The 136,063-nt window shown below is 51.4% G+C and overlaps 7 protein-coding genes and 2 long non-coding RNA genes across 46 annotated transcripts in view; 6 read left to right on the forward strand and 3 right to left on the reverse strand.

Moving 5' to 3' along the window:
* The first annotated feature begins 36,735 nt into the window (after positions 1 to 36,735).
* On the forward strand, positions 36,736 to 40,131 carry LOC123589704. The gene is made up of 3 exons (XR_006708436.1): positions 36,736 to 37,192; positions 39,521 to 39,727; positions 40,019 to 40,131. It is a non-coding gene; the product is annotated as an uncharacterized LOC123589704 (long non-coding RNA).
* A 9-nt stretch (positions 40,132 to 40,140) lies between these two features.
* ATXN2L (ataxin 2 like) lies at positions 40,141 to 52,941 on the forward strand. 23 transcript variants are annotated; one of them, XM_045462141.1, is made up of 24 exons: positions 40,191 to 40,997; positions 42,516 to 42,552; positions 42,724 to 42,780; positions 42,866 to 42,937; positions 43,286 to 43,436; positions 43,829 to 43,953; positions 45,022 to 45,113; positions 45,534 to 45,734; positions 46,356 to 46,531; positions 46,709 to 46,822; positions 48,113 to 48,325; positions 48,415 to 48,486; positions 48,749 to 48,819; positions 49,006 to 49,301; positions 49,380 to 49,449; positions 49,889 to 50,035; positions 50,159 to 50,231; positions 50,335 to 50,522; positions 50,732 to 50,861; positions 50,947 to 51,068; positions 51,233 to 51,445; positions 51,617 to 51,860; positions 52,010 to 52,169; positions 52,415 to 52,941. In XM_045462141.1, the coding sequence occupies exons 1-23, from the start codon at positions 40,699 to 40,701 to the stop codon at positions 52,162 to 52,164; spliced, it is 3,318 nt and encodes a 1,105-aa protein (XP_045318097.1). In that variant the 5' UTR covers positions 40,191 to 40,698; the 3' UTR covers positions 52,165 to 52,169; positions 52,415 to 52,941. The 23 variants fall into 23 exon arrangements, with proteins under 23 accessions (XP_045318103.1, XP_045318119.1, XP_045318097.1 ...); XM_045462142.1 differs by having other exon boundaries at positions 52,438 to 52,941; XM_045462144.1 differs by having other exon boundaries at positions 51,617 to 51,806.
* A 1,721-nt stretch (positions 52,942 to 54,662) lies between these two features.
* TUFM (Tu translation elongation factor, mitochondrial) lies at positions 54,663 to 59,621 on the reverse strand. The gene is made up of 10 exons (XM_045462165.1): positions 58,019 to 59,621; positions 57,721 to 57,915; positions 57,106 to 57,272; positions 56,754 to 56,858; positions 56,501 to 56,665; positions 56,226 to 56,358; positions 56,038 to 56,142; positions 55,772 to 55,923; positions 55,546 to 55,665; positions 54,663 to 55,025 (listed from the first exon to the last, which is right to left on the reverse strand). Exons 1-10 carry the CDS (start codon positions 58,788 to 58,790, stop codon positions 54,852 to 54,854), a joined length of 2,088 nt encoding a protein of 695 aa, XP_045318121.1. The 5' UTR covers positions 58,791 to 59,621; the 3' UTR covers positions 54,663 to 54,851.
* Positions 59,622 to 68,938: 9,317 nt separating this feature from the next.
* Positions 68,939 to 77,170, forward strand: SH2B1 (SH2B adaptor protein 1). 7 transcript variants are annotated; one of them, XM_045461807.1, is made up of 10 exons: positions 68,939 to 69,070; positions 71,081 to 72,108; positions 72,375 to 72,476; positions 72,726 to 72,817; positions 72,930 to 73,105; positions 74,750 to 74,962; positions 75,147 to 75,358; positions 75,470 to 75,697; positions 76,108 to 76,207; positions 76,386 to 77,170. In XM_045461807.1, coding segments are annotated over exons 2-10 (2,064 nt in total). In that variant the 5' UTR covers positions 68,939 to 69,070; positions 71,081 to 71,169; the 3' UTR covers positions 76,388 to 77,170. The 7 variants fall into 7 exon arrangements, with proteins under 7 accessions (XP_045317763.1, XP_045317764.1, XP_045317762.1 ...); XM_045461808.1 differs by having other exon boundaries at positions 75,470 to 75,641; XM_045461806.1 differs by lacking the exon at positions 76,108 to 76,207.
* On the reverse strand, positions 77,148 to 81,802 carry LOC123589551. The gene is made up of 2 exons (XR_006708384.1): positions 81,710 to 81,802; positions 77,148 to 77,765 (listed from the first exon to the last, which is right to left on the reverse strand). It is a non-coding gene; the product is annotated as an uncharacterized LOC123589551 (long non-coding RNA).
* On the forward strand, positions 81,130 to 96,747 carry ATP2A1 (ATPase sarcoplasmic/endoplasmic reticulum Ca2+ transporting 1). 2 transcript variants are annotated; one of them, XM_045461801.1, is made up of 23 exons: positions 81,131 to 81,449; positions 81,792 to 81,809; positions 82,213 to 82,295; positions 83,726 to 83,830; positions 84,533 to 84,671; positions 86,606 to 86,686; positions 87,547 to 87,632; positions 87,788 to 88,085; positions 88,278 to 88,444; positions 90,138 to 90,226; positions 90,495 to 90,597; positions 90,798 to 90,929; positions 92,506 to 92,628; positions 92,757 to 92,975; positions 93,679 to 94,014; positions 94,213 to 94,433; positions 94,541 to 94,743; positions 94,890 to 94,975; positions 95,068 to 95,201; positions 95,327 to 95,444; positions 95,625 to 95,742; positions 95,978 to 96,022; positions 96,440 to 96,747. In XM_045461801.1, the coding sequence occupies exons 1-22, from the start codon at positions 81,332 to 81,334 to the stop codon at positions 95,980 to 95,982; spliced, it is 2,982 nt and encodes a 993-aa protein (XP_045317757.1). In that variant the 5' UTR covers positions 81,131 to 81,331; the 3' UTR covers positions 95,983 to 96,022; positions 96,440 to 96,747. The 2 variants fall into 2 exon arrangements, with proteins under 2 accessions (XP_045317756.1, XP_045317757.1); XM_045461800.1 differs by lacking the exon at positions 95,978 to 96,022 and having other exon boundaries at positions 81,130 to 81,449.
* On the reverse strand, positions 96,702 to 109,175 carry RABEP2 (rabaptin, RAB GTPase binding effector protein 2). The gene is made up of 13 exons (XM_045461810.1): positions 108,572 to 109,175; positions 107,898 to 108,107; positions 104,217 to 104,365; positions 102,129 to 102,239; positions 101,693 to 102,040; positions 101,341 to 101,436; positions 101,151 to 101,249; positions 99,715 to 99,870; positions 98,476 to 98,653; positions 98,320 to 98,331; positions 98,162 to 98,217; positions 97,782 to 97,898; positions 96,702 to 97,350 (listed from the first exon to the last, which is right to left on the reverse strand). The coding sequence occupies exons 1-13, from the start codon at positions 108,630 to 108,632 to the stop codon at positions 97,249 to 97,251; spliced, it is 1,695 nt and encodes a 564-aa protein (XP_045317766.1). The 5' UTR covers positions 108,633 to 109,175; the 3' UTR covers positions 96,702 to 97,248.
* Positions 109,176 to 114,565: 5,390 nt separating this feature from the next.
* CD19 (CD19 molecule) lies at positions 114,566 to 120,378 on the forward strand. Of its 8 annotated transcripts, none has more exons than XM_045460669.1 (15): positions 114,589 to 114,733; positions 114,975 to 115,229; positions 115,543 to 115,746; positions 115,877 to 116,170; positions 117,183 to 117,290; positions 117,563 to 117,611; positions 117,895 to 117,983; positions 118,380 to 118,493; positions 118,629 to 118,733; positions 118,817 to 118,885; positions 118,995 to 119,051; positions 119,150 to 119,206; positions 119,713 to 119,805; positions 119,905 to 120,006; positions 120,163 to 120,378. In XM_045460669.1, exons 1-14 carry the CDS (start codon positions 114,646 to 114,648, stop codon positions 119,994 to 119,996), a joined length of 1,674 nt encoding a protein of 557 aa, XP_045316625.1. In that variant the 5' UTR covers positions 114,589 to 114,645; the 3' UTR covers positions 119,997 to 120,006; positions 120,163 to 120,378. The 8 variants fall into 8 exon arrangements, with proteins under 8 accessions (XP_045316622.1, XP_045316621.1, XP_045316627.1 ...); XM_045460668.1 differs by having other exon boundaries at positions 114,590 to 114,733; positions 118,992 to 119,051; positions 120,178 to 120,378; XM_045460667.1 differs by having other exon boundaries at positions 114,594 to 114,733; positions 118,992 to 119,051.
* A 7,476-nt stretch (positions 120,379 to 127,854) lies between these two features.
* LOC123589762 (nuclear factor of activated T cells 2 interacting protein) overlaps positions 127,855 to 136,063 on the forward strand; it is a 9,770-nt gene continuing 1,561 nt past the window's right edge. The window contains exons 1-8 of one of the 2 annotated variants that reach the window (XM_045462308.1): positions 127,855 to 128,293; positions 128,957 to 129,029; positions 131,202 to 131,319; positions 131,932 to 132,012; positions 132,103 to 132,289; positions 133,515 to 133,659; positions 133,791 to 133,900; positions 135,520 to 136,063. The exon at positions 135,520 to 136,063 is cut by the window's right edge and continues 1,561 nt beyond it. In XM_045462308.1, coding sequence (XP_045318264.1) covers positions 127,907 to 128,293; positions 128,957 to 129,029; positions 131,202 to 131,319; positions 131,932 to 132,012; positions 132,103 to 132,289; positions 133,515 to 133,659; positions 133,791 to 133,900; positions 135,520 to 135,678 — 1,260 coding nt within the window. In that variant the 5' untranslated portion in view covers positions 127,855 to 127,906 and the 3' untranslated portion in view covers positions 135,679 to 136,063. The remainder of the gene's footprint in view (positions 128,294 to 128,956; positions 129,030 to 131,201; positions 131,320 to 131,931; positions 132,013 to 132,102; positions 132,290 to 133,514; positions 133,660 to 133,790; positions 133,901 to 135,519) is intronic. The other variant, XM_045462309.1, reaches the window with a different exon arrangement.

Here is a 136,063-nt window from a genome sequence, read left to right on the forward strand (position 1 = left end):
TTAGAATGTCTGAAATTAAACAGATTGATATCCTAAGCGCTGGAAAGGATGCGGAGGAACTGGAACTCTCATACGTTGTTGGCAGGAATGTAAAATGGCGTAGCCAGTCTGGAAAGCAGTCTGACACTTTCTTACAAAGCTAAACATATAGCTACTCTATGGACAGAGGTCTCAAGAGATTTAAAACATTGAAGACACCCATGTGTAATACTCTCCATGCCTTGTTTGCCTTTCCTGGACTTGTGACAACCCTGTGGATGGGAAGGGCAGAGGTGTGGCAGGGCCAGATCCTGGCTTGGGTTCCCCTTCTACCACTTCTGCACGTGTGATCTGGGGCAGATTTCTCCCAACCTCTCTGAGCTTCAGTTTCTTCAGTACCACGGCAACATCACCGGCACACTGTAAGATTTAACAAGAACTATGATAACAGAGCACCAGGGTGGCTCAGTCGGTTGAGTATTGGACTTGGGCTCAGGTCATGATCTCGCGGTTCGTGGGTTCGAGCCCCAGGTTGCGCTTTGCACTGACGTTGTGGAGCCTGCTTAGGATTCTGTTTCCTTCTCTCTGCCCCTTCCCAACCTCTCAAAAATAAATATTAAAAAAAATTAACAAGAGCTGTGATAGTACGGTTTATAAAAAGCCATTTAAGTATGAAATGTTATGCTACGTTGGCATGAACATCAGGAAGTTTTAACTGCTTGAGGTCACACAGCTAATGCGAAAGAAACATGATGTTAGAAATTGAAGGGACTTTCAGGATGTTGTGGTCGTCTTCCCACATCTGCCAGATGAGGACACGAAAACACAGCAAGATAAAGTGATTTTCCCGAGGTATTTTGCCTCCCTGACTCCCACCAGCGTTCCCTCCATGACCTCTCCTCTTTAGTGTAGGAAAGAAACTCAGTCCCAAGAAGCTCTCTTCATGTTGCCCGTTCTGGATGCCTCTCCTGGACACTGCCACAATTCCTGAACATGGGTTGCCAACCCCCAGAAAACAAACATGATGAAGTTTCCTAGGCCTGGCCTTGCCACATCTTAGCCTCAGAAATGAATTCTGGAGCCTGAGAAAAAATGGCCGCCATATTTGGAATAGGAAGTCCAAACCTTTGCTCCAAAGACTAGGTCAGGCAGAGGGAAAAGGCTGTGGCCAGTTAAAAGCTAAGAGTTTGGAGGACAAATGTCACGCCCCTGCTGGAGTTCAGTCCAGGCTCTGGGGCTGCCAGAGGTATGGAGGGTGTTTAGGAAGGGCATGCAGTCTGCAGCTATGGAAGACCCCCCCACTAACCTACACATGCATCCTGAGTGATAGTTGAGTGGAAAACATTTTTTCCCCTGACCTTCAAGTCACTCTTGCTTATTGTAGGAAACATGGAAGATACTAGAAAGTATGGAGACAAATCGCTTGTAACTTGCATACATATTCTACTACCCAGAGGTTATAAGCACCGTTAACATTTTGGTGTCTTTTTTCTGGTGTGTGTATTAGTTTATTACCAAATTGGAATAATTCTCTTTCCATATATATAGAATATAGAGAGTGAGTGCGTGTGTGTGTGTGTGTGTGTGTGTTCACTTTGTATTGCTTTAGTGTTTTGTTCTTCGTGGACATAATATGAACTTTTTTTGGGGAGAGCACAAGCAAGTGGGGGAGGGGTAGAGAGGGGGACAGGATCGGAAGTGGGCTCTGCCCTGACAGCAGTGAGTCAGATGTGGGGCTCAAACTCACAAACCACGAGATCATGACCTGAGCCAAGGTCAGATGCTCAACCAACTGAGCCACCCAGGTGCCCCCTCACCCCCCATTTTTAAAAATTCTAACTAATCATCTGTTTGGGGAGGTAAGAGGGCATAGTAGCCAAAGGACAGGACGTAAGTCATCGGGTTTCAAATTCCAACTCTTTCCCTTATAAGCTACTGCCCTTGGGCAAATCACTTTCCCTCTTTTTTTTTTAAGTTTATTTTGAGAAAGAGAAAGAGCAGGGAAGGGGCAGAGAGAGAGAGAGAGAGAATCTCAAGCAGGCTCTGTACTGTCAGCGCAGAGCCCAGTGTGGGGCTTGATCCCATGAACCGTAAGATCCATGACCTGAGCCGAAACTCAACCAACTGAGCCATCCAGGCACCCCAAATCACTTCCCCTCTTAAGCCTCAGCTTCTTCATCTGTACAAGAATCATACCTGTCTATTGGGATCACTGTGTAATATAAATGAGATGGCATGCCTTGCATGAGTCCAGTCTAGGGCATAGTGAAGTGTTGGCAGGGACAGTGGTATTTCACACCTTCAGGAGCATCCAGTGCTGAGATAGAGGCCCTCATGGGAAGGAGGCAATTACGTGGCTATTGCAACTGGCCATTCACGTTCATAAACGCTTGTAGAGCCCCTACAGGTGCAAAGTCTCAGCCAGAGGCGCAGTGTAACCCAACAGTGACCAGGTGGCTCTGTGCCACGCGTTCACAGCCTAAGTAAGCGGGGAGAAGGCAAAGACCTTGTCGCAGAGGCGGGAACCAACCTGCCCTTCTCAGATCTCACTTTCCTCATCTCTCAGATGAAGAGAATACTTTTCAACATACAGGAACAAAAACTTCGTGTTCAAAATGTTCCATTAAACTGATCAATTTTTTTTTTTTTTTTTTTTTTTACTTTACAAGAAATTGAGATGAAAAACATCAAGTAGCCATTTAAAGCAAGGAATTCAGTGGCATTTACTATATTCACAATGTGAATCTGTATCTAGTTTTAAAATGCTGCCATCGCACCAAAGTAAAGTCCCTTATCCGTTAAGCAGTTTCTCACCATATTTCCTACCCCCCCCCCCAACCCTGCAGTCTGTCTTTATTCTGTCTTTATGGATTTATCTCTTCTGGATCCTTCATATCCCTTTGTGACTGGCTTCTTTTGCTTCACATATTTTGGAGGTTCATCCACATAGCGTGTGCCAGAACTGCATTCCTTTTTGTGGCTGAATAATATTCCATTTATTACAAATATTCCAGAACTCATTCATCCATTTATTCACTGATAAACATTTGGGCTGTTTCCACCTTATATTATCTAATTTTTAGCATTATCTCTTTTTATCCTCACCGAAACCCATTTTTTTAATGTTTATTGTTGAGAGAGAGAGTGAATGGGGCAGGGGCCGAGAGAGAGGGGGACAGAGGATCTGAAACAGGCTCTGCGCTGACAGCAACGAGCCCAATGGGGGCTTGAACTCACGAACCACGAGATCATGACCTGAGCCAAAGTCAGATGCTCGACCCACTGAGCCACTCAGGCACCCCAAAAGCCATTTTTTAAAGGGGAACCCAAGGCTCAAGAAGGTCACGTGACTTGCCCAGGGTTCCCCAGGGACCTAGAGAGGGAGCCAGATGGGCTGAGACCCAGGACTGGCCTCTGCACTTCATTATCCTGTCATGGCAAGGTCTGAGTTTTTGATGAACCGATGAAAGTGTGGCCTGGGCAGTGAGAGACATTTGACCAAGGAAGGGTTTCTGGAGTGTGTGGCATCTGAACTACACGCCCTTTGAGGGAGAGCTAGAACCCCTCCCTCCAGGTCTGCTGAGCCCCCGTACTCCAGGTCCCCAGGCCAGCAGGTGGCGTGGATGAGCGAGAGGTACACACATGAGTTTTGTTGACCTGTAGAGAAGAGTCACTGGATCTTTCTAGGGAGAGTTCTGACCTGGCTACTGGAATTTCTGCTCTGAGTCACATATAAGAAACCTTGTTTCCTGGAGACCTGAGGTAACCACCTTTGGGATTGGTGTTTCACTTCCCAATCAGTGTCTTAGTGGAGTCCGGGGAGAGACATTCCTTTATCCGGGTCTAGGGATCACAACTCAGTGCCCACTGGGACCATTCATGAGGAAGTAATGCAACAGAACAAGATAAATGAGAAAGGGCAACTGATGTGTCGACGGAGAATGTGACAAACTGGAGAGTGTATGCCCTGTCTCGGGAGTCAGCCCCTCAACATAGGTCTGGTGTTGGCAGAGCTGGTTTTTTCAAGGGAAGCAGAAATCTAGATTTTATTGTGACATCTTCTGATCGCAATACGTTGGATTTTTATAAAGCGTTTTGCTGATGAATAAATTGTGTAGGACAAACAAAACATTCGTTGGCTAGTTTGGTTCCGGGGCTCTTGGTTTGTGAATTCTGCTCCCATCAGGTAGTTACTGTCAAGCATTCAACCACAATTTATCGAGGCTTTCATGTAGGTCTCTGTGGAAGGAAGGCACTGGGGAGAAATTCAGTGAATGTAATTCATTTAAATATGGACTGTGCACTGTCTCTGTGTTAGTCCCTGATCTGGGCCCTCTGGACACATATGAACAAGGACTTTATGCTCAAGAGACCAGGGGAAGCAAGGGCCACCTCTGTGCTCTAGAGAACATACCTGCAGTCAGAATATGTGAGAAAGGGACTTCCAGGACAATCCAGATGATCCCCTCTTTGGGACTCTGGATGCCTTCAGATCCAACCACCAGGCGCCAATTCCCCTCAAGTTTGAGGGCATAAAAGGGCATATTTTGTTGCCTTTGAGAAATCCTTGAGCTAGTTTCTGTTTTCATCCTGCAGGCCATCTTTATTTTTCTAGGAGGTGGTATTCTCTCACAGAGTCCAATGCCCACTCTTCTAAAAGCAGCAAAAGGCCATATGACAGCAGCTTCTGCTTTAACCAATCCATTCTGCCCTCACAGCCCTTCTCAGTCTTCCCCACCAGCAAGGCCTCACATTCTCCACACTCTAAAAACAGAATCCCCTGAGAAGCTTTAACAACATACTGGTAGGGGTGCCTAGCCGGGCCAGCCAGTAGAGTGTGTGACTCTTGATCTCAGGGCCATTAGTTCAAGCCCCACGTTGGGCATGGAGCCTATGAGAGAAAAAGAAAAAGGAAAGAAAAAGAAAAAGAAAAAAAAAAAAAAAGAGGAAGAAAGAAGGCAAAAAAAACAGACACTCGGGTCAATGGAACAGAATAGAGAACCCAGAAATGGACCCACAAATGTATGGCCAACTAATCTTTGACCAAGCAGGAGAGAATATCCAGTGGAATAAAGACAGTCTCTTCAGCAAATGGTGCTGGGAAAACTGAACAGTGACATGCAGAAAAATGAACCTGGACCACTTTCTTACACTATACACAAAAATAAACTTAAAATGGATGAAAGACCTAAATGTAAGACAGGAAGCCACCAAAATCCTAGAGGAGAAGCAGGCAAAAAACCTCTTTGACTTTGGCTTCAGCATCTTCTTATTCAAAGTGTCTCCAGAGGCAAGGGAAACAAAAGCAAAAATGAACTATTGGGACCTCATCAAGATAAAGAGCTTCTGCACAGTGAAGGAAACAATAGGCAAAACTAAAAGACAACCAACAGAATGGGAGAATATATTTGCAAATGACATATCAGATAAAGGGTTAATATCCAAAATCTATAAAGAACTTATGAAACTCAACACCCAAGAAACAATCTATTGAAGAAATGGGCAAAAGACATGAATAGACACTTTTCCAAAGACATCCAGATGGCTAACAGACACATGAAAAAATGCTCAACATCACTCATCATCAGGGAAATACAAACCAAAACCACAATGAGATATCACCTCACACCTGTCAGAATGGCTAACAATAACAACCCAGGCAACAACAGATGTTGGCAAGGATGTGGAGAAAGAGGATCTCTTTTGCATTGTTGGTGGGAATGCAAGCTGGTGCAGCCACTCTGGGAAACAGTATGGAGGTTCCTCAAAAAATTAAAACTAGAACTACCCTATGACCCAGCCATTGCACTATTAGGTATTTATCCAAGGGATAGAGGTGTGCTGTTTCGAAGGGGCACATGCATCCCAATGTTTATAGCAGTGCTATCAACAATAGCCAAAGTATGGAGAGAGCCCAAATGTCCATCAGTGGATGAATGGATAAAGAAGATGTGGTATATATACAATGGAGCATTACTCAGCAATCAAAAAGAATGAAATCTTACCATTTGCAACTACATGGATGGAACTAGAGGGTATTATGCTAAGCAAAATTAGTCAGTCAGAGAAAGACAAAGATCATATGACTTCACTCATATGAGGACTTTAAGATACAAAAAAGATGAACATAAGGGAAGGGAAGCAGAAATAATATAAAAACAAGGAGGGGGACAAAACATAAGAGACTTTTACAGAGAACAAACTGTGAGTTGCTGGAGGGGCTGTGGGTGGGGAGATGGGCTAAATGGGTAAGAGGCATTAAGGAAGACACTTGTTGGGATGAGCACTGGGTGTTATCCATAGGGGATGAATCACTGGAATCCACTGCTGAAGTCATTGCACTATATGCTAACTAACTTGGATGTAAATGAATATATATATATATATATATATATATATATATATACACACACACGTATATATATACATATATATGTATATATATGTATATATATACGTATATATATATATGAAAGAAAGAAAAGGAGGGAGGGAAGGAAGAAAATAAGTCAAAATATATTAAAAAAATTAAATCAAATAAATAATAAAATGAAAACATACTGATGATACAACTGTATCCTGTTTTTGAGAGATCTACTTAGATTCAAAGACACAAACAGGTTGAAAGTAAAAGAAGATATGCAATGCAGAACAAAGCTGGAGTGACTGACTCTACTAACGTCAGGCAAAATACACTTTAAGAAAAAAATTGCGAGGCGACTGGGTGCCTCAGTCGTTTAAGCATCCGACTGTGGCTTAGGTCATGATCTCACAGTTCATGAGTTCGAGCCCCATGTCAGGCTCTGTATTGACAGTTCAGAGTCTGGAGCCTGCTTTGGATTCTGTGTCTCCCTCTCTTTCTGCCCCTCCCCCACTCACACTCTGTCTCTCTCTGTCTCTCTCTGTCTCTCTCTCTCTCTCTCTCTCTCTCTCTCAAGAACAAATAAACATTAAAAATTCAAAAAAAAAAAAAAAGGAAAATTGTTACTGCAGACAAGGGTGTTTTTATAATGATAAGAGGGTCATCCATTAGGAAGACCTAACAGTTAAAAAACATACAAGCACCTAATGTTAGAGCCCTCAAATACATGAAGCAAAAATTAATAGAACTGAAGAGAGATACGGGCAGCTCAACAGTAATAGTTGAAGACTTCAGTACCCTACTTTCAACAACGTATGTGATAACTAGGCAGAAGATTAACATGGAGATAGAGGACTTGAACAACACTATAAACCAACTGAACCTAAGCATTTGTAGAACACTCCATCCAACAATAGCAGAATAAACCTTCTTAAGTACTCTTAGATCATTCTCCATGTAAGAACATAGAGTAAGCCATGAAACAAATCTCAATAAATTTAAGAAGATTGAAATCACACAAAGTATGTTCTCCAACCATAATGGAATTAGATCAGAGATTAAGAACAGAAGGAGTTTTGAGAAATTCACAAGTATGTAGAAGTTAAACAACACACTCCTAAAACTATCAATGGGTCAAATTTAAAATCACAAAGAAAATTGGAAAGTACTTTGAAGTGAATGAAAACAAAAATACAACGTGCCAAAACTTAGGGAAATCATCTTACTCAGGCTTTAGAGGGAAATTTATAGTGGTAAACATCTATATTTTTAAAAGAGAAGAAAGATCTTGCATCTATAATCTAAACTTCTACCTTAAAGAACTAGAAAAATAGACCGAAGGCAAGCAGAGGAAGAAAATAAGAAAGACAAGAGCAGAAGTAAATGAAACCAAGAATAGAGAAAATGAGTGAAACTGAACGTTGATCCTTTGAAAAATCCACAAAGTTGACAAACCTTTAGATGGATTGACCAAGAAAAAAAAAGAGAGGGCTCAAATTATAAAGCAAGTACAAAAGAAGAGACATCACTACCAGAAGAACAGAAATAAAAAGATTATAAGGGACTACTATAAACAGCTGTATACCAACAAATTAGGTAACCTGGATGAAAGGAACAAATTCCTAGAACAGAAACTACTGAAACTAAGTCAAGAAGAAATATAAAATCTGAATAGATCTATAACAAGTAAAGACATTGAATTAGTAATTTTAAAAAACTTAACACAAGGAAAAGCCCAGGCCACATGACTTCATTATGAATTCTACCAGACATTTAAAGAATTAACATGAGGGGCGCCTGGGTGGCCCAGTCGGTTGGGTGTCTGACTTCGGCTCAGGTCATGATCTCGCAGTTGACAGGTTTGAACCCTACATCGGGCTCTGTGCTGACAGCTCAGAGCCTGGAGCCTGCTTCCGATTCTGTGTCTCCCTCTCTTTCTGCCCCTTCCCTGCTCATGCTCTGTCTCTCTCTGTCTCAAAAATAAATAAACATTAAAAAAATTAAAGAATTAACATGAATCCTTCACATGCTCTTCAAAAATTGAAAGAGGGAGGAAGACAACAGAATAGCAAACACCAGGAATCCGTCTTCCCACTAGACAGCAGTTGTACTGGCAGAGTCTGTCTGATGTGACTATTTTAGAACTGGAGTCTATTGAAGGCTTGCAATTCCAGGGGGAAGTGTTGGATAGTATTTAATTTCAATCCATTTCAGCTCCTACCTTGATAGCAGCTGCCCAACCCCCAATCCTGTTGCAGGCAATGGTGCACATGTTCTTGGAACAACTCACATGCAGCTTGTGGAAGCCAGGTTGGGCAGTCCTGTCCTTCAAATAAAAGGGTATCTGTGTTCTCGTCACTGATTGCTGCTTCTGATCATAGAGGTGCACACCCAGAGGCAGGCAGCCTTTGATGCATGTACACACACACACACACACACACACACACACAACACATCACTGTTGCCAGTCCTTCTCCCTCTGGCTGAAGTGAGTTCTAGGGGTACCTTTTAAAGAAAAGGTACCCTTCCTTCCCTTTTATTTTTTTCTTCTTCTTCTTTTGGGAGCCAAACATTAAAGACTAGGATATCCAAAACCAACCATATATACAGGGAAATTAGAGAGTCATCACACATGCCCAGAGAAAGGTGTAGACTCAGAAAAGACCGGAAGAGACCTTAGGTTTACAATTCAGTCTAATCTTCAGCACAGAGACAGCCTATGGGATGCAAAAAGCAAAAATAGCAAACTCTAGGAAAGAAGAGTCTGATTTGTAGTTGACACCTTGGAGCCTGGAGCCTGCATCGGATTCTGTGCCTCCTCTCTCTCTCTCTGCCCCTCCACCACTCACACTCTGTCTCTCTGTCACCCTCTCTCAAAAATAAATAAGCATTAAAAAACAAACAAACAAACAAACAAACGTTTTAAAAAAAGTAACAAAAGTATGGCCCATTCATAGGGGAAAAGAATCCAATAGAAACTGTCCCTGAGAAAGACCAGATAGAAGACCTACTAGACAAAGACTTTAAAACAGCTGTGTTAAAGATGCTCAGAGAATCAAAGAGAGACATGGAAAAGTTAAAAAAAAAAAAAAAAAGAGGTACGAACAAAATGTAAATGTCAATAAAAAGATAGGTTTTTTTTTTTTTTTTAAGTTTTTTTTTTTCAACGTTTATTTATTTTTGGGACAGAGAGAGACAGAGCATGAACGGGGGAGGGGCAGAGAGAGAGGGAGACACAGAATCGGAAACAGGCTCCAGGCTCTGAGCCATCAGCCCAGAGCCCAACGTGGGGCTCGAACTCACGGACCGCGAGATCGTGGCCTGGCTGAAGTCGGACGCTTAACCGACTGCACCACCCAGGCGCCCCAAAAAGATAGGTTTAAAATGAAACTAAAAAGAAATTCTGGAGCTGAAAATTACATACCTAAAATGAAAAATTCGCTAGAGGGATTCAAGCATAGATTTGAACAGAAACATAATCATCAAACTTGAAGACAGGACACTTGAAATTGTCCAGTCTGAGGGACAGAAAGAAAAAAGATTGAAGTGAACAGAGTCTCAGGGTTCTGTGGGTCAGTCATGATCAAGCAGACCAACATATGTGTTGTCAGAGTCTCATAAGCAGACCAGGGAAAGAGGCATAGAGGTTATTTGAAGAAATAATGGATGAAAACTTGACAAATACCAGACTAAATAGTCTTTAAATTTTAAAAGAACACAAGAGACAAAGAAGGATATTATATATTAATAAAAGGGCTAATACAGAAAAAATGTAATAAATATAAACATTTACACACCTGATAGGCTATCAAAATATATAAAGTAAAAACTGACAGAATTGAAGGGGAAAATAGACAATTCCACAAGAGTTGGATGCTTAAATATTCCACTCTCAGTAGTGGATAGAACAACCAGACAAAAGATAGGTAAGAACACAGAGGACTTGAACAACACAATAATCCACCTACATCTAGCAAATATATACAGAACATTCTACTCCACAAAACAGAGTACACATTCTTCTCAAGTGCACGTGGCACATTCTCCAGAATAGACCAATGTTATGCCACAAATTAAATCTCAATAGATTAAAATTTTTTTTAATATTTACTTTTTATAGAGAGAGACAGAGCATGAGTGGGGGAGGGGCAGAGAGAGAGGGAGACATAGAATCTGGAGCAGGCTTCAGGCTCTGAGCTGGCAGCACACAGCCCGACGCGGGGCTCGAACTCACAAACCGCAAGATCATGACCTGAGCCAAAGTCGGACACCCAACCAACTGAGCCACCCAGACGCCCCTAGAATTTTCAATACCATGTTGATTAGAAGTGGCATAAGCAGGCATCCTTGCTTTATCCCTGACTGTAGAAGAAAAGCTTTCCATCTTTCACCCTTGACTGTGTTGTTCTCTGTGGGTTTTTCATTTATGGCTTTTATTATATTAAAGTAGTTTCCTTTTATTCCTAGTTTGGGAACTATTTTTATCATGAAAGAGTGTTGAATTTTTTCAGATGCTTTCTGTGCATCAATTGAGAACAGAGCTCATGCTGTTTCTCTTTCTCTCTCAAAAATAAGTAAACATTAAAAAAAAAAATTCTAGCCAGAGCAATTAGTCAAGAAAAATAAAGGTATCTAAACTGAAGAAGTAAAATTATCTCTATTTGCAGATGACATGATCTTATATGTGGAAAACCCTAAAGATCACACACACACACACACACACACACACACACACATGAGTTTAAGCTAATAAACACAGATAATAAACCAATTCAGCAAAGTTGGAGGATACAAACCTAACACACAAAAATCAGTTGTGTCTCAGGGCGCCTGAGTGGCTCAGTCTGTTAAGTGTCTGACTTTGGCTCAGGTCATGATCTCACAGCGTGTGAGTTCAAGCCCCACGTCAGGCTCTGTCCTGAAAGCTTAGAGCCTGGAGCCTGCTTTGGATTCTGTGTCTCCCTCTCTCTCTGCCCCTCCCCCACTCAGGCTCTGCCGCTCTCTCCTTCAAAAATAAATAAACATTTAAAATTTTTAATTAAAAAAATCAGTTATGTCTCTAGACACTAACAATGAACAGTTCAGAAAAGAAATTAAGAAAACAATTTCCTCGGGGTGCCTGGGTGGCTCAGTCTGGTGGAGCATCCAATTCTTGGTTTTCGCTCAGGCCATGATCTCACGGTTCATGAGAATGAGCCCCGCGTTGGGTTCTGCACTGACAGTACAGAGGCTGCTTGGGATTCTCTCTCTCCCTTTCTCTCTGCCCCCCCACCCCTGTTCTCTCTCTCTCTCTCTCTCTCTCAAAATAAATAAATAAACACCCTTTTAAAAAAGAAAGAAAAAACTCATTTAAACATAGTAAAAAATAAAACAAAACCAGAAAATAATGTGTTGGAAAGGATGTGGAGAAATTGGAACACTCAGGCATTGCTAGTGGGAATGTACCATGGTTCCACCACTGTGGACAACAGTATGGCAGTTCCTTAGAAAATTAGACATAGTTACTGTATGATCTAGCAATTCCATTTCTAGGTATATGCCCCCAGAAATGCAGGCTCTCAACGAAATCTTTGTACATCCATGTTCATAGCAGCATTATTCACATTAGGCAAAATGTAAACAACCCAGGTGCCTAGAGGTGCATGAGTAGATAAGCAATGTATATTGTATATTCAATGAAATATTATCCAGCCAGAAGAAGGAAGCAAATTCTGACAGATGCTACAACATGAATTGAACCTTGAGGTTATTATAGTAAGTGACATAAGGCAGTCATAAAAAGACATACACTATATGATTCCACTTAGGTACTAGAATGTTCAAATTCATAGAGACAGGTGGTGGCTAGGGGCTGGAGGGAAGGGGAGAATGGGAACTGATTGCTTAATGGGTACAGAGTTTCAGTTTTGCAGCATGAAAAGAGTTCTAGAGAGGATGGTGGTGATAGTTGCACACCGATTAATTTTTTTAATGTTTATTTATTTTTGAGACAGAGAGAAACAGAGCGCGAGTGGGGGAGGGTCAGGGAGAGAGGGAGACACAGAATCTGAAACAGGCTCCAGGCTCTGAGCTGTCAGCACAGAGCCCGATGCGGGGCTCAAACCCACCAACCGTGAGATCATGACCTGAGCCAAAGTCGGACGCTTAACCGACTGAGCCACCCAGGTGCCCCAACTGCACACCGATTAAAAACGATTAAGATGGTTTAAAAAGGGAAGTACACTTTCTCACTTATGCTGAGACCAGTATTACCCTGATACCAAAACTAGACACAGACAATCACAAGAAAACTACACACCAATATCCTTATTGATATAGATGCAAAAATCCTCAAAAAATATTAGCAAACAGAATCCAGCAGCACTTAAAAAGGATTATATTCTACTCCAACATGTAAAAAGCTTGGAATTATCACTTCAATCTCACAACAACAACAAAAAAAGCTGAACAGGGCGCCTGGGTGGCTCAGTCATTAAGCATCTGACTTCGGCTGAAGTCATGATCTCACGGTTCGTGAGTTCGAGTCCAGCTTCGGGTAAGACACGAGCCCCATTTTGGGTGAGCCCCACTTCTCTCTCTCTCTCTCTCTCTCTCCCTCTTGGGATTCTCTCTCTCTGCCTGTCACTCACTTGGGCTCTCTCTCACTCTAAAAAAAAAAAAAAAAGAAAAGAAAAGAAAAGAAAAGAAAGAAAGTTGAACAAACTGAAAACGAAGAACCATTTTTCGATGCATCAGAGAATGGAAATCACAAGGCAAAGCAACAGTCTGAAAACTGAAAAGACAGGCAATACAGAGAATCCCAGTTTACCAGGTGCAGAAGGAATTGGAACCAGGAACCGGTAGGAAAACACACTGCAATCTGTGAGCCTGTAGAGGATGAAGAGGGACTAGTTTGAGAGTTAAAAACTCCCAGGGACTCAGTCTTAGGGGACCCTCACACTATTGACTTTTACCTCCAGGAGCCCACCACCTTCTCATAATGAAGACTGGAGAAAAATATCCTCGTGGAGGGGAAAAAATAACTAGTTCCAGGGCATTCTGTTCTCTATCTGTCCTCAAGGGAAGCTACTTTATCAGAGCCTAACCTGTATGGGGAAGGGGCACATCCACCCCCAGCCCTCTCTAGCCATGCTGTCTCATTTAAGAAGGGGAAAAAGCTGAGAAGCATTTGTAAATATCACATTCCAGGGGCACAGATCCACTAAAATACTGTGATATTTACAAATCACAGGATTATACATTGCTTTCCCCTCCCCCCGATTCCTTGCCACCACATCAAGAAGACTCCCATACAGTAACAGAGGATTCTAGTTGAAAGAACTGTACGGGCTAGACTCTATCAAAGAAGGAGTTTCAGGGAGCCTGGGGGCCTCAGTGGGTTAACCGTCTGACTTCAGCTCAGGTCATGATCTCGCAATTTGTGGGTTTGAGCCACACGTCAGGCTCTGTGCTGACAACTCAGAGCCTGGAGCCTGCTTTGGATTCTGTGTCTCCCTCTCTGCTCCTCCCCCGCTCGAGCACTGTCTCTCTCTCTCTCTCTCTCTCAAAAATAAATAAACATTATTTAAAACTCTTGAATAAAATTTATTTATTTTTTAACATTTTTTAATGTTTATTTATTTTTGAGAGAGAGAGAGAGTGCAAGTGAGGGAGGAGCAGAGAGAGAGGGAGACACAGAACCCGAAGCAGGCTCCAGGGTCTGAGCTGTAAGCAGAGAGCCAGACGCGGGGCTCGAACTCATGAACAGTGAGATCATGACTTGAGCTGAAGTCAGAAGCTTAACTGACTGAGCCACCCAGGTGCCCCTAGACCAGGTTTTTAAAATAACTATAATAGGCTAGGAGCTCTAATGGGAAAGATAGACAACATCCAAGATCAGTAACATAAGCAGAAAGATTAAAACTCTAAGGAAAAATCCAGAGAAAATACTAGAAAGCAAAAATACTTAACAGCAATGAAGAATGTCTTTGATGGACTCATTGGTAAACGGGACACAACTGAGGAAAGAATCAGTGAGCTTAGCAATATGTTAGTAGAAGCCTCCCAAACAAATGTGAACATAAAAAATAATAGAAAAAAAAAAAAGAAAGAAATAGGCTATCCAAGAACTCTGGGACAATCCCAAAAAGTGTAACATACATATAATGGGAATACCAGAAGGAGAAGAAAGAAAGGAGCAGAAGAAATATTTGATTTATGGCTGAGAAGTTTCCAAAATTAATGAAACACCAAACCACAGATCCAGGAAGCTCAGAGAACAACCACCAGGATTAGTATCAAAAATTCTACACCTAGGGGCGCCTGGGTGGCGCAGTCGATTAAGCGTCCAACTTCAGCTCAGGTCACGATCTCGCGGTCTGTGAGTTCGAGCCCCGAGTCGGGCTCTGGGCTGATGGCTCAGAGCCTGGAGCCTGTTTCCGATTCTGTGTCTCCCTCCCTCTCTGCCCCTCCCCCATTCATGCTCTGTCTCTCTCTGTCTCAAAAATAAATAAACGTTAAAAAAAAATTCTACACCTAGACATATCATATTCAAACTGCAGAAAACTAAAGACAAAGAGAAAATCTTGCAGAAAGCCAGAGGAAATAAAACATCTTGCATATAGAGGAACGAGAATAAATATTACATCAGACCTTTTTTTTTTTTCTTCACAAACATGTAAGCAAGAAGAGAGGGGAGTAAAATATTTAAAGCACCAAAAGAAATAAGAAAACCTCTACAATTCTATATCCAGTAAAATTATCCTTCAAAAATGAGGGGGAAACAAAGATTTTCCTCAAACAAAAACTGAGACAATTTTGTAACCAGTAGACCTGTTTGCAAGAAAGGTTAAAAGAAGTGTTTTAAAGAAAAGGAAATGATATAGGTCAGAAACTCAGATCTACATTTAAAAAAAAAAAAAAAGAGTGTTAGAGAAACAATGCATGAAGGTAAAATAAAACCTTTATATTTCTTATTCTTAATTTATCTAATAAGTAACTTTTTGCTCTAAATGGTAATAGCAATCAGGTGTTGGATGATGACAGCTACAGAAATTGAATGTTACAAGGGATGGAAGGGAGGAATACTGTAAGATATTTGACTGTCCATGAAGGAATATATTTAAAAATGAGCCGATGGGGCGCCTGGATGGCTCAGCCAGTTAAGCGTCTGACTTCAGCTCAGGTCATGATCCCACGGTTCATGGGTTCGAGCCCCTCATCTGGCTCTGTGCTGACAGCTTAGAGCCTGCTTGGGATTCTCTCTTCTCTGCCCCTCCTCCACTTGCGCTCTTTCTCTCTCTCAAAAATAAATACACATTTTTTTTTTAATGAACCTAGATTAGTTGCAACTGTATATGCAAACTCTAGGGAGATCCTAATACCAAAACCAGATAAAGACGATACGAGAAAGGAAAACTATAGGTTAATATCTCCATGAACATGGATGCAGATATCCTCATCCAAATATTAGCACATTGAATCCATCAGTGTTTACAAAGAATTTACACATAATAACCAAGGAGGATTTATTCCAGAGAGTCAAGCCAGAGTCAACATTCAAAAATTAATTAATGTAATCCATCACATCAACAAGATAAAGAAGAAATCACAAGATTCTATCAATAGCTAACAGGAAAAGTATTCCACAAAATCCAACACCTACGCATGATTAAAAAAAAAAATTCTCAGCAGATCAGGGATACAGGAGAACAAAATCTATAACTAACAGCATACTCAATGGTGATAAAGTAGGTGATTTCCTTTTTAAGACTTGGACTAAGGCAAGGATGTCCCTTCTCACCACTAGTATTCAACATTCTTACTGCTAGTGCAGTAAGACAAGACAAGAAAGGTGCGCCGATTGGTAAGGAGGAAACAAACTATCTTGGTTGCAGATGACATGATTGTCTACATAGAAAATCCCAGAAAATTAACCGTAAACTCCTGGATAAAACACGGATATCTCCTCTTACCCCTTCTATTAAAACTTGAGTTTCTAGCCAGGACAAGTAGGTGAGTTTGAGAAGGATTGGTGTTAGTTCTTCTATAAATGTTTTGCAGAATTCACCACCGAGGCCATCTGGCCCAGGGCTTTTCTTTGCTGGGAGGTTTTTGCTTACTGCTTCAATCTCATTGTCTACAGGTCCATTCAGATTTGCTCTTCCTTCATTTTTGGTAGATTGTATGTTCCTAAGAATTTGTCCATGTCATCTAGCTCATCCCACGTGTTGGCATGCGGTTGTTCATAGCATATTCTCTTTACTCTGAAGGGTTTGAAATCGGAATACTGAACTGATTGTAACTGGTGCTGGCTCCTTCTCCCTCTTCTTCGCAATTCTGTCTCTTCTCCCTATCTCTTACTCTCTACTTTTCATTTTTCAGCCTTTCTCGCTCTTCACACCTCTTCAACCTGTCTCTTTTTCCTTCTTTCTCCTGACTCATTATTTCCTCCTTCCCATTCAGCTTTGTAGCTTCCCATTCAGCTTTGTAGCTTACAAAGCTACATTCATGAGTCCTTGGGGGCCTCTCTGTGCTGCATATGTGTCCCTTCAGTAGAAGGAACATCATTGGTCTGGTTACTCCAGATACCCTGTCATGTCCCATTTTCCTTGTAGCAGTGGTTCTCAAATTTTTGTGTGTGTCAGGACAAATATATATATAGGCTTCATGCTCAACATGGGGTTTGAACTCACGACCCTGAAATCAAGACTTGGATGCTCTACTGACTAAGCCAGCCAAGTGCTCCAAGGATACCTTTATACTCTTATTAAGGAACCCGAACAAACTTCAGGTTATGTAGTTTACCATGTAGCCATGATGTTCATCCCGCTGGAGATTAAAATGAAGATTTAAATGTTAGTCTCTCATTTAAAAATGCCAATAACAAACTACATTAACATAAATACCGTGGTCTTAAATGAAAAGACAATGTTTTCCAAAAGAAAAAACCAAATTTACAGAGAAGGAAAGTTTGTTCTACATTTTTGTTAATCTCTTTCATGTCTGACCTGACTGGAAGAAAGTTGGCTTCTCATAACTGCTTCTGCATTCAGTATGGCTTGATGCATTGTTTTGGTTGAAATATACAAAGAAATCCAGCCTCATGCAAATATATAGCTGGAAAAAGGAAGACTATTTTTCAGATAATTATGGATATACTTTTTTGATACTACACCAAAAGTTGACAGAGTTGGGTTGTTTTAAGATTCGTTAAAAATGTGGAATGTGGGGGCGCCTGGGTGGCGCAGTCGGTTAAGCGTCCGACTTCAGCCAGGTCACGATCTCGCGGTCCGTGAGTTCGAGCCCCGCGTCAGGCTCTGGGCTGATGGCTCAGAGCCTGGAGCCTGTTTCCGATTCTGTGTCTCCCTCTCTCTCTGCCCCTCCCCCGTTCATGCTCTGTCTCTCTCTGTCCCAAAAATAAATAAACGTTGGGAAAAAAAAATTTTTTTTTAAAAATGTGGAATGTGAAATCATATCAATGAATATATCCTACTCTGTTATATGAAATTCCAGTGGTCTATCTTTACCACCCATCTCATTGGGAAAAAAATCTTAATGTATTGAGAAGCTGTCAGGATCTTGATTACAGGCATAAGTTTTCAAAAATTATATAATTTCATTTAAAAGGTAGAATTTTATCACTGGCAACAAACATTGTCAGTTTTTTCTCTTGGCGTGACAGGCTTACTCAATTCATTTTTGTAAAACGTCTGCTAGAGATGACATAATACTATATATAAAAAACACTAAAATCTCCACTAAAAAACTACTAAAACTGATCAATGAACTCAGTAACACAGGATACAAAATCAATATACAGAAACCTGTTACATCTCTATACACTAATGATGAAGTACCAGAAAGAGAGATTAATAAAACAATCCCATTCACAATTGCACCAAAAATAATAAGATACCTAGGGATAAACAAGGAAGTGAAATACCTGTATTCTGAAAACTCTGAAACACTGATGAAACAAATTGAAGATAATACAAACAAATGGGAAGATATTCCTTGCTCAGTGATTGGAAGAACAGATATCGTTAAAATGTCCATACTACCCAAATCAATCTACAGATTTAATGCAATGCATTGCCAACAGCATTTTTCACAGAACTAGAACAAATCCTAAAATATGTATGGAACCACAAAATACCCCGAATAGCAAAAACAATCTCGAAAAAGAACAAATCTGGAGGTTTCCCAATCCCAGATTTTGAGACGCCCTACAAAGCTGTAGTAATCAAAACAGCATGGTACTGGCGCAAAAAATAGACACAAGATCAATGAAACAGGATAGAGAGTCCAGAAATAAACTCATGATTACATGATCAATAAATCTATGGCCAAAGCGGCAAGAATACGCAATGAGATGTTCTCTTCAATTAGTGGTGTTGTGAAAACTGAACAGCTACATGCAAAGAATAAAACTGGACCACTTTCTTACAGCATGCAGAAAAATAAACTCAAAATGGATTGAAGACATAAATGTGAGACCTGAAACCATAAAAATCCTAGAAGAGAGCACAGGCAATAATTTGTCTGACATCGGCCATAGCAACATTTTTCTAAACGTGTCTCCTCAGGCAAGGGAAATAAAAGCAAAATAAACTGTTGGGACTTCATTAAAATAAAAAGCTTCTGCACAGCAAAGGAAACAATCAACAAAACAAAAAGACAACCTACCGAGTGGGAGAAGATATTTGCAGTGATATCTCTGATAAGGGGTTAACATCCAAAATATATAACAACTGTAGAACTCAACACCCCAGAAACAAATAATCCAGTTAAGAAATGGGCAGAAGACATGAACAGACATTTCTCCAAAGACATCCTGATGACCACCAGACACATGAAAAGATGCTCAACATCACTCATCATCAGGGAAATGCAAATTAAAACCACAATGAGATATCACTTCACACCTGTCAGACTAGCTAAAATGAAAAACGCAAGGAACAACAAATGTTGTCAAGGATGTGGGGGGGAAAAAAAGGGAACCCTCCTGCACTATTGGCTGGGAATACGAACTGTTGCAGCCGCTGTGGAAAACATTAAGGACCTTCCTCAAAAAATTAAAAAATGAAATGACCCTATGAGTAGTAATTGCACTACTGGCCATTTACCCAAAGAATACAAAAACACTAATTCGAAAAGATATATGCACCCCTGTGTTTATTGCAGCATTATTTACAATAGCCAAATTACGGAAGCAAGCCAAGTGTCCATCAATAGATGAATGGATAAAGAAGATGCAGTATGTGTATGTATGTTTGTGTGTGTGTGTGTGTGTGTGTGTGTGTGTGTGTGTGTGTGTTATGGAATATTACTCAGCCATAAAAAAGAATGAAATCTTTAAAAAAAAAAAGAAAAAGAACGAAATCTTTTGTAACAACATGGATGGATCTAGAGAGTATAATGCTAACTGAAATAAGTCAGTCAGAGAAAGATAAATACCATATCATTTCACTCATATGTGGAATTTAAGAAACAAAACAAATGAACGAAGAAAAAAAAGAGAGAACCAAAAAGCAGACTCTTAAACATAGAAAACAACCTGGTGGTTACCAGAGTGGAGGTGGATTGGGGCTTGAAGGAAATAAGCAAAGGGGATTAAGAGCACACTTACCGTGATAAGCACTGAGTAACATATAGAACTGCTGAATCACATTATGCACCTGAAACTAATATAACGTTGTATGTTAACTATACTGGAATTAAAATACAATACAATACAATACAATAAAGCCTGCCAATACCCAAATCTGAATAAAAATAATTTGTTCTTCATTCTAATGAGTGAACATAGTACTCCATAAAAAATGGCTAGCACAACTCACAACCCCATCTCACAAGTGTCTTTCCTTGAGATAACCATTGTTCGTTATGCATCATAAGTACTTTATCTGAACGCCTCATTTTGACATGCAGAATATTAAAAAGCTATAAATTCAAGGGTGGAGATTTAATAAAATCGATAGTTTTTGCTGCTCCAACAACATTCTTAAGTGAAACGGTCTTTCTTTTTTTCATTTTTTAAATGTTTATTTATTTTTGAGAGAGAAAGAGACAGAGTGCCAGCTGGGGAGGGAGGGAGAGAGAGAGAGAGAGAGGGAGACACAGAATCCAGGCTCCAGGCTCTGAGCTGTCAGCACAGAGCCCGACGTGGGACTCGAACTTACGAACAGTGAGATCGTGACCGGAGCAGAAGTCTGATGTTTAGCCGAACGAGCCCCCCAGGTGCCCCTGTCCTTTTTTTTTTTTTTTTTTTTTTTAACTCTACGTCCGTACTGGTGAAAAGTACAACGACTATCAAGCACAGTATGCCAGTTACCAGTTTATTGCCTCTTAGTTGCTTTGCTTGCTTCTGGAATTGGAACTGGTAAACATTTCGGCTTGCCAGTAGAGGGCGGTAGAGGAACACTGTGGGAAGAAGGGGCTTTTCGTGTTTCTTCTATGGGTTTTGTTTTGTCTTTTTGGTTTGTTTTTCTCTGCTGACCGTGGCAGGCAGCGCCGCACTGGACACCCGGTGACATTCAGCTTTCAGCTTGCCAATCCCACTTGGTGGCTCCCTGCCTGACAGCCTCAGCACACCGGCACTTGGGTGCATGGGTTTCCTGTTTACAGTTCCCCGGCCACCAGCCTCCACTGACTGGCTACGGCCCGCAAACTTCTCCGCACCATCCATCGTCCTGCAGTCAGATCTCTCCAATAAGGTCTGCATCCCAGCTTTGCGCCGGGCACCCCCTTTTTAAGTTTGTTACTTTCTTGGGTACTCTCCCTCAGCCTATGCTAACTTTTTAGAGTTCTCTTTTATTTGTACTTAGCAGCAATGCCATGTAAATAGCTCATCATCCGTTGTGTTAAAACTTCCCTGTTCAAATTACTGTTTTTGCCTCCTGACTGAATCCTGACCGATACAGAATTAGTACCAAGAGAGGGGCGCCTGGGGGGCTCAGTCGGTTAAGAGTCCAACTCTTGATTTCAGCTCAGGTCACAATCTCATGGTTCCTGGGTTAGAGCCCCACTTCGGGCTCCGCGCTGATAGTGCAGAGCCTGCTTAGGATTCTCTCTCTCTCTCTCTCTCTCTCTCCTTCTCTCTATGCCTCTCCCTCCCTCACACTCTCTAAATGAATAAATAAATAAACTAACTAATTAACTTAAAAAAAAAAAAAAAGAATTAGTACTAAGGGAGGCGCCAGGAGATAGATCCACAAGGATGGAATTTTGGGATTTGTTTGGTCATGTCATTGGGTTGGAGCTCCTTTAAAACAGGAGATAGGGGGGCGCCTGGGTGGCTCAGTCGGTTGAGCGTCCGGCTTCAGCTTAGGTCACGATCTCGAGGTCCGTGAGTTCGAGCCCCGTGTCAGGCTCTGGGCTGATGGCTCAGAGCCTGGAGCCTGCTTCCGATTCTGTGTCTCCCTCTCTCTCTGCCCCTCCCCCATTCATGCTCTGTCTCTCTCTGTCTCAAAAATAAATAAATGTTAAAAAAAATAAATTAAAAAAATAAAAAAATAAAACGGGAGATAAGATATTAGTAATCCATGGCATACAGTGGTGTCACAATTAATCAAACTGTCACCTGTGGCTTCTTTGATGAGTGACTCAAGCACGTATTTTGGGAGCCCACGTGGCTGTTGGACTGGACGGTCACATCAGTAATGATAACTATGAGATGTGTAGTGCGCAGTGGGTTCTTCAAAGTGCAGTGTCCGCTTACGGAGGGAAAATGACAAATTCAGGTGCTTTCACGCTCAGATCCCTGCCACGGTCTCGCAACCAGAGAGCTTCCATACGGCCCTAAAATGACTATAGTTCTTCTAGCCCCGGTGCTGATTTTGCTTAAAATCCAAAATAAAAATTGCCTGGAGGATTTCTGCTTCCAACGAAGATGAAGTAGCAAGGACCAGAGTTACCCTCTCAGAAAGAAATTAAATTCTTTTTTTCATAGAGGACCCAATCATCCCTGTATAGGGGCCAATGAAATCTGCATAAAGTGCTACAAGAACCAATAAGTGAGTGTAGCAAGGTTGTAGACCACAAGACCAACGTACAACAATCTGTGGTATTTCTTTTTTTTTTTAATTTCTAATGTTTATTTTTGAGAGAGAGAGAGAGAGAGCGTGAGCAAGGGAGGGAGGGCAGAGAGAGGGAGACACAAAATCCGAAGCAGGCTCCAGGCTCCGAGCTGTCAGCACAGAGCCTGATGTGGGGCTCGAACTTGCAAACCATGAGATCGTGACCTGAGCCAACGTCGGATGCTTAACCGACCGAGCCACCCAGGTGGCTTGTACGTCTTGTACGTCTATATTGTAGCAACAAACAGTTGACATTTTTAAAAAAACATTTTCAAAAGTACCAAAAATGAAATGCTTAGGGCTAAACTTAACAAAAGATGTGAAAGGCGTGTAACACTGAAAACTACAAAGTATGTCCGAGAGAAATGACAGATAAACCATCTCGACAAAAAGAGAGCCCTCCTTTGTTCATTGATGGGAAGGCTCAATATTGTTAAGACAACAATTCTTCTGGAACTGGTCTATGCAATCTCAAACTAAATCCCAACAGACTTTTTTGGGCGGGGGGGGGGGTAGAAATTAACAAGCTATTTCTAAAATGTATATGGAGGGGCGCCTGGGTGGCGCAGTGGGTTAAGCGTCCGACTTCAGCCAGGTCACGATCTCGCGGTCCGTGAGTTCGAGCCCCGCGTCAGGCTCTGGGCTGATGGCTCAGAACCTGGAGCCTGTTTCCGATTCTGTGTCTCCCTCTCTCTCTGCCCCTCCCCCGTTCATGCTCTGTCTCTGTCCCAAAAATAAATAAACGTTGAAAAAAAAAATTTAAAAAAAATAAAATAAAATAAAAAAATAAAATGTATATGGAAACGCAAAGGACCTAGAGAATAGTCAAAACAACTCTGAAAAAAGAACAAAGTAGAGGGCTACCACTATAACAATCTCAAGTCTTATTATAAAGCTACAGTAATCAAAACCAGTGTAGTCTCGTAAAGACAGACAAATTGATCAGTGAAACAGCGTAGGAAATGCAGACATAAACACGCACATATATGGACAACTGACTTTTGACAAAGGCACTAAAGTAATACAATGGAGAAAGGGTATCTTTTCAACAAGTGGTGCTAGATTAATTATTTATCCATATCCCCCCCAATACTTTGATCCATATCTCATTCCATATACAAAAAGTACCTCAATTCAGCTTCCGTGTCTCCATCTATCTCTGTCCCGCCCCTGCTCACACTCTGTTTCTCTCTCAAGAATAAATAAACATTGAAAAAAAAAAAAAAAAAGATAAGGGGCACCTGGGTGGCTCAGTCGGTTGAGCGTCCGACTTCGGCTCGGGTCATGATCTCACGGCTCGTGAGTTCGAGCCCCACATTGGGCTCTGTGCTGAGAGGTCAGAGCCTGGAGCCTGCTTCCGATTCTGTCTCCCCCTCTCTCTCTGCCCCTCCCCTGTTCATGCTCTGTCTCTGTCTCAAAAATAAATAAACGTTAAAAAAAGAAATATAAAAAAATTTTTAACATAATAAGATAAAAAGTAACTCAAAATCATAGACCTTAATGTAAAATCTAAAACTATAAAACTTCCAAGGAAAAAAAAACAGGAAAAAAATCCTTGTGACTTTCAATTAAGGCAAAGACTTCTCAGATCAACCTCAAAAGGACAATCCATGAAAGAAAAAAATTACAAATTGGACTTCATCAAAATAAAAAATGTATACTCTTCAAAAGACATTCTTTAAAAAAAATTTGTTTAATGTTTATTTTTATGAAAGAGAGAAAGACAGAGGCTAGCGGCGGAGGGGCAGAGAGAGAGGGAGACACAGAATCCAAAGCAGGCTCCAGGCTCTGAGCCGTCAGCACAGAGCCCGACGCGGGGCTCAAACTGGGGACCAGCAGGATCATGACTTGAGGTGAAGTCGGACACGTAACCGAGTGAGCCACCCAGGCGCCCCTCGAATAACTAAAATTTAAAGGCTGATCATATCAAGCATCAACAAGAATGTGGAACAACTGGAACTGAGTAGATACGGTTTGGCAGTTTCTTACAAAGTGAACATACACATCCCGTGTGACCCAGCCATTCTGATTTTAGGTATGTATCTTATACTAGGGTCTTCTACCAACACAAGTATAGTAAAATGTCAATGATAGAACCTTGTTTGTGGGTATTCAGATGTTCGCTATAAATTCCTTTTGGTCATTTTGTATTTTTGGAATTTTTCATGATGAAATTTTTTGGGGGGGGGGGAATGACTAGGACGATAGGTTTGAATGGCTTCTTTTTGAGATATACGATATACTGAGGATGTAAGCGGACACTTGACTATGTAAGCATGAAGTTCAAGGTACAGATTATAGCTTGAGATATACATTTGTGATTCGTTACTGCTTATTTTTTCTTAATGTTTATTTCTTTTTGAGAGCCAGAGAGCAAGCAGGGGAGGGGCAGAGAGAGAGGGAGACACAGAATCGGAAGCAGGCTCCAGGCTCCAAGCTGTCAGCACAGAGCCCGACACGGGGCTCGAACCCACGAACTGCGAGATTGTGACCTGAGCCGAAGTGGGACGCTCAGCCGACTGAGCCACCCAGGCGCCCCGATTCATTAGTGTTTAGATCAGGGGTTGGCAAACTACGGACTGTAAGCCAAATCTAGCTTCCTGCCTGCTTTTGTATGGTTGCGAACTAAGAATGATTTGTGCAGTTTTAACTGGTTGGAAAAAAGCAAAATAAGAATGACATGTGAAAATCATGAAATTCAAATGTCAGGGTCTATCAAGTTTATAAGAATACACACACACACACACACACACACACACACACACACACCCATTAGTTTATTTATTGTCTATTGCTCCTGTTGAGCTACAATAGTTTAATTAAATAATCGGGAAAGAGACTAGAGTGTTCTGGCACTCTTGTCACTTCCAGCTGCTCCTAGAGGTGCTGCAAGTCACAGTGGCACAGTTTAATGTGACAAGGGTTTCCAGTGCCATGCATATTACCATACTGTGATTTTTCTTCAAAAAATTACCAGTTCAAGTCAAAATAAGAAAAAAGGTGGCACTCAAGTATAGATTATTTTGTTCCTGAGTTAGGTGGCAACGCGTTGTATTTATGGTTTAGTGATGCTGCAGGGGTGCTAGAACACAATTCACATTGACCTTGGGATGCCGGGATGGCTCGGGCGGTTAAGTGGCTGACTGTCGATTTCAGCTTCGGACAAGGATCTGACGGTTGTGAGATAGAGCCCCACGTTCCCTTGGGCTCCACACTGGGCTTGGAGCCTGCTTCAGATTCCCTCTCTCTGCTCTTCCCCTGCTTACGTGCAAACGCGTGCTTCCTCTCTCTCACTTACTCTCTCAAAAACAAAACAAAAACAAAAAACAAAAAAAAACAAACCAAAAGAACAATGCACATTGACTTCTCAGATCGGGTACTCATCATACTCGTCGTAATATTCCTAACTCACAGAGAAGCAATAGTTAGGGGGGACAAAAGAAAACTTAAAGTAGATTTTAGCAGAATTTCTCCACAAAAATAAAAACTACAGAAGAAAGACTACAACCACAGTTTCCAAGTAGTTTATTCATTAAATCATATTTGATGACAAAAATAGCCAAAGAAAAAATAGCCAGAGAAAATAAACTTGTTTTGAGACTATTAGCCATTAAGTGAGAAGAGTTGCTCAAAGAGTTAGAAAATCGAAGGCAACATAATAACAATTAAAAAACAAGACAGGGGCTCCTGGGTGGCTTGGTCGGTTAAGTGTCTGACTTCGGCTCAGATCCGTGAGTTCGAGTCCCACATCGGGCTCTGTGCCGACAGCTCGGAGCCTGGAGCCTGCTTTGGATTCTGTGTCTCCCTCTCTCTCTGCCCCTCCCCCACTCAGGCTCTGCCGCTCTCTCTCAAAAATAAATAAACATTAAGAATGTTTAAAAAAAAACAACAAGACAAACGATTTCAAGTGGTTCTTCCAGATGTTTAATGACTTAATAGATGTTACCAATACTACTTATTTGGTGTTGTTTAGTTGAGGAATCAGTGGTGAGTTGGACGTGATTCAAGAATTAGCTTCTATGAATAATCTGGGTGGAATAACAGGTAAAAATATTTTTAAAGAAATTGAGGAAACGCTAATTCATTACAAACTGAAGTGGAACCTGCTAAGATGTGTTACCACCAATGCTGATAAAAATACACGTTGAGTTGAAAAGGTCTTCGTCAAACAAATTTACAAACCTTGTGATAATGAAGGGTGTTTAAAGCCTGTAATTATTAATTGTATTATTCATCAGTAGATACTTTGCAGAAGTTATTTGAATCTATTACATGAATTTCATTTGTTCTTGTGGACTTAACCATTATAAATTTTTGTTAGAAATAGAAGCTGAGAGGGGCGCCTGGGTGGCGCAGTCGGTTAAGCGTCCGACTTCAGCCAGGTCACGATCTCGCGGTCCGTGAGTTCGAGCCCCGCGTCGGGCTCTGGGCTGATGGCTCGGAGCCTGGAGCCTGTTTCCAATTCTGTGTCTCCCTCTCTCTCTGCACCTCCCCCATTCATGCTCTGTCTCTCTCTGTCCCAAAAATAAACAAACGTTGAAAAAAAAATTAAAAAAAAAAAAAAAAGAAAAAAAAAAGAAATAGAAGCTGAATGTTCTGACTTACCCTACCACATAGCAATTTGATGTCTTAGCAGTACCAAAGTGGGGTGTTTTGAGCTCAGGGTTTAAAAAAACTTTTTTGTAGTGTTTATTTATTTTTGAGACAGAGAGACAGAGTGCGAGTCAGGGAGGGGCAGAGAGAGAGGGAGACACAGACTCTCAAGCAGGCCCCAGGTTCTGGAGTTCACAGACTCCAGCACAGGGTTCAAACCCACGAACTGTGAGATCATGACCTGAGCCGATATCTGGTGCTTAACTGACTTAGCCACCCAGGCGCCCCTGAACTCAAGGTTCAGATTGAAATGTTTCTGAATGAGAAGACCCACTCCCAGCCATTACTGTCAAACACTGAATGGCCTTGGTAACTAGCTTTTGTTGCAGACTTGACAAGGTTTCTTAATGAATTCGACCTAAAATTATAAGGCAAAATAGCACTTATATACATAACTTATATTGCTGTGAAGTAATTTTGATAATATTGTTTGAATTACAACTAACGTCAAGCTGTTTTAGACACATGGTGTAAAAAGTAAAAAGTAAAAAAGATCTCCATGCCCACATAAATTTGTAGTAGCTTTATTTTCCAAACTCAAACTACAATTCCAGCAGCATTTTTAGGACTTCAAAACAAGTACAAAGCAAGTTTCCATATTTCAAAATCCACTTGTGTGACTGAGGCAATTCCACTTACCCTTCAGTTGGAAGTGATCAAACTCCAGTGTGGTGAAATGCTAAACAGCAAATAGCAGATGAACACTCTAATAGGATTCTATAATTGATTTTCAAATGATGAATATGATGAGGTAAAATCATATACTTATGAATTGACATCTGTATTTGGCAACACCCAATCTCCACGTCCAGCATGGGGCCCAGTCCAGGGCTGGAACTCACGACCCTGAGATCAAGACCTGAGCCAAGATCAAGAGTCAGACATTTAACCAACGGAGCCACCCAGGGGCCCCAGGGTGGAAGACATTTTTAAACATTGTGTTACAAATCAGATTTAACAGATAAATGTTGGTGATAGATTTTGATGAGAGGGAACACTAAGTCTGAACATCAATTAAATAAAATGTTATAGAAACTTCTTTGCATTAGTAGATTTGTATTACAAAAGTTGGACTCAATTATTGTTCTTTTAATCTCACAAATAAAATTTTTTTCTCTCTTGCTATACAAGTACCTATATAATATCTTCATTTTTGCCTGTTGTCCACATCTAAAATATTTACCATTGGCCCTTTACAGAAAATGTTTGCCGACTCCCATTCTAGAAAACGCAAATAATCTGTAGTGACAGAAAGCAGATCAGTGGTTTCTTGGGGATGGGGGGTTGTGGAGAGGGGCAGGTGGGAGAGATTACAAAGGGTCACAAGGAAACTTTTGGAGTAATGAATGTGTTCACTATTTCTGCTGTGGTGATGGTCTCACAGGTATATGAATATGTCTACATATATCAAAATTGTCACTTGGTATGTGTTCAATATGTTGTATTTTACTTATGGATTAATTAAGCTGGTTTTAAAAATGAATTCTGTGGGGTGTCTGGGTGGCTCAGTTGGTTGAGCATCCGACTTCGGCTCAGGCCATGATCTTGCAGTTCGTGGGTTTGAGCCCCGCGTCAGGCTCTGTGCTGACAGCTCAGAGCCTGGAACCTGCTTTGGATTCTGCCTGTGTGTGTCTCTCTCTGCCCCTCCCCCATCTCTGTGCTCGTTTTTTTTTTTTTTTCTCTCCCTCTCTCTCTCTCAAAAATAAATACATAAACATTAAAAAAAATTTTTTTTAAAAACGAATTCTGTGAGTTAATGAATTACAATAACAGTTAAATTCCCAGTCTCACAAGTTTCTTATGTGAACTTCTGGGCACTGATTGTGAAAGAATGTGATCCTAGGGTACCTGGGTGGCTCAGTCGGTGAAGCATCTGACTTCTGCTCAGGTCATGATCTCACGGTTCATAGGTTCAAGCCCCACGTTGGCCTCTGTGCTGACAGCTCAGAACCTGGAGCCTGCTTCAGATTCTGTGTCTCCCTCTCTCTTCCCCTCCCCTGCTTATGCTCTGTCTCTCTCTCAAAAATAAACAAACATTTAAAAATTTTTTAATAAAAATGAAAAAATAAAAAAAAAATGGGATCCTGAAACCTGGAATAGGAACGTCTTATTGAACCATGATGAAGCTGAAAATCAGTTTTCTGGGTGCTTGCCAGTAGAAGTACCTTGCCTTCCAATATCTGGGGAGATTATGGAAAACTCCATGATAACCTCACCTGGGACAGATTCCTTGGAAGAAGATGTTCATCCTCCTTAAAACAGTCACACGATTTGCAACTACGTGGATGGCACTGGAGGGCATTATGCTGAGCGAAATTAGTTAGTCAGAGAAAGACAAATATCATATGACTTCACTCATATAAGGACTTTAAGACAGAACAGATGAACACAAGGGGAGGGAAGCAAAAATAATATAAAAACAGGGAGGGGGGCAAAACATAAGAGACTCCCGGCAGCATGGAGCCTGCTGGGATTCTCTCTCTCTCTCCCTCTCCCACCTTGTGCTGTCTCTGTGTCTCTCAAAATAAGTTTAGTTTTTGGGGCGCCTGGGTGGCGCAGTCGGTTAAGCGTCCGACTTCAGCCAGGTCACGATCTCGCGGTCCGGGAGTTCGAGCCCCGCGTCGGGCTCTGGGCTGATGGCTCGGAGCCTGGAGCCTGTTTCCGATTCTGTGTCTCCCTCTCTCTCTGCCCCTCCCCCGTTCATGCTCTGTCTCTCTCTGTCCCAAAAATGAATAAACGTTGAAAAAAAATTTAAAAAAAAAATGTTTAGTTTTTTTTTTTAAACTAAACTTAAAAAAAATTTTTTTAAACCATCACAACCCTTTCTTGATGCCATTAGACCCATAATAAGGGTCAGCTTTCAGTGAGTCCAGAGGATTTAGGTGCACGCTATAGCTTAGGAGGAAATCACTTACACAGTAAAAGGACAAGACTTGACCAAGACGTATCAGCAAACACCTGGAGAATATGTATGGAAGGGGATCCTAAGGATATTAGGCCAAGTGGAGCAAAATAGAGCACTAGGTTGGGTCAAATTCTTTGATGCGGGTGCACTTACGAGAGAGTCTGGAGATGTGTCGACTCATGCAGATGGAAGTGGTCCTAACAGTTTACTTGGTAAGCCGACTGAAACTCAGCTTTAAACTCAGCACTGGCCTGCCGTAATGGAGTTGGGATACCCGAGCTCCCTTCGTAATGTGGAAGAAAGAATCCAAAGGCTTAGCGAGATAGGAGTATCGGAGTAGACTTATCATGTGCAATCGACATACCTCCCTCCTAACCGCATTCCACGAGAATTCCTAGAAGGTATTTCCTTCACTAAGGCATTGAGAAATACACTGGTGAGGAAAGTGCCTGCATCACTGAAAAATCTCTGTTGTTGCTCTGTGTTTGTGTAAGCCAGGTATTCCATAGAGGATTCACCACGCAATGGGTTTATCACGGGGGCTCCCTGATTTCGGTGAGGACAGGAACCTGAAGTAGCAGAGGCTATAGACAGTATATTTCCGCCAAAGATATGATGGGTACATCTGCTGTAAAGGGCAGCAGGGACGTGCCAGTAATCAGAAGACTTTGGCCCACAGCAATCTTTGGCAGTGGCTGATTGGTCACCATGTTCTTAAGAACCAAAGGATGAGCAGCCTACGAAAAAGTTGTTTGATCTGTGTAACAGAAAAAAAATGTTTGCTCTGGTAGCCAAAAAATCTAACTTGAGTCACTACATTGGGAAGCCACAGTCTGTCTCCCAGTTTCTAGACCTAAGTCAGCATAGACTCAGAGCACCTTGATTAAAAGGGAGATTACATCTCCTTGAGAAAGGAACTGTGGAGGTTTATTGGAGTAACTGTGTATTAGGGGAAAGAAAATACCCAGACCTTTTGAGAATTACTAGATACTGGCTCTGAATTGATGCTAATTCCTTGGGGGATCCAATGGTGCTATGGCCCACCAATCAAGGTAGGGGCTGAAGGTGGTCAGGTAATAGATGGATTCTTAGCTCAAGTCCAACTCACAAGGGGATCAGCTGATCCACGGTCTCAACCTGTGGTTATTTCCAAGTTCCTGAGAGTATACTTTTCTTTTATCTTTGTGAGGTATTTTTTTTTTCATTGAGTTTTTAATTTTAATTCCAGTACGGTTAACATACAGTGTTCTGTTAGTTTCAGGTGTACCATAGAGTGATTTAACAGTTTCATACATCAACCTGTGCGCATCACCACAAGTGCACTCCTTAATCCCCATCACCCATCCCACCACCCCTCTCCCTTCTGGTAACCATCAGTTTGTTCTCTATAGTTAAGGGTCTGTTACTCGGTTTGTCTCTGTCTCTCTCTTTTTCCCTCTATTCATTTGTTTTGATTCTTAAATTCCACATATGAGTGAAACTATATGGTATTTATCTTTCTCTGTCATATTTCACTTAGCATTATACTCTCTAGTTGTGTCCATGTTGTTGCAATGGCAAGATTTCATTCTTTTATGGCTGAATAATATTCCTGTGTGTGTGTGTGTGTGTGTGTGTGTGTGTACCACATCTTCTGTATCCCTTCGTCTATCAATGGACACTTGGGCTGCTTCCATAATTTGGCTGATGTAAATAATGCTGCAATAAATGTAGGGGTGCACATATCCCTTTGAATTGGTGTTTCGTATTTTCTGCATAAACACCTTGTAGCGTGATTACTGGATCATAGAGTAGCTCTATGTTTAAATTTTTGAGGAGGTTCCTTAATATTTTCCACAGTGGCTGTACCAGTTTGTATTCCAATCAATAGTACAGGAGGGTTCCTTTTTCTCAACATCCTCACCAACATTTGTTGTTTCTTGTGGTTTTGATTTTAGCCATTCTGACAGGTGTGAGGTGATAATGTCATTGTGGTTTTGATTTGCGTATCCCTGATAAGTCATGTTGAGCATCTTTTCATGTGTCTGGTGGCCATCTGGATATTTTCTTTGGAGAAATGTCTGTTCATGTCTCCTGCCCATTTTCTAATTGGGTTATTTGTTTGGGGGCTGTTGAGTTCTATCAGTTCTTTATATATTTTGCATACTAACCCTTTATTGGATATGTTATTGGCAAATATCTTCTTCCATTCAGTAGATTGCCTGTTAGGAGTTTTTTGTTTTTGCTTTTTCACCTTATAGTTTTGTTGATTGTTTCCTTTGCTGTGAAGAAGCTTTTTATTTTGAGGAAGTCCCAACAGTTCATTTTTGCTTTTATTTCCCTTGCCTGAGGAAACATCTAGAAAAATGTTGCTATGGCCAATGTCAGAGAAATTACTGCCTGTGCTCTCTTCTAGGATTTTTATAGTTCCAGGTCTCACATTTACGTCTTTAATTCATTTTGAGTTTATTTTTGTGTGTGGTGAAAGCAGTCCAGTTTCATTCTTCTGCATGTTGTACAGTTTTCCCAACACCATTTGTTGAAGAACTATCTTTTTCCCACTGGACATTCCTTCTTGCTTTGTCAAATATCAATTGATCTTCTAACTGTGGGTTTATTTCTGGGTTTTCTATTCTGTTCCATTGACCTATGTGCCTATTGTGGTGCCAATACCATACAGATTTGATTACTACAGATTTGTGATATAACTCAAAGTCTGGAATTGTGATCCTTCCAGTTTTGTTTCTCTTGTTCAAGATTCCTTGAGCTGTTTGGGGTCTTTTGCGGTTCCATACAAATTTTAGGATTGTCTGTTCTAGTTCTGTGAAAAATGCTGTTGGTGTTTTCATAGGGAGTTCATTAAATCTGTAGATGGCTTTGGGTAATATAGACATTTTAACAATATTTGTTCTTTCAATCCATGAGCATGGGCTATCTTTCCATTTCTCTGTGTCATCTTCAAATTCTTTCATCAGTGTTTTATAGTTTTCAGAGTGCAGGCCTTTCACCTCTTTGGGTAAGTTTATTCCTGCTATTTTTTTTTAAATTATTGGTGCAATTGTAAATGGGATTGTTTTCTTTTTTTTTTTTTTTTTTTCAACGTTTATTTATTTTTTGGGACAGAGAGAGACAGAGTATGAACGGGGGAGGGGCAGAGAGAGAGGGAGACACAGAATCGGAAACAGGCTCCAGGCTCTGAGCCATCAGCCCAGAGCCCGACGCGGGGCTCGAACTCACGGACCGCGAGATCGTGACCTGGCTGAAGTCGGACGCTTAACCGACTGCGCCACCCAGGCGCCCCAATGGGATTGTTTTCTTAATGTCTCCTTCTGCTGCTTCATTATTAGTGTATAGAAATGCAACAGATTTCTGTACATGTATTTTGTTCACTTACTGAATGAATTGATCAGTTCTAGTGGTTTTTTGGTGGAGTCTTTTCTATATATAGTATCATGTCATCTGCAAATAGTGAAAGTTTTACTTCAATTTGGATGTCCTTTATTTCTTTTTGCTGTCTGATTGCCATGGCTGAGACTACTAAAGTACTACGCTGAATAAAAGGGGTGAGAGTGGACATCCTTGTCTTGTTCCTGACCTTAGGAGAAAAACTCTGTTCACTGTGGGTTTTTCATATATGGCCTTTATTATGTTAGGTACATTCCCTCTAGACCTACCTTGTTAAGGGTTTTTATCATGAATGGATGTTGTACTTTGTCCAGTGCTTTTTCTGCATTTATTGAAATGATCATATTGTTTGTATCCTTTCTCTTATTGATGTGATGTATCATGTTGATTGATTTGTGAGTACTGAACCACCTTGCATCCTGGGAATAAATGTACTTGATCATGGCATATAGTTTTTTTAATGTGCTGTTGGATTTGGTTTGCTAGTATTTTCTTGAGGATTTTTGCATCCACGTTCATCAGAGATATTGACATTGCAGTTCTCTTTTTTCGTGGTGTCTTTATTTGGGTTTGGTATCAGGCTAATACTGGCCTCGTAGAATGAATTTGGAAGTTTTTCTTCCTCTTCTATTTTTTGGAATAGTTTGTGAAGCATAGGCATTAACTCTTCCTTAAATGGTTGGTGGGATTAACCTGTGAAGCCATCTAGTCCTGGGGTTTTGTTTGTTGGGAGTTTTTTGATTACTGATTCAACTTCATTGCTGGTAGTCAGTCTGCTCAAATTTTCCATTTATTCCTGCTCCAGTTTTGGTAATTTATGTTTCCAGGAATTCATCTATTTCTTCTAGGTTGGTCAATGTGCTGGCATATAATTTTTCATAATATTCTCTTATAATTGTATTTCTGAGAAATTGTGGTGTTGGTTATTTTTCTTCTTTCATTTGTGATTTTGTTTGTTTGAGTCCTCTCTCTCTCTTTCTCTTTTTCTCTGTCTGATAAGTCTGGCTAGGGGGTTATCAATTTTGTTGATCTTGTCAAAGAACAGCTCCTGGTTTCATTGATCTGTTCTATTGTGGGTGTTTTTGTTTGTTTTTATATCATTTATTTCTGCTCTGATCTTTATTATTTTCTTCCTTCTGCTGGTTTTGGGTTTTGTTGTTGTTGTCATTGTCATTCTTCTTCTTCTTCTTCTTCTTCTTCTTCTTCTTCTTCTTCTTTCTCCTCCTCCTCCTCTTCCTCCTCCTCCTCCTCCTCCTTCTCCTTTAGGTGTAAGGTTAGGTTGTTTATTTGAGATTTTTCTTGCTTCTTGAAGTAGGACTGTATTGCCATAAACTTCCCTCTTAGAATCACTTTTGCTACATCCAAAAGATTTTTGGACCATTATGCTTTCATTTTCATTTGTTTCCATGTAATTTTTTTATTTATTCTTTGATTTCCTGGTTGACCCATTCATTGCTTAGTAACATGTTATTTAAACTCCACGGATTTGTGCTCTTTCCAGACCTTGTGTCTTGTGGTTGACTTCTAGTTTCATAGTGTTGTGGTCAGAAAATATGCATGGTATGACTTTGATCTTTTTGATTCGTTAAGACTTGTTTTGTGGCCTAGCATGTGATCTATTCTGGAGAACATTCCATGTCAAGATCTCTGGCAATCCTAGAACACAACCCTACCGGCAGAAGTTGATTGGAACTGAGAAGCAGGTATCTCTTTTATTTATTCATTCATTCATTCATTCATTCATTCATTATTTCTTTATTTAACATGTTTATTTTTGAGAGAGAGCGAGAGCTCACATGCACATGCATAACCTGGGGAGGGGCACAGAAAGAGGAGGACAGAAGATCTAAAGCAGGCTCTGTGCTATCAGCAGGGAGCCCAGTGCAGGGCTCAAACTCATGAACCGTGAGATCATGACTGAGCCAAAGTCAAAGGCTTAACTGACTGAGCCACTCAGGGACCCCTTTTAGAGAGAGCGCATGCTGTCCAGTTTGTCACGGTGCCTCCTTGCTTCACTCTTTTTTATTACCATCTTTCTCATGTAGGCATTTGAATTTGGTACCCTTCGTCTATTCTGACCTCTCCTTTTAGACAGAGACTGCGGCCTCAGAGGTCCAATCACTTGCTGTAGTCGGTAGACTTAGTAAAAGACAAAGGCAGAGCTAGAATTCTTCTCTTCTGGGCCATATCCTGTTAGGCCTGTATTGTTTCTGCTACCAGATGCTGCCTCTTCTTGAAAAACATCTTGGCATTTATGGGGGAAGAGTGTCCTTGTAGGATGTGTGTTGGGGACATAGAGTCGAATTTTCATCATAAGGAACATCTCATCTCGTTGCCCCAGCCACTCTCTGACATGTCTTAAGTGAGGAATATGCCCTCACTGTTTTGTATGAATGGAGTCCTAGTATCATTTGAGCCTCAAACTGGGACTACTTCTCAGATACATGCGGATAAAATGCCGTGAACACTGGTGTAGTGCCTAAGGGTATTCCTGAGAACTAAAAACTCCTCGCTTAATTCATCAATGAGTTTGTGGATGTTTAGTAGATATAATTACGTGGTTTACTCACTCCTTTCCCTAACTTTAGGGGTGTTAAAATGACATTTACTTATTTATATGTAAATTCTTTATTTTGAACATAATTTCAAACTTACAAGGAAGTTGAAAGGCTACTACAACGAACTTCAGTATGAAGTTTACCCGGAATGGGGCCCCTGGCTGGCTCAGTCAGAACATGCAACTCTTGATCTTGGGGTTGTGAGTTTGAGCCTCACATTGGGTGTAGAGATTACTTAAACATAAAATCTTAAAATAAACAAAAAAGAAAAATAAAGCTTATCCAGATCCACTAGTTAACATTGTGCCACATTTGCTTCATCATTTTTTCTGTGTGAACATAAAGAAAATACATACACATAATTTGAACCAGTTGAAAGCAGGTTGGATATATCATATTCCTTTACCCCATAGAATACTTAAGTGCATATTTACTAAGAATATACTTTTACACACCTACAATAGTTATCACATTCAGGAAATTATCCTGGATGTATTATGCAGTCTATATTACAAATTTGTCCATTTTCTCCATGTCTTTTATAGCAGTTTTTTTTTTTCTTCCTGGATCTAGGCCAGGATCTAGTTCACTTTTTTTTTTTTTAATGTTTATTTATTTTTGACAGAGAGAGAGAGAGAGAGACAGAGAGACAGAGAGACAGAGACAGAGCATGAGTGGGGGAGGGACAGAGAGAGAGGGAGACAGAGAATCCGAAGCAGGCTCCAGGCTCTGAGCTGTCAGCACAGAGCCCGACACGGGGCTTGAACTCACAGACCACGAGATCATGACCTGAGCCGAAGTCGGACGCTCAACTGACTGAGTCACCCAGGCGCCCCTCTAGTTCATTTATTGTTAGTCATTTTAGCCTTCTTTAATCTGGAACAGTTCCTCAACATTTCTTTGTCTTTCATGCCATGGAACAGTTTTGAAGAATACAGTCTTGCTATTTCTCCTGTATGTTTCTTTTTGTGTGTGTATGCATGTATATTTATACCTATTAACAGTATGGATGTATGGATTCCTCTTTTATTCAATGGGTTATAACCTATTACTATACTTCTATATTGTGGATCCTCAAACTGTGTCAGGTTTGGCCTCTTCACGATGGTTCCTATGTCCCTTTAATGCCCTAATACTTTTTTTAGTACTTACTTCCTGGCACAACAAAATATTCCAAACTCCCCTGGTATCTTCCTTGCTCCTCCCCAAGCTGGAATCAGGAAGGAAGCTTCAAAGGGCCCTGGGACCTGGGATCTTTCTGTGGAATATTTAGAAGCCAAGATCTGGGAACTAGGTATGTGTAAATCAGTCAATCTATCATCTATTTTTTCCCCATAAGTCTTATACTGATATTTCCTGTTCTGATCCAGCCCCACTAAAGTTTTGCTCACTTCTTTCCTTCCATATTTGCTTTTCCCTACTTCCGCATGATAATCCTCCTTCTCAGCAATGTCTGTTTACTTGCATGTTCAATCCCCATACCCAAGGTAATTTCAGAATTGCTATGCCACTATCACTATAGCAAACCTACTAAGAAGAACTTAAGGTTTGCAGTTCTTTTTTCTGTAGGCAGAGAGTGCCTGAAAGTTATTTGAATTAGTTCTATTTTTCCTCTTTCAGTGGGTCACTTTCACTCATCTAAAATAGAGTTGGGATCGTTTATTTATGTCTATATTCTGATTTTAGCTACCATCCATCTCTGTTGATTTAACTTTTTGAAGCGGTCGACCATTAGGGGTGCCTGGCTGGCTCCGTTGATGAAGTATGAGACTTTTGATCTCGGGGTTGTGAGTTCAAGCCCCACGTTGGGCGTAGAGCTTACATTAAAAAACAAAAAAATTGGGGCACCTGGGTGGCTCAGCCAGTTAAGCATCCAACTCTTGATTTTGGCCCAGGTCATGAACTCATGATGGAGCCCCTCGTCAGGCTCCATACTGAGCGTGGAGCCTGCTTAGGATTCTCTTTCTCTGCCTGTCCTCTGCTCATGCTTTCTTCTGCCTCTCTCTCTCAACGTAAACTTAAGAAAGAAAAGTTTAAAAAAAAGAAAGTGTTGACCATTAAACATGATTTGAAAAGTCCAAGTTATATGAAAAGGTATACTCAAAGAAGTGTCTTCCTCTCTCCAGAGCTCTGTTGTTTTCCTTTTTAAAAAAAATTTTTTAATGCTTATTTATTTTTGAGGGAGAGAGACAGAGTGTGAGCGGTGGAGGGGCAGAGAGAGAGGGAGACACAGAATCTGAAGCAGGCTCTGGGCTCTGAGCTAGCAGCATGGAGCCCAACATGGGTCTTGAACTCACAAACCGCCAGATAGCGACTTAAGCCAACGTCGGAAGCTTAACCGACTGAGCCACCCAGGCGCCCTCTGTTGTTTCCTTCAACAAGAACATAAACAACAACCCGGGAGCCCTCATTAGGTAACCGATTTTATGAGTTTGGGGGTTATACTTTTTGTGCTTTCCTTTGCAAAAATTTGCAGATACATTTGTTTCTTTATTTTCCCTTCTGTGAACAAGAGGTAGCACAGACTATAAGCTTTGCTTTCTTCCTGGAAATCATTCCATATCAAATCACAGTGATACAATTTCTCAATTGCATATAGTAAGGCAACGGTCCGTTCACTTACCAAATAATTTGAGTGACTCTGTGCCAGCCACTGAGCTAGACATAACAGATAGGGAAATGAATAAATATAGTCCCTGCCCTTTATAACCTCGGGGTCCGTATAAGCAAAACCATCCCAGTACTCTGAGAGCCTGAAGGAGTGCGTCGGCAACAGGCCGTTCAAAAGAACGGACACCTGAGCTTGACGAACGAGAAGGTAGGTGAAGAAACAGCACAAGTAAAGGAAGAGTTGGAAAAGAGTAAGGCGTGTCGTGAAAATGGGAGTTTCACGAGGCTAAAACTTAGAATTTGATGCAGGTGGAGGAGACGGAAGTGCCCATAAAGAGGCTGGAGAGGTGGCAGGGCACCCAGGGGTGCCAGTAATACCAGGAAAACGCCAGATCTGTATTATTTAGGCATCCAGGAGACATAGTCTTTAAGCTACCACTCGGATCCATTTCTTTCATAAGTTATTCAATTGACTACCTGTACTGTGCGAGGCACTGCAGGTAAAGAGTAGGATCCCAACTCTCAGGGAGCGGACACAAGCAAGACAGAATGAAAGGAGGTCTTAGAATGAAGCGGAGCAATTTGCCTGGCAAGCACACAGGAGGGGAACCTAACACACTCGATGCCTGGAGTGAGACACGGGTGAAGGCATACTTCCCAAAAAGGAAGGGTGACTCTTAGCCAGATACTGTGCCTGTTTGCGGTAGAGGGTTTGGGAAGGCTTCCAATGCTAATGCCTGGAGTGAAGGAAGATTGAGATACTGAAAAGTTTCACTGGGATTAAGACCAGACTCATCGCTGCTCTATTCCATTCTCCACATTGCAGAGTACTCCTCCTAAAAATGTAAATCTGGTCTCTTCCTTTTCTGTGAAAGGCTCCCCACTACTTTGAGCATAATGTCCAAGTCTCTTTAAAATCTAGTCCCAGGTCTCATTTTTTTAAAACTTCTTTAATGTTATATTCCTGCCACGTTGACGTTTTATCTCATCACATCCTATTCCCCTTGCCTAGCAATTCATCGCCCAACGCTGGATTCAGTGTAACTCCTATCTGTGCTCATATGCTTCACCTGATAGATCTCATCTAATCGTCTGGGTCTACAACTAGCTTAAACTCCTTGAAGACACGAAGCGGTTAAATTACAGTTGTATCCAGTGCATCCAGCCTAATGTCCTAATGCCCAACTGATTTTGAATGAAGCCTGGCTTCATCGCAGAGGTGAGTATCAAGAATTTCGAATTAGACCCTAAGTTCTTTGACCTTCAAACATTCTCTCCGTCACTACAGTTTAAGGGTTCATTCTAGGGCACGGAGAACCCATTTAGGTTTTAAATCACTTACGTTTAAAATACTTCAGGATTTAGCATACATTTATCTACAACATGCTGAGTGTCTATCAGTCTTTTATTTAAAGCAGACAAGGTCAAGAATAGCTCCTCAAGAAGCCCACCACCACCCCCCGAAGAGGGGCAGTCGCTAGTCCATACCCGGGATTTCTTTGCACTTAAGACTCCGCCCACGAACACCCAAATGGCGGAAGAACTGCACGCTACGTCGTGACATCTCACACAAATGCGGAGGCATCCTGACGCTACGCCACCGGCGTGGGCGGGGCGGCCGGCTCTTCCTTCCTCTCGGCTACTTCGGCTCCTCCCCTAGCGCTTCACACGCTCATTGTGAAGCGACAGCGGGCATCAACCCCTAGGGCTGGTTGAGACCTAGGGATTCTAAATCTTTGGCGCGCGTGAGCGCCCGCGCTGCTCCTTCCCCACTCCAAAGGCTAGGGGTGCGAGATTCGCCTTTTTCTCTCCTCTCCCGCCCGGACCCAACCGCCCCGGTGCGCGCGGACCTCTCGCGCCGCCGTTCCCTCCTGCCCGCCCCTCCCCCTTCGGGAGCTCCCGCCCGCGCGCTCCTCCTCTTTCCCCGGCGACGCGCACGCGCGCCAGGCCGGCTCGCGCCCTCTCGCTTTCCTCCGGCCCGCGGGACCCCCCTCCCCTTCCGCCTCGCGGCGCTTCCTCGAGCCGCGGCCGTCTCTGTCCACCCCCGACACCGCGGGGCTCCCCCCGCCCGCCAACGGCGGGTCCCCAGCTTCCCAATCCCCTTCGCTTCCCGCGCTCTCCGGCGGGGGCCTAGCCCCAGCCTCCTCTCTCCCTCCCTTTCCCCTAATTCCCCTTCCGGACGCTGCCATCATGTTGAAGCCTCAGCCGCCACAACAGACCTCCCAGCCCCAGCAGCCGCCCCCCACGCAACAGGCCGTGGCCCGCCGGCCTCCCGGGGGCACCAGCCCTCCCAACGGCGGCCTCCCGGGGCCCCTGGCCTCCACCTCGGCTCCCCCAGGGCCTCCCGCGGCCGCTACTCCCTGCTTGGGGCCTGCAGCAGCCGCCGGGAGCGGGCTCCGCCGGGGAGCCGAGGGCATTTTGGCGCCGCAGCCGCCGCCGCCGCAGCAACATCAGGAAAGGCCAGGGGCAGCGGCTATCGGCAGCGCCAGGTGAGGAGGGGTGGGTTTCCGGGCGCTGGAGGCTAAGCTGCGGGGCGGCGGCGGCCGCTCGGCTCCGGCCCAGCGGCCGGCACCCGAGGACACCGCGCGTGGCGGGTACCTAGCCTGGCCACCTTTGAGGGGCGCCCGGGGAAAGTGAGGAATTCCCGTGAGGCTGGGGGTGGGCCCCCTCAGGTCCTAACAGGTCAGAGGGAAGGGGTCCCCGGGCGGCCACCGGGACATTTAAGGGCTGTGCTCAGCTCTCAGAGCCTAGTCGGGGCTCGGGGCTCGGGCCTTAAGGGCAGGCGGGGCGCATCCCGCCAGCGCCGTCAGAACGAGGAGTTGGGGGGGTGAAGAGGTGATCGGGGTCCCCGGCTCCATTACCACGAAGGGTCTCGCGGTCCCCGGCTTCAGCCAATGGGGAGTCAGCTGCGGGAAGGGGTCCCCGGCCGTAGCCAATGGAGGGGGGCGCGCGGCCCACAGTTTGGCCAATGGGGAGGGAGGGACTTGGGAGCGGGTTGCTACCACCTCCTTCCCGGTCTGGCCAGTAGGAGGGGAGCGGGGTGGGCGGGGGAACGGAAGGAGGGACAACTGGGAGGACTGCGGGCAGGGAACCTCCAGCGCGCGCGCGCTCTTCCCGTACGTGCGCGCGGATGCTCTGTCTTATGACCCGGGCATTCGTGAGCCGCGGGTAACCTACAGGGCAGGGTTTGGGAGTGTGCGTGGCGGGGTTCGCCTGGTGTTGGTGGATGAGTGGTGGGCACCCCACTCGGCTTCTTCTGCGTGTGGGTTAATGGACTTGAGAGTGGCGGTACACGCAGGCGCAGTGGGTTCTGGCCGCGGAGGGGGGATTTTGGAAGCCCGTGGGCTTTAATGCGCAGGCGCAGGCCGGGCGAGGCCTCCCGGTGGATGGCTTTTGCGGCTGCGCTGTCCCCCAGCCCCGCCAACGGCCCCCTCATCGCCCTCCTCAACCGCCGGTTACATCAGCCAGCGAAGAGCAGGGTTACCGGGCGATCAGTGACCCCTCCCAGAGTGGGTAATATTGAATGAGTAAAAGAGGTCAAGAGGAGGGTGGGTCCTAAAAGGAGTACCCTCCTCCCAGAGTTTGGGGCGTAAGGCTGGTGAAAATGATTGTCTTTTCTGTTTTGAGAGGTAACGTGCGTAAACTGGGTAGTTCTGAATCTGCTTTCACTTTTATGTTTGGGGTGGATTATTGGTTAACGATTACTGTAGCGTTTTGGGGGGAAGCCTGTAGTCCTGGACCCTTGGAGGTGAGAAGGTTGTGTTGAATTGACAACCATTGCTGATTGACGTCTGTTTTAGTGGCATTTGGAGGAAATGTGTTTACTGGCTTTTACTGTCTATGCCTTTCTTCCTCTGTAAGGTGAGAGTTTGAAAATCTTGTTAATTGGTTTGTAGTCTAAATAGGCATGTTCACAGGGTATGTGATTGTCGGATACCACGTTCTTTGAAATAAATCGTATAAGAGGGATTAAACATTTTTAACTAGTTTTTTGTTTCCTCTCATAGGGGACAAAGCACAGGAAAGGGCCCCCCACAGTCACCGGTGAGTGCCTCCTCACACACACACCCCAAAGTACAGAGGTACATGTGGGCATATGGGACAGATTAGGTGCACAAATAGTTGGGCTCAGAATAAGAAATGATGTGAGGGGAGTGTGGATATTCAGAAGGAAGGGGAGGTGTCAAGTGTCTATTTCTTCTGTGTTACTGACAGGTGTTCGAGGGTGTTTACAGCAATTCCAGAATGCTGCATTTTCTTACAGCTGTTGTGGTAAGTGGGTACCTAGCCCCTAGGTTGTTTGAGGGATGTAGTACACCAGTTTGCTGGAGACACTCTTCTTATTCCTCTGATCCAGGGCTCCACTTGTGATGTGAAGGTGAAGAATGGTACCACGTATGAAGGTATCTTCAAGACTCTGAGCTCAAAGGTTAGTGGACTCAAATTAGCTTATTTTTGCAGTGGCATGTAAGGAGAATGAAATAGACTCACTGAAGATGTGAGTTGAGTGGTGTTGGACAGGCTTGTGGTGTGTGCTACTCATTTCTCTAGGCCTGTACCAGAGTAGTGCTGGAAGCACTAAAAAAATGTGGATTGGAAAATTGAGGGCTGGGTACATTAGTGTTAAAATACTAGTCCTGTGGCTAATGTTCAGAAGACTATTTGTGTGACTGTGGTGTTGGAAAAAGATTAAAAGGGTAGGAGAAAAATAGTCCTATTTTGACCATCACATTTCTTGATATTGACCCTTTACTGTTGGGAAATGGGATTTTTATAGTTTGAACTAGCCGTGGATGCTGTACACCGGAAAGCATCTGAGCCAGCAGGTGGCCCTTGTCGGGAAGACATTGTGGATACCATGGTGTTTAAGCCAAGTGACGTCATGCTTGTCCACTTCCGAAATGTTGACTTCAATTATGCTACTAAAGGTACCGTGTCGAGTTTTTGTGCCAGACCCACTCTTTGAGTAGAGGGCATAGAGCAGTTACGTAAGGACTTGTTCTTCTTCCCCGTTTACAAACATCTTTTTTTTGAGGAGGATGGCCAGATTTTCCTGTTTGAAACTGTATCTCGATACCTAAGATGCAGTGGGATGAATTCCGGCCTGTGGTGTAGTTCTTCACGTTTTCCTTGCTTTGCTTTTAACTCCTTGCTTCTTTTGAACAGTTAAGATGTGGCTTGTTATGCTGCATCCACCCTCACCCACCTCTGACACACGCAAACTTTTCTTGGCTCCTGAACTACTCATTGGGGGCAGGGGGTGTTGGAAGAAGGCTATGAAGTATCTCTTGACTCCTGATCTTCAACTCTGCCCCCACAGACAAGTTTACGGATTCAGCCATTGCCATGAACTCAAAAGTGAATGGGGAGCACAAAGAGAAGGTGCTTCAGCGCTGGGAAGGGGGTGACAGCAACAGTGATGACTATGACCTCGAGTCTGACATGGTACGGTCCCCTTCCCTGAGAACCCGAGAGCTGGGTCACTCTACTGTCTGAGTGTGGGTTGTTGACTGTGATGTCGTAGAACCAAGAGTTGCTTCTGGGGAAGGGGAGAAAAATCTTTTACTGTTGCCTGTTGTTGGCAGTCCGATTCCAAATGGAAAGGTACAGAAAATAAAACAAAAATACCTGTTCTCCCAACATCTGCGATTGACAACTATTAACATTTGCTTGAAGGTGTTTTTTTTTTTTTTCTAATTAACAAAGTATAGACAAGATCGAGGACCGTGTGGACCCATGTCCCTTCCAAAAACAAGCACTACTATGAATCATTTAAAATTCCTCATGAGCTAAGGCATTATGATGCTATAGTTAATCCATACAAGAATTTTCTTTCCCTTTCTGTTGTTCCTGAATTATTTCATGTTTGAGTTATTTCATGATCTACTCAATACTTTTAGTGATTTTGTCTTATTCTGTTTATATACGTATACATGGATATATATACAACAGAATGCATTTTTTTTTTCTTTACTGATTGGTGTTTTGACTCGTTATTTTGTTGTTAGAAATAGTGCCTTACAGGGGCACTTGGGTGGCTCAGTCAGTTAAGCGTCTGACTTCGGTTCAGGTCATAATCTCACAGTTCATGCGTTCGAGCCCCGCATAGGGCTCTGTGCTGATAGAGCCTGGAGCCTGCTTCAGATTTTGTGTCTCCCCTTTTCTCTTTGTCCCTCCCCTGTTCGGGCTTTGTCTCTCTCTGTCTTTCAAAAAAAAAAAAATAGTGCCTTGCTGAACTTTAGAACATGTGTCCCCATGCACGTACGCTAAATTTTTCTGGGACGTTAACCTGGTAAGGGATTTGTTAGGTCCTGTAAGACCTTGGTTTTACTAGTTGTTAGCAGTTTGTCCTACAACTGCTAGTACTAGTTGATATTCCTGCCAGCCTTGTTTCTATTTTCCACGCCTGGTTTGGTCAGATCTTTGTTTTTTTCAGCCTGGTGGAGGAGAATGACAGGTCATTGTTGCTTTCCTTGTTGGGTTTTAAAACATTCTCCTTCCTTCCCACCTTAGTCCAACGGATGGGACCCCAATGAAATGTTCAAGTTCAACGAGGAGAACTATGGTGTGAAGACCACCTATGATAGCAGTCTTTCTTCTTATACGTGAGTGTCTTGGTACTTCCTAGATGATGCAGTTTGAGGCCTAGGGTCGTGGCATTTGTTCATTCTTTTCTGGGTATCTAGGATGTCCTCTCCCCACTCCTAATCTATCTTGTATATTGTCCCCTCAAAATACCAGGCCATCTCGTTGGTAGAATTAACTGCTTTTTTGTCCGTTTATCCATGCTTTTCTTCTAGAACTTAAAACATACTGATATGTGCGTGTAAATACTCCTCAGGTTCAGAGATAGGCCTTGTTGCTCTGCCTGGGACCTAGTAGATGCCCATTAAATATGTTGAGTTGTTGAAGGGATTAAACATCCACACGCCCGAACTGGTGATAGGACCGATAGAAACGTTTTTCCTTTTTCTTCTCTTGTCCCCTGGCACTGGGGTGGTGGTGATCTGTGGTGGTCCTCTTAGGGTGCCCTTGGAGAAGGACAACTCGGAAGAGTTTCGTCAGCGGGAGCTGCGTGCGGCCCAGTTGGCCCGAGAGATTGAATCAAGCCCCCAGTACCGCCTGCGGATCGCAATGGAGAACGATGATGGGCGCACTGAGGAAGAGAAGCACAGTGCAGTCCAACGGCAGGGTTCAGGGCGGGAGAGCCCCAGCCTGGCATCCAGGTGATTGCTGGGGGCGGCCTGGTCTGTTTGGGGCTCTGTACGGGCTAGTGCTGGGGCCAAGAGCTTTGTACACTCCTTTCTAAGTTTCACAGCCATGTAAGATACAGGTTAGTACGTAGTTTTTCCCAATTTTCAGGTGTAAGAGTGAGGCCTAGAGCAGGTAAGTAATTTGTTCAAGGTAACAAAGATTAAAGCTTGTGGGTTTAGGGAGGAAAAAATGAGTTTGATTCCCCTTTTTTGCTCTGCGGGTTAATCCATTTGTAGGTCTTATTCTTCCCTTCATGCAAATGAAATCAGAGTGTACATGATGTCCAGTAACCTGTGAAAGCTGTACCTTGAACTATAACGTGCTACTATTTTTCTCATAGGTCAGGATGGTAGAATGTGGAGCTTTGGCCAGGTTGGTCAGGTCAGGGATTGGCACATCATAAGATCACAAGCCTTATAGCCACAGAACATTTAACTAGAACAGATTTTCAGGTGGGGCAGTGCAAAAAGCCAGAGCCAGGCAGGGTATGTGTGTGTATACACGTACACGTGTGTTTTGGGAGGGAAAACTTCATTTTGCCAAAATGTGTGGGCTTTATGACTAATCGACCTTGCTTGTACTGTCTCCCCTAGGGAGGGAAAGTATATCCCTCTACCCCAACGAGTTCGGGAAGGTCCCCGGGGAGGAGTTCGATGCAGTAGTTCCCGGGGTGGCCGCCCTGGCCTTAGCTCTTTGCCACCTCGTGGCCCTCACCATCTTGACAATAACAGCCCCAGCCCAGGTTCTGAGACACGTGGTATCAATGGAGGTGAGTTAAGCGGGCTTTTGGGGGCAGGGGGCGGTGGTAGGGAAGCCGATAGGAAGGAAGTGGGAAGGAGAATTGAAAGGATAGGTGGGTTGGAAGGGTGACGCGTTGGTGATAATGTAATAGCAGATACTCTGCCTCTTTTTTCCCCATCTTAAAAAAAAAAAAAAAAAAAAATAGGCCCTTCCCGCATGTCCCCTAAGGCACAGCGGCCTCTGAGAGGTGGTGCCAAGACTCTGTCTTCACCCAGCAGTAGGCCCTCTGGAGAAGCTTCTGTTCCACCTCCTCCTGCAGGTAAAATTTCAGCAGTGTTATATGAAGAAATAAAAATTTGTGGGGGATGTAAATGTCAGTTGTTGGAAAGCTGGGTTGGGAGACCGTTCCCAGATGAAAGAGATGTTTTGGGGGTTTTGAGTTTATGCTTTTTAAAAAAATTTTTTTTTTTTTTTCAACGTTTATTTCTTTTTGGGACAGAGAGAGACAGAGTATGAACGGGGGAGGGGCAGAGAGAGAGGGAGACACAGAATCTGAAACAGGCTCCAGGCTCTGAGCCATCAGCCCAGAGCCCGACGCGGGGCTCGAACTCACGGACTGCGAGATCGTGACCTGGCTGAAGTCGGACGCTTAACCGACTGCGCCACCCAGGCGTCCCGAGTTTATGCTTTTTAGAAAAGAAATTTGTTTCCCTCCCGTAGAAATACCAATGTAGCAATCCATGGTTTGTGTTTGGTTGTCAGATGTCTTTTGTTTAAATTAGTTGTCAGGGTGACTGGTTGGCTCAGAGGAGCATGTGACTCTTGATCTCAGGGTTGTGAGTTCAAGCCCCACATTGGGCATAGAGCTTACTTTAAAAAACAACAGTAACAAACTTTTAAGTTAACATTTTACTTATTTTTTAAAATGTTTAATATGAGAGAGAGCATGCTCAGGGGAGGGGAGAAAAGAGAGAGAGAAATATCCCAAGCAGACTCTGAGCTGTCAGCATGGAGCCAAATTCAGGGGCCCAGTCTCACAAACCATGAGATCATGACCTGAGCCAAAATCAAGAGTCTGGCCGCTTAACTGACTGAGCCACCCAGCCGTCCCAGTTGTCAGCATTTTAAGACAGGAGAAATAGAAAATTTTCAACTTCTTTGGAAATACAGAAAGTTCTGCACAGTGAGTCTGCTCCTGTAAAACATTCTAATCTCTTATGGTGCCCAGGAATCTGTTTTACCTGATTAGGTTACCTGCCTTGTGCTTCTAGGAATTTAGGTTTGACCTTGCATATTAAAGGAAAAGGGGTGGGGGCACCTGGGTGGCTCAGTCGTTAAGCATCTGACATCACCTCAGGTCATGATCTCCTAGCTCTTCAGTTCAAGCCCCTCATCCAGCTCTGGGCTGAAGGCTCAGAGTCTGGATCCAGTTCTGCCTGCCTCTCTCTCTCTCTCTCTCTTACTGCCCCTCCCCTGCTCATGCTGTCTCTCTCTCCAAAAATAAACAAACATTACAAATAATTTTTTAAAAAACAGATAAACTTGATTTGGTGTTTCTAGTAGGTTCCCTATGCCCATTGTGCACTGACCAGCAGTAACCATCGTACAGCTTTCCCTTTTCTTCCAGTGGGCCGGATGTATCCCCCACGCTCTCCCAAGTCGGCTGCCCCTGCCCCAATCTCGGCTTCCTGTCCTGAGCCCCCCATTGGCTCAGCGGTACCAACCTCTTCAGCTTCCATCCCTGTGACATCATCAGTTGTGGATCCTGGAGTAGGCTCCATTTCCCCAGCTTCTCCAAAGATCTCATTGGCCCCCACAGATGGTAAGAGCCACATGGTTGAGGGCTTGTGGACAATGTGAAGTATGGTTCTGGACAGAAGGACCTTCAGGCATGTGTCTCTTCTTGCTCAGTAAAAGAACTTCCAGCCAAGGAACCTGGGAGAACTCTGGAATCCCAGGAGCTGTCCCGGATAGCTGGGAAAGGTGAGGATTTCCACCCCCACCCCCCGCTGAGGTCTAAGTGTCCTTTTAATTAGGAGAGCACCTCAGTTAGTACCAAGAGTTTTGTTGGGGTTTGGGAAACAGTAGCTTGTCAGTCATGTGATCCTAATTTGTTCTATAGAACTCTCAAGCCTTTTTTTTTTTTTTTTTTTTTTCTTGTTTTCTTCGTCCTTTGGGCTACTGGCATTGTAGCCACCTTGAAAAAAGAAATGCGTATTTTTTCCTTTTTCACTGTTTTTCATAGTCCCTGGCCTTCAGAATGAACAGAAACGCTTTCAACTGGAAGAATTGAGAAAGTTTGGGGCCCAGTTTAAGGTGAGAGGAGTATGGGAGTGAGCCAGGGTGTAAGGATGGAGGGAGGGTGAGGGGGCTTATAGAAGAGGCACAGGACTAGGTGGAATAGAAGAGATGAGACCAAGCAAGGAGGAAGGAAGGAAGGAAGCCACACCTGGGGTCTGGACCAGCTGTCTGGGCACTGTATGTGTGCTTTTCTCCTTCCAGCTGCAGTCCAGTAGCTCCCCTGAGACCAGCCTGGATCCTTTTCCTCCCCGGATCTTAAAGGAGGAGGCCAAAGGGAAAGAGAAGGAGGTTGATGGTCTATTGACTTCAGAGCCAATGGGGTCCCCAGTCTCCTCCAAGACAGAGTCCATATCGGATAAGGAGGACAAAGCACCCCTGCCGCCGGCAGGAACCACCGAGGGGCCAGAGCAGCCCCCGCCACCTTGCCCCAGCCAGACTGGCAGCCCCCCGGTGGGCCTCATCAAGGGAGACGACAAGGATGAGGGCCCTGTTGCCGAGTGAGTAGGATGGGGAGCTGGGCAGGTGTCGGGGGAGATGAGCAAACTGTGAAGATTGACTTTGTTTTTCTCTCACAGACAAGTGAAAAAGTCCACGCTGAACCCCAATGCCAAGGAATTTAATCCCACCAAGCCTCTGCTGTCTGTGGTGAGATGGAACGGGCGAAGGTGGACTGGTTTCTCTGAGGGAGGCTTGGGAGTGGGGAGAGAGAGCATGGGGAGAGAGGTCGTGAAAGTAGGGCTGCTCTAGGGCAAACGTGTCAGGGTTGGGGGCGAGGGGTCACGATATGTGTGGCAGGTTTTTATGTGTTTAGGGTTTAGCTCAGGGAGTATGTGTGTTGGGCTATTTGTGAACATAGGTTTCATTCAGATCCCTGATTTTGGCTTGAATGACAAGCCATTTAACTTTTTGGCTTTTGTTTCCTCACCTGTATTTTGAGAATACTCGTCTCAGGGGGTTCAGCGTGAGGCTTAAGCAAGATGAAGGGTAGAGTGTATCTGGCGTGCAGCGCTCCATTACTGTTACAAGCCCAGGAGGGGCATACAGAGATCAAAATGCACGCATCCTCTGTTGTCTCTTACTACAGAATAAATCCACCAGTACCCCGACTTCTCCGGGGCCCCGGACTCACTCAACTCCTTCCATCCCGGTGCTCACAGCAGGCCAGAGTGGGCTCTATAGCCCCCAGTACATTTCCTACATACCTCAGATCCACATGGGACCAGCTGTTCAGGTAAGAGGAGAGACCGAGTGAGTCTAGGCTAAGAGGCTTGGCTGGGCTGGTGAGGACCGGGTCAGGCCTGTTCTGGGCATTTGTTAGCAAGCTGTTCAGCCTCATTTGTATCCGTGTTCATAGGCACCTCAGATGTATCCATATCCTGTATCCAATTCCGTGCCTGGACAGCAGGGCAAGTACCGGGGAGCAAAAGGTGAGCAGAGTTGGCAGGGCTGCTCCGGCGGCAGGGGGGTGGTGCTGCCTCGTTGCTTCCTGGCAGATGGAACTTAAGCTTGGCGTTCTCTCCCTTTCCCCAGGCTCCCTGCCCCCGCAGCGCTCGGACCAACACCAGCCAGCCTCAGCCCCTCCGATGATGCAGGCCGCCGCCGCCGCTGGCCCCCCTCTTGTGGCTGCCACACCGTACTCTTCCTACATCCCCTACACCCCGCAGCAGTTCCCGGGCCAGCCTGCCATGATGCAGCCAATGGCCCACTACCCCTCGCAGGTAACTGAGGCACGGGAGGGAGACGGGAGTACAGAGCTGAGGGTCACTCGGGTTTCGGTCCTGGCTCCGGCAGGACCCGTAGCAAAGCACTGGTACTCTCTAAAGCGCAGGTAAATCAGCGTCTCCTTGCTTGCACCCTTGTGAACGTTAAACAAGGTGGTTGCGGCAAAGCCGGAGTCATGCCCACCGCTCCTGTCTTGTCCTTCCAGCCGGTGTTCGCCCCCATGCTTCAGAGCAACCCACGCATGCTGACGTCGGGGAGCCATCCCCAGGCCATTGTGTCGTCCTCCACCCCTCAGTACCCTTCTGCAGAGCAGCCCACCCCCCAAGCCCTGTATGGTGAGTTCTGTGCCCTTCCCGAAGACTGCTCCTTAGCCCTCTCCGGTGTGCTTGGTGCTGATCCCTTCCCTCTTTCCTGCTGTAGCCACCGTTCACCAGTCCTATCCACACCATGCTACGCAGCTCCATGCCCACCAGCCGCAGCCGGCCACCACGCCTACTGGGAGCCAGCCGCAGTCCCAGCATGCGGCCCCCAGTCCCGTCCAGGTGCCTGCCATGGGGGATCCGAGTGGTTGGGGCAGGAGTGGGCGGCTGGAGGAGGGGGATGGAGCTGGGGGCTCATTCCCTTCAGGCAGGGTCGGGAGTCGGTGGGGGGTAGGCCTGGTACCTGAGGAGTGGGGTGGCACTCACCCTTCCCCTCCCCCTAACAGCACCAGGCGGGGCAGGCCCCACACCTGGGCAGTGGACAGCCACAGCAGAATCTGTACCACCCAGGGGCCCTGACAGGCACGCCGCCTTCTCTGCCACCGGGACCTTCTGCCCAGTCCCCTCAGAGCAGCTTCCCCCAGCCAGCCGCTGTGTATGCCATCCATGCCCACCAGCAGCTGCCCCACGGCTTCACCAACATGGCCCATGTTACCCAGGTAAGAGCCCAAGGGACTTGCTTTCTATGGGTCTGTTTTGCCATCAGGACCTGGGTCCTGGGGCTGTCCTGCTGCCCCTTTCCTCAGTGGTCTGAACACCAGGCTTCTCGGAGCCTGTGTGTAGCTTCTGGGGTGCTCCCAGCTGGGATTTTTTGTTGTTGTTTTCTGCAGGCCCATGTCCAAACTGGAATCACAGCAGCCCCGCCCCCTCACCCTGGGGCTCCCCACCCGCCCCAGGTGATGCTGCTGCACCCACCCCAGAGCCATGGGGGCCCCCCCCAAGGCGCGGTGCCCCAGAGTGGGGTGCCTGCACTCTCAGCTTCCACACCCTCACCCTACCCCTACATCGGACACCCCCAAGGTGAGCAGCCTGGCCAGGCGCCTGGATTTCCAGGAGGAGCCGATGACAGGATTCGTGAGTTCTCGTTAGCTGGGGGAATTTGGCATGGAAGAGCTGATGGGCTGCAGGTGGGGCAGGATGCACGGGTTCTGGGAGGGGAGTGAGGGGTCTTGGAGGCAGGGCTGTCCCACAGGGCGCCCGCCGACCTGCACCTGTCTGTGAAGTATGTAGGGTGGGCAGAAGCCACAGTCGCCGCCGCCAGGGGCTTGCTCCTGGCTCTGTCCTTTGCTTCCCTCCGTCCTCGCTCAGTTGTGATCCAGCAGCCCCCCTCCCCACTGCCTCCCCAGCTCTCAGTGACCCCGACTGTCTCCTGACTTAGCCGAGGTAAGGTCAGCGCAGCAGACAGGGCCAGGCTGGGGTGTGGGGGGCTGAGCTGGGCACACGAGTAAGGGCTCTGGCTCACTGGGAAACAGCGATTGATCTGTGCTTCTGACAGCCCCATGAGACACCTTGAGGAGGCCGCTCCTACCCACACACTCCCCCCACACCCCACACTGGACGGCATTGGATGAAGGGACAGCTGCTTGGGTTCTAATGCTCCTGCTCTCTTCTCTTTCCCCTCCAACCAGTTCAATCTCATCCCTCCCAGCAGCTCCCCTTCCACCCCCCGGGGAACTGAAGATTGTCCTGGCCGCGACCTGAGACCTCCATGAGTGGAGGGAAGAGTGATCTATGTCTCTTCCCCCAGCAGCTCGGACCAGTCCCAGCCCCCCAAACCCCCCTTTACCCCGGGGGAGCTGGGGAATTCCTGCCAAGCACCTTGAAGGGGGGGCGGGGCTCGAAGTGGGCAGGGCCAGGGTCCAGCGGGGGTGGGGGGTTCCTGCTCTGCCCCTGCCCATCCCCACCCCATCTTGCCCTCCCATCCTCTCATCTATCCCCCGCTGGAGACGGAAGATCTTTTATTTTCTATTATTTATAACCTCAGACTTGGGCCCCCCTGTTTCTTTCTTCCCCATTAACTTGAGTGACCGGCGTGAGAGACAGACAGACAGACAGATGCCCTACAAGGATGGTTGGACAAGGACTTTTACTTTTTATTACATAAAAATATTAAAAAAAAAAAAATTAAAAAAAATAAAATTTTAAACTAACTTAACCTGCCTATGGTTTCCTCTGGAAAAAAGAGTATGATAGCAGCTGTCAAGTCTTAGGTGTCATGAGGTGGCTCCCAGCAGTGGGTGGGGACAGCATAGCAGTACAGTCTGTGGGTGCTGGTCCTTCTGCCTCTCACTGCCACACATCACCCAGCCTCCCGGGGACTGTTCTCTCATGTTGATGTTGGCCTTGTCTTGAGGTTTCAGGTTTGTATGTAGTTTTTAAGTTCATGTTTCTAAAAGGTTAGAACGTGTGTGGCGGGGGGGAATCTCAGGCTCCACACCATCAGCACAGGGTTCAGTCTCCTGAACCATGAGATCGTGGTCTGAGCTGAAATCCCGAGTCCCAGTGCTCAACTGACTGAGCCACCCAGGCACCCGTTTTAATTGAAAATCATTTCCTCCTTAGAGCATCAGGGAGGTGGCACTAGTACTCGTGGGTAGGCAGGGGTGTCTCAGATGGGACCAAAGCCAGAGAAAGTGAGCTGAGGAGCAGGGCAGGAAAAGGATTACATACCAGGCTACAGATCCAGGGTGTGAGGGTTGGAAACCTGGTAGTTGGGGGGCATCATGTGGGTATATAGAGGTAAATAGAAAACAGATGTGCAGGGGTGGGGGTCCCCAGTGGAAGAGCTCTCTTAAGGGATGGCAATTGTGGTTGGGGGTGGGGCACTGATGGAAGAGGCAGCAGCAGAAAGCCAGATGAGCTCAGAATGTCTCCGGTGCAGATGGAGATCAGTCTCCGAAGTACTGAGATGGAATTGCTGTGGGTGCTGGGTGGTCCTCCTCAGGGAAGAGAACTTTGCTTCGTCCCACCAGGAATCCCGGGAAACCTTTCAGCCTTGCTCACTGACTAAAGCAAACCTGCCCTATCTTTGGACAGGACTTCTCGTGAAGTGCTTTTTGTTGCTGTCCTTTTCTTGAGCCCACTTGCATGCTGTGAAGTCACAGGTTGGATGGTGACTCTCAAAACAGCTCTTAGGTTGGGCCTAAGAACCTCCCCACTCTGGAAGGCTGGTCAGTGTGGAACAGGCTCATTTGTCAGGAAGCAAGGCTAAAAGGGGTGCCCGTTAATCCCTGTTGGAAGCTAACCTTTTTTGTTTGGGGTCAGCATCCTGGTCATTTCAAGTTTTCAAGCATTTTACTCCCCATTTATCTGGTAAAAAGTCCTTTCCTTAATTTTAAATCTCGGTACATGCTCTAAACCTTCATCTTTGAAGGTTTTAAAGTTATACAATGAAACCTCCAATTGAAGATTGTCCTGTGTTTGGAATTGGTAATATATAGTGGGGATAACCTATCAAGCACACAGACTAGTTCAGGGACTTCCTTAGGTGCTGGGTGTTGGTCCTGGAGGTGAGCTGCAGCGTCCAGTATCTTAGCGCTTAGACGAGGGCAGGTAGACATTAACAGCCTAGTAACTACTCCCCGGGCACGGGAGGTGTGTCTGGCACCTCAGCCGAACCCATGCTGCGTCTCCCCCAGGACAGCCAGCAGTATCCTGCCACGGCACTTTGCTGGACGATCCTACCCAATTTGCTAGACCAGCTTTCCTCCTCTCCTTATGTCCCAGTGGTTCGGACCACTTGAAAACGCAAAGCTTTTCCAAAACGGTACCACAGATGTGAACTGGAGGGCAGCACACAAGCTCATGTGTCCCAGGCTCCCCGTTTATACTCCTCCATCCTCTCCAACTTAGACCAAGGACACGAGAGACACAACCTCCCTATTTACAGAACGGTTTATTGACCTACCTCACCTGGCAGGCCGTGGGCCCCTCCTGACCAGGAGAAGTGTCTGTCTAGCTGCACTGCTAGGCAGCAGCCCATGCCCTGGGAAGGGGGCATCGAAGCAGGAGAGAACACTGGCCAGTGCAGCCTCAAACTCGAGAGAGCCTAAGCAGAGTCCAGACTCAACTCCATTTGATGTTCTTGTCTTCCTCAGTCAGGGCCGACGTCTCCGTGACGAGGCCAGTGCCAATGGTCCGGTTGCCATCTCGCAGGGTGAAACGCTGGCCTTTTTCTAAGATCATGGGCTGCCGCAAGATTAGGCTGAGCTTCAGGTCCTCCCCGGGCATGGCAAGCTCCTGGACAGGGCAGAGACAGGGTTCAGGCATGACCCTCGGGGCACCTTTCCCCCAACTGCTGCCTACCAAGGTTAAAAGTTACAGGAAATGGCAGCAGGGAGATCCTTTCTGGGGACAGCTTCACTCCAGCCACCAGCAGAGGTAAACATATTTGAAGACCAAAGGACTTGTGACCAGTGTTCCTAAGGTCCAATGTTGAAAGGAAACTAGGCCATGCAGGTTTCTTAGTCACAAGACTTCTCTGAGCTGTTATGCACAGTATATAATTCTTCAAGGGAGAATGCTTTTCTGGGAGATCTTTCTGTGGGTAAATGCTAGCATGGCTAAGTTCACCCAGGCAATACTAGATGAAGACAGACTTTCCCTAAACCCATTGGGTCAGACCCATCTATGACTAGCTTCATCTACACCAGTCAAGGAAAAGTCACCCGTGTTGTCACATCTTTGGCACCACGAGTGAGGTAGAGCTGGTATGAAGAGCGTCTCTGCCACTCTTTCACGTTCCCTATATGCACTATACCTTCCCTGGTGGCAAGATGACACGACAGGCCATGTCCCAAGTCAGAGAGAACATGACAGGCATAAAGTGAGACACAAAAGGCTTGTGGCGGCCACCCTCCTCCTTGCTGAGGATGTAAACCTGGAAGAGAGAGCAGCAAGGGTCAAGCTGTGCTTAGCTGGAAACACTGCCTCTTTGCGGAGGACAGTCTGGCTCAGTAATGCCCACTATCCCCTGGAGCCCTCACCTGTGCCTCCACCTTCTGGTGGGGTTGGATGGTCCCTGGCTTGGCCATGACCAAGCCACGCCTCAGGTCCTCCCGCTTCAAGCCTCGGACCAGGGCCCCAAGGTTGTCGCCTGCCTCTGCTCTCTCCAGGCTCTTGTGGAACATCTCAATGCCTAGGAAGGAGAAGAGACCAGGGAGGAGGATCAAGGACGGAGGGAAGGCACCAAGGAGCTACAAGGGGAAATCATGGAGCCAGCCCCCAGGGTCCCAAGGCATCTTTCCTGTACCTGTCACCACGGTCCGAATGTTCTTGCTATGTCCCAGGAACTCACACTCGTCTCCCTTCTTCAGAATGCCACGCTCTAGTGTACCTGTCACCACCGTGCCCCGGCCTGGGAAGAAACAGAACACGACCTCAGGGACCCGGGGCCAGGCTACCACCAGAGAGGAGTGCAAGTGAACACACGGTCCTCACCAGGAATAGAGTAAACGGACTCTACAGGCAGCAGGAAAGGCTTCTCTAGGTCCCGGGTGGGCACTGGGATGTAAGTGTCCACAGCATCCAGCAGCTTCTGCACAGACTTCAGGCCTAGCTCAGGGTCACGTTGCTATGTGGGGGAGGTGACAGGACTCAAATTTTCATTCTGCTTCTCTTACTAAGAGACACTCCCCCGACTCCCAGCAGAGCTCTGGATGCCCCTCCAGCCCCATCCTTTGCCACCAGCAGCCCCTGCCTGAGCCCGTCTTCACCTCAAGGGCACAGAGGGCAGAGCCTACGATGACCGGGGTCTCCTCCCCTTTGTAGCCAAACTCAGTGAGCAGCTCCCGGATCTCCAGCTCAACCAGCTCCACCATCTCAGAGTCCTGGACGGCATCTGCTTTGTTTATATACACCACAACGTGCTCTACTCCAATCTGTGGACGGGAAACAGAGAGACATGGTGTCCTGAATGGACCAACTCCCCACTCTTCCTCTTCCCACCCCTCCCCAGGCTCTGAGTACCTGTCTGGCCAGCAATAAATGCTCTCGGGTCTGGGGCATAGGGCCGTCATTGGCCGCCACCACCAGGATGCAGCCGTCGAGGGGGGCGGTGCCTGTGATCATATTCTGGGTAGGAGAGGAAACAGCCTAGTTCAAGGACCTCCTCAGCTCCACGTCCATCTAGCCAAGCACAGCGGTTAGGAACTGAGGCCCACCTTTCTCTGCCATCTCCTTACCACCCACCTTGGAGTGGCCGTGCCCAGATATCCGTGACCTCAACCCACACACCTTGAATATCCTAACCTCCCCCACCAGTCCAACATTTTTCCTGGCAGGAGACAGCCCCTGGCCCCACACCCAGCAACTCTCTCACCTTCACATAATCTGCGTGACCTGGGCAGTCGGTGTGGGCATAGTGGCGGGCGGCAGTGCTATACTCCACGTGAGCTGCATTGATTGTGATTCCACGGGCTCGCTCTTCAGGGGCATTATCAATCTCTTCATATTTCTTAAACTTGGCTCCACCTCCCTCGGCTAAAACTAAGGGGAAGGAAGAGAATAAACCTCTCACGTAAAGTTCCAGGAGTAGAGGCAAGGCTCAAGCCACACCCCTGAATCTCCACCTACACAAAGGACGGTCTGGGGGAATAACACTTCCTTGACCCCCTCCCTCAGCTCCTGAGCAGAGGTAACTGGGGTCAGAAAGAGACGTTAAAAGGCCTCAAGGTCCAGCCCTGCGAATTCTCTAGGGTAAAAGCCTCTGCTTACAGAGCACCGGCCACGGCTAGAAAGAAACCACTCGGGCTCCCCAACTTCTGCATCACAAACACTTTTGTGTGCAGGGGAAATGTGTTTCCTGCATCTTCCCGCCCACCGTTCGCCCAAGTTCTGGCCCCTGGGGCCACGCCACCTCCAGCAGCACCTCCCCGGCTCCAGGTCCCGCCAGCAGAGAGGGCGTTGCCGCACGTCCCCAACCAACCCCGCTTACTTTTCGTGATGGCCGCGGTCAGTGTGGTCTTGCCGTGGTCCACATGGCCGATGGTGCCCACGTTCACATGGGGCTTGTCGCGCACGTAGGTCTTCTTGGCCTCCACGGCCAGGCCGCGGCACAAGCGGGGCAGTGCCGGGGCCTTCAGCGGCCGCAAGAGACCCTGCAACAGCGGGGTCGGGCCGGTGCCGAGACCTGCCGGGGAAGAAGCTTGGAATCAGAGCGCGGGTCCGAGCCCGGCCACTCCGGACGACGCCCCCCGCGTCCCGGGCCGCCATCGCCTTCCCCGCCCCCTCACCGCTCAAGAGGGGCGTCGCGCGCAGCAGGGTGGTGGCCGCCATTGTGGTCGTACTCGCACCCGGAGTACCCGGTCCAGGGCGCCCGCGCGTGCAGAAAGGAAAGGGCACGGGAGACCGGAGGTCACTTCCGGCGGAAGTGAAGACAGGGAGGGCATGCCGCGGTCCCTCTAGCCTCCAGTTTTTATGGCCATCTTTACGACTTCCGGGCGTGGGACCAAAGGCGACGCCCGGAAGGTGCTGGTGTTTCGCGGGCGGGGAGGGAGGGAGACGGTTTCCACAAGGCTCGCGGACCTCGAACCTCGCGGACTGACGGGGCAACGCAGGTGTCTTTGGCGGCGCCGGGGACCGACGTGGAGCGTCCGGTCGCGCACCAGAGCCCCGCAGGCTCACGGGAGTTGTAGTTCCGGGTGGGGCGTGCTGTGTTTGCGCTGGTCGTGGGAGTCCCGTGGGGCTAGGCCGGGTCTGGAGCGAGGGTTCCGGCCTCCGGGAGGCGGAGGCGGCGGCGGCGGCCCCGGCGCGGCCTGCTCGGGAACGGCCTGGCTCAAAGCCCCCTGGAGTCCGACCCACTGCGGGGGTCTGGCGAGAGATCTGGCGGCCCTTGAGCCGCCGCCGCCGGAGGTAGGACCAGGCCCTGCGGCCAGGCGAAGAGAGGCGGGCCTGGGAGCCTTTCGCGGGTGGGGCGCAAGTGTGACACATCTCTCCGCCGAGTCTTTGTTTTCTTATCTGTAAAATGGGAACAGTAGGATCTACTTCATGGGGAGATTCTGACATCTGGCTCTGAGAAAATGAGCTGGACAGGAAGCAGGAAATACGGTCCAGGGGCCTCCAGGTCCCACAGTCCTTGACCCTCAAATTTCCCTGCCCGCCTGGGTCACACAGCTGGTGGGGACAGCTCTGCCGTCCACCCCTGAAGCCCCTCAGCAGGCCAGGAGCTAATTCCCTTGATTTTCGCCCCACCCACTCATCCAGTTTTACTAATGATACCAAGATTGAGGAACCGGCCTCAGGTGCCTGTAAGGGTAGCCTGTCATGTTCCTGCTGTATCCCTGGCACCTGACACAGGGCGGGGCACCCAGTGAGTGCCCAGTGAATTTCTGTTGACTGAGTGAGTGCAAGGCTAGCAAATGACCTTTAGTTTTCACATCTATCATCTCGTCACCTTGCAATGATAACAGCAGCTGCTTAACCCTGATTGATGTTTCCGAAACTCATCAGATCCTAAGGCTCAGTTGACGGGTTTTGTTTCAAATAGATTTCCTAATTCCTCCCTGAAAGATTATGATTCAAGAGGGTCTCTGAGCACAGACGGGGAAACTCTTTATTTATAACACACAGCTTCCCAAGCTCAAAGGAGTTTGGGAAACTCAGAACTAGAGCTTTGTGTGGATCAGGCGTTGTGCAAATGCTTTATATTGGCTCACATTCAGCATTCCCAGTGTTACCGCTTGTGGTTGAAGCCATTCTTTCCCCCGTTTTACAGGTGAGAAAACTTGAGCCTCAGGGTGATTTAGGAACCCAATACCGCTAAACTCCAAGAAAAGTATGCACTTAACCACTGTACTGTCCTTTAACTGCCAATATACTTTTCAAATAAAATGAAGAACTTGCTAAGACATCTGTCCTGGCCCTCCAACCCATCAGCTCCACTTAGGAAGGCCCGGGGCCGTAATTAAAAGAGCTTCTTTGTCTTTATCCTGTATTTCATTCACTCCTCTCCTAGGAATGTCTCTTAAGACACTATTGGCCACTATCAGAATATGAGACTGGGGCGGGGTGGGGGGGGGGTGGTATTTGAACGAATCCCTTCTATTTTAGTTTATTTGAACATGTATTAGTTTGAAAAAAAGGTAGCAAATACTGCGCTTAAAAAAAATGAATCAACTTAAAAGCCAGTGTTGGTAAGTAATATGGGTGGCATAAATACATGGCAGAGTTGGGCGAATGCGGTGCACAAATGACGGAAATTTGAAAAACGCCACGCTCGGAAGAGTCCAGAGGGAGAAAACTTTTTGTCCCGCTGTTGACTGTAGCATCCTCTGCAATAGTTAGGAGTCTTGATTTACAGATAACAGAGTTGGCTGGTTTGCACAGAAGGAGGATGTGTTTAAGGGTTTGGGGCAGCTTACAGAATCGTGGGACAGGCCGGAGCAACAGCTCCCTTCCGGAACTTACGGAACCTGGTAAGACAGCTGCTATTGCTGCCACTGCCACCAAACTCTAAACGCCAGGACTGAGACTCGTCTGCGACACCTCCTGCTCATGGCACCAAAGCCACCTCTGCCTCAAGAAAGTGACCCGTCCGACTTCCCAACCCTCCTGCCCCCAAAGCCCGGCAGATTCAAAGCCCCACTTGAAGGTGTCTGGCCAGAGAAGCCTAGATCGTCATAGGTCAGTGTTCTTGTATCTGAGGAGTCTGAGAGATGTCACCCGACTCTGATGGAGAGCAGGAGCGCGAGCACGGAATTTCCCCAGATGTCCAGCCGTGCTCGTGAACAAGCTGAAGAGCAGAGTGAACACAGCTGTCCAGTACGGGGACATGGGAGCATGAGTCTGGTATAGCCACCGGGTGAAGTAGGAATAGAGTGGGCTCAGACTTGCAGAGATGAGGGGAGCCAGCCACCTGGGAATGTGCTCGTGAGTGGTGCCAAATGAAGGTGGAAGGCTGGCTGCCATAGGAAAACAGCATCGGGAGGAGGGGGCGGCGGGGACAGCGACAAAGGAAGCGGAAAACAGTCAGGACTTCAGGAGGCTGTGAATTTGCGTAGAGAAAGTTTTTTCTCTTTCTGACGTGTCTTTTGTATGATTATAAAGAGAGACACTGCATTCTTTGTGCGGAATGTTGAACTCTAAAAAGGCACCCTTGAAATCACATGGCCTTCTGGGACCCCCCCTAGCAATCTATGCGTTGGAGCTCCTGCTTAACAGCATTTTTCCATCTTCCTCCAGGCAGGGCCCTGATTTTGTTGAAGGTGGCCCTTCCCCGAGTTCCAGGAATAAATCCTGACAGGTCTGCTTCTGGTGGTCCTATTCTCCTTGCCAGGGGGGGTTGTTTAGGGGGTGACTTCTTTGGGGCCGGTGTTTGGTAAGAGGAATCTCCTTTGGGGGACTTCCAGGGAAGGGTCCCTCTTTTTTTTTTTTAATGCTTATTTTTCTTTGTGAGAGACACTCTGAGTGGGGCAGGGGCAGAAAGAGAGGGGGACCAAGAATCCGAAGCCGGCCGGCTCCAGGCTCTGAGCTATCACACAGAGCCCGACGCAGGGCTCGAAACCGTGAACCATAAGATCATGACCTGAGCCGGAAGTTGGACGCTCAACCGACTGAGCCACCCAGGCGCCCCAAGGGCCCCTCACTCTTAAGGAGACACCGAAGAGAGAGACCGCCATCTGACTCTGGGTGTTGCTGGGTCTGGGTGTGAAGCCTGGCACTACTCTGCCCTTCTTATTTCCAGGTCAGTGATGAAGCCAAAATCCAGAAGAGGGCAACAGGCAGAGGGTTTTAGATGACTCCTTGAGGTGTGGTGACTAATGTCCTTATTATTTAAGTCAGACTGTGTCAGAGTCGTCTGTTGTCTACATTCAAATACATCCTGGGGCACCTGGGTGGCGCAGTCGGTTAAGCGTCCGACTTCAGCCAGGTCACGATCTCGCGGTCCGTGAGTTCGAGCCCCGCGTCGGGCTCTGGGCTGATGGCTCGGAGCCTGGAGCCTGTTTCCGATTCTGTGTCTCCCTCTCTCTCTGCCCCTCCCCCGTTCATGCTCTGTCTCTCTCTGTCCCAAAAAAAAATAAATAAACGTTGAAAAAAAAAAATACATCCTAACAGATAAGCTGTCTCACAGCATTTAATACCCTGAGGCCTAATTCTTGGTTTCCCCTCTCTGAGACTGAGTGGCCTGAGTAGGGCCAGGACTGGGCTTCCTTTATCTCTGTATCCTCTGCCTGGCCACTGTAGGCCTCTGAATGACTGCACTTGAACCGTGGATGAGGCTTCTTCCAAGGGTGCCACCACGTGGTGCTACAAACATAACATGTCCAAAACACGACCCTCCGCTCTCCCCAGGCTGCGTGCTCACACATCTGAGTACACACAGCACCACTTTTCTTCCTTCCCCTCAGCCCCAACATCTAACCCGTTACCCAGTCCTGCTAAGCGTCCCAACTCTTGGTTTCAGCTCCACGATCTCCCGGTTCGTGAGCTCGAGCCCTGGGTCAGGCTCTGTGCTGACAGCACAGAGCCTGCTTCAGATTCTCTCTCTCTCTCTCCCTCTGCACTTTCCCTGCTCGCACCCTTTCTCTCCCTCTCAAAATAAATAAACATTTAAAAAAGATGGGGCGCCTGGGTGGCGCAGTCGGTTAAGCGTCCGACTTCAGCCAGGTCACGATCTCGCGGTCCGTGAGTTCGAGCCCCGCGTCGGGCTCTGGGCTGATGGCTCAGAGCCTGGAGCCTGTTTCCGATTCTGTGTCTTCCTCTCTCTCTGCCCCTCCCCCATTCATGCTCTGTCTCTCTCTGTCCCAAAAATAAATAAACGTTGAAAAAAAAATTTTTTTTAAAAGATAATAAAATGTGGATCGGAAGGAGCACGTGACTGGCTCAGTCAGTAGAGCACGTGACTTGATTTCATCTCACGGTCATGAGATCGAGGCCCACACGGTATAGAGTTTACTTTAAAAAAAATAATAAAGATTCCCTTTGAAATGTATGAAGTTTAAATAAATAAAATGTGGATCAGAAATTAACCCCCCCCTCCATGACTCCTTACAACACTTAGAACAAAATCCCAACCCGTAGTTTAAATGGCCAAATTGTATGGTGGGTGGATTATATATCAATAAAGCTGTCACAAAATCAATAATCCAAACTCCTCCCTGTGGCCCATCTCTTGGAGCCTGTCTCCTGTGATTTCCCTCACCCTCTCTCCTGGCCACACTGGCCATTCTTCTGTTCCACAGACCTCCCATGATTGTTTCCACCTCAGGCTCTTTGCAGTGGTTGTTTCCTCTTCTGGCAGCGTCCTTCCCTGTAGCTTTACCCCCAGGCTATTTCTTCCGCCATTAAGGTCCCCCTCAGCTGTCACCTTTTCTATCTCAAGTAGCCCCCAGCTCCCCTCTACATCAGTGGTCCTGTTTGGTTTTCTTCCTAGCCCCTAAATATCTGAAATTATGTTCTCAGTTTGCCTGTTGGTTGGTTTGTGGGGTTGATGTTGTTTTCCGTCTCACCAGGCCATGACAGTAAGAGCTCCTTTTTTACCCCAAGAAGAGTGCCTGACACGCAGGTGAAGAACCATTGGTTGGAGGAATTATGTGTCGAATTATTTCAGTTGAGCATTTGCGTTGGGCTTATTAAGGGTCCTGACGTTTTCAGTGGCAAGCAAGTTATGAATTCACGTTCACGCTAAAGTTAAAGGTGAGCCACTGCAACTTTTGAAGCTCTTGCTTTATTATCTATAAAATGGGGATGGAGTGATGAAGTTAAACTTTACGATCTCTAGGATTTCTTACAGCTGTAACCTCTAAAGGGAGCGTGGGGTCTGATGTCACTGAAATAAGTACTAGGCTAGCCAGCAACTCAGTGACAGATGGGGCACCAGGACCTAGAACTTTGTCCTAGTGCCATTCAACAGACCTATTGGAAGGTCAAGGGCATTCTTCAGTCTTCCCCACCGGCCAGCCTGGAAGTGCCTCCTCAGCGATCTCTTTGGACGTTCTCCTTGGTTCTGACCCCACTGTGCTGCCCTGGCCAGGTCAGCACCGGCCTCCTCTCTGCTTCCAGTCACTACCCACCCCGCTCCTGGCCCTGGATTTCCTTCCAGACACCGAATTCTGATCACACCCCTGTCACTCAGATGCGACTGGAGACATTCCGGTTGCAAATGCTTTTGTGCATGTCACACAAAAGCGACTGAGTAGAAGGCACTTCAGAGGCGGCCTGGCTGGGTTGGCTGTGCATGGCTTCCTCCAGGAGGCCACCCCCTTGAAGCGTGAAACTAGCAGGAGAAAGACTGGCGGAAGCGAGGGGAATGGTGCCTGTGGGTTCAGAGGCAGAGCCTAAGCGAAGCGAGAGTACTTTGTGTTGTCAAAATACCCTGGCTGAGCACAGTATGATGTGGAGGGGTAGGAGGTCCTGACCAAAGCACCAAAGCTGAAGTTGACATCCCAGGAAAGAGGACAAAATAGGAGAAATCCCCATCTCTTGGCACCAGGGGGGGGCGCTAGGGTCAAGATGACCTCCAGAAGAATCCCTCAAGCAACCACTTCCCCTTCTGACAGAGACCCTAGCTTTCCTTTGAAGAGCCACACTCCGCAGTGCTCAGCCCATCCATCCCAGTTTCAGACGACGGGTCCGTGATCCAGCGCTTTACCAATCAGCATCACCTACCCTCGTGATCACAAATGTTGGTTCAGGGTTAGTATTTTTGTTTCAACCCGGACTGGTGGTGTGCTGAAGTTCAGTTCCGGCACTAACTCTGAACTAACTAACTAACCCAAAGTTAATTCAAACCCCACAAGCTAAGTAAGGGCTCCCTCCTCCACAAGAATGTCCTCATTTGAGACGCCGGCTGCAAGGGGAGTCCCATCTGTCTTCACTTCTGACCAACCTGCTCCAGATGCGGGAGTTTCCCATGACCCCCCCTCAGGTGTGATGATTTGCTAGAACAACTCACAGAATGCAGGAAAACACTTCTGATCACAGTTTTATAGTAAAGAATACAAATTAGCAACAGCCAGATGAAAAGATCACGTGGAGTGAGGTGAGGTCTGGGAGGGTCCACAGGCAGAGCTTGCGTGCCCTCCATGGAACCAGGGCATGCCACCCTCCCGGCACATCAATGTGGTCACCAACCAGGAAGCCCCATTGAGTTTCAGCGCCCAGAGTTTTTCATTTCATTTCTTAGACGTGATTGATGAAGTCCTCGCCATGTGACTGAACTCAATCTCCAGGGAAGGCAGGGGTCCGGCTGCCTCAAAATCCCAAACCTCTTGGGAGCCTGGCTGGCTCAGTCGGAAAAGCATGTGACTCTTGGTCTGGGGGAGGGGGAGTGAATTTGAGCCCCACGTTGGGTGTAGAGATTATTTACATAAATAAACGAACTTTTAAAAATCCCAAGCCTCTAATCACAAAGTTAGTCTTTCTGGTGACCAGCTTAGTGCCTGAAGCTATCCAGGGGCTTGCCATCAGTCACCTCATTAGCATAAACTCTGTGCCCGGGGGTGCCTGGGCGGCTCAGTCAGTTGAGCTCTTGATGTGGGCTCAGGTTATGATCTTGTGGTTCAGGAGTCCAAGCCCCGCGTCGGGCTCTGTGGAGCCTGCTTGGGATTCTGTCTCCTTCTCTCCCTGCCTCTCTCTCTCTCTCTCCTTCTCTCTGTCTCTCTCATAAATAAACAAACAAATGTTTTTTTAGAAATTTAAAAAAAAAAGCTCTGTGCCGGGAAGCTGGGACAAAAACCAAATTCTTCACTATACAGCAGACAGTCGTTGGGTGACCCAAGCTGAGCCGATGGGACTCAACCCTGTTGCGTTTACTGGAACTATTGGGAAAGCTATGATCTTTCCCCAGGACGATTGTTAAGCTAGTAGAAAGTACGCTTGGAGCCGCTGGTAGCCATCTGGCCACCCATGAGGGGACCATCTGCCTAAGGATTAAGACAGTCCAGAGGAAAACAGAGCTAGGAGACTGAGACCAAGTTCAAATGGACGTTTATAAGAGCCTCTGGCTTCAGCCACGCCCGAAGTCATCCCACCTCTGATTTTTCAATTCTGTGAATCAATTCTCCTCCTCTTTTCGTGCTGAGACCTTGAGTTGGGAGAGGGGGTGCTCTGTTACTGGTAGCTAGAAGCATCCTGAGTATCACATCCTCTGATCCTGCGGAAGAAGTGCTTCTCCCTTTTATATGAATACTTTGGCTTAACGTGGGTCCTGGATCCTACTGTCCTACCGTCCCCCAAACCTCACTCCAATTACTATCATTTCTACTGGATCCTCTCCCTTTAGACTTTCCATGTAATCAGGTCTCCCTCAGGACGCGGCTCTCCACATTCCTCCTCCTGTTTCTTCGCCTTCACCTTCATCCCTCAATCCACCACCACTTGGCTTCTGCCTCTCCCACTTCCCTAAAATCACCCTCACCAAAGTTGCTGAGCAGTCGCTAAGTTGCCGAGGGACAGAAGCAGAAAAATATTCACCTTCAGCCTAGAAGACTAACCTAAAGCCTGCAGAGTTCTGACAAGGATCAAATACGTGCTGGCTGCTATGGTCTTAAAGGGTCTCGTGACTGTCAGCACATCTCACCGATAGTTAATACTGAACCGAATGATAAGCACCAGAGAAATCTTGCGAGAGTGGTTTTACGAGTAGAAATTCGAAGAAAACATTTGTGATCTAATACTCCCTGCACACACCCCTCCCCCTTGAACACTAAGCATATAAACACCACCGTCATACAGCAAAAGTGAAGATCTTTCTGCCCATGGGTCTTGTCCCCGTGCTATAATAAAAGCACCCCTTTGCGTCAAAAACATCTCAAGAATTCTTTCGTGACCGTTTGTTCACGGCCACACGTCATTAGTTGTCAATGTTTTCTGTAGGAGACCATGTCAGGACCATGGATTCCTTTTTAATCGTTTGCCTGTGATGTGTCTGCCCAACTGCCCCCCCCCCCCCAACTTTGTTGTGTGGTTTCTCTCCCGAGAGTAAGAATGCCCAGCTTTTTTTCTTTTTTGGAGGAATGCCCTCAGGCCACACTGGGGGCTTCGCCTTGATAAACTGATGTCTCCCGGAGTATCCCTTTGTCAAAAGCTGAGGAACGTGGGTATATGTCCCTTGTTTCTGGACAAATCTGAGGCATAACCTTCATCCAGAGCTCCCCTGCAGGATCAAGTTGAACTACTCTCAGCCTGAGGTCATACGTTTGCTTGGTTTCCTTTCCTTCCCTCTCCCGCTTCTCCCACTCTTACTGGTTTCTTCTGGTAGCACTTTTTGACTAAATCACTTGCACACAAATCCTCCTCTCAAGGTGTGCTTCTGGGAAACGTGACCTAAGACATCATCTCGGCGCTTTCTACTCCCGTGTCGCTGCCTACCTGTTAAGTGTGGCTTGTTTTCCAGAATTAGGTCCGGGGCCCTATTCTCTCTACCGATATTGCCTGGACACTCTCACTGATGTCCGTGGCTTCAACCACTACTCACTTCTGATCGCCACCAAACCGCTTTATGCAGCTCACTGTAGCTCTATCTCTGCTGGACAGCTCCGCCTAGTTGTCCTTGACCGCTCCTGCACTAATACAGTCGTCATTACCTACATGTGGCTACCGTAATTAATTAAAACTTAAATTCCATTCCCTAGTCACACCGGCCACATTTCAAGTGCTCAATAGCTACACACGGCTAGTGGCTTCCACACTGGATAGTGTCGACACAGAACATCTGTCGTTGCAGAAAGTTTTATCGGACAACTGAGACACATTTCCAAACCTAACTCATCATCACTAGACCCTTGCCTTTCTGCATTCCTCAACTGTGCCTCTCTCCTAGAAACAGCGGGGAGAAACCTCATTACAGACACTGGAAATTACAGACACTGGAAGTGTGTGTAAGGGTTTCAGGGAGGAGGGAGGAATTGACATCTTCCTCCGAACTGGGAAGATGCATGGACAAAGACAGCAATGAAGACCTTAGCCAAGGCCACCTGCGGGCTGATGTCAGCTTGGTCAGAGCAGAGGCAGAGCTGGGGGAGTACAGCTGGCTAGGCAGGAACTTGCCTTCTACAACGAATTTTTCCAACTCCATCTGGCAGCCTCAGCCTTGAATAAACATTCTTGTGTGAGTCAGGGGATTTATCCATCTCCAGTCTCTTGTGTTCTGGGATGAGTATTTGATCCAAGCCAATCAGCTAAGGTCAGTTCTGGAAATTTGATTGCAAATCTCAGAAAAGAAGCATGCTGCTTCTGCTTGAGTTGCTAAGCTATTAGGACTTAAGTTTGGAGCCAAAGAAAGCCATTTTACCACTGAGATAGGCCGGCGTGCGAGTGAGGCCAAGTGCATGGGGAGAGAAGAGCCTAGAGAAGAACCACAGGTTTCTCCTATCTTTTGGCTCTTTTATTCAACTGTCCCTGAAGAAGCTAGAGCCGCTCTTTTCAATCGCTTCAGCCAAGATGCCCCTATTGCTTAGTTAGGCCAGTTGGAGCTGGGTCAGCGAGAGACCTAAGATGACTGATCTCATTGTGCTTATGATTTCAACGGCTCTCTATACCTTAATGATTCTCCATTTCTGTGTCTGGTCTTTGTGTCTCTCCTGAGCTCCAGACTGTATGTCCACAGTATGTCCACCTGCCCCCCCCCCCCCGCGACGTCCCACAAGCACGTCCAAAGTGATGTCTTTATTTCTGCCCGTCATCTTTACTTCTCGTCTCAGATGGAGCCTCCTAGACCTCCAGTCTCTTTCCTCCGGGAAGCCAAGGTCGTAAGTTCAGGCTCCGCCTCTTCTCGGGGCCTCAACCAAGGTCACCCGCGTCTTCCCTCGCCGGGCTCCGCGGGGGCGGTGTCTGCGAACCCCGCAGCCGCAGGGCCAGACGCTCTAGGCTGCGGCGGGCCTTGGAAAGGGCCTCCTCATCTCGCTGGTTTCCGGTACCCGGTGGCTACTCTAGCCTGCACCAGGGCCTCGAGACTCTATCCCCTAAGGTGGCTTCTCGTGGTTGACGCCTCTTCCTTTGTCCCGACTTTCCTTCGAGAGGCCGCCTGGTGGCATCCACCCCCTGCCCATGACTGCTTTTGGGGTCCCTTTTAGGAGCAAGCGGAGAAGCCCCTCAGCCGTCCGAGGGTCACCCCCCCTTCTGAGCACTCGATGGGTTTGCACGGACTAGGAAGGTGGCGGAACTGAGCGTATAGGTGCCCTTCCCTCTCGCAGCTCTTCTCTATGGTCGCTTCCTTCGGTGACGGGAAAAGGGGTCCCGGCGCCTGCGCAGAAGCGGCCTGAGAGCTAGTCGCGGAGTGCGGGGGGAGGGGCAGGGAGCGGGAGCTGCCGCCGCCGCCGGAGCTAACCGCGGGGACCGAGATGCAGGTGGGACCGGAACCGGAACCCCCCCTCTTCAAGTACCTCTTCCCTCGCCGCGACCCGGCCCCGGCGCCTGAGAGGAGCCCTGGGTGGGGGCGGGCGTGGGGGGTGGGGGCAGAGGCAGGAGGGGCGCTCGGCCCCGGAGAGTGCAGCAGACGGGGCTGGTCCCGAGGCGGCTGCGGCCCCGGGGAATGGGCGGGTCGAGGGTGTCCAGGGAGTAGGGTCGGGTCGGAGTGCATTGACCACCGGGCCCAGAGGGTCCGAGCCGGGAGCGGAGCCTGCACCCTCCACCACCCGCCCTTCGGGAAATTTCAGAACTGAGCCCAGAGGCAGGTGCACCGGGAGAATGTGTCTGAGGCTTGCTTGGCAGAAGAGAAACTGAGTCACCAGCTCAGGAGCCGCAGGGTCAGCGGGCCTGAAGGGGGCCGGGTCTGCCAGTGGTGCAGAGGGTTGGGCGGGCCTGTGTGAGCCGAGGTGGCCACTGCCTGGAGATCGCTCTCCCTGCTGCGTCTGCACCTCTTGGCTCGGTTCCCCTGTGCTCCATGACTCTTGCGTCTCCTGGCTTCTCGTTGGTTTGGAATTGTCCCTGTGGTTGGAGCCGTCTGAATGTGTAGGATCTAGGCCAAGGAGGAAGGGGACGGGTCGCTGGTTGTGGGTCTGAGCAGGAGTCTGAGGTTTGGGGAGACTTTCCTGAGCTGTCCTCCCCGCAGCCCTGGTGCCAGTCATCATCCAACGTAATATGGGGGAGGAACACTAACAAAGAGCCATGGGTTATAAATGCCAGGCCCAGCTCTGCCACTTGCTAGTTGTAAGAGCTTGGGAAGCCTCTTCCTTTCTCTGATTTCTCTCTTGGAAAAATTGGAACCCATAAAGATAGTAATAACGGGGCGGGCATTTATGGTGTGCTTGCTTTCTGCCAAGCCCTGACAGGTTCCGTTTGATTCTCCCCGCGAGTCTAGGAGTTAGGGATCATGAGCTCTGTTTTATAGATACACGCCCGCAGTTCCGAGAGGACATAGGATCTGTTCAAGATCACGCAGCTAATAGGTGGCCGAGCTGGGATTTCATCCCAGGTCCAACTCCACGTCCCACAGCCTTAACCACCAGGCTCACCAGCCTTTAGGGCACCCTCCCCAGTGAAAGAAGAGGAAGTGAGAAACCCTAGGGCCCCAGCTCCCTGTTATGTTTTATTTACTTTGTGGCCAAGAAAGACTTGCCCTGACCCAACCCACAGTCTTCCCCCGCCTGGTGCTGCCTGGTGCTGCTGCTTCTGGGCCCCAGGCTGAAGGCACAAAGAACTGGGCTGTGGCCATTCCAAGCCTCTGTCACACCGTGCTGGGGTGCTGGGCCCTGGGGTCCGCTTTCAGGACAGTTCTGGTTTCAGTCCATCATCCATTCCGCCTCTTGACTGAGCAGACTCCCTCCCCAGAGCTGGACCTCAGGACGCGCGAGGCAGGGTCTCTAAGCGCTGCAGACCTAGCTCCCTGAGAGCTGGGGCAGGGAGGGGCTGTGACAGGCTGGTCCAGCCAGTCCCTGGGGACGAGGACTATGCAGTGGGCAAAACCGTAGACTTGGAGTTCTGAGACTTCTCTGAGCTTCGGTTTCCTCACCTATTATCAAGGTTATTAAAGCCTGTTGCAGGGAAAGGTAAGAACACATGGGAAGCATGTGATAAACCTCGAAGGACCTGTTGTGGAGAAGGGAGGTGGTGTGAGTGGTAAAGACTCCTTTTTAGAGGCAGGTGCTTTGCGGCCGCGTGTCGCTCCTGGAACCAGAACCAGGGGGAGTGGGTTGGGAAGGCAGCGGGGCAGGTGCACCTCCCTCCCCCCCGGGGAGCCAGCTGAATGGGGTGTGTGGGGTGTGAGGCTCTGGGAAAGGGAAGGGAGGCGGTGTGGTGTGTTCCCCACTGCTTTCCGAGGAGTCCAGACCAGAGTGGGGAGTCCGCTCGGGGTGGGGCTCTGCCCCCAGTCCCACCTCAGCAGTGACTCGGTGTATGTGCCTCTCTTCCTTCTGCAGCTGCTGTCGCTCACCCCGTGTCTTCTGGCCGCTTCCCTCTTTGCTGCCCCTCCCCACAGGCTCCCCCTCTCCACCTCCTGGGGACCATCATGAATGGTGCCCCTTCCCCGGAGGACGGGGCCTCCCCCTCCCCTCCCCCTTTGCCACCACCCCCTCCCCCGAGTTGGCGGGAGTTCTGTGAGTCCCACGCCCGGGCTGCCGCCCTGGATTTCGCCCGCCGATTTCGCCTCTACCTGGCCTCCCACCCCCAGTATGCAGGGCCCGGGGCTGAGGCTGCCTTCTCCCGCCGTTTTGCTGAGCTCTTCCTGCAGCATTTTGAAGCTGAGGTGGCCCGGGCCTCCGGCTCCCTCTCACCACCCATCCTGGCTCCCCTGAGTCCCGGTGTGGAGATCCCGCCACACGACCTGTCCCTTGAGAGCTGCAGGGTGGGCGGGCCCCTGGCTGTGCTGGGCCCTTCTCGATCATCTGAGGACCTGGCCGGCCCCCTCCCTTCCTCAGTCTCTTCCTCTTCTACGACCTCCTCGAAGCCGAAGCTAAAGAAACGCTTCTCTCTCCGCTCCGTGGGTCGCTCGGTCCGCGGTTCAGTCCGCGGCATCCTGCAGTGGCGGGGGACCGTTGACCCACCCTCCCCAGCTGGGCCCCTCGAGACCTCATCGGGCCCCCCAGTCCTGGGTGGAAACAGCAACTCCAACTCCTCTGGCGGGGCTGGGACCATTGGCAGGGGACTGGTTAGTGATGGAACATCCCCCGGGGACAGATGGACTCACCGATTTGAGAGGCTGAGACTCAGTCGGGGCGGGGGGGCCTTGAAGGATGGAGCAGGGATGGTGCAGAGGGAAGAGCTGCTGAGTTTCATGGGGGCTGAAGAGGCAGCCCCGGACCCAGCCGGAGTGGGCCGGGGAGGAGGGGCAGCTGGGCCTACCTCAGGGGGAGGAGGGCAGCCTCAGTGGCAGAAGTGTCGCTTACTGCTTCGAAGTGAAGGAGAAGGAGGAGGAGGAAGCCGTCTGGAGTTCTTTGTACCGCCCAAGGTGAGGCCCCGAGGAGGGTGGGGAACCACCGGGAGCGGGGCGATCGAGCCACCGGAGCGGGACAGCCCACACGCGTAGCCCTGCTCGCTTTGGTTTCTAAAGCTCCTGACTCTGGGGGAGCAGCTGTGGGCAGGACTGCAAAAGTAGTGCTGTGGTCCTTTGTCTGACTCCCTTAGGGCTTGGGAGGAAAGATGGGTCTCTGGAGGGAAGGGAGAGGGGGTCCCTGCACACCGAAAGTTTGGCTCTTGCTTTCCTTCCCGACTTAGGCGTCTCGGCCTCGACTCAGCATTCCCTGCTCTACCATCACGGACGTGCGGACAACCACAGCCCTGGAGATGCCTGACCGGGAGAACACGTTTGTGGTTAAGGTAGGGGCTCTGGGCTCCTGCCCCCTCGGGGAGTGCTTGTTCTGGGGAGAAAGCTGGGACAGCACACTGAAACAAGGAACTTGGTGACAGGAGGTGCCGGTATGTTGCCCAGGGCCTCGAGAGTGTGTCTGTGGGGCAGTAGCCCCTCCGGGAGGAGGAAAGGCGGGGAGGGTGTTCTTGTTGTCAGCAGGGGTGGCTAAGGGCCTCCGGACCTGGAAGTGGCCCGTGGGCCTCCTCTTGTCCCCATAGGTGGAAGGCCCCTCCGAGTACATCCTGGAGACAGTTGATGCTCTACATGTGAAGGCCTGGGTGTCTGACATCCAAGAATGCCTGAGCCCGGGGTGAGTGAGGAGCCTGACTGCTGTCACTGAGGGGACCCGGTGGGGGTGGGGAGCAGCCTTCGGGCTGTCACTGGTGAGTTGCCTCACAACACCATTTTCCCTGTCTCTGCAGACCCTGCCCCGCTACCAGTCCCCGCCCCATGACCCTCCCCCTGGCCCCTGGGACCTCATTCCTTACGAGGGAGAACACAGACAGCCTGGAGCTGCCCTGCCTCAATCATTCAGAGAGCCTGCCCAGCCAGGATCTGCTGCTGGGACCCAGCGAGAGCAATGACCGCCTGTCGCAGGGTAAGGGCGGAGCCTTAGAGCGCTGTGAACTTCAGAACCCCGCCGTGCCAGGCCCAGGCCCTCCCTCCCGACTCTACCACGCACCCCAGTCCCAACCCTCGGCTGCCTGTTGTCACCCACCGACTGCCCGTCCCTTGTCCCCGTACGTGCCACACCGCAGTTTGCCACTTAGAACCGTCGCCATCGCCGCCTCGCACGAACCCCAGGCGAACTCCCGTCCAGCCTTCCGTGTCCGGCCTTTTCTCCTTTTCCGTAAGCCTTGTGCAGATGTCCACTCTGGCTGGACATAGTGGTTCCCTTCTCCGAGCTCCCGGAACGCTTTGTACACATCTTCGTTTTGTTCTTACCGTGCATTTCTGTACACGTGTCAACGGCACGAGATCTTCTCTCGACTCTGTACTTCTTGGCCTGACTAAAGATGCACAGGCCCTACCCACACACAGGCACGCCCAAAGACGTGCATCTGCCTGGCCCAGTTCACCTTTGTAGACTCCATTATACTCTCTCTCCTGCTCCTCTGTTCTGGGTCTAGGGTTCATGGTGCCTGGCTGTGATCACTGAGGAAACAAATGGATTAAAGAATGTTGGAGCTAGGATGGACCTTACGAGTCATTAGGTCCAGTCTCCTCGTTTCCAGACCCCTCAGGCAGCTAAGACCAGGGAGGGGAAATGGCTTTTCTGAGGTCACCTGAGAGTCCCTGACAAAGACGGGGGCCACGCCGGTCCGCTTCCTGCACCACGACACCTGTCTTCTGAGCGCTGACAACGTACGCCATTGCCGTAGGCTCAGGCCTGCCACCAGCAGACATTCAGCAATGCCCTGCTACCTCCCTGACCTTGTGCGAGGCTCTGGGGCAGGATAGGGGAGCCCGGAGATGCCTGAGACAAGCTGCTTGCCTTCCGTGGGCTCCCGGTCTAGTTGAGTTGACGGGCTCTCGCTCCCTCTGGAAAGCAGGACGCTAACACGGAGAGCCTGTACTTAGTGTTCTCTGAGCATCACAGGCAGAGAGCTTCCCGGGAGCTCAGAGGAAGCGGAGAGTCGGGGAAGGTGGGATAGACAGGATACTACACAGAGGAGGTGAGAGGAAAGAACAGGGCTTGGAGGAGGAGGCAGAGGGCGAGAGCACAGCCCTGCAATGGGGGCGGGGGAGCCCGGGAGCCCTGGGCAAATCGGACAGGATGCTCAGGCTGGCATGGAGGGCACAGGGCCACGAGTTAACGTGAAGGTCAGGTCGCCTAGGTTGGGCAGATCGGTAGGAGGATCTCTGACGTCTCTGAGGGTTGGAGAGTTGGTCCTGAAGGCCGGAAAAGGACCCTATGTGATGCGAAAATATCCGAGGGATTCTTCGCGACGCCCACCTCCGCGACAGTCGCTGTCATTTCAGCTGTCGATTCAGAGAAACTAGAGGTGCGTTGGACTCCAGGCCCTCCGGACGGCCCGTCTGTGGTCCCTCAGCAGGGCCTGAGGCAGAAGTCGGGAGCCGGAGGGGGAGAACAGCAGCGGCCGCCGCCGACAGAAGGACCCGGCATTCCGGCCGGCCGACCGTGCCGGTGCGCGCAGGACAGACTGGCTGGTGGCCGACCAGTCCTGGCAAAGAGTAGTTTCTCGGCTTCTCAACCTGGCCCTCCTCCCTTGTTTTCCAGGGGCTTACGGGGGCCTCTCAGACCGCCCCTCGGCGTCCATCTCCCCCAGCTCCGCCTCCATCGCCGCCTCCCATTTTGACTCCATGGAACTGCTTCCCCCAGAGTTGCCCCCCCGTATCCCCATCGAAGAGGGACCCCCGGCAGGCACAGCCCATCCCCTCTCAGCTCCCTACCCACCCCTGGACACTCCGGAGACGGCCACAGGTACCAGAGGTGAGAGTGTGTGTCTGCGTCCAGGCCCGGTTGCCCGCCCTCGGGAGACTCTCCTCTCGGGATCCTGAAGGATCTGACCCGGGGGAGGGAGGTGACGTGTGAGGGGAAAGCAAGGCTTTTCTTCTCCCAGGATGGGGGAGGCTTCCCTGACACCCCGGTTTCCCTCCCTCTCTCCTTCCTGAAGGATCATTCCTGTTCCAGGGGGAGTCAGAGGGAGGTGAAGGGGACCAGCCCCTCTCAGGGTATCCTTGGTTCCACGGGATGCTCTCTCGACTCAAGGCCGCCCAGCTAGTGCTGGCCGGAGGCACCGGCTCCCATGGCGTCTTCCTGGTACGTCAGAGTGAGACGAGACGGGGTGAATACGTCCTCACTTTCAACTTCCAGGGCAAGGCCAAGGTGAGTGAGGAAGGGGCCGTGCGGCACGCAGTGAGCCCGCGGGTGGAGCGGGGGAACGTGGCCGTGCAGGGGAGAGGGGCTCCCGCTTCACTCTGCTCATCCTGCCCTCAGCACCTGCGCCTGTCGCTGAACGAGGAGGGTCAGTGCCGGGTCCAGCACTTGTGGTTCCAGTCCATTTTCGATATGCTCGAGCATTTCCGAGTGCACCCCATCCCTCTGGAGTCTGGAGGCTCCAGTGACGTTGTTCTTGTCAGCTATGTCGTGTCCTCCCAGCGACAGCAGGGTGAGCAGAGCAGGTCTGCAGGGGAGGAGGTGCCCGTGCACCCAAGAAGCGAGGAGGTGTGTGTGCCAGCAAGACGGGGCGGGGGGCTGTGAGGAGGAGAGGCTTCGTTAGGGAGAGTAGGGCAGAGCAGGCTCCGGGGTGTTGGGCTTTCGGAGGGGAAGCAGGACACTGAGGACGTAGGGAGGCAGAGGTTCCTCACTGGAGCCGGGAGGAAGCAGAAGCTGGGCCGGTGCATCCCCATTCCATCAGACCCCTCTGTTCCATCATCTGTGTGTCTCTTGGATCGGTCCTCTCCAGCCTTGTCTTTGCCCTTTGTCACAATCTCACCTTGGGCCTGCCCTCCTGGGGGATGCTCAGTCTGATCCCCCCCCCCTCCTCCCTCGATGTCTGACGTCCCTGTCTGATCTCTCCTTTTCCCCACCCCAACGTCCCATCTGTCCCCACGTTGCCCCTCCCCCTCCCCCAGGCCGGGAGCAGGCCGGGAGCCATGCAGGGGTGTGCGAGGGAGATCGATGCTACCCCGATGCCTCCTCCACCCTCATGCCCTTCGGAGCGAGTGACTGTGTGTAAGTGTGGTCCTCCTCTCACCGCCGCCCATGATCCATCTTCCATGGACGGGGGGGTTGCTCAGGAGACGGGATGTGGGGGAGATAGCACGTGGCTTCTGGGGGGATGAGTGCAGGGGAGGCCGCCGCAAGAGCTGGCCTCCCCTCCACAGTCTGTCTTCTTACCATTCCTATCCAGAACCGAACACCTCCCATGACCCACCCCAGCCCCCTGAACCCCCTTCATGGACAGATCCCCCACATCCTGGGGCAGAAGAGGCGTCGGGGGCGCCAGAAGTGGCGGCAGCAGCAGCCGCAGCAGCCAAAGAGAGGCAAGAGAAAGAGAAAGCGGGCAGTGGAGGGGTCCAGGAAGAGCTGGTCCCCGTGGTTGAGCTGGTCCCCGTGGTTGAATTGGAAGAGGCCGTAGCGCCAGGCACGGAGGCCCCGGGAGGCGCTGGATCTGGTGGGGACCCCGGGGCCACCCCGATGGTGCAGCTGCAGCAGTTACCACTAGGGGGCGATGGAGAAGAAGGGGGCCATCCCAGAGCCATTAATAACCAGTACTCCTTCGTGTGAGACACCCTACCCCGCTCTTTCTCCACTCTTCTTGCTCCCCAGCCCTTAGTTCATGAGATTGGGGCTGGGCAGGGATGTAGAGGAGCGGTAGGAATCCCCTCCCCACGTGCTTCCTGACCCTTGACGGCCAAGGGCATATACGTCGGTACAAGAAGAGGTTCAAGAGCCCTGTTAACTCCCCGGTTCGTACACTACAGGTGCCCCATCCCCTGGGCAGGGGATTTGGGCTCCATTACCTCCCTGAGGGGCTCTTATGGTCAGCCCCACCCCTGGGGGCCTTTTCCCCATTAACCACCCCCCCAGCCCGAGGAAGGGTGAGGGGGAAGGGCTGTCCGTTATATTGAGGTGGTTGTTGTTGTTGTTTTAAACAAAATGGAGAAGCATAAATAAATAAAAGGGTTTATCTCAGTTCCGTCGTGATGGCTGTGGCCACTGTTTGCAGCGGGGGCTGGGGCAGGTGGGGCAGGAAAGCAGCCCACTCGGCGTTGCCCGCTCCAGAGCTGAGAGGCCAGAAGGCTGCGTCAGGTCAAGTCCCGGTTGCCCTCCAGCCCTGTGCTTTCGGCCCATTGCTCCCCCGTGGGCGGTCCTGTTTGTTGAGCGGTAAGTGCAGAGCCCAGTAGTGCTTCTCGGGGTTTGCGGCCAAGTTCTCTTAACGGGACCGGACAGTGAACAGCAGGATCGGCAACCTCCAAGGTCCTCCAAGGACCCTTCTTGCTCTAAGTTCTTCAGTTAAGGCTTCCCACCCTAGGGAGAAAGCAGGCAGAGGGCGATCGTGGGGGCGGGGCTGGGGCCCAGTGGCCGTGTTGGGAGAGGTTGAATGTGGCAGCCACAGAGTCTGGCTGCAGAGGGGCCCAGGGCAGGCTGGCTGCTCCCCTTCTCGGGGCCAGGCTGGGAAGCCGGGGGGTAGATGACAGAGAGCACTGGCTTTCACTCCTAGCTTTTCCTCTCCTTTGCTGTTTGGCCTAGGCCCGGTGTTAGCCTCTCCAGGCCTCAGTATCCTCACCTGTAAAATGGGAAGTTTCGTTTGGGTTGGAGCTGCTGATACGATTTGCTTGGCCTGGATAGTGTTTCCATTGGGATTTCACCTACAAGTTCAGATGACTGGCTTCTCCAGAAAATCAGAAGATCCACCCTCACGTGCTCCTCCGCTCTCTTTCCACATCTGCTCCATCCCTACTGGCCCACTTCACTCACGTGGCCTTCCCAGCCCCGTGGGCAGGAGTTTGCAACCCCTTTCACTCCTCGCAGCGCCCCCATTAAACCCAGGCTCTGCTCTCTGAGCTGAATTGCAGCCATGGGTTTCCCAGCCCTGTGGGTGGTGGGTGTCCACAAGGAGGGGCCGGGTTCCGAAGAATCCCGCCTGTCGTGCTTCGCCCTCTCCCCTCCTCACCTCCACCCAGCGCTGCCTCTCACCTTCCTTCCCCGGGGAAGCAGGGAGCCTACGTTCTCACGCCCCTCAGCCACCGTTCCCCCACCTCCAGGAGGCCCTACCCATGCTTATGACCTTGCTATTCTGGGCCTTGCGTCCTGTTGGGAGATGGACAGGAGACAGCTGGGCTCACAGGCCACCCAGGCTGGGGGCTAGCTGGGGGAAGCCTGCTGGCTCTCCCAGTTTTGTCTAAGCCCTGGGGCTCCCCCAAACCTTGGCCTCAGGAGACTGGGGATAGACTTGACCTTGCAAAGGAGGGGATGGTATGGACATCTGGGTGCTGTATTCTGGAAAGTGAGGTGGTGAGTGAAGGCTGTGGCGCCCCAGGGTAAGCAGGACATGATCCCCTCCTAATCTAGCAGCAACTGGTGCTATGAGGCTCCCCCTCCCCCTAAACCCCGCCAGCGTCAGGAACCTGCCTTCTGAAGTGGGTGGGGGAGGGGGACAAGGAGCACCCCGCACTCCAGGACCTGCATGTCTTGGCTGGAAGAGCCTCAGAGACTGTTTCCCTCTAGCCTTGCTATAAGGATGGTTGAGCTGAAGTTTGGGACCGGTCAGGGAGTGGCCAGGCTCTGTGTCCCTGTCCTTCAGAACCAGGCCTCTCCCATTAGCTTCAGCCCTCATAGGAGGGGAGGCACACCCACAACCGTGGGCTTGGAGACCCCAGCGGGAGGGATCCAAGAGAACCAGTGCCTTCCCGGTCCGCACCCCCAGGCTCCCTGACGGCCAGCCTTTTGCAGCTCTTGTGTGGCTCTTCCTCTCTGGCTTCAGCTTTCCCTCTGGGAAGTTGGGGGAGGTAGGAGTCACCTTAAAGGGCCCGGCTGGCAGCAGTGTCCTGTAAAGCCTTCCTCCCTTCGGCCTCCTGCTCTCAACTCCCTCGAAGCTGCGATCCCTCCAGTCTTCCCCCCCCCCCCCATCTCCATGTTTGGGCATTCCTGCCCCTTTAAGACTGTGCCCCTGTCACTTCTCCAGGTGGTGGCGGGGAGAAGCCAGAGAGCACCAAAAGGCTTGGCAGATGCTGAGCCTGATTCTGGCCTGAGAAGGTGGGTGCTGGGCCAGATGGAGGTGCCTGTGGATGTGACCCCACTGTCTGAGCCCCCATCCCCAGGTCACAGCTTAAGGGAGGGGTTTGTTAGAACCATGAAAAGGGGGACAGAAGGAGCACCGTGTCCTCAACTCACCCAGAAGGCTCCCCTCCCCCCCCAAGTCCAGGCAGAGAGAAGGATAAGTATGGGGGGCTAAATCCTTAAGTGCCACCCACCCCTGCTGGCCAGCCCGCTCCCCCAAAGTGAGGCTTCCCTTTCCTTTGCTCGCCGTCTCCTCTGTCATTGCTTAGGAACTTGAGTGCCAGGGAGGGAAGCAGCCTGGAGAACCCTTTCAGTGGCCTGGACTGCTGACTGTCCATCTTAGGAAGCCGGAGGCCTAGACGCAGGAAGGACTTGAGGCTCCTTCTTCCCTTCCCTGACCTTCCACTGCTACTCTCACTGAACCTCTCTCCTCTCTCCGCCCTCCTTTCCTCCCCTGCCCACAGCCCAGGCTACCCTCTGCTCCTCCAGCAGCTGCCCTGGTAGCAACCAAAAGACGCCCCCATCCCGGAGCAGGGGTGGGGGTGGGGGGCTCAGAGCAGCTGCTTCTACGAGGAAGCTGACACCAAGGCCAGCCGCTCAGCAACAACTTGTGGCTTTGCACCCAGCCCTGGGCCCCCACCCACCTGGCTGCCGCATGCCAGCTCCCTGCTGTCCCTTTTCCCCATTGCTCCTCAGACTTCCCTCTGACCCGGGCAGCCCTGTCTCTGTTTCCCCAGCTCTGTTCTGTCCTTATTTCCCCTAGACCTGTCCCCATCGAGCTACCCCCTCCCCATTCCTTCCGTCTGGGACCTCTACCCTATCCAGCTTCCCAGCCCCCTTCCCTTGACACCCCTTCCTCCCTCATGCCTCTTCCTGTGGGATGTGCCCGGCACCTGAGCAGCTCTGATCCTCTCTCCCCTGGAGGAGATACTTCAGGGTCGGGGGGAGTGCAGACCACACATCATCTGGGGTCTGCCATGTGAGCCCCTTGAATTAAAGAATACAGTGGGGGATGAGGTGACCCTCATTCCATGACTGGGGGTGACTCCCGCCCCCAACCTGAGACATTTATCCCTCTCCCTCTGCCATCAGCACATTCTGTAGCCTCTTGGATTACCTGGCTGTCTGGGTATCCCATTTTCTTGGGGGGGGGGGATTCCCTATCAGGGATGGGGGGGCCCCCGAAGGCTACATTCCCAGAGGCTGAGTTAGAGCAATGGGGAGGGGGGGTAGTTTGGGGGAGAGACAGGCAGTCCTGGCTTTGCTCACCAGGGCTTGGACACTAAATCCCTTGTTGATGGCTGCAGCAACCCCTCCCGAGGGTAGGGTTACCATCTTCTGCCCTGTCCCCTTGACCCTCTCCCCTCCCTACTTCCCCTTGTCCCTCTAGAACCATTTCCTCTGGCCCCCAAAAGGATGTTGTCCCCCTCTCCAGTCCCCTGAAGGTTGGAGTATCTGCAGACTGGGTGAGGAAGAAGGAGACTGTCACAGTAGAAACAGGTTGAGAGTGGGTGGAATGGGATGGGGGTCGGGGAAAGAGAAGGGTGGAGGCCTGAGGGTAGAAGTGGAGAAGAACTGGGGGCATGAGTTTGGAACAGGAAGTTCGGGACAACCAAGGAAGTCCAGGCAATTGGGGGAGGGGTCAGCAGAAGACAGAAAGTGAAGTCTTTCCCTGCCCCCCCCCCCTTCCCTGGGGCTGGGGCCACCTTAGCTTCCCTCATGAGTGACATCTCAGGCTGCAGCCCCACTGTTCCCCCTCTGTCAGCAGAAATATCTCTCTTCTGACCCCTCCTGCCAGAGTCTTAGCCAGCCAATCCCTGATCTGGGCGGGGGGAGCCTGGCCCCCCCTACTCCCTCATAAGGACCAGCTGGGGGCTGGGGGGGTGGCCGGCTGCTGCAAGTGGGACGGGGGTCAGAGCTTCGTGGAGGGAAGAAAATCCTGGGGGGGGGCAGGAGAGAAAAAACAAGAAACCCAGACAAACAGGCAGTTGGGCGCACTGAGGAAGACCCCCCAACGCGTGAGAACTCCCCAGAAGGAGCACACCGCCCCCTGGCCCCCAGGAAGGGAGCACAATGGAGGCTGCACACTCCAAGACCACAGAAGAATGTCTGGCCTATTTTGGGGTGAGCGAGACTACAGGCCTGACGCCGGACCAAGTGAAGCGGCACCTAGAGAAATACGGCCCCAATGGTAAGTGTCTCTTAGATGAAAGGCTGGTAACGCCCTCTTGCTCCCCCACCACACAGACATAGACACACACTCACACACTTAGACACACTGGAGTCTCTCCCTCCCGAGTACCTCAGGGAAGAGGTTGGCCACAGTCCGGTGACTGCAGGGGTTAAGAGGATACTGACAAAACAGGGTCCCTGAGGCTCAGAGTTTTGGGAGGTTTTCTGGGATGACCTTGGTGAACCTCAGATGCCCTTTTGGTGACCTGATTCTCTTACCTTAGCCACAGAATCCTGGGGCGGGGGGGCATTAGACTGAGCCCCAAATGAATGTGCCTTTTTCTTCTTTTTCCCTGGGTAGAGCTCCCTGCTGAGGAAGGTAAGTTACTGGAACCTCTGGACTCTCTTAATGACACTCCTCCCCACACCCCCCACTCCCTTCTCCCCACCTTCTCCCGACTGACTCCTGGGGCAAATACCCTCCCCAAAGGTTAAATAAAGGCTGGCTGGGGACAGGAGTTTCCAGGTACTTTCTCTGTGAGGCCTCCAGCCCTTGAACAACTAACCACAACTTTGGGGAGCCTGTTTCTGGACTCCTGGCGAGCTCCCTCAGTCCTTCTCTCAGTACCAAGCGGCTTGCCCATCACCCCCAGAACCTTCCTGCTTAGGCTGTGGAAATCAGGCCACTCTCAGCCCCTGGATCCCAGCCTGCACCTGGAGTCCCAGCCATTCATCCACCAGACCTTAACCGTGGGGGCCCCCTCCCCTGCCTCTTCTCCCAGGGAAGTCCCTGTGGGAGTTGGTGATAGAGCAGTTTGAAGACCTCCTGGTGCGGATCCTTCTCCTGGCCGCCTGCATTTCCTTCGTAAGTGTGGGAGGGCATCTGGGGCCGGCCGGGGTGTGGGTCGGGGATCTGGAGCATCCACGGGGCTGCGGGGGGCGGGGGGCGGAGGGGGGGGGGCTCCGGCCCCTCTGGTCCAAGCCCTCGGCATCCTGCTCCCCAAACCAGAGCCGAGGAGGGTATGGGGGGGGGGGCGTGCTGATGCGCATACGCCTCGGTCCTCCCCACACCCCACAGGCAGGTTTTATTTTAAGCTTTAAGGGTGTTCTCGGCCAAAACACTGAAGCTAAGCCACCCCCGCAGCTTCAAGGGCTTCGAGGGCTCGGGTTACCCCCCCCCAAACGCTGGGCTCCCCGGCTCAAGGCTCAGACACGGCTGCGCTCAGGCCACCGCCGCTCCCGGCATGCCCCGGGGCGCACAGCCGCTCCACCAATCCCCGAGCCTCCTGGCCCCCCTGCCCCGCCCTCTCGGCGCCGATTGGTCAGGGCAAAGACTCCCTCCCAGAGGCGGGAAAGAGCTGCTGGTGTGAGGGTGCCCCCAGATGTGCCAGAAGGCCCAGCCGGACCCCTTACCTGTCTCCGGGCTTCGCTGCCGGCCGCTGTCCAGACTGGGACTCCTGGGGCCCCCCCTCCCCTCTTCACCCCGCTGGCCTGACCTTACTCGCCCTCGCCGGGCCCCTCCTAGCGGCAGGATCAATACCTGTCTGGCCCAGGAGCCCCCCTCGACACCGAGCACTCCAGCAGCCTATCTTTTAGAGTTTCTTCCTTAACATCTTAGTCCTGCTGGAAGACAAGACTGGGGGCCAAGATGTCTCCCTGTCCCCTGCTCTCCGTCATGGAGGCCCTGGAGGCCCCTGAGTACTAGCTGGCAGGGCCTCCCTTCTCCCTTCTCAGATTTGCTCCTTGACATTTGCCTGTAGCTGTTGCCCGGCAGTGGCAACAGCTGGGGTGGGGTGTGTACAGGAGGCCCCGTAACACTATCCCCCCTCCTGCTCCCTCATGAAATTGGAGCTTCCCTGCCTTGGGCTGTTGGGGAGGGCTGGCGGGAGGGGGGGGCGGGGGGGGCAGCGTCCGCGAGGACCACAGGGTTTTCCCTGTGGAGTTTTGTCTCCCATGGGATGGATGTGGTGGTGGGGGGGGGGGGGGTGTCGCTGGCCTGGGTGTCCTGCGAGCTTTGTTTCCAGGCCAACAGCTCGGCCAGGGAAATCCGAAAGCATTCCCAGTTAAACCCCGAGCTGTACACGTCTACACCTGCACATTCCCGCTGCATAACAGCAGTGGCTGTGCCCCTGTGAGTCTGCACTTTGGAGCGCGTAGGACCTCAGACATGCGGGGCTGCGGTACCCGCGTGATGCCCAGCCCTGTTGCCTCCTGCACACTTTCGCAGCCTCACTGCCTTTCTTTATGTGTTCAGGGGGCTATATCACCTGTTATTCTCCCTTCCCCTGCTTCCAGGTGCTGGCCTGGTTCGAGGAAGGTGAAGAAACCATCACTGCCTTTGTTGAACCCTTTGTCATCCTCTTGATCCTCATTGCCAATGCCATCGTGGGGGTTTGGCAGGTTAGCAGTGACCCCGCCTCAGTCCTTACATCCTGACACTAAACATGAAGCCATCCTCCCTCCCAGTCTCCTCCTCCTCCGTCACTTCCTCTGGGCTTGCCTTGTTCTCTGTTCCTAATGCCAGGTTTGGAAAGGGGATGGAGTGTGGGAAAGAGGGGGGGGGGGGTGGTGGGGAGACTGGTGTTCCCACTGTCACTTGCTAGCTGGATAACCCAGGCAAGTTCCTTCACCTCTCTCAGCCTCAGTTTCCTCATCCATAAAGTGGGGGTTAACAATCCTGTCCCTCAGAGTTGTGGTGAAATGTACCAGGATGAGTGTGAAGTAGCCAGCCCCGTGCCTGGCATATAGTAGCAGCTCAATAAATGTAGTTTGATTTTCCTTCTTACCTTACCACCCTCTACTTTTCCTGCCCCTTGCTTTCAGATTTTCTTTGATTCTCTTTTCTTCTCTCCTCTGAACATCCTTACCTGTTTTCAGCCATAAGTGACAGTTTCCTCGACACACACACCTACCTTCACGTGGTAGGTGTGTCTCACTCCCCTATGCCAGAAGTCAGGGCTGCATAACCTGCTCTTCCTCTGTCCTGTCCCTGTTTCTCCGAGGACTCTGGCCCCTGCCCCTAATCCTCCCCGGCCAGTCCCCTCCCCTTCTACAGCCTTCCTCCCTCTGATGACCCTCCTCTCCTCCACCCTGTCCCTCCAGGAGCGTAATGCAGAGAATGCCATTGAGGCTCTGAAGGAATATGAACCCGAGATGGGGAAAGTCTACCGGGCTGACCGCAAGACAGTACAGAGGATCAAGGCTCGGGATATTGTCCCCGGGGACATTGTGGAGGTGGCTGGTGAGTGATGGGAGTGAGTGGTCCAGGAAGGGAGGCCTTGAGTTCAACACAGGGAGGATGTGTATGTTGAGGGTGGGGCCCCCTGATTCTGGTGTCCGGGAGGTAGCCAGGATGGTGGAACCTTTGGCTCTCCTTCCCAGACTCCTCAGGAGGTCACCCCAGGGCACTGTGGCCACAGCACCCCTCCCCGTCAGAGTCTCAGCAGGAACAGCCAGTCCTGTCCCTGACGCTCCAGGCGGACCCCTTGCTCCCCCTCCTCTCACCCAACACTTGCAAGCAACAGGTGGAACCTAGTCCCTGCCAATGGCCCCGTCTCCACCCCCCTCCCGAAGCCTGGCTTCCCGCTCCTTCCACCCACCCCCAAGCTTGGTCAGCTTTAAATCTTGACCTCTCGGTGCCCTTGAGGCCTCTTGAAGGGGAAGGAGTGAGGGTAGAAGGGAGGAGGGGGGCCGAAGGCTCAAGCCCCCAACCATGTAAGGGAAACTCAGGGCCCAGCAGGGAGCACGGGACCTGGGAGGAGGGAGCTCAAGGAGGGGCCCCGCCTCTCTGGTGAGGGACACTTAATGCCTGACCAGGGAGGGGTGGGGGCTGGGTGGCTAAGATTACTGGGATTCTGCCCCCTTCAGCGGTTTTTATATTGGCCCCGCACAGGCCTTCCCACATCTCTAGGGCCCTGGCATAGGGGGATGGATCTAGGCCTCCTTCCTTCCACAAGACTCCCAAGTTGCCACCATGGGCAACCTGGGGAGAGGGAGGGAGGGCGGGCTGAAGACCCCGCTGCGCCATTACAGGGCCGCCCTGCCACGGTGACAGTTTGGAGTCAGCGCCATGAACGTCTATAAATATCGCTGGGGCTTGGGTGACAGGGTGTCCCGCCCCACTCCGTGGCCACCTCCTCCCTCCTCCGTCAGCTTCCTCCGGCATAGGAGGAGGAACCCTAGAAACAGGGAAAGGGAAACGGCCCCGCGAACCCTGTCCCCAGTACCATCTGTGGGACCAGGCGGGATTAGCAGAGCCTCTGGGGGGTGATTAGCCTCCCCAGAGGCCCTGAAGTCCAGGGGGGCGTTACCCACCTTGTCAGCCCACCCACGAGGTGGTTTCCCTACTGACCCACCCTCGTGGATCTCCCGTGGCCTGCCCCCACGCTTGCTTGGCTTTCCCCAGCCCACCCCCTATTCCTTGATTCCTGCAGACCTCCCCTGCCCTCCCATCATCTCCCCAGCTCACTCACCGAGGCTTCCTGCCTTCCCTCAGGTGCTCAGACCAGGGCCTGGCGGGTTTCTAACGTGCGTGCGGTCGTGCGGCCTCCGCCAGGCCCTGCTGGACCTGCGCCCTCTGCCCCTGCAGCTCCTCCCTCTCCTCCTGCCTCTTCCCTTCTCCCCCTTCCCCCTTGCTCCAGCTTTTGTCCTGCTTGACACTGATTTTCTCAATTTCCATGTTTTCTCCCGTTTCTTGTTGTTCCCCTGCCCCATGATTCATTCCGTGGCATTCTCTCCCCCGGATGCGCGTCCCTCAAATTTACCGTTTTCTTCAGTTCTTTTCTTGCCCTTCTCTCCTCACTTTTCTCCCTCTTGTTTCCCTCTCTGTTTTGCTGTCCCGTTACACAACTGGACCATTCCTAATTTTCCTTTTGGCCACTCGGTGCACGTTATCCAGCACGTGCTATGTGCCAGGCAGTGCCCAGGGCCCACTCACGGGCTCACAGCCCCAGGGGGAGAAAAGCGACAAGGGGGCAATTGGAATGAATGTTGAGGGGGGGTGCTTGCTAGGGCTTCAGCAACCCACACCAAGGGCCTGACACAAGCCCAGGGTGGGCACCCAGCCCTGGCGACCTGAAGGACGAGGTAAGGTAATCAGACGAAGATTGGGCTTTTCTTGGGAAGGAAGAAAACTCCTTCCTCAACTGACTTCACTCTTGTCTACTCTTCCCACAGTGGGCGACAAAGTGCCTGCCGATATCCGGATCCTGTCCATCAAATCCACCACCCTCCGGGTTGACCAGTCCATCCTGACGGGTCCGGGGGCCTGGGTGGGAGGATGCTTCATGCAGGGTGGGGGGGGGGGAGGATTTGATGAGGTGGGGAGCTGAGGGGACACACAGGGAGGAAATTCCAGGTGGATGACAGAGAACACCCAGCAACACGACCCACTCAGAGTGGCTCAGCTTTGTTCACTGTCGCAAGCCTGAAACAAGGGGTCATGGGAGAGGGCAGGATGTTTATGCTGATGGTCCACTCTCCAGATGGTCATTGACCCCGTCCTTCCTCATGGGCATTCAGACACCCAGGGAACTCTCCCGTTCCCTCAAAAGCCCCCAAGTGAGGAACCATAGATTCTAGGACATGACGGAGGGTCTGGATGGTTAAAACCACAGCTGCTTCTGTTTCTCCACTGGGAGAGGGAGGGTGAAGAGCCAGTGAGCTTTCCCTGTGGGGCCAAAGAGGCAAGGATGGGCCGGCCCGGGGCAGCTCCCTGAGCCCCTGCCCAGTGGGGTGAGGGAGGCACGGTAGGGACGTCTCCTTCCCAAGAACGTGCTCTGCCGTTGACTGTGCACCTTCACATACGTCAGCTCGTTCGACGTTCGCCAAGACCCTGTGCCGAAGTCTATATATATATTGCCTCCATTTTACAGAGGAACAGAGGTTAAGAGATCCCAGTTTATGCAGCTTGTAAGTGGTTAAGCTGGGACTCAGGTCAACTTTTACTCTAAGTGCGATGGATTTCCCATCGCTTTTTCCAGAGTTCAGACTTCCCCCAGAACTGCTGCTCGGTCCTTACCAGGCCCTGTCCTGCCAAGCAGGGCGGGAGTTAGGGGCGGGAAGGATGGGAGAAGGACATGATGTCATCTGAAAACCCCTTGGCTCCTTCTCCACAGGCGAGTCCGTATCTGTCATCAAGCACACAGACCCTGTTCCTGACCCCCGAGCTGTCAACCAGGATAAGAAGAACATGCTTTTCTCGGTGAGCCATGCAGGGCCAGCTGTCGTGTGCTCAAGCCAGAGGCCCCGGTGTGGGAGGGACATGGCGGCATGAGAAGAGATGAGGCCCGCAGTTTGGAGGATGCAGCGTGAGGGTCTCCTCTCGCCTGATTCCTCGCCTCTCGTTCACCCTTTCAGGGTACCAACATCGCAGCTGGCAAGGCCTTAGGCATCGTGGCCACTACTGGTGTGAGCACCGAGATTGGGAAGATCCGTGACCAGATGGCTGCCACGGAACAGGACAAAACCCCTCTGCAGCAGAAGCTGGATGAGTTTGGGGAGCAGCTCTCCAAGGTCATCTCCCTCATCTGTGTGGCCGTCTGGCTCATCAACATCGGCCATTTCAACGATCCCGTCCACGGCGGCTCCTGGTTGCGGGGTGCCATCTACTACTTTAAGATTGCCGTGGCCCTGGCTGTGGCCGCAATCCCAGAAGGTATGGCGAGCTCTCTCTCTCCTCCCGTCTGCTAATCTAATCTGCAAAGACCCCTTTTCCAAGTAGGATAACGTTTACAGGTTCCAGGGATCGGGACCTGATTGCCTTGGGAGCTATTATTCAGCCTACCACACAAGGTCTCCCTCTCTCCCCTGTCACTGAGTCCTCACTCCTTCCTCTTCCTCCCCACAGGCCTTCCTGCGGTCATCACCACCTGCCTGGCCTTGGGCACCCGGCGGATGGCAAAGAAAAATGCAATCGTGAGGAGTCTGCCCTCCGTGGAGACTCTGGGCTGCACCTCCGTCATCTGTTCCGACAAGACGGGCACCCTCACCACCAACCAGATGTCTGTCTGCAAGGTCAGGGAAGGGGGGGCAGCTCCCTCTCCGAAGACTGCCTTTGGGATGAAATGAGCCCTTCAAAGATGGGGTTACCCCTTCCTCACTGGCAGCTTCTCATTCTGGCCAGGGAAACAAATGCTCAGAGGGCAGGTAGAGTGTGATCGGCCAGCTGTGAAAAAGGCTGAGAGAGACCCCTCTGCTCACCCCACCTGCTAGACTGGTCCTCCATGGCCACACGAATCTTGAACAGCATTTCCTAAACCAGGGCTCTTAATCTTTTCTTTCTCTTTTCTCTTCTTTTCTTTTCCTTTCTTTCTTTTTTCTTTATTTACTTTTGAGAAAGAGAGAGAGAGAGAGCATGAGCAGGGGAGGGGCGGTGGGGGGGGGGGGGATGGATAGAGAGAGGGAAAGAAAGAGAATCCCAAGCAGGCTCTGCACTGTCAGTGTTCACGAACCGCGAGATCATGACCTGAGCCGAAACCAAGAATCTGACGCTTTATCGATTGAGCCACCCAGGCTCCCCGGGCTCTTACTTTTTTCTGTACCTCAGACTCTTTGGCAGTATGGGCAACAGTTGAAATGTAGAAAAGAAAATACATAGGATTCTGTTTAAAAAAATGCATCGGGTTACAGGGAAACCGGTGATTGCAATACAGTTACCAAAACATTTTAAAAACAAATTTGTGATTTGGTCACACACAGGCTTTGGAACTAACGCATTAAGTAGCAGGAAGCCGCGATGAGCAGAGATGCTATTGTGAGGGTTCTGCAGCAATGCAGCGTGATAGGAAAGTATCTGTGATCACACTGGTGGCAAAGGCACGGCTGTTGCTAATACTGATGGGGTCCATTGCCTGCATTCATAATTGGAAGGAAATGCTCAATGTCAGAAAATAAGAGAGGTTTTTTGTTTTTTGTTTTTTGTTTTGCCATCAAAGTTCACAGACCTCTTGGCAGAGGGTTGGGGTCGGGGGTCTCATTCATGGACCCCAGGCAGAGAACCCCGGCTCTAAGCAGAGTTCCGGGGGCTGGCATATCCAGGAAGAATAAATTGTTCTGAGAATCGAGGGCCGTGCGGTCGGGCGAGGACAGCTGTACCCTTAGCTCCTTTGGGGACACCCACATGCTTGCTGGCACTTGAAAGCCTTGGAGAACGCTGACCGTCAAGAGGGTGGATTCCGCTTTCTTTAACCCAGAGTTTTGCAAGCTTGACCACAGAACCGCTTTATCTCGGAACTCGTCTTTAGCCCCATCCTTTCCCCGCTGGCTATAGCTCAGAGCAGGCTTGCTCCTCTCTGGGACCTTCCAGAGCCCAGGCTTCAAAGCCAGACCGCAGGCTTCTGCAACTGGGCTCCTGTCCTGTTCCCTAAAAATGAATTGATTGCCCTCATTTGAAAGTCTGGAGATGGCACAGGAAAATAACCTGACTTTCTGGCTCTTCCTGCAAAACTGGGAGATCTGGCCGCAAGCGCCTTTTACCGTGCAGGTGGCTTTTTATTAACTGATCTGAAGGAGCCTCCAGTGGTGGCCTGCCGAAACCAATGACTTATTTTGGGGCCACTAACGCTGAACCCGGAGAATGGTGGCAAGGGAGTACCAGGAGAGGGGAGGCAAGCAGCCAGGAGTCTCCCATTAGTCTGTGAGCATGGGACAGGGCACTGGCCTTCGGGGATGGTGACAGACCTCTGTGCGCCTGCCCTTCTCCCTGTAGATGTTTATTGTCGACAAGGTGGACGGAAACATCTGTGTCCTGAACGAGTTCTCCATCACTGGTTCCACTTACGCTCCAGAAGGAGAGGTGTAAGTCCCCCCAAAGCTCTCCCCTTAGCTTCTCGCCACCCCCCAGACACACACCCTCCACTTCTCTCCCTGGGGCCCTGCCTCGAGTTTTGTCCTCCTTCTCGTCTCCTCTTCTGCCCCAACCTTGTTCTCTCTCCCACCTGACCTCCATGTCAGTCGCCGTGTCCCTGACTGTCCCTCGCCGCTTTCCCCACGTTCTCTCTGCATCTCAGTCCCTGTTCTTCTCTCCCTGTCTCTTTTCCTTCCTTCCTCCCTGCCCCGCTGCCAGCTTGAAGAATGATAAGCCAGTCCGCTCAGGGCAGTATGATGGGCTGGTGGAGTTGGCCACCATTTGTGCCCTCTGCAATGACTCCTCCTTGGACTTCAACGAGGTAACCTCTCCACGCCAGAGGCAGCCCCTCCACCCCCTTCCCACTGACTCAGGCCTCCTCAGCAGGCCGCAGGGGAAGGGCCTGCCTTGTCCCGAGTCCTGTCCTGGCCTGGGTGGAAGGGGGACGGCGGGCGCGAGAGGTGGGAGCGAGGGGCCGGGAGCACAGGGCACCTACTTGCTCTTCCTCCTCTGTCCTCTCAGGCCAAAGGTGTTTACGAGAAGGTGGGTGAGGCAACAGAGACGGCGCTCACCACCCTGGTGGAGAAGATGAATGTGTTCAGCACAGACGTGAGGAGCCTCTCAAAAGTGGAGCGGGCCAACGCCTGCAACTCAGTGAGTCTGCGCGCTGCCTCCCGTGGGGTCCTCCTTCACCCCAGCTCGCACAGGCCAGGACCCAGGGAACCTCAGGACACAGAGGCCCCCGGTCCGGCCCGGCAGGGCCTTGTGCCCCATGCCGGGACCCCAGTCAGCACAAGCAGACGGCCTCTCCACAGCTTTTCTTGGCCAGGCTGGCTCTGGGTGGAACCTCCTGCCCCTGGACTTTCCACCGCCAACTGCAGCGCCCCTGGATGGCACTTCCTCCTGCGTGTCCCTAGGTGGAAGGGACGGAGCTGGGCACACAAAGCACAAGCCCTCCATCGCGGTGCTTCCCCTTGTCCAGATGAACAAACTCCATTCTATGGATTAATATTTACTTAATGTGTATATCAAGTTCCTCTTCTATATCATGTTTTCAGCATCGCTCATTCCTTTTTCCTCATTTTTTTTTAAATGTTTATTTTTGAGAGAGAAAAATTATTTTTGAGAGAAATATTTTTTTTTTTACTTTTTTTAAACGTTTCTTTTTGAGAGACAGAGAGAGAGAGAGACAGAGAGCATGAGCAGGTGAGAGGCAGAGAGAGAGGGAGACACAGAATCCGAAGCAGGCTCCAGGCTCCGAGCTGTCAGCCCAAAGCCCGACGCAGGGCTCGAACCCACAGACTGTGAGATCATGACCTGAGCCGAAGTCGGACACCCAACTGAAAGAGCCACCCAGGCACCCCTTGAAAGAAATATTTTTAAAATGTTTATTTATTTTTGCATGCGTGCGCAAGCAGGGGAGGGGCAGAGAGAGAGGGGACAGAGCATCTGAAGTGTGCTCTGCACTGACAGCAGAGAGCCTGACGCAGGGGCTCCAACTCACGACCGGTGAGATCGAACCTGAGCCAAAGTCGGACATTTAACCGACCGAGCCACCCAGGCGCCCCTCACTCATTCTTTTTTCCTGTTTTTTGTATTTGTAAAATGCTCATTGCTGCTTTAGTATAAGCATCAGCTTCTCTCTTATTTATTGTTACTGTCATTCCTGGTTTACTCTGAAGTGTCTATGATGCATCTGGTGAAAAAAGGCTCTCACTGATTTCGTGGAGTGCTTATTACAGCGTGCCAGGCTACTGGGTCTGTGTTGTCCGATGACACGTCTCTAGGAGCCCACGTGTAGTCATTTCCATTTGAATTAGTTAAGATTAAATAAAAGTAAAAACCCAGCTCTTCCCCTGCACTAGCCACATTTTCCATGCCCAATAACCGTGCTCAACTGTGCCATGTTGGACGGGTCAGATTACAGAACATTCCCATCATCACGGAAAGTTCTACCAGATAGTGCCATATTGTGCCCTCCTGTTTCTGCTGGGCTTTAAACTGGATGCTGTAAGAAGGTGGCCCCAGCAGCCTTGGAATTGTCTCCCATTTGTGCCGTAGGTACCGGACTGAGCTTCAGTCTGAGACAGCCTGGGATCTGCTCTGACCTCCGGATCCTTTTTGACTGTGTTTTGAGGGGTCTGGGACTCTGCCCTTCAGCCACAACATCGTCGTTCTGATTCTGCCAGCCTCACGTCTGGCCTCTTCCCGTCTGTCTCCTCTCTCCCAGGTGATCCGCCAGCTAATGAAGAAGGAATTTACCCTGGAGTTCTCCCGAGACCGGAAGTCCATGTCTGTCTATTGCTCCCCGGCCAAATCCCGGGCTGCCGTGGGCAACAAGATGTTCGTCAAGGTCAGAAATCAGAATGTGCCTCGGTCCTCCTCTTCTTCCGAATCCCGAGGCCCTCTCCTATCCCTGCCCCCTGTCACTGTGCCCTGGAAGAAAGACAGTAGTCCCTGAGAGCCATTCTGGTCTCCTAGGGTGCCCCTGAGGGGGTCATCGACCGCTGTAACTACGTGCGAGTTGGCACCACCCGCGTGCCGATTACAGGGCCGGTGAAGGACAAGATCCTGTCCGTGATCAAGGAGTGGGGCACCGGCCGGGATACCCTGCGCTGCCTGGCCCTGGCCACCCGGGACACCCCCCCGAAGCGAGAGGAGATGATCCTGGATGACTCTGCCAGGTTCATGGAGTACGAGGTGGGCAGACGAAGCCTCCCGTCACCCCAGAGTCATCCGCCTCACCCCTGCACCGTCCCGGTCCTCTCCTACTTCGCACGGGCCCTAGAATCACAGGACAGGACCTAGAATCTGAAAGAACCTTAGGAATCCCCTAGTCCAGTACTACTTTGCTTGTGATCATGGACCCGTGTGAAGTGAGGCGTGGCGCTTGCAGCCAGAACAGAGAGCCACTCGGTCACCGGGCGTTCTCGGTTCTGCCGATGTGTTTCCAGAGTGAGGTATTCCTGATTCGAGAAGCAGGGCATAGACCTGAATTCTGGCGCAAGCGCCTTATCTTGCAGTGGACTGGCTCTCTCAATAGCACCAAAGTCCACTCCCTTCGTTTTCCAGACGGGACCCCTTGGCCCGGCAGGTAGCGTGGATTTGCTCAAAGCTGTAGACTGAGTGAGTGGCCCTCCTGAGGGCAGAAGCCACTGTCCTCTCAGCTCGAGTTCTTGCCCTGAAATGCACGTGGTCTGCCAGCGACGACGGGCTTGGCGGCGTCAGGCCTGCAGGCGCACGTGTGAACAGGGAGGATCTCTTGCCCCTGGGCTTCTGAGGCCCCCCTGGGATTTACACACCGGGCCCAGGGTCAGCTTTCTCCCCATTTCCCCCTGAGCTTCCTCCCCGGCTCGTTTTCCAAGTCCTTCCCCAACCCCGTCGCTCTCTGCTGTCTCCCCAGACGGACCTGACATTTGTCGGCGTGGTGGGCATGCTGGACCCACCCCGCAAGGAGGTCACGGGCTCTATTCAGCTGTGCCGGGATGCCGGAATCCGAGTCATCATGATCACCGGGGACAACAAGGGCACAGCCATTGCCATCTGCCGGCGAATCGGCATCTTTGGGGAGAACGAGGAGGTGGCCGACCGAGCCTACACCGGCCGGGAGTTTGACGACCTGCCCCTGGCGGAGCAGCGGGAGGCCTGCCGTCGCGCCTGCTGCTTCGCCCGTGTGGAGCCCTCCCATAAGTCGAAGATCGTGGAGTATCTGCAGTCCTACGATGAGATCACGGCCATGGTGAGGGGACGGCAGGGCTGCGCGGCGGGGCCCACGTGCATGGGCGACGAGCAGTCTGCACAGAGTCCCCTGAGATGATGGTCTCGAGAGCTGGGGGCCCCGGGGGACTAAGGCCTGGCCAGATGCACAGGGGAGGGTTAACCCCGGAGGAGGGGTACGTGCCAGGCTTTGCGTCCCACCTTCGCTTTCTCCCCTCAGACGGGTGATGGTGTCAACGATGCCCCTGCCCTGAAGAAGGCCGAGATCGGCATCGCCATGGGATCCGGCACCGCCGTGGCCAAGACCGCTTCCGAGATGGTGCTGGCCGACGACAACTTCTCCACCATCGTGGCTGCGGTGGAGGAGGGCCGTGCCATCTACAACAACATGAAGCAGTTCATCCGCTACCTCATCTCCTCCAACGTGGGCGAGGTGGTCTGGTGAGCGGCCAGGGAGGGCACTGTGGAGGAACCCAGGGCCGGGTGGGGGTGGGGGGCGACCCCAGGTCCGGAGGCAGGATGGACGTGTGACCCCCTCCTTCTGGCAGCATCTTCCTGACCGCCGCCTTAGGACTGCCCGAGGCCCTGATCCCTGTGCAGCTGCTGTGGGTGAACTTGGTGACTGACGGGCTCCCGGCCACAGCCCTGGGCTTCAACCCACCAGACCTGGACATCATGGACCGGCCTCCCCGGAGCCCCAAGGAGCCCCTCATCAGTGGCTGGCTCTTCTTCCGCTACATGGCAATCGGGGGTGAGCAGGACGGGACCCCACAATCCTTCCCAACCCTCCAGGACACCTGCTCCCTGATGCAGCCAACCCGAGGGGCCCTCTTCCTCAACCAGCCGTTCCTGGCCAGGAGCCCTCCTGACGCCTCCCCTCTCCCGTCCCTATCACAGGCTACGTGGGTGCGGCCACTGTGGGAGCGGCTGCCTGGTGGTTCCTGTATGCAGATGACGGGCCTCACGTCACTTACAGCCAGCTGGTAGGGAGGACAGAGGCGGGAGGAGGGTGAGGAGCAAGAGGGTGGCGTGGAGGCTTCTGTGGGACCCCAGCTCCTCAATCCTCCCCCTGCAGACTCACTTCATGCAGTGCAACGAGGAAAACCCCGCCTTTGAGGGCCTGGACTGCGAGGTCTTTGAGGCCCCCCAGCCCATGACCATGGCCTTGTCCGTGCTGGTTACCATTGAAATGTGCAACGCTCTCAACAGGTGGGGCCTGCCCACCCACCCCTGCCGCCTCCCACAGGCCACCGTGTCCTCCCTGTCCTCTCTCTGCTCACCACTGCTTTCTTCTGCTGCCCCCCCTCTGCCTCCACCCGGCCTCCGCCTCACAGCCTGTCTGAGAACCAGTCCCTTCTGCGGATGCCGCCCTGGGTGAACATCTGGCTGCTGGGCTCCATCTGCCTGTCCATGTCCCTGCACTTCCTCATCCTCTATGTCGACCCTCTGCCGGTGAGCCTCCTCCGCCAGGGACCTTGCTCTGCCCCTCAGGGAGCCTTCGTAGGCTGGGGCACTGACGGAGGAGGGCGTCAGGCCCGGGTGGTTCCTCCCGGGGCTCTGGGCTGTCCCCTCCCTCCCGAGGGCGGCGGTGGTCCTCACCACCCCCGCCTGCCCCTCCCCCGCCCCCTCCAGATGATCTTCAAGCTCCGGGCCCTGGACTGCACCCAGTGGCTCATGGTCCTCAAGATCTCATTTCCAGTCATCCTGCTCGATGAGCTCCTCAAGTTCATTGCTCGGAACTACCTAGAGGGTAAGCCACGCCCCCCGCCTCGGCACCCTGTTCGCCCCTGGCCCCACACGGCCCCTCCCTCTGCGCTGCAAAGGCGCCTGCCCCCCCCCCACCTTCTCAGCTGGGTGCTCTGGCCCCTTCCCCGGGCCCCCACTCCCCTGCACCTGTGCAGGCACCCGCAGCCCCCTTAGCCCTCTTGGCCCTCCGCGCCCGCCCCCGCCCTCCGTAACCGTCTCTCTGTCCTCTCTGGCCATAGGATAACCCGTTTCCCCCTCCTCCATCTCTTTGAACCGTGTCACAGGTATCGCCCCCTCTCGCCCTCGCCCCTAGCTGCTGTGCCCCCCGCGCGTCCCCCTCTCCCCCTCAGTGGCGCCTGAGGTCACTTGCGCTCGCTGCTCCACCTGGAGCCCCTGCTGCCACTGCCGCTGCCACGCTTCCGGGGGCCGGGCGGGCTGCTGCCCTCACTGTGAGGTCGGCGGCGCCCCGCCTCGGGCAGCACGGTGTGTGCTGGGCTGCGCTGCGCTGCGCTGCGCTGGGCGCTGAGCTGTCTGCCCGGGCTACAGTGTTGGGGAGGAGTGGGCTTTGGGACACAGGTGAGTCCAGGGGGCTGGGGAGACCCTCCAGGTGAGTGTGCCAGGGGCCGGGGGACACAGAGCCCGGGAGGGACTTTTCCCCTCCTCTCCCACCCCCTGCCTCATCCTTCCCTTTCTCCTTCCAGATCCAGAAGATGAAAGAAGGAAGTAATCAGTCCTTTTTGCCCCTTCTTCCCCGCCCTGATAGTGACGCATCTTCAGGCAGAGCTGTGGCACAGACTCCCACGTGCCCTCCCCGTCCCCCCACCCCCAACGTTTTTCTGTTTATAAACACCATGGTCCCTTTCACTTTTCCAACCCCCTCAACAACCCACCTTCCCTCCCTCCTGCTCTTGGAAAACCTCCCCTCCCCAACCCCACGGGGCTTGCAGGGACAAGGCGACGGACTGAGCTGAGCTGCTTATTTATTGAAAATAAATGACAGAAAAGTCTGGCCTTGCCTCTGTGCACATCTTGGGGCCTGGGTTGGGCCCCTGGGGACAAGCATCTTAGTGTCATGCGGTCCAGAGAGCAGCTGCCCGTCCCGGGGTGCACGGGTGGAGGGACCCGCGGCCACGCGCCAGAGGCCCCCAGCTGCCGCTCACAGCTCGGCTGCGCGTCGGGGAAGCGATGTGGCTATTACTCTGGCTCAGGAGACAGCGGCAGGAGGACCAGGACCCAGGAGGCAGCATGGCAGCCAGGAGGCCGCAGGGCTAAGCCTGCCCCTTTGGTTCCCGGAGGGGGCTGGGACTCCCATCCAGGTGTCATCCTTGGGGGCAGGAGGCCAGCCACCCCTGGGAGGAGGCGCTAGAGAGACAGGGAAGCGGCGGCCCCGGCACCTCAACCCTAGGCTTGGAGAGGATGAAGACGCTATCCCGAGACCCCCAAAGCCCAGGCCTGTTGGTTCAGGAGTGGGGAAAGGCAGTCTCCCCCGGGGTGGGTGGGTGCTAGCCCCTCAGGTGTCCTGGATGTCCCTGATGTCCCTGAGGGGCGCCTCATCCATGATGCTGCGCACTTGCTCCAGACTCTTGGCCTGGCGGATCCGTTCTAGGCGCACCTGTGGGGTCCGGCGAGGCAGGAGAAGGGTGCTTGGCGGGGAAACGTAGCCCCCGCCCCACCTGCCAGCCCTCCAAGGGACGAGGGCCCGGGACCAGCATACCCAGGCGCCCCATCTTCCCAACCCACAGTGAAAGTGGGTCCAAGGGAAGAAACGGGTCCTGACAGAGTGGCCTGATGCAGCGCGGGCTGGGCAGGTGGGGCTGACACAATATGCCACACGTGGCATGCCAGGCTCTGGGCCAAGGACTCCACGTGTCCAAAGACAGACGCGCACGGCCTTCAATTTCTTTTGAGCAAGAACTCAGAGGAGAGGAGGACGCCGGCCTCGGGAAGAGGAAGGGAACTCCCCTAATTGGAAGGCTGTCCTCGCAGGATCTAGAACAAGCCACCTGGATCATGCCAGCCTGATGGGAAGGGGACACACTGTACCTGCAGGGCCTGGGACAGTCGTACAAAATCCCTCTGCACCTGTTCACTGGTCTCCAGCTCAGCCTGCAGCCGCAGCACCTTGGCCCTCTGTTCTGAGAGGAGGTCTGTGAGCTGGGCCTGGGGGGACAGGACGCAGAGCTGGGGCTGGCACCAGATGGGACGGCGTGCGGCCAAGGAAACAAGATGTCTGGACAGGGGTTGCCCCTTCCACACCGTCCCTGACCCTGACCTCTTCTGTGAGGCCGGAGCCCGGTGGCTACCTCGGGGCCTCCCTGCCACCCGGCCTAAAGGCGACAGAAAGGGCGGGAGAGGCCGGTGGGGGTCTCCACGCTGCCGCCCCTCCCGCCGTCATGGAGTCTGGCTCCGGAGTCCAGCCTCACCTTGCTCTGTTCCTGCTGGATCCGCTCCATCTCCGTCCTCAGGCTGCACAGGGAGGCTGGGAAGTCAGGCAGGGGCCGGACGTCAGACCCGCACCCTCCCTGCCCTGCCCCTGCCCCACCCCCCCCCCCAGCCCGGCCAGGCTCCAGCCCATACTCACCCTCCATCACCTCTGCGTGGAAAGGAAAAAAGAGAGGTCAAGGCTTGTTCTTACGCGGTCTCCTCTCTCTCCCCAACTGGTGCCCGGGTGCTCCCCTGTGGGGAGGTCAGCCTCCCTGGGGGCGAGGCCGGGGCGGCTCCCCTCCTCCGCCCTCACCTGTCTCCTCCCGCTGCACCCTCAGCTGCCCCTCCAGGCTGGCCCTGGCCGCAGTCTCCTCCTCCAGCGCCTCCCGGAGCGTCACGATCTCAATCCGGAGGCGCTCAGCCTCGTGCTCCCGGGCCTGCTGCTGGGCCCGCGCCTCCTGCCTCGTGTGGTGCACCAGCTGCTGCAGCTCCTGCAAGGGAGGCCGGTCACCTGCCCGGCGGGCCGGAGGCCACAGGGGCCAGCAGCCCGATGGGGACGGGGCGGGGAAGGGGACAAAGGAACGGAGGGAGGGAACTGAAAAGGGGAAAGGACCCCCGTGGCCGCTCCCAAGGAGAGTGGACGGACAGAGCCGGCAGTGAACACGTTACAGCGGCCACACCGCCAGGGCTGGAGGGACCCACCGGCACGGCGCTGAGGGCAGAAAGTTCCCGAAAATTGCCTAGAGCGGGACACCGTTTTGTAATGCTCAGAAAACAAAAGTTAGCACTGCGCTATTTGGACAGACGCGCATGTAGAACAACAAAAATGATACCAAAAGAGAGCAAGAGAACGACAGGGGATCCACCAGGATCTCAGAGACACTGAGGGTCCCCCACAGTCCCATGGGGACACCCAGTTGTAGGATTACCCTTAGTTCAATCAAAGGTCAGGACCGCAGAAACAGAACCCAGGGGTTTACGGGGGCACACGGAAGGAGACAGAGGCCGTAGCTCTCAGGGTGGGCAAGGGTTGCGGGTGACCTTCAGGTTCCTAATGAACTCGGTCCACAGAGCCACGCACAGGTCAACGAACACAGCTTGGTAATAAACCAAGATGACGATGAATTCAGTTTTGTGGCTCTCGCTTCAAAATAACAAACCAGGGGTGCCTGGGTGGCTCAGCCGGTTAAGCGTCCAACTTCAGCTCAGGTCGTGATCTCAGAGTTCGTGAGTTCGAGCCCCACATCGGGCTCTGTGCTGACAGCTCGGAGCCTGGGGCCTGCTTCAGGTTCTGTGTCTCCCTCTTTCTCTGCCCTCCCCCACTCTCGCTCTCTCTCTCTCTCTCTCTCAAAAATAAACATTAAAAAATTAAAAAAAAAAAACAACAACAGTCAAATCACTGCCTCCTTCACGTCAAGCGCTCTGCAAACTCATCTTCTCTTTACACCGAGGCTGGGAAGGGGGTATGGTCCCAGGCCAATGCTCTGCTATGCGTGGAGGATAAGGGCCAGCAGGGTGGCCCCCGGGCTGTCAGCACCCACACTCCCCTTACCGGCACCAAGCTGGGCAGTGACTCCTCGTGACCCTCATCCTGCTCCAGGCCCCGGGGGGCTGAAGACAGCGGCTGCTCGGCCCGGAGTCCTTGGTTTTCCTCAGTCAGCCGCTTTACCTCGTGGCTCAGGCACTTGTGTGATGTGGCCAGCTCTGCCTGGGGATGCACAGTCAGTAGGAGGGGATGAGGGGGACAGGGTGTCGCCAGAGCCCCGTGAGGCCAAACCCTGACCCCCCCTCCTGACACCCTCCGCTGCTGAGAAAGGAAGAAGCACCCTTTATTAAGTGCCTTTGACCCCCAAGCTTCTTATACACTCTTCTTTTAATTTTTTATTTTGAGAGAGCGTGAATGGGAAGGGGCAGAGAGAGACAGAGAGACAGGCAGACAGAATCCCAAGCAGGCTCCGTGCCATCAGCACAGAGCCCACAGATGTGGGGCTCGAACTCACAAACCGTGAGATCACGGCCAGAGCGGAAATCAGGAGTCAGATGCTCAACCGACCGAGCCACCCAGGCATCCCCTTTATACACCTGCCTCGGTGGCTTGGAGGTCACAAGTGGCGGGCCACCTCGAGTGTTTTATTTGGTCCGTACTTTTTTTTGGTTGTTTTTAAGCTTCAATTAGGTGCCAACTTTAGGGGCGCCTGGGTGGCTCAGTCGGCTAAGTGTCTGACTTCAGCTCGGGTCATGATCTTGCGGCTCATGGGTTCGAGCCCCCTGTCAAGCTCTGTGCTGACAGCTTGGAGCCTGGAGCCTGCTTCGGATTCTGTGTCTCCCTGTATCTCTGCCCTTCCCCCACTTGCGCATGCACACGCGCGCGCTCTGTCTCTCTCTCAAAAATAAACGTTAACAAAATTTTTTTTAATTAGTTGTCAACTTTAAAAGTCAGGACACAGCACGCAAATACCCAGGCTTCTGGCTTCTCTGGACAAATCAGAAAACCTGGCAGCATCGAGCCCGCATTCCCATGTGGCTCCGGTCACAGAGCCGAGGGGCAGCGGCGCCCGTTGCGGTCCTCTCAGCTCGGCCACAGCGCGCCTTCCTGTCTACACCTGGCCCGGGAGAATCATGTACGTTTCCCGGCTGGACTCGGGGAGTATCCGGTTCTGCAAGCCTTGCTTTTAAGCCGCACGACTGTGCATGCCAGGTCCCACCATCTCGATTTCAAGGAGCCGAGGCAGAGGCTCCAAGCTTGTGGGGTCAGCTCAGGATCACCGAGCTGGTGCGTGGGGGGCCCCGTGCGAACGCAGAACCCTTGCTCTGACCGCAGCGTCCGGTGCCCTGGAAACCCTTCGCGCGCCCCACCCACACCAACTCCAGGGCACAGCCTGAGTCGCCGGGGGGCGGGGCAGGACAGGTGTCTTGACCTTTCCACGTGCCCCTCTCGGCCAATCCCCGTCACACTCCTCTCCCTCGTGCCCGGCCCCCAGCCCTCACCATCTGCAGCTGAACCCGCTCCTGGGCCTGGCTCACGGTCCCCTGCAGGGTCCGCAGCAGCTGCTCTGAGTTCTGGACCTGGGCCAGGAGCACTTGCATCTGTGGGTGGAAGGAGGTGAGGGTGAGGTCGGGGCCAGGAGGCAGGCCGCCGCCGGGGGCCCTGCTGGGGCTGCGGCAGAGCGGGACCCACCTGCTTGGCGCAGTCCTCGTTGCTCCGTCTCAGGCCCTCCTGCAGCTCGTCCCGCTCTCGGCTGATGCTCTCCAGGTCCTTCTGCAGCTGCCGGCCCTGCCACGGATGCCGGCCTCGGTCTCAGCCTCCGAGCGGAGGCCTGCCCTCCTCACCATGCCCCTCGGGCCTCCCTTCTACATCTCGGTGGGGTGGGGGTGAGGGGGGGGGGCATCTCTCAACCGGCCACCCTGCCTCTGTTGCCTGAGCCCCAGTTCGAGCTCCAGGGGTGGACACAGGGCGTGCCCGGGAGCATCCGGGGAAGGGGGAGGTGGATGCGAGCGCGTGGGCAGGCCGCTCCGCCCCCTCCACTCACCTCCATTTGCAGCTGCTCCCACTGGTTGTCCGGGACGAGCTGGTAGCCAGGAGGGGGCAGGTAGATGCCCTCGGGGACCAGGGTGCCCGTGGACACCAGAGAGGCGGTCTCTTCCTGCTCGGGGCTCAGGCCCTGGCGGCTGCGGGGCAGGGACGTGCTGCCGGCCCCGCCACCGAGGGAGAAGGAAGAGATGGAAGCGCTATCGTCACAGTTGTGGGCGAAGGCTTCGGCCGCCGCACCCCCGTCTCCACTCAGCTCCTCGAGAGGCTCCAGCGGGGGCGATGGGTCCCGGGACAGGGGCAGCAACTCCGTGGAGCCGTGTAAGGAAGGGGGAGGCCGGGGCCGTCTCTAGGGGAAGGGGCAGGGAAGAGGCTGGGGGGCCGGGGTCCTGCGGCGCCCCCTCTTCCCGCAGCAACCCCCCCGGCCGCCCCCTCACCTGGATCTCTTGAATGAGCTCCTCTGCCCTGAGCAGTTTCGCCTTCAGCTCCTCAATCTCCTGCTCCATGGGCAGCACGATCTCCCGAAGCTTCTCCGAGTCCTCGTGGGCCTGGAGGAAGGGAGGTTGGGCAGCAGCCGTCCCCCTCCCGACTACTGGACCCCTAGGGTCTGTTCTGAGCCTTCTCTCCAAGCACGTCAGCCCTTCTCATCCTCCCAAGAGGGTGCCGGGCCTCCCCGTTTTAAAGATAAAAACACAGAGGCTCCGGGAGCTTATGCGACTTGCCCAGGTCACACGGCAGGTAAAGAAGCCAAAGTCGCGACTATCTTCCTGGTACCCACTCGCTCATTCTTTCCTTCCCCGACATCCATTTCCAGTTGTTTCTTTTATCACAGAAGCTTGCATTTATAGTTGGGCACGTGCCCTAAATCCTACAACACCATCCACATTTCTCACCTTCCCTGTAACTAAGCATGGCCACTCGACCAAGTTCCAGCAAAGGAGATGTAAACGCAAACTTCCAGGGCAACTCCTTAAAGGGAGAGGGTGGGCTTTTCTTTACTCCTCCCCCTCCTCCTCGATGGTTAGAATGTGGACATAATGGCTGGCACTCCAGCAGTCATCTTGGGCCATGAGGCAATAAGCTACCTACGGCAAGACAGTAACCTAAAAGGAACTTGGGCTCCTGGTGACTTGTTGACCTGGCATCAGTCCTGGAATGTCTACCTGTGGACTGTAAGGAAAATAAATTTCTATCTTATTTAAGCCACTGTTGGTTTGGGTTTTCAAATTTCATCCTAACTAGTACGTCCTTTAGTCCCATCACCCCTACATTGCTAGCAATTTCTTTTTGGTCTGCTTTCAGGTTTGGGATCCTGCTGAACCTGCACAGCCAATGCAATGGTCTCTGGCCATCCCTGAATGTCACACAGGCTCCTCTATCCAAGTATAGCCAAATCTGAACCACTCACGACAACATTTCTCCTCCTCTAGGCGTTAGGTCACCTACCCAGCTGTCCAAGACTGAAATCTGCCGGTTACCCATCCTCTTCCAATCCATGCCATTTCTACCTCTTGAATCACTCAAAATCCTGTCTCAAGCAAGCTCAGCTTAACCCTCCAAATCCCTTGCGGGAACAGTTGCAACAGGCAGGGGAGGCCCGCGTGGCCCAAACAAAACACTTCGGTCCCATCTGAAGCCCGGGAGTATACGCTGTGCGGATGCCATGCGTTGGGTGGACGACGGCAGGAGGCAGGAGGCGGGCCGGGGCTGAACTGCCATGTCTCTAGGCCCCCTGTGCTTCTGCTCGCCGCACCAGGCCTCCACCCTGCAGAGCCCTCTCCCCCACCGCCCTGTGTAACTGCTCCCCAGCAACACTCGAGCGCGAGCAGCAGCCTCTGCCCGCAAGCCGTGTGTCACAAGCCTCCTTTCTTGGACTCCTATTTTGATCTTTGTCTTTCTACCCAGGCCGGTTACTACACTTCCCGAGCCTCAGTTTCCTCGTGCATGAAATGAGGGAACGATGTGAATTTGCTTTGAAAGATCAGCAAATCAGCTCCCACCCCCTGTTAATGACACCAGTAGTAATGGGGGGTGGGGGGCGATGCGCCATAGAGATTAAGAACAAAAACCAGACCGCCTAGACAAACATTTTAGAACCAGACTGCCTAGGTTTTGAAATGCCCACTCTGCTTTTTTTATGCGCACAACCTGGGGAGACCCACTGAACTCCTTCAAACCCCACCTTACTCATCTGTGAAATGGGTCTAACGGACCGCTCTTCCAGGGGAGAGACGGGGTCTGGCCCGCAGTTATCACAGTGCCCTGTGTATGAAAGCTGTCCTGAAGTGTCAGCTCCCTTCCGCCTACACGATCTCCTTCATTTTGGAAGTAAACAAACCTGGCCAGCCCTCCAGGAAGTGGCAGGGCCAGGACCTTGCCAAGTATGGAGCCGGTACATGCCACACCCAGAATTATGACTGGGTGCCCTGCTCCCAACGAGCTGCCCGACCATCCCTGTGCCCCGTGGTCACCTTGACTGCCTCAACATCTTTCCATATCCTGGGGCCGGGGGAGGTCACCCCAACCTTTTCCATCTGCTTCTCCAAGGAGTCCAGGGGGTGAGCCCGGGACAGCAGCTGCTTCAGGCGCCCCAGCTCCCGCTCCTTCTCCTCACAGTCTTGCTGCTGCTGCTGCTTCAGAGAAGTGATCTGGGCTTCATAGCTGCTGATGGAGTCTGGAGGGGCAGGAAGGGCAGCGGAGAGGGAGGGTCAGCACGCTGGCCCTCCCTGGGGGTGAGGAGGGGGTGCTCTATCACCGCCGCTCGCTGCGAGGCAATTCACCGGAGCGATGGAGACTGTGGGCTCTGTGGACAGACGGCCCCGGGTCATGAGCCTCTGCGCCGGGGTCCTCTGCCGCAAAATGGGGACATCTACGAATACCCCGCTGGGTTATCAAATGAAATGACACCTGGAAGGTGTTCAGCCCTCCTCCCGGTGCATAACAAATGCTGAAGACACGATATCTACTCCTGTTAATATGTACCAATAACGATCAACCTCCAACGACAGTAGTACGTTCTTACTCTGGACCAGACTCCGCGTGGGGCTCTGGAACTAGAGAAACGAATCGATCACAAACCCGGACGCCAGAAGCCCACGTTCCGACGGGGAAGGAAGCTGCAGACATAGTGACAAAGCAGCGGGAGAACATCCCCAAGAGGACCACTGCGGGGTTTGTGGATCCTAGAGCACGGAGCTCTTCACTCCGCCTGCCTGGCCACGAGAGGACACCAGCAGGTGGCGGAAAGGACACATTAGCACAGCACCGGTGCAAGCAGAGGCTCAGAGGTGGGAAAGTAGATGGTGTATCGGGGGCACGGTGGGCATGTCGCAAGAGCTGGGGTGAAGGCCCCCGCAGAGACGTGCTGGAAAGCGGGGACAGGGTGGCAGGGGATGGCTCTTGAGACCGTGCACGCCCTACCAAGGGGTTCGGATTTATCCTACAGGTCAGTGGGAGGTAGAGGTGATGGTGGGTGGAATGGGGCCACTTTTTAATTTTTTTTTTTTTTAAGCGTTTTTTAAAAAGGCTTTTTAGGGGCGCCTGGGTGGCGCAGTCGGTTAAGCGTCCGACTTCAGCCAGGTCACGATCTCGCGGTCCGTGAGTTCGAGCCCCGCGTCGGGCTCTGGGCTGATGGCTCAGAGCCTGGAGCCTGTTTCCGATTCTGTGTCTCCCTCTCTCTCTGCCCCTCCCCCGTTCATGCTCTGTCTCTCTCTGTCCCAAAAATAAATAAACGTTGAAAAAAAAAAATTTAAACAGGCTTTTTAAAAACCTTTTATGTGAGGGGCGCCTGGGTGGCTCTGTCAGTTAAGCGTCCGACTTCGGCTCAGGCCATGATCTCACAGTTCGTGAGTTCGGGCCCCGCGTCGGGCTCTGTGCTGACAGCACGGAGCCTGCTTGGGATTCTCTCTCTCTGCCCGCTCTCCGACAAAGAAAAATAAACTTAAAAAAAAAAAAAAAAGTATTTAACTCAGAGCCTGGCCCACCGTAAGTGCTCAATAAACGTTAACTAGGATGATGATCGTGACCGCGACAACTACAGGCGTGCCCCACTTTTCAAAAGTTCCCATTATACCACTTTGTCTTTACAATAATCCTACATTACTACCTGCTTCTACCAGGAGAAATCAAAGGTTTTCACTTTTACAAAAAATAAATAAACAAATAAAACAGACAAAAAGTGAAAACAGCGTGTAGTGTTTGTTTTACAGGGATCCGTGACGGAGGCAGCAGCACATATCCAGAACAGCAAGAGTGGCCCCAGCAAGCTCCCAGGGCACTACACTCAGCCTCTGGGGGCATCAAAGCTTCGAACGGTGTCTATGGTCATCCGTGCTTTTATCTCCATTTATTTTGTGCATTCGTCAGCCAAACGTCTCCTACGGTATCAGAAAAGCCTAAGAGGGGCTATTTTTTGGGTCTGGGACCACTCGAACAATTTTCCACGTCAATTAATGGTAATTGTTTCTTCACTTTACATGCTATTTTGGCTTAGAAAATTTTCATTGCAATGTTCTACTTTTACATAGTGGGGGAAACCTGTATTATCATATTTACGACACATTTGGTTTCTCTTACACAGACAGGAAGTTTTATTTTTTATTTTTTATTGTTTTTAATGTTTATTTATATTTGGGGGAGAGAGAGAGAGAGAGAGAGAGAGAGCGAGCATGAGTTGGGGAGGGGCAGAGAGAGAAAGGGAGACACAGAATCTGAAGCAGGCTCCAGGCTCTGAGCTGTCAGCAGAGAGCCTGACATGGGGCTCAAACTCACGAACCATGCACGAGATCATGACCTGAGCTCAAGTCGGACGCTTAACCAACTGAGCCACCCAGGCACCCATCCCGGTAGCATGGAAGTTTCTTTTAAAATAAACGTACGCATGGCGCCTGGGTGGCTCAATCAGTTAAGCATCTGACTCCTGATTTCGGCTCAGGTTATGATCTCACGTTTCGTGAATTCACGACCCGTTGCTGTCAGTGTAGAGCCTGCTTGCGATCCTCTCTCTCCCTCTCTTCCTCTCTGTCCTTCCCCTGCTCTGGCTCCCTCTCTCTCTCAAAAAAAATAAGCAAACTTAAATAAACGTATGCAGGTTTTTACAAAACGGTCTATCTAAAGAACGGATACTAAGTAGATGACGGAGTAGGTTGTATGAGACAGCCATGGCACACAGGTGCTATGTGGACGCCTGAAATGCAGGGAATACGGCCCCAGAGAAGTCTGGAGCCAGCAGTGGTTGTTAGAAAAGGAAATGACTCGGTGAGATGGGAATTTTAGGAAGTTTACTCTGGAAGCCAATGTCAAGGCCAGACTATAGAGTCAGACCTGTGAGAAGGCCGGGGCAACCATCCAGGGGAGCTGTCAAGAGCTTCACTCCAGCAGGGGCCACAGAAGCAGAGGGGTGGGACAGGGCTGGAGGCTATTTCAGAGACTCTGGACTCAGACTAGAGGAGAAGGGGGAAATAAGAACAGAGGCTGGCAGGGGTGCACCTGGGTGGCTCAGCCGGGTAAGCATCCAACTCCCGCTTGGGTCATGATCTCGCGGTCCGTGAGTTCGAGCCTTGTGCCGCTCTGTGCTGACAGCTCAGAGCCTGGAGCCTGCTTTGGATTCTGTGTGCCCCCCTCTCTCTGCCCCTCCCCCAATCATGCTCTGTCTCACTCTCTCAAAAATAAATAAATGTTAAACAAAAATTAAAAAAAAAAAAAGAACAGAGGCTGGAAGATCTGGGGCCCGGTGAGCTGGTGCATCTCAAGTACAGAGAATGGGAGGGAGGGAGGGAAGTCTGAACATGTGTGAGACAGTGCAAATGTAGGGGTGCTTGAGGAAGGAAGGAAACCGGAGGGTTAGACTCACAGAGACTGGGCCCAGAGAGGAGTCTGAAGCCCAGGGGTTACATGAGGCCGGTTCCAGGAACTGAAAAGTTGCTCATCTTCAGGGTTGATCAGTCATCGGTGAGGGACAAGAAATGACACCAGGCAAGGGTACAGGTGGAGGCTCGGAGCTAAACTTAGTGAAATCACAGAACTGCTTCTAGCACAGGCAGGACCTCTATCCAAATCAGAAAGGGGCACCCCTTCCTCTGGGCCCTTAGGCCTGTCCTGTGCTCGGCAGCCGTGCTAACCTACCCCACAGCTTATCTACCCCTTTCTTGTCATGCATTTCCCTCTTAGGGGGCCGCCAGGGAGTCTGGGAAGAGTCCCTGCCTCACCTTTCAGGATGGCCTGCAGAGAAGCCACCTCCTCTTGGCACTGCCGCTGCACTGCAGCCACAGCCTCCGCCTTCGTGCTCTCGCTCACCTCCGCCACAGCCTTCATGGTCTCCATTTCCGCCAGGGCGCCTGCCAGCTCCGCCCGAAGCCGGCCAAGCTCCTCTGACTCGGCCTCAACCTTCGCGCCCTCCTGGGAATGGGGGTCCGGCGCTGTGGAGGACAAGGGTCAACTTCTTTTCCCATCACTCCCACGTTCCCCATACCCCAGACTACGAAATCTGCAAGTCCTGCCACCTAGTACCGCAGCCGCGATCCTCGCACCTTCTCCTGGCCCCGCCCCGCTCCCGACCCCGCCTCTTCCTCCGCCTCCTTCTCACCTCGTCGTGCCACGTGCTGCTTGGAGCCCCGCCCACCACCCCGTCTTTTTCCAGGCTAGACCCCCTCCCTTCCAATGGCCCCGCCCCTCCCCTCCCCGAGCCCCACCTTTCACCTGCCACTGCCCCGCCAGACCACGCCCCCTCCTCCGGTGGCCGCAGGCCCCGCCCCCTCTCTCCCGGCGGCGTGGCCCCGCCCCTTTCTCCAGGCTCCCCTCACCACCCCCGTCCCCCGGCTCCGAGCTCGGCCCCGCCTCCGATTCCGTCGCCCCTCGCGTGCATGGACGCGCCCTCACGTACCGGCCCCCTGCTGCCGTCGCCGGCCATCCTCGCCGGCGACCGCCGGCGCAGCTGCCGCCATCGCCTCCGCGCAAACGGCGGGTTCCAGCACTCCCTAGTGACGGCGCTCACCCCTTCCGGGTCCCCTCGGCTGTTTCCGGATCCGCTCGGCTGTTTCCGGATCGGCCCCGGGCTCCAGGCCCAGGCCGCAGCTGGAGGTTGATTGCCGAGCCTGGGCCGAAGATTTCCGAGCCGGAGCCCGGCCGCAGCCCCAGGCCCCGCCCCTCCCCGCCTTCTTTCCTGGGCAGCGACGTTCGGGAAGGGCGCTTGTCCTTCAAACCCCGAAGTTCTTTCATCAAAGGTCTTCTGGCTTTTCCGCGTGACCTTGGAAACTCTGCTCAAGTTACACCTCCTCGGAGACGCCCGCCGGCCTCAGCCTAAAGAAGGCGAAGCTCTCGCGGTGTCTCCCGAGTCCCGCAGCCAGCCCCTAGATGGGCCCCTGGTCCCCTGCTGCCGATGCCTGGCTTACGTTACAGCGAATTGTAATGTACCCCTGCCTGTACCTCCGCGGCAGGGCTGGGTCAGCTTAACTTTTCTGGGCGCCGGGGTCCCCTTATCCGTTGGAGAAGTCAGAACCTTCCACGTCCCCACCCCCACCTTGATACTCAGTCATTAATCCCCCTTCTAATCCTCCTTCCCCCTGCCTGTGCCTCGCAAATCCCTCTCCTCCCTGGGCCACTGGCCTAAATCAAGGTCTCTTTATCTATGAACTTGGCCACCGGCGACCTGACATCTTCCCTTAGACGGTGACGGGTGACCGGCAGCTCAAACAAGTGCAGTATCCTGATTCCCGTTCTCCCAAACCCGTTTCTCCCGCTGTGGAGTACGTTCCAGGAGACTCCAAGTCCTGGAAGCTCTACCTCCAAAGGACAATATTCCAGAAGGTCTCCCTTTTTCTTCAGCCCCACCACCTATCTCCCGAACTTCCACAATGCCTCCTAACTGTTCCCCTGTGTCGCCTTTTGGCTCCTTCAGTTAATTCTCAAAGCAATTAGAGTGATCTTTGCAAAACCGATATGTCATCCCTGTTTAAAATCTTCTAGAAAATTATGATTTGAAAATGGGCCAAGGACAGGAATAGACATTTCGCTGAGGTCAGAGATGGGAAATCTATGCATGAAAAGATGTTCAACATCGTTAGCCATTAGGGAAATGCAAATTAAAACCACAAGGAGATAATCACTACACGCCTCCCAGGATGGCTTAATTTATTAAATTTAAAAAAGAGTGATAATACCAAATGCAGGTACGTATATGGAAAAACTGTAGTTCTCTTACATTTCTGATGGGAAATGCAAACGGCGTAGCCTCTCTGGAAAAGAGTGTGATGGTTTCTGGGGTGCCTGACTGGCTCAGTTGGAAGAGCATGTGACTCTTGATCTTGGGGTCCCAAGCTCAAGCCCCATGTTGGGTGTAGAGATTAAACAAACTTAAAAAAAAAAAAAGTGTAGGGGCGCCTGGGTGGCGCAGTCGGTTAAGCGTCCGACTTCAGCCGGGTCACGATCTCGCGGTCCGGGAGTTCGAGCCCCGCGTCAGGCTCTGGGCTGATGGCTCAGAGCCTGGAGCCTGTTTCCGATTCTGTGTCTCCCTCTCTCTCTGCCCCTCCCCCGTTCATGCTCTGTCTCTCTCTGTCCCAAAAAAAATAAATAAACGTTGAAAAAAAAATTAAAAAAAAAAAAAAAGTGTGACAGTTTTCTTTCTTTCTTTACTTTGAGAGAGAGTGGGGGAGGGACAGAGAGAGAGAGAGAGGGAGAGAGAATCCCAACCAGGCTTCACACTTCAGCGCAGAGCCAGATGTTCAGCTCAATCCCACGAACCTCGAGACCATGACCTGAGTTGACATTGAGTGGGACGCTCAACCAACTGAGCCACCCAGGTGCCCCAGGAATATGACAGTTTCTAATGAAACTAAACATGATCTTATTTGAACACACCAAGCTGTTCCCCACCTCAGAAGACACCTCCTCAGTGAGGCCTTCCCTCACCATCCTGTCTCAAGTAGGTCCCTCTACCACCTGTCTGCCGTTAGATGATTTCTTACCATCTGAAATTGTTTATTGATTAACTTGTTTATTACCTGTCCCGCTTTACCCTTCCAGGTCCCCAAAACTTGAATCAAAGCTCCATGAGGTTGGGAACTTTGTCTTGTCCCTTGCTATTTCGCCAGCACCTGGCACAGTACCTGATTTAGAAAGCAAAAAAAAAACACACATAGTAAACATTTGGTGAATAAACAAATGAATGAACACTTTCCTTACTGATCTCTCTGGCTTCCCTCTCGCCTCCCCTCCACCCTGCAGCCAGGGGAGTTTTAGAAAATGCAAATCTGGCCAGGTTAGGGGCTCCTGGCTGGCTCAGTGGGAGGAGTGTGAGACTCTTGATCTCGGGGTCATGAGTTTGAGTCCCAAGTTGGATGTAGAGATTACTAAATAGACAGACAAACAAACTTAAAAAAAAAAAATCTGGGGGCACCTAGGTGGCTCAGTTGGTTAAGCGTCCGACTCTTGGTTTCCGGCTCAGGTCATGATCTCGTGGTTCATGAGTTCGAGCTCTGCATTGGGCTCTGTGCTGAGCACCCGTTGGGGTTTTTCTCTCTGTCTCCCTCTCTCTCTCTCTCTCTCTCAAAAATGAGTAAACTTAAAAAAAAAAAAGAGTATTAAAAAAAAAAATCAGGCCAGGTTAACTCCTGCTTATAAATCCCCAGCAGTTTACTGCCCTCAAATTCCCTCTGTGTGTGGCAGAGTATCTTGGGAAGGAAATGAAATGGGGACTATAAATAAGGCTCCAATCAACTGTCAGGCTTGGATTTTATCCTGAGGCCCTGGGAGCCTTCGAAGGGTATTGAGCAGGAGGAGCACATGACTAATACCAAGGAAGTTCTTTCTGTGTAGAGTGTAGGTAAAGAGCAAAAGACAGAAGACAGCTCACAAAGGAGGCTATTGAATTGGTTCTGGTTGGGAAGGGAAGAGCCCCCAAAGAGGAGGAAGTTGATTCTAGAAATACTTAGGATGAAAACGGACTAGCCCTGGTTACTGAGTGCATGAGAGAGAAGTGAAGAGAAAGTTTTCTTTTACTCTTCCTAATTTCCTTTTGTTGTTTTTGTCTTACCAGCAAGAAAACGGTTTACTTGGGAATAGCAGACAATTGCAATTCAGGATAAGCAAGGGACAGCAAAAACTATATGCTAGCCCAGCAAATACAGGAGAGGGATGTTATTTTATGGAGAAGAAGAAGTTGGGAGTGGTTGGGGCACCTGGGTGGCTCAGTTGGTTAAGTGTCGGACTCGGACTCCAGCTCAGTTCATGATCTCACGGTTCATGAGAGCCCCGCGTCAGGCTCTGTGCCGACAACTCCGAGCCTGGAGCCTGCTTCAGAATCTGTGACTCTCTCTCTGTCTCTGCCCCTCTCCCGCTCCCGCTCTCTGTCTCAAAAAATAAATAAGTGTTAAAAAAAAAAAAAAAAAAAGTTGGGAGGGGTTGTATTGAATGAAAATTCATTGGAGAAAAGCAAGAATTCAGGATGATAATGGTTTCTCTTTGGCTGAGTTGCAGGGATGGTCGATTTCTTGTAGGAGATGTAATGTACATCTTTTCCTGTTGGGGCCTGTGAGGATGATTCTCTCCTGTGGAGAGTTCTTCCCTTGGGTCTGTAATTGACAATGCTTCCTACAATTGAGGTAGAACGGTTATGGCGGGAGTGCTCCCCCTTCTGGCCTGGTTTCCCTTCATTAATTTTCACATTTTTATGCAACAGATACTTAACGGGCACCTACTAGATGCCAGGGAACAAGCCAGTAAAGATTCCTGTTGTTGAAGAGTGAAACAGTCTGGGGCAGGAAGTAGTTGAGAGATTAACAAATAAACAAGCATATTTGGGAATTGGGGGCAAACGCTGGGAAAAAAAATAAAACAGGGGTGTGAAATCAAAGGTACCTGGAGGGTCAGGGAAGGCCTCCTTGAGGAAATAACATTTGATCTGAGGCCTGAGGGGTAAAAAGGAGCCAGCGAAGTGAAAAGCTGAGGAGCGATCAGGAAGGAAAGCAGCAGGTGCAAAGACTTTGTTTGGAGCGAGGAACAGAGTAGTAAAGGGTTGAGATGGGAAATGGAGGCAGGTGCAGCCTCACTCAGACTTTGGAGGCCATGGTGTGGAGTGTTTATTTTGGTGTGGAGTGTTTATTTTAGGTAGAGGAAACACCACTACAGTGTTCTTTTTTTACATATAAGTTTATTTATCTGGGGAGACAGAGAGTGCAGGGGAGGGGCAGAGAGAGAGAGGATCCCAAAGCAGGCTCTGCACTGTCAGCGCAGAGTCAGACGCGAGGCTCGAACCCATGAACCGTGAGATCACAGCCTGAGCTGAAATCAAGAGTCAGATGTTTACCCGACTGAGCAGCCCCGTCCCTATGGTGTCCTAAGCGGGAAAGTGCAGGGGAGGCAGCTGGAGAGCTAGTGAGGAGCTAGCGAACGGAGCCTCCTCACCCTCTCGATTCCCCAATGCCCCACTCTTCCCCCTCCTAGCCACCCCAACCCGACCAAAGGGAAGTGGGGCCCTACCAGCTGGAGGGTCCCCTGGGGTTCGACTGAAGCAAACAGGAAGCTGCCGCCCAGCGAGACGAGCCTGGGAACTGGCAACTGAGAAAGCAGGTCTCCTGGGTCCCTGGCCCCTTTCCCTGAGTGACTGCAGAGTGAAAGTGGAGACACAGCCATGTATGCAGAGAGACAGATAGCTGGAGGAAGAGGAAAGGAGGGGAGAAACAGGGTGGGAGTGGGGGCAGAAGAACAGATTGATTAAGAGTTAGGATTCCTGGGGCGCCTGGGTGGCGCAGTCGGTTAAGCGTCCGACTTCAGCCAGGTCACGATCTCGCGGTCCGTGAGTTCGAGCCCCGCGTCGGGCTCTGGGCTGATGGCTCAGAGCCTGGAGCCTGTTTCCGATTCTGTGTCTCCCTCTCTCTCTGCCCCTCCCCCGTTCATGCTTTGTCTCTCTCTGTCCCAAAAATAAATAAACGTTGAAAAAAAAAATTAAAAAAAAAAAAAAAAAGAGTTAGGATTCCTGAGTTCTAGGGCTCCCTGTGTGATCTCAGGCAACACCCTGCCCTTTGGGGGCCTCAATTTCCCCATTTCTAAATGGGTTCCTTCCATAGCTGAAGCAGGCAGGGGCTTCCCAAGTTCTTCCCCAGGAAGCAAAGGGGCACTGATCACCAGTCATCTCTCAGGACTGCTGTGCGGGAGCTGCAGTAGCAACCTGGCACCCGCCCTTGGCCGCTGGCTGATGCTGTCTCTCACTAACTGAGGGCCTACTATGCGCCAGGCGAAAAATGCTGCACGCATGCTGTCCTGTTGCCTCTTCACAAACAAGATTTTCATCGTGCTATCACTGTCCCCAGTTTACGGAGAAAGAAACTAAAGCTTAGATGAATGAAGGAACTTAGCCAAGTGGTAGACGGGGAGGATTCAAAGTCAAGTCCGCCAGATCCCAAAGTACGTGTGACGGGCCAGCTGTACAGAGTGGGAAGGAGGCCCAAGGCGTGTCGGCTGAATGAATGAATGGGGTATGTGTGTGAAGGGAAATGATTTAGAGCCTGAGGTTGAAGGGAGGGAGGGGGAGAAGGAGGGAGCCCCTAAACTGGAGCCACTTAATTCAACAAATATTTATTGGGTGCCGGCGATGTGCCAAGACTGTCCCAGGGCACTGTGCATTCAGTGGTGAGCAGGACCAAGTCTCTGCCTTGAGGGCTTATACTCTAGTGGGAGGAACAGAAAGGAATACACAAATAAGCTCATTTCACATGGGGCGAGGTGTCGGGATGAAAATAAAAGTGTGTCAGGGTAGAGACAGGTTTTGTGGGTCCGGAGGGGTGCCAAGGGAAGGGGACTGGAGGCATGACCGCCCCTTCCTCCCCCGGGGGGTGTGGGGGGGAACTGCCTGCCCGCCTGCCCGCCCCCACAGACACTCATGGTTCAGTGCCCCCCAGGCCCCCACCTGCCCCCAGCATCCACCGCGCGGCCAAGCTGGGTGCCCCGGGGAGTCTGGCCGCCATGCCACCTCCTCTTCTCCTCTTCTTCCTCCTCTTCCTCACCCCTGAGGGAGTCAGGCCCCAGAAAACACTGCTGGTGGAGGCTAAAGGTACGTCCAAAGGGTACAGATGGAAGGAGTTGGGGCTGGAAACTTGGGTCTGCTGGGGTGCCCTTGACCAAGTAACTATCCTCTCTGGGCCTTCATTTTATGATCTGTAAAACTCAGAGAGGGGTCGGAAGGACTCTGAGCTCATCCACTTCCAGCTTGTGGGGTCGCTGGGTTATCACCCAGGGCGAGGAATGAAGGGGGCTAAGAGTTCCTCCCTCTCTCTCTCTCTCTCTCTCCTCAGAGGGAGGCAAAGCTGAGCTGCCATGCCTCAAAGGTCCCTCAGATGGTCCCCCTGAGCAGCAGGCCTGGTTTCAGGGGGCTCAGTCAGAGCTGGACCCAGGTTCACAAGGCCTGGGCATCCAGAAGGGGCCCCTGGGCCTCCAGCTCCTCATCTTCAACGTCTCTGACCAGATGGGGGGCTTCTACGTGTGCCAGCTGGGGCCCCCTTCTGAGCAGGCCTGGCAGTCTGGCTGGACAGTCAGCGTGGAGGGCAGCGGTGAGGTCTGGGCTAGGGCAGGGAGGGGTGGATGAGAAGAGGGAGGCCCCACGGATGGAGGATGGTCCGGCAGTGAAGACAGATTTGCAGGGAGGGGTCGGAGGGTCTGCGGGCCAGGCACGCAGCTAGTTTTAGGTGGCTCCTAAAAACTCCTGTGGCTTCGTGACTTCCACCCTGAGCTGTTCCAGATGTCTTTCACTCTTGTCTGTCTCTGAGTTCCATTTCTCTCTCTGGCTCTCTCTGGGTCTTTGTCCCTCTCTGTCTCTCTTCCTCTCCTGGATGTGTCTGTATCTGGTTCTGGGTCTTTTCCCAGGGGAGCTGTTCCGCTGGAATGCTTCATACCTAAATGACCCAGGCTGTGGCCTGGGGAACAGGTCCTCAGAGGGCCCCAAGCCCTCTTCTGGTTACCCCACAAGCTCCCAGCTGTACGTGTGGGCCAAAGGCCACCCTGAGATCTGGGAGACAGACCCTGAATGTGCCTTGCCCAGGGGCAGTCTGAACCAGAGCCTCAACCAAGGTAAGGTGCTGGGGAGATGCCAGTGAGTGGGGGTGCCAGGGAGGCGGGATGGTGATTGGGACCCGGAGGGTTTGCAGGGAGGAGACCCCCAAGGATTACACTTTCCTAGCCTTGGCTCTCCCTGCCCCAGACCTCACCGTGGCCCCTGGCTCCACATTCTGGCTGCCCTGTGAGGTGCCCCCTGCCTCCGTGGCCAGAGGCCCCATCTCCTGGACCCTCGTGCGCCCCAAGAAGCATAACATCTCATTGCTGCACTTAAACCTGAGGGAGGATGCCCCGGTCAGAGAGATGTGGGTCCTAGACACCCTCAGGGGAGGGGCTGTTCTGTTGCTGCCCCAGGCCACCGCTCAAGATGCTGGCACCTATCATTGTTACCATGGCAACATGACCATCGAGATGCAGCTGAAGGTCACTGCCCAGTCAGGTAGAGTTTCTCCCAATTGTGGGGCACCCGTGTGGGGCTACTGGGAAGAACTGGAAGCCAGTCAACCTTGGCGCCCCAACCTGAGAGCTAGTACCAGACTCATCCCAAATCCCAGCTTCCATACTGAACACTGATTCCATCTCCGTCCTCCCTTGTTTCCAAATCACGACTTTTCTGGGTCTTCTCTTCCTACTGGTTGCTCCTTCCCATAAGCTTTGACAGGGTCCTCCTTCCTCCCCAATCCTCACCGTTGGAGCTCTGAGGCCTCTTCTTACACCGTCAGCACCCTCTCGTCCTGGTCTACCCATTCTTCCTGTTTGCCCTCCTCTACTCCCATGGGTCCTGAGGCCACCTTGCCTTAGTGACTCGATTCCGGGCTCCATACCCCTCACACCCAGCCATTTCCTGGAACTGCCATTTGATGTTCCATAGACACTGCAGGCTCAAAAGACACAAAGCCAAACCCCACAACTTCCTGGAGTGTAGTCTTTTGGGTGTCCCTGTGTAAGTGAAGGGCACTACCACCTGCCCACAGGCCAAAGCCAGGAATCTGGGTATCTTTCCTTTTCCTCACCCATCCATCAACCCAGTCACAAGTGCTCTGCCCATTCTGTCCCCCTTAATACAATCCTGTGGTACCCCAACCACAGTTCTCAAACTCAGCCTCAACTTTCACTCCCATCACACTGTGGCTTCCCACCTCTAACCCTGTGAACTTGACTCTGTCCTTTGCTTTGAAAATGACTGTCCTTAACATGCTCCCCTTAATCCTAACATAGAGTCTAACTATAGTCATGGTTTGTTCAATAGATACTGCCCCAGGCCCCATGTCAGGCTCTGGGGCACAGTCTGTGACCTCAGAGGGAGGGAGAAGAGCTCTCCTTGTAGCTTGTGATTTTGAGGACCTGTGTCTTGCTCATGTTCCCAAGATTTACGGTCCTTTGAGGTCCCGAGGCTGGGAGGCAGGATGCCAGCCTGGGGCCCTCGTCTCATACCTGCTTCTCCCTGTCAGTAAGACACTGGCTGCTGGAGGCTGGTGGCTGGAAAGTCCCCGTTGTGCCATTACTTTATCTGATCATCTGCCTGGGTTCCCTGGTGAGCTTTGTTCATCTTCGAAGAGGTGAGTCGTGTCCCCCAGCCCATCTGCCTAACCCACCCCATCTTCCTCAGGACAGCCAACACTGGCCAGTCTGACAACCAACCATCTTTCTCCCCTCGCATACCTTCCCCACAGGCCTCCAGTCCTGTCCCCAACTCCTCTAACCGCCCTCCAAAGTTACCGGGCCCCTTGGATTTTGAAGCCCCATCCCCTCCATGGACCCAAGTGGCCTCCCCGGTGCCCCGCAAAACTTCACCCTGCCTCCTCTGATCACTCCTCTTAACTCCCACCAGCCCTGATCCTCAGGAAGAAAAGAAAGCGAATGACCGATCCCACCAGAAGGTAACGATGCGAGCGCACCCGCAGTCTCCCATTCCTGCACTTTTGCTTTATGCTTTGCGCTTACTGTTTCCTCTGCTCAGCATGTCTTTCCCCCTTCTCTACCGTTGAAATACTGCCCAAGCTTCAAAGCCCAGCTCCAAAGCTACCTCCTCTGTGAAGACCTCCTTGGAGTGATCGCAAACCCCTCAATAGGCTGTGCCAGAACACAGGAGCTAAACACAAGTGGCTACATCTTATCTTCCAAGGGCCTGGCCTCACTGTGCAACTCCTCTTCCTTCGCCAGGTTCTTCAAAGTGACGCCTTCCCCGGGAAGCGGGGCCCAGAATCAGTACGGGAACGTGCTCTCCCTTCCCACGCCCACCTCTGGGACGGGTAGGAGGCACCGCCCGCTCTCTGACTCCAAGCTAGAACCCCACCCATTTTCCCCGGTCACTCCAATCCCCTGAGGGCCCGGCCTTCCCGAGCTCCGAGCGCCGCCTTCAGGAAAAAGCCCGCCCCCGGGCGCGGGGTCCCGCCCAGATTGGAGCCCCGCCCCTAGCGCCGTGGCGGTGCCCCAGGGCTAACAGCCCCGCCCCCAGGACGCGGGCCCCGAGGTCCAGTTCCGAGAGCCGCACCTCCCCGGAGACGTAGGCCACGCCCCCAGCTGGCACAGCCTCCAGTGCCCCGCCGAGCCCGCAGCTTCCTCTCCTTTGCCCAGCCTCGCAGACCCTTAGCCTTGACCGCCCCCATCTCTTTTCTCCCGCTCCGTTACAACGTTCCTCCCGCCAGGACGCGCCCTAAGGTGGGCTGCAGGCCTGGGGGCCGCCGTCCAGTCGTATGGAAACCCGCGCAGCGACGTACAGGAGGTCGGAGCCGCGGGGCCCCGGAGCCCGCCACCAGCAGGTGATTGCGGGGCTGGGCAGGGGTCCCCACGTGGAGCGTGTGGGAGCGGTCTGTGTCAGGAAGAGTGGACCGGGGCCTGGAGGGGGGGGGGGCGGGGGCTGTGACTCGGTTCCCACTTGTGTCCCCAAACCCCAGGCCCAGAAGAAGAGGAAGGAGAAGCCTATGAGGAGCCGGACAGTGAGGAGGGCTCCGAGTTCTACGAGAATGACTCCAACCTCGGGCAGGACCAACTCTCCCAGGGTAAGACTGCGCTCCCCGCGGCTGCCCCACCTTCTCAGCGGCGGGCTCTGGGCCCTCGCTGGACCCGCTTCCTTCTCCACCAGATGGCAGCGGCTATGAGAACCCTGAGGACGACGCCTTGGGTCCCGGGGATGAAGACTCCTTCTCCAGCGGTCAGTTGGGGTCCATGCGGGGCCTCAGCGACTTGGGAGGACCCAGAGGGCTGTGGCGCCCCTACAGGGCAGGAGTGGTCTCTGGAGTTCTCTTTTTTTCCTGCAGCAGCAGAGTCTTATGAGAATGAGGATGAAGAGCTGGCCCAGCCAGTCGCCAGGACAGCAGGTATGTGTGAGGATGGTCAGGGTAATGTAGGTGTGTGTGTGGGGGGGGGGGGGGTGACCTGGAGGCCAGCAGGAATAACTTCCTTCTTCCTTCTCTAGACTTCCTGAGCCCCCATGGGTCTGCCTGGGATCCCAGCAGGGAGGCAACCTCTCTTGGTGAGAAATGGCTAGGGACCCTCCTGCCTTGCCCAGATTGGGTTGACCTGGCCTCAGCGCTGACTCCACACTCAACCTTGACCTTGACTCCGACCCCAGGCCTACTCCTGGTCTTAGATGGACTCCTAACCTTAACCTCCACCCCAATCCTGATCCCCGTATTTACCCCATCCCCAACTGTGAACATCAGCTCTGATCCCAATCCGATTCCAGCCTGGATTTTGACCTCCACCTCACTGCAGCCCCAGCGCCAACGGCAGCTTTGACCCCAGTTGTCTCTACAACCTCCTCGTGACTGTGACTCTGACTTTGACTTCTTCCGGTTGGGTTCTTGACATGGATTATAATCTAAGCCATACCTGACCGTAATCACTCCTTCCTAGTACCCACGGATCAAGCCTTCCACCTTCCTCTGCCTCTCAGATTCCCTCTGTATGTCAGGCCGCACTTCCCTTCCCCAAGCCCCCAGCATGGCGCTAGGCCTCCCAACTCTCCTGCCCACGCAGGGTCCCAGTCCTACGAGGATATGAGAGGGATCCTGTATGCAGCCCCCCAGCTCCGCTCCCTTCGGGCCCAGCCGGGTCCTAATCATGAGGAAGGTGGGTGCTTCTCCTGCTGTCCCTGCTGTCCTCTGAGACTTACCCCCTCCCAGTCTACTCTGTCTCCACCTGTACCTTACTCCTCCCCGTCCTGATCAGATGCAGACTCTTATGAGAACATGGACAATCCCAATGGGCCAGAACCAGCATGGGGAGGAGGGGGCCGCATGGGCGCCTGGAGCACTAGGTGATTCCTTCCAGGTGAGCTGGGAAATGCCCTCTAAGGAAGGGGGAGAAAGTGGGGGAGGAGTAGGGGTGGATGTGGTTCTCGGGGAGGGAGAGGGGAAAGGTTTCCCGAGGCCTGGGGTTCAGGGGAAGGGCTCCTGGAACCTCCTCGTCACCATTTCTTCTACATAGCCTGGGCCTCCTTAGGCCCCCGAGATCCACACTGGATTCTGAAATCTGGGACCCCAAGCAGACAGTGTCGACTTCTGGAGCAGCGTTGACTCGGATGTGTATATCTGTGTGTGTGAGCGCACGTGTGTGTGTGTGTGTGTGTGTGTGTGTGTGTGTGTACCAATGAAACTTTGGCTCCCTTTACTTACTCCAAATAAATTCAGTGACTTCTTCTAATCCTATGACGTAAATGCCCTTGTATGGGAGGGGGAGGGAAGGTGACGATGTGTGTACTCCCCTCTCGAATCCAGCAGAGGACGGAGAGCTGCATCCTGGGTACGATGGGGCCTTTTCCCTCCTGTGATTTGGCCTGCATCTGTTGCCCTCACTTGCCTGCCGCTCTCTTCATCCAGTTGTTTAGCCACCATTCATTCAGCAGCTGGGGGTGCCCAGTGAAGAGAAAGCCATCCAGGAGTTGGCAGTCATCGCTGGCATGTACTGAGCATCTCCTGGGGTGCCCGGGTGGCTCAGTTGGTTAAGCTCAGCGTCATGATCTCATGGTTCCTGAGTTCGAGCCCCGCACTGGGCTCTGAGCTGACAGTTGGAGCCTACTTCAGATCCTGTCTCCCTTTCTCTCTGACCCTCCCCTGACCGCACGCACGCTCTCTCTCTCAAAAATAAATAAACATAAAAAAAAATTTACTGAGCATCTCCTACGTTCCAACACCAGTTAACTATTTAATCTTTAAAAGTATTTTTTTTAATGTTTATTTATTTTTGAGAGAGCGTGTGCACCTGTGCGCACACACGGGCACACAAGTAGGGGAGGGACAGAGAGGGAGACAGAGGAGCCCCGTGCCAGACTGGAGACCCAGTCCCTCTCCTGCTCCAGAAGGTTCAATGTGCTATAGAAGACTGACTAGAGTTTTCAGTACTTACACACTTTATTGCCAGAATTTTGCTTAATGTACCCGTTTTTTCTTCGCAATGCCCTGTTATTTTGAGACCGTCTTCCTTCTTTATCTCTGAACCTTTACAACTTACTTTCTGTGTGTTAACACTATTATTCTGTGCCATGCATTGTGCTAATAAGTGCTTTACAGGTAGCATCTCATTTTATCCTTACAACAATCCTTTGAGGAAGGGACGCTAAAATTATTCTGTTTACACCTGGGAAGCCTGAGTCATGGGGAAATTAAATACTTCCTGCTAACTGACCTTAGGTAACTTACTTAAGTTCAGGGACCCTCAGTTTCCCCGACTGTCTAATAGCATTAGGGAGGGGGCATGGTGTGGTTACCATTATCCGTATAATGGGTTGAATTTCCCCATGGTGATGTCAAGGTCTCTTTGACTTCTTCACGTTTCTCCTGAGCTTCCTGGGCTCCACTGCCTGGGGGCCAGCAGTGACTTTTTCCCTCCACTGTCTGTTGGGTGACTTGCTTCCATTCTGCATCCCAGGGCCCGTGGGTGGATTTTTTTCTGTCTTCTGTGCCCAGCCCTTTCTCAGCTCCTGGTTTTGGGCAAGATACTCAGTTTCCTTTCTCTGCTGTCCCTGGGGTCTCAGCTTGACCTCTGTCCCCTTGTGGGTATGAAAACCCCAATCCTAGGGATCTCGGCGTCCCCGTGGAGTGCTAGACTTCAGCCACCTCTCAGCATTGTGGCTTTGATTTCCTTCTTTATTTCTAGCACCAGGAAGATTGTGTTGCTGTTGAGCTCAGATATCTATTTTAAAAAGAAGAAGAAGGCGTGCCTTGGTGGTTCAGTCACTTGAGCATCTGACTTTGGCTCAGGTCATGATCTCATGGTTCATTAGTTCGAGCCCCAAGTCAGGCTCTGTGCTGACAGCTCAGAGCCGGGAGCCTCCTTCAGATTCTGTGTCTCGCCCTCTCTCTCTGACCCACCCAGCTCACACTCTGTCTTTCTCAAAAATAAACATCTAAAACAATTTTTTTAGGGGCGCCTGGGTGGTTCAGTTGGTTAAGTGGCCAACTTCAGCTCAGGTCATGATTTCGCAGTTCATGAGTTTGAGCCCCACGTTAGGCTCTGTTCTGATAGCTCAGAACGTGGAGCCAGCTTCAGATTCTGTGTCTCCCTCTCTCTGCCCCTCCCCTGCTTGTGCTTTGTCTCTCTCTGTCTCTTAAAAAATGAATAAACATTAAATTTTTTTAATAAATAAATTTTTTTTTAATTTTTTTTCTTTTTTTTTTTTTCAACGTTTATTTATTTTTGGGACAGAGAGAGACAGAGCATGAACGGGGGAGGGGCAGAGAGAGAGGGAGACACAGAATCGGAAACAGGCTCCAGGCTCTGAGCCATCAGCCCAGAGCCCGACGCGGGGCTCGAACTCCCGGACCGCGAGATCGTGACCTGGCTGAAGTCGGACGCTTAACCGACTGCGCCACCCAGGCGCCCCAAATTCTTTTTAATTAAAAAAAAAAAGAAGAGGGGTGCCTGGCTGGCTTAGTTAGTAGAGCACACAGCTCTTGATTACGGGGTTGTAAGTTTGAGCCCCATGTTGCATGTAGAGATTACTTAAAAATAAAATATTTAGGGGTGGCTGCGTGGCTCAGTCGGGTGAGTGTCCGACATCAGCTCAGGTCATGATCTCATGGTTCGTGAGTTCGAGCCCCACACTGGGCTTTGCGCTGATAGGGCAGAGCCTGCTTTGGATTCTCTGTCTCCGTCTCTCTCTGCCCCTTCCCTGCTCATGCTTTCTCAAAAATAAACATAAAAAAAATTAAAAACAGGGGCGCCTGGGTGGCGCAGTCGGTTAAGCGTCCGACTTCAGCCAGGTCACGATCTCGCGGTCCGGGAGTTCGAGCCCCGCGTCGGGCTCTGGGCTGATGGCTCAGAGCCTGGAGCCTGTTTCCCATTCTGTGTCTCCCTCTCTCTCTGCCCCTCCCCCGTTCATGCTCTGTCTCTCTCTGTCCCAAAAATAAATAAATGTTGAAAAAAAAATTAAAAACAAAATCTTAAAAATAAAAGCAAACTTCCTATATCTTGCATAGTATATGTTTGGAGTGTGGAAGGTGGGATATGTACCTCCAGCATTACCTGGGGTTTCCATTTTGGAATAGAGTTTCTGTGGCAAAGAAAAAAATGCAAGAATAAGAAATCCAGATCTAGCTCAGCATTCAAACACCCACCTTACCCTTCAGTCAAAAGAAGCTCTCCAAATCGCCATAATCCCCACCCTTCCCTATTACCTTTCATCCACCTGCTTCAGTCCATTGAACTTTCCTGCCTGTGCCTGAAGCATTCGAGCACGTGACTCCGGGTAAAAACATCCTGCCTTCTCGAGGGCAAATCCATGCCGGGGTCTTCTCTGTGCCCCTGGTACCTAGCCGGAAGATGGCAAAGATCAGGAGCTCCAGAAATAAGTGGGGAAGGAGGAGTGAAGGGACCACGCAGGAAGCCCTGAGATTCAGAGCGCACAGGCTGGAGCCGCTCCTGGGAAGTGTGGACAGAAGTTGGGAAACAGAGGAGTGCCACTTCCAGCCCAGTGCTCCAGAATTAGACCGTCTGCTCTTTTTCCTTTAACTTTTTAAATGTTTATATTATTTATTTTGAGAGAGAGAGAGAGAGAGTGAGCGCAAGCAAGGGAGGGCCAGAGAGAGAATGAATCCCAAGCAGTCTCTGTGCTCAGTGCAGAGCCTTACGCGGGGCTTGAACTCATGAACCTTGAGATCGCGACCTGAGCTGAAATCAATTTCAGATGCTTAACCGGCTTAGCCACCCAGGCACCCCCGGACTCTCTGTTTTTGTTTTAAGTTCATTCATTTATTTAGAGAGAGTGAAATAGAGCAGGGGAGGGGCAGAGAGGGAGCGAGACAGAGAATCCCAAGCAGGCTCTACGCTGTCAGCACAGAGCCTGACGGGAGGCTGGAACTCAGGAACCGTGAGATCATGACCTGAGCCCAAACCAAGAATGGGACGCCCAACAGACTGAGCCACCCAGGCGGCCCCCCTCCTCTTTTTTTAAAGTGTCAGACTATCTGGGTTTGCACCCTAGCTCACCCCTCTCTAGCTGTGTGACTCAAACTCTGTGCTGTGGTTCGGATATCTGTAAAATAGGGGTGATTTTACCCACCTTAGTGTGTCTTAGATGTAAAGCTCACGACGGTGATATAGCAAGCACGCTGAATATTAGTTTATTATGATTCGGCATTTATTAGGAGCCTACCGTGTGCCCGGCACCAGAGGGCACCAAGATCGTTTGCACGGGGGCTTCCTCCGGTGTAGGGCCTTGCCCAGGAGGAAGTCACACTCCAAAGCTTCTCCACATCCACAGGACCCAATTTTTTGGCAGGGGCTGGACCACTTACAGCTCTTGAACAAGGTTTGAGAAGAAGGAGGCTTGAGGGAAGTTCCAGGTCCTCAGGGCTACCCTCTGCCTCCCTAGTTTGCAGTGGCCTCGAGGTGGGGCTCGAGGCTGGCCGAAGGGTTTCTGGTGCAATCTCTGTGCCCTCAGCCTGGCTACCAAGAGTGGCTGAAGATCTCCTGGGACTGCGAGGTCCTTGGAATCCCGTCTCCTGGGTCTGAGGTGCCTTTGTCCCCTGGTAGACAGCACCACCTGCTGGCTGTGTGTTTGTGTCTGTACTGTGTGTGAGGTGTGGCGCGGGTGAGGTGTCAGGGGCCATACGGTTGGAGGTGATGTGGGAGGTGTGGTGTCGCATGATGCCCAGGAGTTGCCAGTAAGGTAGATGTGTGGAGGATATGTAGCTCCCGAGGCGCGCGATGCTGTCGGTGGGTGTGTTGGTGTGAAAAAACAAAAATCTTCTTCCAATGCAGAAACCCCCCACCCAGGTGATAGAGACAGAAAACAGACTTTATTACTGGAAGCATTAAACCAGAATGGTATGTACATTACAGGTGTTAACCTTAAGAATAAAACCGTTGGGGCGCCCGGGGGGCTCCGTCGGGTGAGCGCCCGACTTCGGCTCAGGTCATGATCTCACAGCTCGTGAGTTCGAGCCCCGCGTCAGGCTCTGGGCCGACAGCTCGGAGCCTGGAGCCTGCTTTGGATTCTGTGCCTCCGTCTCTCTCTGCCCCAACCCACTCGCATTCTGTCTCTGTCTCTCTCAAAAATAAGTAAACATTAAAAAAAAATTTTTTTTTTTTAAAGAATAAAACTGTTAAGGGCGCTCATCCGACTCTTGATATTGGCGATGGTCATGATCTCAGGGTCATGGGAGCAAGCCCTGTGTTGGGCTACACACTGAATGTGGAACCTGCTTGTGATTTTCTCTCCCCCACTTCCTCTGTCTCTCACCCCTCCCTCGTGCTCATTCTCTCTCTCGGTCTGAAAAAATAAATTAAAAATGAGAGTAACAGTGTCAGTTATTTTTTCCCAGCAGAAATAGGTTTATTCAGGAATAGCAGAGAAATACCACTTAAGACTTGTAAGCTCTGACAAAATTATACGTAAGGCTGGAGAGGAACCGCTGTTTTATAGAGGAAAAGAGGGGGCCTTGGGAGAATGGCTGTTATAAACAGAGTTCATTGGACTGAACTGGGGGTTCCAAGCATAGGGGCTTCTCATTGGCTGAGTTGTGCCAGTCTCACATTGACCCGGGCTCCTGCTGGGTGAGGAGAAAATCTCCTGCTGGGTAGGCTCTTGCCTCTTGCAAATACAACTTAAGTCTCTTGCTGGTTCTGGAAAAGGCTGTAAGGAGTGGTAGGATATGAGAGCTCCCCACCTCTGGCTTCCCAACTTCATTTTTTTTTTTTTTTTTTTTTTGGTAAGCTCTGATGAGGGATAAAACAGACAATGTTCAACTTTAGCCCGGAAGGCTGATCCAAAGCCTACATAATTCTGATGAGGCTCAAATATGTGCTGGCTGCTATATTCTTTTTTTTTTTTTTTTTTAGTTTATTTATTTTGAGAGAGAGCGTGAGTGAGCACACACGTGACCTGGGAAGGGGCAGAGAGAGAGAGAGAGAGAGAGAGGGAGAGAGAGAATCCTAAGCAGGCTCCACACTGTCAGCGAGTAGCCCCATGCTAGGCTCGAACTCATGAATCGTTAGATTATGACCTGAGCCGAAATCAAGACTTAGAAGCTTAACTGACTGAGCTACCCAGGTGTCCCATGGCTGCTACATTCTTAAAGGGTCTCATGACTGCCTGTACAACCTACCCATAGTTAATATCGAACTGAATGATAAGAGAAATCTTGAGAGGTTTATGAGTAGAAATTCAAAGAAAACATTTATGATCTCATACTTGCATGTCCCCTCCCTCTTGAGCATTAAGCATATAATCACCAGCTTCATACAGCAAAAGTGCAGCTCTTTCTGCCCACGGGTCTTGTCCCCTGCTATAATAAAGCACCTCTTTGCACCCAGAATATCTCAAGAATTCTTTTCTTGACCTGTAGGTTGGTGGCCCCACATCAAGTTCTACGACCAACCGTGGGGCTTGAACTCAGGACATGGAGATGGAGAGTCACGTGCTCTACCCACTAAGCTGGCCAGTTGTCCCCCAACTTCATTTTGAATAAGGTGTTTTTGTTGTTGTTGTTGTTGTTGTTGTTTTCCTTCAGTTTCACACAAGCAATTCTACAGGTAGCCAAGCAGGTACAACCCCTTGTCCTGTTTTCAAGATAAAAATTTCAAAATCCACCGTCTTAGTCCTGTCTAGTTCATCCTAACTTTATTATGGTTTATTGGCTTATATCCAGGGGAGAAACAAGCTTCTCGCCTATTAGTGACCTGAGGTAGTTTAGTGTATCATAGCAAGACCCCCACCAAAGTGAGGCTGTTAATCCCTCTCCCAGGAACTGGGAGATCTGGATCTATCATCTATCGCTAGGAGGTTTGCATTTCAAAAAGATGGCTTTCAGCCCCCGGGAGTCCTGAGTTTTGAGACTTGCAAGAGGCTTATTTAACCACAACAGAGATTTACAATCATTTTAAAAGGACGAAGAAAGAAATTCTGAAACAAACGTGGGAGAGAGGGAAGTCACACCCCTTCTTTTCAACAGGGAGAATCAAGCCTCTCATTTTTCACTTGGATCTGTCCCACCAGGTGTTGTTTTCGAGGCGTGTTGGGCTTAGGTGTGTGCTGTGGGCGGGTGTTGCGCGAGGGCGTGTGTTGTGTTAACACTGCGCGTGAAGCCCGTCTGTGGGGGCAGTCGGGTGTGAGGGAGGGTATGTGTGATATGTGTGATGTGGGAGGTGGTTCAGAGTTGAGTGGCGTTGAAGTGCTGGGCCGGGGGTGTGTACCGGGTGGGTTCTGCACCGAGCAGGGGCGCGTGTGTCGGGGTGGCGATGAGTGGAATGAGCCCACAACGTAGTTGCGGGAAACGATAACGGCGATAATGGAGAGGACTAAAGCCTGATTCCGCGGTTTCTAAAAATTCGGAGGCCGTCTTCCTTCACTTTGTAGTCGGAGGGCTTGAGGACTACAATTCCCAGGATGCCCCGCTCGCTCACCAACCAGGAACACGCGTCGATTTAATGGGCGGGCCTGGAGTGGGCTGGTCAGGAAGAGAGGCAGACGACCAATGGGCGAGCCGGAACGAATCGAAAGCCACGCTGATTGCGCCGAGGCTGATTGGAATCTTTGGCGCCTTGGTTTCAGTGGTGGATGCATGGTGGGCGGATGTAGCGACCAATGAGAAGGCGGGGAGGAGGTGCCAGGGGGTGTGGGCAGGGAGAGGTGTTGACTAGCAGACGGTTTACCCAATGAGGAGCGCAGGTCGCTGAAGGGGGCCGGGCGAGGCGTCTAGAGGCGGTGGACTGTGGTCGGCTGGTGTGTGCCATGGCGGAGCCGGTGAGGAAACGGGGCCGCCGATCCCGGGGCGGCGGTGTCGGCCGGGGGGCTTGCGGGTCCCGGGGCGGCTGGGGCCGGCGTCCTCGCGTCCCTCGGTCTCCAGGCCGGCCCACCCTGGACTCGGTGTTTGTGGACTTGGTCAGCGACAGCGACGAAGATATCCTGGAGGTCGCAACAACGCGCAGCGCTGCGGACTCGGTCGAAGTCCCTCACCCGGAGCCCCCAGTGCCGGCTGCCCCCCGGGACGACAGCGACAGTGACAGCGAAGGGGCGGACGCACCGCCCGCCGGAGCCCCGCGGGCCCCGGTCAGGCGGCGGCGGCGGCTGCTGCTGGATCCGGGGGAGGCACCGGTTGTTCCGGTGTACTCCGGGAAGGTGCAGCGCGGTCCCCGGGAGGGCTAACGCAGAAGGGCTGGGTCTAGGGACTGCTCAGATTAGGCTTCTGGGATTGGTCTTGGGGGACTAAACGGACGCGGGAGTTGGGGCCTTGGAAGCAGAGAGATGCAGGGTTCCTGAGGTTTCTGCAGTTTGGAGAGGTGAAGAGGTTTGGAGTGTGTTAGGAGTTTGGGATTCCCGGGAGCTGGAGTGTCAGAAGCAGAGAGAGGCTAAGGGGCCGGGATCCCTTATGCTTCTGAGAGGGGCTGGCAGGACCTGGGGCTGGGATTTGGGGCATGTTGGGTTTTGAGGTTGGGGCCCATTGCTAAGGATCCAGGAAGCTGGGGTCATGGAAGTTCAGAGAAGACTGGGGACTCCAGGAAGCTGGGTCCCCTGGTGGGAGGGTGAGCTAGGAAGCTGGGATTCCCCAGGATTCCAAGGTAGCAGGATGGCTGGCAACCTAGTAAGAGCGTAAAAGAAAAACTAATGCCTTAGGGAAAGGGCTTGTAGCAGTAAGGGTACTCTAATTTGGATCTTGTGGAAGCTGGGCTTCTAACTCGCCCAGAGAGGACTTGGACTCGAGAGCTGGAGGAGGGGATGAGTCATCCTGTTTCCCTTTCAGTAGAGGGAGGACTTGGGACTGATTCACTTTTGTCTTTATAGGTGAAAAGCAGCCTTCATCTCATCCCAGATCACCTGTCCCTCCTGAAACTCTGTCCTCCAGAAGCTGAGGAAGGTAGGAGCAGACTTCCAGAGAGGAGCCCAGTGCTGGCCTCTCTGAGGAAGCTTCCTGGAGTTTACATCTCTGCGGTTTATTATTATTCTTTTTAATGTTTATTTATTTTTAAGAGGGAGAGAGAGCGTGAGCAGGGGAGGGGCAGAGAGAGAGGGAGACACAGACTCCGAAGCAGGCTCCAGGCTCCGAGCTGTCAGCACAGAGCCCGACGCGGGGCTCGAACTCACAGAACGTGAGATCATGACCTGAGCCGAAGTCGGACGCTTAACCGACTGAGCCACCCACGGACGCCAGAAATTCCCAGGCGCTCCTGCGGTTCATATTTTTCCTGAGGCTCAAGGGAAAGGCATGACTCCTTCAACCTAGCCAGACAAAAGCTTCTGTCCTGAAATGAGATGAGTGTTAACCAGGAGGCACAGAACGGGCTGTCAAACTGCCCTTCCCCCAACCTGATAGGCACAAGAGTGTGCTAATCTCCAGATTTCTAGGCCATCTCCAGAGATTCTGATTTCTGTATTCCTGGGGGCAGGGGAGGAGGAGGGGTTGAGAATCTGTAACATCGTGGTACATCTGCAACAAGTCCCTTGGGAACACTCTGGAGCCAGCGTGGTGTTCTTTGAATCTTATCAGAACTGGTCCTCCCTCAGTGATGTGATGTTTTGCGAACCACCCACAGGCAGTGAATAGGAGTCAAGTTTAATGAGGAAGGGACCCAGTGGGCAAATGCAGACCTTGGGCCAGGCCTTCTGTACCGGGAGCAAGTATGGTAGGGTGATCAACAGCTGATTTAGGAACCAGCTGGCCTGGGTTTGAATCTCAGCTCTACCTTTTAGTAGCTGTGCGCCCTTGTTTTGTCATCAGAAAACGAGGGGTAATAGTGGTCCTACGCCAGAGGATTTGGGTGAGAATTAATTAGAGAGTATACATAAGGAGCCCTCTCTCGGGCTACATGTATGGTCAGGACGGTACCTGGAACGTAGTCGTGCAAAGGTACCTCTGTCCTTGCTGCTTCAAATGTAGGCCCGGGTGCGCCAGGCGTCTCCCGGGAGCTTGGCAGAAATGCAGAATCTCCTGTGTCTACCGGCTGCCACATTTATCGAGGACAGAGCTGCTCAGCCTTGACCTTACTGACATTTGCACTGAGTAATTCTTTGTGGGGACCTGTCCTGTGCATTGCAGGATGTGTAGCAACATTGTGACCTCTGCCCACCAGGGGCCAGCGTCACACACTCCGGCTCCCTCCGCCTCCTCATCATGACAACAAAAATTGTCTCGAGACATTGCCACGTATCCCTGGGGAGGCAAAATTGCCTCTGGTCGAGAACCACCGATCTAGGATGTATTATCACTGCTTTGTTTTTGCAGTGTTTATTTATATGGTTAATGATGATCTTTGGTTAATGGCAAACAAATGAAAAAAGAGCTTCTGTGTTCTAGAATAAACCTCTAGTTTCCTGTTATAAGGAGTTGTAGTTAAAATGAGTGATTAAAAAAAGATACTAAGTATTACGGAGATATGACAAAATGTGGTAATCATGTTCACATGGAAGAAATTTGAGAAACATGGGCTCAGAGGGCCTATACTGCTCCGTACCTCGTTCCCTCCCTGCGCCATGCCGCCTCCTGCCCCATACCTACGTGGTCTGTCTATGCCCATCCAATCCAGTACAGGAAGAAAATAAGAGGAACAGTTAAAAAAAAAAAAATCATCCTTTGCCAGCATGTGGTTTGAAGTTTGTTCTGTCACATACACGGTAGTATGTGCATGTGTCATAAGGAACACGTGTGTATTAAGTAAATAACATATTTCCTAGATCGTGTGTATTTTATATGTGGGCGGCATGTGATCAAAAAAGGAGATTAAGTTAATCATAACTTAGTTGGAGTGGCCCACCTTCCGATCGTCCCCACTTCCGTGCCGGCCCGTGCCTTAGCATGAGGTTCAGACACCTCCGCTCATTGTTTTCTCTGCACCCTATGACTCCTGCCCCTTGAGCACTTTCCCAGCATTATTGTATGCGTGTGTGTGTGTGTGTGTGTGTGTGTGTGTTTCTTGGGACCCCTCAGTCTCCAGCTTTCTCAGGACCTTGTGAAGCCCCTGACTTGCCTCTCCTTGGCCTCTCGCTGCCCTCTCTTAGCCTACCCCTTCCACTTGTCCTCCTTTGTTCCCAGAGGCCGATATGGCAGATTCTAGCAGTCCGCATGCTGAAGATGTCCCGTTTCCAGATTCCCCCTGGAAGAAGAAGCTGAGGAGTAGAGATGCAGAAGAGAAGACAAAGGAGGTGTTTCTGTGAGTGAGGCTGGGGCACTGGGACCCCAGGAGCAGAAGGGGAGCCGGAGGCGTGGGCTGAGGTGGGCAGGATCCTTGGGTGGCTCCTGAAAGGGTAAGGAGAAGGGATGGAGGGAGTCTTGAGGCTCAGGGAGGAATGAAGTTGTTTTTTTGTAAACATTTTTTTAAAGTTTATTTACTTATTTTAAGTAGGGGAGGGGCAGAGAGAGAGAGGGGAACAGAAGATCCGAAGTGGGCTCTGTGCCGACAGCGGACAGCCCTATGGGGGGCTCGAACTCACGAACTGGGAGATCATGACCTGAGTCGAAGTCGGACGCTTAGCCGACTGAGCCACCCAGGCGCCCCAAGGAAAGCAATTTACCTTAAAACTTAGGCATTTTCCTTGCTAATATTTGGGTCCCGTGGGTATAAAAATGATGGCTCAGGTTTTCTCTGACCTTACCTCCCCGTGTCCACAGGATGATGTCACTGGAAGGTGTTCCCTCTTGATAATCCACTTCCCCGTGTTGGTGCCCAGGACCAAGGAGCTACCTCCTTGGTAGCTCAGGAGGAGACACATGGGACTGGGGTCCCTTCCTCTTCCTCCGTCTCAGCCCTTGCTTCTCTTTGTAGGTTTCAAGACACCTCTCCTTTGTCTCCGCCTCCTCCGAGAACCAAAAGCAGGAAGCATACTCGGGCACTCCAGAAGTTAAGGTACCAAGGGCAGGGGGCTCGCCGGGGTAGAGAGGGGCTGTTTGGTGGGTGGCCCACCCTGGCTGACCCACCGTCCTTCCTGCACCCCAGGGAGGTGAACAAACGCCTGCAAGATCTCCGTTCCTGCCTGAGTCCCAAGCAGCACCAGGGCCAAGACCACCAGAACCAAGAGGATGAGGTGGTCCTAGTGGAGGGTCCCACCCTTCCATCGAGCCCCCGGCTCTTCCCACTGAAAATCAGGTGCCGGGCTGATGTGATCAGGTTGCCCATGAGGATGGTAAGTGCCTGAAGGGCCGTGGGAGACGGATCCCCGGAGCTGCCTGTGGGCGAGTGTGGTGTCAGGGCAGAAGGGACCGTGTCTTGCTTTCCCCATCCAGCCAGTCAGCCAGTGCCCTTCCAGGTTCCCCGCCCCCCGCCTCCCCCCCCCCCCCCATGTCTTGGGTTTGCTCTTCCCTTTGTCTCGATTGTCTTTCCCTCACTCTCTCTTCTCCGGCAAACTTCCCACCCACCCTTCAAGGCTCCACTTAAGCCTCCTGAGAAGCTTTGCTTGGTAGCCCCCTCCTCCGTTCCTTCCCTCGGACCCCGTGCTGCCCCTTGGTGCCTGCTTTTTTTTTTTTTTTTTTTTTTTTTTAATTTTTTTTAACGTTTATTTATTTTTGAGACAGAGAAAGACAGAGCATGAATGGGGGAGGGTCAGAGAGAGGGAGACACAGAATCTGAAACAGGCTCCAGGCTCTGAGCTGTCAGCACAGAGCCCGACGCGGGGCTTGAACTCACGGACTGCGAGATCATGACCTGAGCCGAAGTCGGCCGCCCAACCGACTGGGCCACCCAGGCGCCCCTGGTGCCTGCTTTTAAACTGTGTTAGTCACAGATGTCACCCGTTCACTCTGAGCTCCCCCAGCTTCCTGGTGGAAACGACTATTTTTGTAGGGATGAGCCCAATTCCAAAACAAGAGTGACAACAGAAATAACCATTTATTGAGCAGCAGCGACGTGTCAGCAAGCAGCGAAGCCAGGCCTTGCGAACACGCAGCCCATGGCTTTTATCGACAGCGCGTCTTACTTTTTTTGTCCCGTGGACGCAGAATGCTTTTCAGACGTGTGTTCGTTGCCACCCACCTCAATGAGTGATTTCATCCAAAGGACCGGTTGCCTGGCTTCTCTTAAATAGGAAGGAGTAGTTGCACTGGCCTGTGCTCCCACACGGCACCCATCAGCCAGAGCTGGGGACAGCTGGCCTGTTAGAGGGGGCGTATGAGATCCAGTTTGCCGCATTCCCCACCCCTGCCCTTTTCCCTCCTAATCCACGGCTGCTTCGTTTCTTTGTGTTACCTCCCCGAACCCCATATGGACGTGACTTTATTCTGTACTTTGCCAGGTAAATCTATGGGACTCCCAGCTGAGGAGCTCAGCGGGTAGCCAAGGCCAGAAACGTGGGGGGGGAGGGGGGGCGGGGCACGTCAGGAGGTGGCCTCCTTTGCTTCTTGTCCCCTCGCCAGTCGGAGCCCCTACAGAGTGTGGTGGACCACATGGCCACCCATCTCGGGGTGTCCCCAAGCAGGATCCTTTTGCTCTTCGGAGAGACAGAGCTGTCCCCCACTGCCACTCCCAGGACCCTAAAGCTTGGAGTGGCTGACATCATTGGTGAGAGGAAGGCAGGGAGGTGGAGCCTTGAGGAGGCTTTGGCCACAGGGAGGGGATAGAGGAAAAGGCCCAGAGGGGGCCCTGCTTCCAGTCCCCCCTTAAGCCTGGCTTCCCGATCCTGCCTCCCACAGACTGCGTGGTGCTAGCAAGTTCTCCGGAGACCTCAGAGATGTCCCGCCTGCTCCAGCTGCGGGTGCAGGGCAAGGAGAAACACCAGGTGCTGGAAGTCTCGCTGTCTCCGGTGAGTGGGAGAGATGGCCATCCGGGCCCCTCACCCTTTCGTCTGCCGACCGTGTCTCTCTGGTCAGTTACCAGCGGGTGGCTCCCCCCGAGTCCCAAGCAGTTTGGGTTCCTGCCTGTCCTAGAGAGTGGGGAGAGCCCACTGTTCAGCTTTGCTCCCCCTCGTGCTGGGAACCTCTGCTCTAGTCTCCCGACTCCTGCTTAAAATGGAAAGGACCCTTGGACGGTAACCAATGAAACAGAACAACAACGCCAGGCTTCTGAGTGACAGTCCCCATGCTAGAGATAATTAACTTCCCAGTCAGGGTGTTGGTGAACTTCACGGTGACATTGCATGGAAACCACTGTCGTTGCCCTCATTTAACACATAGGGACACGGGTCTAGAGAGGCGGGATAATTTGCAGTGTCTGTTCCTGGGGCTGCTGTAGCAAAACGCCACAAACCGGGTGGCTTAAAACAACCGTATTCTCACACGGTCCTAGAGGCCAGGAGTCGAAGCTGAGTGCTCAGCAGGGGCCGTGCTCTGTCTGAGGCTCCGGGCAGAAACGCTCCTTGCTTCTTCCTGACTCCTGGAGGTGGCCGCCGGTCCTGGGCACTCCTTGGCCTGCAGCTGCGCCCGCCCCCTCCCTCAGTGTCTGCCTCTGTCGTCACGGGGTGTCCTCCCTGTGTGTCTCTGCCTGTGTGTTTTCTTGCAAGGATGCCAGACGCTGGTGCCCACCCTCAGCGAGTGTGCCCTTGACTTCACCTGATTACATCCGCAAAGGCCCTGTTTCCCATCTGGAAATGGGAAATGGTCACATTCACACTTACCAGGGCCCTTGCCCAAGGTCACACATGAGCTGAGTGGGAGAGCCTGGCCTGCAGCTCGGGCCATCCTCACTCTAGGATCTGGGCTGTCTTCTTCACTGCAACAGACGCCTCCATTGGTAGGTGAGGAGCTTGGGGCTTGCAGAACCCACCTGACCCGGAGCCTGCAGCCTAAGCCTTAGCCTCTGTGGCCCGGTCCCCTAGAGAGGGACCCGGCTGTGCTAGCTTCTCTGTCCACTCGCCTTCCCCTCCGTGGGCTCTGACTTGATTTGTCCCCTTGTCCTCTCTGTCCTGAGTCCTCTGTCCATCTCTAGAAGTTCTCAGCCCCTCTTTTCAAATTCTTTTTTTTCTTAAGATTTTTTTTAATCAAACATTTTTAATGTTTATTAATTTTTTATTAATTGTGAGGTTTTTTTGTTTTTTTAATTTTTTTTAATGCTTATTTATTTTTGAGAGAGAGAGAGAGCGAGAGACAGAGCATGAGCAGGAGAGGCAGAGAGAGCGGGAGACACAGAATCCAAAGCAGGCTCCAGGCTCCAGGCTCCAAGCTGTCAGCACAGAGCCTAATGCGGGGCTCGAACTCACAAACCGTGAGACTGTGACCCGAGCCGAAGTCAGACGCTCATCCGACTGAGCCACCCAGGCAACCCGTTAAAGATTTTATTTTTAAGTCACCTCTACACCCAACATGAGGCTCAACCCCATGAGCAAGCGTCACATGTTCTATTGACTGAGCCATCCAGGCACCCCCTCCCCTCCCCTCCACCCCATCTTTTCCAATTCTTACATCCATTTTTTTCTTCTCTGTCCAGGATTCTCCTCTCAAGACCCTCATGTCCCGCTACGAGGAGGCCATGGGACTCTCAGGCCACAAGCTCTCCTTCTTCTTTGATGGGGCAAAGCTTTCAGGCAAGGAGCTGCCCGCTGATCTGGGCATGGAATCTGGGGACCTCATTGAGGTCTGGGGCTGAAACCCCGCGCCCTGTTTTGACGTACGGCCTGGACTTGGGGGAGGACAGCTGCCCCTTTTGGCCCTGTATGGGCTTATCTTTAAGCTGAAGCAAAATCTAGCAGCGAACTTTGACCCCCTCTCCCGTTGACCCTGGTTTCAAGCCGTTAGTTACTTGGTTAGTTGTGTGGTTGTTCTTGCCGTCCTGGGTGGACTGTGGCTCCGCCCACTGGGTATGCTGCGTTCGCAGCCCCCCAGGACACGGGGAAGGTATCCCTCACTCCCACCGAGCCCCCTTTCCTTCCTGGAAATGTTTTTATGCAAATGTTTTTATGCAAGTGCTCCTATTTAGAGCGAGTGGGAATAAACGAGGGGTGGGTGTGGATTCCAGGCCTGGGATGTCTGGG

This window comes from Leopardus geoffroyi, chromosome E3 (assembly GCF_018350155.1).
Source record: "Leopardus geoffroyi isolate Oge1 chromosome E3, O.geoffroyi_Oge1_pat1.0, whole genome shotgun sequence".
Classification (NCBI taxonomy): Eukaryota; Metazoa; Chordata; class Mammalia; order Carnivora; family Felidae; genus Leopardus; species Leopardus geoffroyi.

What these genes read in the sequence shown, in the direction of transcription:
- SH2B1 (XM_045461802.1), top strand. Translation starts at nt 71,170, where the DNA reads ATGAATGGTGCCCCTTCCCCGGAGGACGGGGCCTCCCCCTCCCCTCCC. An exon ending in CAATGACCGCCTGTCGCAGG is followed by an intron (nt 73,106 to 74,749) that starts GTAAGGGCGGAG and finishes CTTGTTTTCCAG; the next exon opens with GGGCTTACGGGGGCCTCTCA. An exon ending in GTCCTCCCAGCGACAGCAGG is followed by an intron (nt 75,642 to 76,385) that starts GTGAGCAGAGCA and finishes ATTCCTATCCAG; the next exon opens with AACCGAACACCTCCCATGAC.
- ATP2A1 (XM_045461800.1), top strand. Translation starts at nt 81,332, where the DNA reads ATGGAGGCTGCACACTCCAAGACCACAGAAGAATGTCTGGCCTATTTT. An exon ending in TCTATGTCGACCCTCTGCCG is followed by an intron (nt 95,445 to 95,624) that starts GTGAGCCTCCTC and finishes CGCCCCCTCCAG; the next exon opens with ATGATCTTCAAGCTCCGGGC. An exon ending in TGCTCGGAACTACCTAGAGG is followed by an intron (nt 95,743 to 96,439) that starts GTAAGCCACGCC and finishes TTCTCCTTCCAG; the next exon opens with ATCCAGAAGATGAAAGAAGG.
- RABEP2 (XM_045461810.1), bottom strand. Translation starts at nt 108,632, where the DNA reads ATGGCGGCAGCTGCGCCGGCGGTCGCCGGCGAGGATGGCCGGCGACGG. An exon ending in GCGACGGCAGCAGGGGGCCG is followed by an intron (nt 108,108 to 108,571) that starts GTACGTGAGGGC and finishes TGTCCTCCACAG; the next exon opens with CGCCGGACCCCCATTCCCAG. An exon ending in TCTGCAGGCCATCCTGAAAG is followed by an intron (nt 104,366 to 107,897) that starts GTGAGGCAGGGA and finishes CTGCCCCTCCAG; the next exon opens with ACTCCATCAGCAGCTATGAA.
- ATXN2L (XM_045462141.1), top strand. Translation starts at nt 40,699, where the DNA reads ATGTTGAAGCCTCAGCCGCCACAACAGACCTCCCAGCCCCAGCAGCCG. An exon ending in ATTTTCTTACAGCTGTTGTG is followed by an intron (nt 42,781 to 42,865) that starts GTAAGTGGGTAC and finishes CCTCTGATCCAG; the next exon opens with GGCTCCACTTGTGATGTGAA. An exon ending in AGGAGCCGATGACAGGATTC is followed by an intron (nt 51,861 to 52,009) that starts GTGAGTTCTCGT and finishes CTGTCTGTGAAG; the next exon opens with TATGTAGGGTGGGCAGAAGC.
- CD19 (XM_045460665.1), top strand. Translation starts at nt 114,646, where the DNA reads ATGCCACCTCCTCTTCTCCTCTTCTTCCTCCTCTTCCTCACCCCTGAG. An exon ending in AGTCAGCGTGGAGGGCAGCG is followed by an intron (nt 115,230 to 115,542) that starts GTGAGGTCTGGG and finishes GTCTTTTCCCAG; the next exon opens with GGGAGCTGTTCCGCTGGAAT. An exon ending in GAACCAGAGCCTCAACCAAG is followed by an intron (nt 115,747 to 115,876) that starts GTAAGGTGCTGG and finishes TCCCTGCCCCAG; the next exon opens with ACCTCACCGTGGCCCCTGGC.
- TUFM (XM_045462165.1), bottom strand. Translation starts at nt 58,790, where the DNA reads ATGTCAGAATCTCCCCATGAAGTAGATCCTACTGTTCCCATTTTACAG. An exon ending in CTGCCCTCTGTGCCCTTGAG is followed by an intron (nt 56,359 to 56,500) that starts GTGAAGACGGGC and finishes TCCCCCACATAG; the next exon opens with CAACGTGACCCTGAGCTAGG. An exon ending in GTCCGTTTACTCTATTCCTG is followed by an intron (nt 56,143 to 56,225) that starts GTGAGGACCGTG and finishes GTTTCTTCCCAG; the next exon opens with GCCGGGGCACGGTGGTGACA.